Source organism: Mustela nigripes, chromosome 13 (assembly GCF_022355385.1).
Source record: "Mustela nigripes isolate SB6536 chromosome 13, MUSNIG.SB6536, whole genome shotgun sequence".
NCBI classification, from domain to species: domain Eukaryota; kingdom Metazoa; phylum Chordata; class Mammalia; order Carnivora; family Mustelidae; genus Mustela; species Mustela nigripes.
In genome coordinates, this window is record NC_081569.1 from 24,650,635 (window position 1) to 24,794,813 (window position 144,179).

Genomic DNA, 144,179 nt, shown 5'->3' on the forward strand with positions numbered 1-144,179 from the left:
ACCCGGTGACCCACAACCTGGAGGAAACTCACAAAACAACAGCTTCTCTCTGCAGAATGAAAGGTTTGTGCATAACATCAGACACCCCAACTTTTAAGACCAGTACCTGAAATATGAGCCCCTGAAACATGTCTTTGAAGACCACAGGGTTGTGCTGAACTGAGGAAAAGCTCTCAAAGGGCCCACAGGTAGACTAACCTGCCTCAGAGAACAGGGCAGAAGTAGCACTTTGAAAAGCACCCAGACTCCTTATGAAAGAGACTTATTTCCTAAAGCTTTGGTCTGAGAGGTGGAGGCCTGCTGAGATACTCTCTGGGATCTGAGGACAATGTGCAACATCTCCTTGATCTCCCCCTGACTTGCTAAAACTGGTGGGCACCAGTTTTTTTTTTTCTTTTTAATTTCCCTTTTTCCTTTTCTTTTTCTTTTCCTTTCTTTGTCAGTTGCCATCTTTGTACTCCTTGTCTGCCTCACTCCAGCCACTAAGTGCCACCTTTGCACTTTCCCTCTATTGCACTCCAGAGCTGAAGTATCTCCCAGAGGGGAGCTTCTACACATGTCTGGAACCCTGGTTTTTATGTCTGGTGACCCAGTTTTTATGGATGCTACTCAGAGGACACCTCTTGATTGTCTGACTCTGGAGGGCAGGGGTTCCTGCATTCCTGGTCCCAGCACTGTAACAATCAGAGAGGCAGTTCTTGACAGACTCCCACTATCAGGACTCTACACAGAAAGCAGACTGAAATACACACAAGTCTTTCTGAGAAAGAGGCCCATTTGTTTTATAGGAACTTTGACCTCAGGGACAGGCTTCCAGTCTTGCAAACTTCTAGGAGCCTCTGGAAGGGCCCTGACAGAACAGAGACCAATGGACACAATCTTTGCACTGCCCTTCACTGTCATCTTCCAGAAAGGATCTCATTCCTTTGGTGCATGATTTTTGTGGTTATTGCTGAAGTAAACCTCCACATTGTCTATCTCTGATGGTAAGTGGGGCTTATGTTTGTGGGTCCATAAATACGTAATCTACAGAAAAAAAGTTCATAAATGTTTACCAACCCAGGGAATAATAAGCAGCAACAGACCCAACAGCTCAAAGTGAATAGAGGCCTATTCACTTATCATCATAGCTGAACCCTGAAAAGCAGGCTTCTTATTAAGCACACACCTAAGAGTTGCCTATAAACCTTCCCTGAGAACATGGAGGGTGGGCGTTATCTCCACTCTCACCTGCCATGCTCCAGAGCTGAAGTATCTCCCAGAGGGGAGCTTCTACACATGTCTGGAACCACTGTCTCCTAAAGGGGACTTCTTATATGTGCCTGCTACTCTAGTGTTTATACCTGGTGCCCTGGTTTTTACTGCTGCTGCCCAGGGAATATTCCTGATCATATGGCTCTGATGGCTAGGGGGTTTACAATCCTGGGTCCCACAAAACTGTAACAATTAGAGAGACAGTTCTTGCCAGGCTACTACCCCCAGGGCATTGGACAAACAACAGACTAAAATATACCTCCAGCATGTCTGTGAGAGGCCACTTGCTGGTGCTGGAGTTTTGGTCTTAGGAGCAGGCTTCAGGTTTGGCACACCTCTTGGGGTTACACTGGTGCTCTCAGGAAATAAAAGCTGAGGAGGCTACTTTGCATTCTCTCTCTGCCTCACTACAGCTCACTGGTATCTACAGAAAAGGAGCTGGCACATCTGGAGGCCTATTTTTTGGTGGCTGCCACTCAGATGACACATCCAGATTGCCTGGCTCTGGGGTCTAATGGGACTTATGCTTGTGCTGCCACAGAACTGCGAATATTTGCATTCTTTAAATGCTGCTGCCTGAGAGTTGAGCTTCTAGTCAGCCTGAATCTAGGTGTTGACTGAGACCTTCCTTTTTCAGACACCAACTGGTCTTGGTACACCTGAACTACTCAGAAATATTAAAAATGAAATAGGCTGCTTAGACAAGCACAGGTTTTAGAGATAACCAAAAACTAAGGTAGGGTTGAATGAGAAGTTTCATCTCCTCCACAAGGCTAACACTTCAATATTGGGACACATCGTTGTTTCTTCTAATGCATAAAAACCAACACTAATAGTTATGCAAAATGAAGAAATAAAGGAATATGTTACAAATGAAAAACAAGACAAAACCCAGGGCGGGGGGGGAATAGAATGGAAATCGAGTTCAATGTAATGGTCAGAAAGATGCTTACGGAACTCAGGAGAGGAATAAATGAACACAGTAAGACTTTCAACAAAGAGATAGAAAATATAAGAAGGTTCCAAACAGAAGCCACATTACTGAGGAGTACAGTAACTGAAATTAAAAAGTACACTAGGGGGACTCAACAGCAGACTAACCAAAGCAGAGAAAAGAATCAGTGAAACAAAGACAGGATCTCACCCTAATCAGAGTAGCAAGAAAAGGAAAATGGAAAAAAAGGAAAGACAGCTTAAGAGGTTTATGGGATATTAAGTGTACTAACAGTCACATTAAAGGGATCTGAGAAGAAGAGAGAGAGAAGGGGACAAAAATGTATTTGAAGAAATAATGCCTGAAAATTTGCCTGATATGTGGAAAAAAACAGACATCTTGATCTAGAAATCCCAGAGAGTTCCAAATAAGGTGATTCTGAGGATACCCACACCAAGACATATGATAATTATTTTTGTCAAAAGTTAAAGACAAGGAAAGAATCTTAAAAGAAGCAAGAGGGGAGGAAAAATTTTTATGTACAAGGGAACCCAAATCAGACTATCAGCAAATTTTTAAGCAGAAACTTTACAAGCCAGAAGGGATGGCATGATTATGTTCAAAGGGCTGAAGAAAGAAAAAAATTCAACTAAGAATACTCTACCCAGAAGCGTTATCACTCAGAATTAGAGGAGAAATAGTTTTCCGGATTAACCAAAAGCTAAAGAAGTTTATCACCACTAAACCAGCTTTAGAAGAAAAGTTAAAGGACCATCTTTAAGCTGAAAAAGAAAGGACACTAATTATCAACAAGAAAACATATGAAAGTATAAATTGACTTGTAAATGTATATTTCCTTTACTTCATTTACTTTACTATATTTAGTAAAAGTAGTGGATTAACCACTTATAAAGCTAGTATGAAGATTAAAAGACAAAAGTAGTAAAATAAGTAAAATATGACATTGAAAATGTAAAATATGGAGCCTATAGGGTTTTAGAATGCATTCACACTTAAGTTGTTATCAATTCAAAACAGATTGTTATAAATATGAATTGTTATATGTAAGCTTCATGTTAACCAACAAGCAAAAACTTAGATACACAAAAAATAATGAAGAAGGAATCTGAATGTACCACTAAAGAAAGTCATTTAACCACAAAGAAAGAGCTTAAGATAAGAAAGGAACAGAAGAATTATAAAACAGCTTAAAAACAGTTAACAAAGTAGCAATAAAAATATACCTACAAATAATTATCTTAAATATAAATGGAATAAATTCTCCAGTCAAAAGACACAGGGTGATTGAATAGATAAAATACAAAGAAACAAACAAATAAAAACCCGAGATCCATCCTTATGCTGCTTACAAGACACACATTTGAGATTTAAGGACACACAGAGACTAAAATGGAAGGTATAGAAAGAGATGTTACATGTAAATGGAAACAAAGAGAAAGGTGGGATATCTATAGCAATATCAGATAAAATCAACCTTAAAACATTCTGTAATAGACAAAGAAAGGCATTACTTCATGATAAAGGGTTCAATCCACAGAGAATATAAAATATGTAACATATAATACATATAACATGTGTACTCGCATAGATATTGATGCACCCAACAAGGGAACATCTAAACACATGAAGTAATACAAACATACCCAAAGGAAGAAAACTACAAAATCCAATAATAGCAGGGGACTTTAACATCTCACTTACATCAATGGATAGATCAAGCAGACAGAAAGTCGATAAGGAAACATAGGCTTTAAACAACAGGTTAGACCATATGGACTTAACAGATATTTACAGAACATTCCATCCAAAAGCAACAGAACACACATTCTTCTCAAGTGTATAAGGGACATTCTCCAGGACAGATTATGTGTTAGGCAAAAAACCAAGTCTTAACGAATTTAAGACTGAAATCACATCAAGTGTCTTTTCCAACCATGATGGTATGAAATCAGGAACCAATTACAAGAAGGAAACTGAAAAATTCACACATATGAGGAGAGTAAATAATATGCTACTGAACAACTAATGGGTCAAAGAAATAAAATATTACCTCAAGATAAATGAAAATGGAAATATAAGATATCAAAATTAATGGGTTACAGCAAAAGCAATTTTAAGAGGGAAGTTCAGAGCCACAGATAACTATATTAAGAAACAAGAAAAACTCAAATAAACAATCCAATCATATCTAAAGGAAAAACAACAACTACTACTACAAAAAATGCATTCTAAAGTTAGTAGAAGAAAGGAAATAGCAAAGATCAAAGCAGAAATTAAGGAAAAAGAGACTAAAAAGACAATAGAAAAGATCAATAAAACCAGACTTGGCTCTTTAAGAGATAAACCAAATGACAAAACTTTAGCTACAGTCACCAGGAAAAAAGAGATGGCTCAAATAAATGAAACCAGAAATGAAAGTAGAAACTTTACAACTCATACCACAAAAACGCAAAGGATCATAAAAGATTACTATGAACAATTATACATCAAATTGGGAAACTAGAAGAAATTGATAAATGTAAAAAAAAAATATACAATCTTCCAAGACTGAATCATGAAGAAATAAAATACTCAAAAAACCCACCATTACTAGTAAGGATATTGAATATTAATAATAATAATAGTCCAGGACCAATCAGCTTCACTTGATTTCTACCAAAAATTCAAAGAGTTAATACCAATCTTTCTTAAACCTTTTCAAAAAAATACAAGGGAAGCAAACACACCCAAACTTATTTTTGAGGCCAGAATTACCCTGATACCAAAACAATAAAGAACACAAAAAAGGGTCAATATCCCTGATGAATATAGGTGAAAAAAATCATCAAAAAATACTAGCAAATCAAATTTAACAATACATTATAATGATCATACACCATGATCAAATGAGATTTATTCCGTATTTGTAAGGACAGATCAAAATCTACAAATCAATCCATCAATGTGATGTACCACATTAAGAAAATGAGAAATAATTATCCAAAGATGCAGAAATAGCATTTGACAAAATTCAACATTCATTTATGACAAAAACTCTCACCAGAGTGAATATAAAGAGGAATTTCCTCAACATAATAAAGGTCATATATATCAAGTCCAGTACTAACATAATACTCAACAATAAAATGCTGAAACCTTTTCCTCCATGATCAGGAAAAAGACAAGTATACCTAGTCTCACCAATTTTATTCAACATAGTATTGGAAGTCCTAGCCATAACAAATAGTAAAGAAAAATAAATAAAAGGCATCCATCAAAAAAAATAAAAACAAACAAAAAAAAACAAAAAATGAAATCTTGCCATTTGCAATGACATGGAGGGAACTAGAGGGTATTATGCTAAGTGAAGTAAGTCAATCAGAGAAAGACAAGTATCCTATGATCTCACCAATATGAAGAATTTGAGAAACAAGACAGGATCATAGGGGAAGGGAGGGAAAAATGAAACAAGATGAAACCAGAGAGGGAGACAAAGCATACGAGACTCTTAATCTCAGGGGACAAATTGAGGGTTTCTGGAGGGGATGGGGAAAGGAGGGAGAGGGTGGCTGGATGATGGACACTGGGGAGGGTATGTGCTATGGTGAGCGCTGTGAATTGTGTAAGACTGATGAATTACAGACCTGTACCCCTGAAACAAATAATACATTCTATGTTAATAAAAAAGGCATCCAAATTACAAAAGAAGTAAAACTCACTATTTGCAGACAATGTAATACTATATATAGAAAACCTTAAAAACTTTACGAAAAAAAACAAACAAACCCAGAATTAATGAATAAATTCAGCAAAGTTACAGGACAAAAACAACATACAGAAATGAGTTACATTTCTATACACTTATAATGAGCTATCAGAAAGAGAAGTTTGTTTTTTATATCCCATCTACAGTCACCTCAAAAAGAATAAAATACCCAGGAATAAATTTAAACAAGGAGATTAAAAAACCTGTACACTGAAAACTATGACACTCATGAAAGTAATTGAAAGCACAAATAAATGGAAAGATGTCCTATGCTTATGGATTGGAAGAATTAATATTGTTAAAATGTCCATAGTATCCAAAGTAATCTTGAGGATAGATTCAATGCAATCCCTATCAAAAGTCCCATGGAATTTTACACAGAATTGAAGGAAACAATGCTAATATTTGTATGGAACCACAAAGAGTTTAAGTAGCCTAAACAATCTTGAAAAAGAAAAACAAAGCTGGAGATATCACACACCCTGATTTCAAATTACATTACGGAGTTATATATTCAAATCAGACATTGGCATAAAAACAGACACATATATTGGTGGAACAGACGAGACAACCCACAAATAAACCCATGCATTTGTGGTCAACTAATTAATGGCAAAGCATCCAAAAATAAGGGAGAAAGGAGAGTTTCTTCAATAAATGGTCTTGGGGAAACTGGACAGCAATATCCAGAAGAATGAAATTGAAAAAATGTATTCATACACAAAAATTAACTCAAAATGGATTAAACAATTAAATGTAAGACTTGAAACCATAAAATTTCTAAAAGAAACACAGGTAGTAAATTCGTTGATATTAGCCCTTGTTATGAGTTTTAGGATTTGCACAAAAACAAAACCAATAAACATGAAAATAAACAAGTGGGTCCATATCAAACTAAAAGTCTTCTTCAGAGCAGAGAAAACCATCAACAAAATGAAAATGCGACCTCCCAGATGGGAGAAGATATTTGCAAATCATATATCCAATAAGTTAATAATATCCAAAAGATATGAAGAACTCATGCTAATCTATAGCAAAACATCTAATTTAAAAGTAGGCAGATGATCTAATTTAAAACAGATTTTTTTTTCCCCAAAGAAGACATACAAAAGGCCCACAGGAACATGGAAACATGCTCAACATCACTAATCATCAGAAAAATGCAAATCAAAACCACAATGAGATAGCACCTCACACTTATTAGAATGGTTATTATCAAAAAGACAAAAAGGCAGGATAACAAGTTATTTTGAGGATAGAGAGATAAAGGATCCCTGTGCACTGCTGGTAAGAATATAAATTGGTGGAGTCACTGTGGAAAGCAGTATGGAGTTCCTCAAGAAATTAAAAATAGAACTACCATACCCAGCAATTCCACTTCTGAGTATTTATCTAAGAAAACAACAAGACTAACTCCAAAAGAGAACTGCACCCCCATGTTCATTCCAGCATTATTTACAATAGCCAAGATATGGAAATAAACAAAGTGTCCATCAACAATTGAATGGATAAAGAATATATATATATAATAAATAAAAAATATATGTGATATCTTAATGATATGATACAATAATATCCATATATATGGATAAGGAAAAATATATATCACATATATGTAAAAATATAAAAATTATATATATATATATAAAATTATATATATATAAAATTATATATATATATATATATATATATATATATATAATTTGGCCTTAAAGAAGAATGATATCAGGGCATCTGGGTGGCTCAGTGGGTTAAAGCCTCTGCCTTTGGCTCAGGTCATGGTCCAGGGTCTTGGGATCAAGCCCCACATTGCACTGTCTGCTCAGCAGGGATCCTGCTTCCTCCTCTCTCTCTCTCTGCCTGCCTCTCTGCCTACTTGTGATCTGCCAAATAAATAAATAAAATCTTTTTAAAAAAATGTTATCTTGTCATTTGCAATGGGATGGGTGAAAAGGGTAATGTATCTTCTCTTCTTTATGATTTTCTTAAAATTTCTTAAAATTTTCTCCTCTTGCCTACCTTATCATATAATACAGTATATAATACATATAATCACATAAACTATGTGTTAATCGATTGCCAGTGCTATCAGTACAGCTTCCAGTCAACAGTAGGTTACTAATTGTTAATTTCCAAGTAAACTTTTGACTGCATGGAAGGTTAGCACCCCAACACTGTGTTGTTCAAGCGTCAACTGTATTACTTTTTCTATGGACATTAATTAAACTTTCTAATCAAAAGCAGAGATAGAATAGATGAAAACATGATCCAACTATACTCTAGCTACAAGGGACTCATTTTTGATTCAAAGACACAAATAGTTGAAAATGAAAGGATGGAAAAAGACATTCTATGCAAATAGTAACCAAAAGAGAGCTGAGGTGGCTATAGTAACTTTAGAAAAAAATATACTTTAAATTTAAAAAAAAGTTACAAGAGACAAACAAGGTCACTATATATTAATACAAAGTTAAATAAAACAAGAAGATAAAATAAATTTAAACATTTATGAACCTAATAACAGATCCTCAAAGTATAAAAAGAAAAATTGATAAGGCACCTGGGTGTTTCAGTCAGTTAAGCGGCTGCCTTCAGCTCCTGGGATTGAGTGCTGCATCAGGCTACCTGCTCAGTAGAGAATCTGCTTCTCCCTCTCACTCTGCCTGCTTCTCTGCCTACTTATGCTCTCTATCTCTTATCGGATAAATAAATAAAATCTTAAAACAAAGAAAAAGAAAAAGAAATTGATAGTATTGTAAAAGAAAAAAAAAAACAGTTCTTCAATAAGAATTGGAGATTCCAATACCTGCTTTCAATAATAGATGAAACAACTAGATGTTGGAAAGAAAAAATTTTTCTCAAAACTTTAAGATTCCTCTAGCTAGTCTAATAATTAAATTGACTAAATTAAATTGATTAAATTAAATTAAATTAAATGGGACAGATTAATAGGAGGAAAAAGCAAAGCTTAATTACATACACACAGGGAACTAACAGTGAAATTGAGACCCAAACAAATAACCAAGGCCAATAGTTTTTATCCTTTTTAGACAGAGATAATAAACTTGTGAGAAGTTGACGGGAAAAAAATAAACTTAAGTCTAGGAGCTTCAATTAGTAAGGAATTCTAAATAGAATTTGGGTTGAGGTAGTAAATTATTAGAAAAGTACCTAGGGTTGTTTATACAGCCTTCTTAGCTCTATCTATGGTGATAGGGATGTCCCTTTACCTCCTGGCACATGGAGGGTATCTTTCACATGGGAGATTTATTTCCTGCTATCTGGAGACAGAGGCAGGAGAGTCAGAGTATTCTTCTTGTACTGGCTTTTTCTTATGTAACTTTTAATTCAAAATAATCAATTTGCCAAAGTGGGTCATTTTGGGCAGCCTGCCCTTGGCCTCTACATGGACAGCAGATAAGTAAAAAATAGAGGACTTAACATCATAAATCAACTAGATTAAAGAGCAATATACAGAACACTCTACCCAACAACAGATTGTCTCCTGTATACGGGGCATTTTCCAGGATAGACCACGAATCAAGGTAGGCCATAAATCCAGTCTCAGCAGATTTTTTTTAAAAGATAGATATCATAAAAAGTATCTTATCTGACCACAACTGGATGAAATTAGAAATCAATAATAGAAGGAAAAATTAGAAAAGCAAGATATGTGTGGAAATTAAACAACATAGCTTAAAACAACCAATGGTTAAAAAATAAATAACAATGAAATTGAAAAAAATTGAAGAAAAAGTAAAATGGAAACACAATATCTCTAAAAGATATGGGATGCAATGAAAATAATACTGACATGAAAACTGATAGATCTAAACACTTATTTTAAAGGCCAAGAAAGATCTCAAATCCATATGTTAGTTTCACAGCTTGAGAAACTTGAAGAACATACTACATACAAAGCCAGTAGAAGAAAAGAAGAGCAGAGCAGAGATAAGTGACACAGAAAACAGAAAAACAGAAAAAAATCAATACCACCAAAAGGTGACTCTTTGAAAAGATTAACAAATTTGATGAACTTTTAGTTACACAGATTGTTAAAAAGTAGAAAGAGGGAGAACTTAAATTAGTAAAATCAGAAATGAAATGTAGACATTACTACCAATTTAAAGAAATAAAAATGATTATAAGAAGGCAGTACAAACTATTGTATATCAACAAGTGGATAACTAAATGAATTTTCAAATGCTTAGAAACACAAAATATACTGAGACTGAATCACAAGAAATAGAAAATCTGAATAGATCTATAACTAGTATGGAGATCAAATCAGAAATTGAAAACTTCTTAAAAAAAAAAAAAAACAACCTCAGGATCAGATAGTTACTCTGGTAAATTTTAACAACACTTAAAGAATAAACGATCCTTTCCAAAATGTTCCAGAAAGCTGAAGAGGAAGGAATACTTTCTAACTCATTCTGTGAAGCAAGCTTTACCTTAATACCAAAACCAGATAAAATCCCTAAAAGAAATTAAACTATAGACCAGTATCTCTTATGAATATTCATGCAAAAAATCTGAACAATACACTAACAAGCTAAATTCAGGTGCATATTAAAAATAATTATATACAACGACCAAGTGGGATTTATTCCTGGAATGCAAAGATGGTTGACATCAATCAATGCAGTACACTAAATTATCAGAAAGCATAAAACAACAACAACAACAACAAAAACCCCTATTGGTCATCTCAATTGATATAGAAAAAGCAGTTGACAAAATTCAACAACTTTTCATGATAAAAATACTCGACAAATTAGGAATAGACAGAAACTACCGCAACAAAAAATGGCCATATATGAAAAACCCAGTTAACATCTAAAGACTAAAACTCTTTCTCTAAGATTAGAAACAGAACAATGATATTCACTTTTGCCCCTTCTTTTCAATATAGTATTGAAAATTATAGACAGAGAAATTAGACAAGAAAAATAAACAAAAGGCATCTAATTGGAAAGGAAGAAGTAAAATTATCTCTGTTCACAGATGATATCATCTTATATTAGAAACACTAAAGGTCACACACACACACACACACAGATAAATTGACAATAAAATTCAGCAGAGTTGCAGGACATAAAAATCAACAGTCCAAAATCAGTTACATTTTCATACACTAATAATGAAAAATCTGAAAAGGAAATTTTAAAAATTCCACTTACAATCATAGCAAAAATAATAAAATAGTTAGGAATTAACCTAACCAAGGATATGAAAGACTAGAATGAACACTACAAAATATAGCTGAAATTACAGAAGACTTTTATCAATGGAGAAACATTTCCTAGTCAATGATTGGAAGACTTAATATGGTTATGATGTCAATTCTACACAAAGGGATATGCGTATTTTTTAAAGATTTTATTTATCTATTATTTGAGAGAGGGAATGAGAGAGATCATCAGGAGACACAGACTCCCGGTCAAGCAGGGAGCCCAATGTGGGACTTGATCCCAGGTCTCCAGGATCATGACCTGAGCAGAAGGCAGTCGCCACCCAGGCACCGAAGGGATACGCAGATTTAATGTAAACCTTATCAAAATTCCAATGACATTATTTTATAGAAACCAAAAAAACATTTTCTCAAATTCACATGAATCTCAAAGAACACTGAATAGCTGAAAAAGTCTTGAGAAAGAAGAATGAAGCTGGAAGACTCACACTGGTTTGTGAACTTACAACAGAGCCACAATAAACAAAAAAGTGTGGTATAGGCATTAAAAAAATAATAATAAGCCCAGAAATAAATCCCTGCATATATGGTCAAGTGACTTACCAAAGTGTGCCAAGACCATTCAGTGACAGACAAAAGTAGTCTTTTCCACAAAGGGTGCTTGGAAAACTGTCATTCACATGCAAAGGAATGACTTTGAAACTTCACCTAACTATATGCGAATATGAACTCAGCATATGTCAAAGCTAAAACTATCAGACTTGAAGAGAACAACATAGAAGAAAGTTGCATGAGTTTGAATTTGACATTGATTACTTGGATATGACACCAAAATCAGCCAAAAAAAAAAAAATAGACAAATTGATCGTCATCAAAATTTAAAATTTTATGCATCAAAGGGCACTATCAACTCAGTAGAGAAGCAACATAAATAATAGGAGAAAGTATTTTCAAATTATATATATGTTAAGGTGTTAATATCCAGAATATATATTTAAAAAACCCTATCGTTCAAAAATGGAAAAAAAAGAAACAACCCATTTCAAAACTGGTCCAATTTCTTTAAGAAAGTATACAAATGTCCAGTAAGCACATGATGTGATGCTCAACATTACTAATCATTAGAGAAATGCAAATCAAAACAATAGTGGCTATTATAAAAACAAAACAATTGTAGCTGGGTACTATAAAAACAACAAAAACAGAAAATAGGTATTGTTGAGGAAGTGGAGAACTTGGAACTCTTGCTCTTAGGAACGCAGAATACTGAAGTCACTGTGGAAAGCAGTAGGCCGGTTCCTCAGAAAATTAAACATATAAAAAAATTAAACATATAATTACCCTATGATCCAAAAATTCTACTTCTGGTTATACACAGAAAAGAACTGGAAGCAGGGGCTTGAGCAGGTATTTGTATACCAATGCTCATAGAAACATTATTCAGAGTTGTTAATAGGTGAAACTACCCAAATGTCCACAGATACATGAATGCATAAACAAATTTTGGCATATACATAAAATGGAATGTTATTCTACCTTAAAAAGGAATAAAATACTAATCACATGCTATAACATGTATGAATCTTGGAAATATTATGATAAGTAAAACAAGACAGACACAAAGGGAGAATTATTATATGATTCTACTGATATGAGATACCTAGAACAGTCAAATCTTTTAGTGTCAGATTATACGCTTAAACAAGGTTAAGTGTAATTTTATATTAGGCATACCTTACCACAATTAAAAAAGATAATTCATTGTTAATGAAAAAGACAACTGAGTCACAACCTATGTGGAAGTAACGTGTGACAACAGCAAAAACAACAGAAAAAAAAAGAAGTATATTATAAGATTCATATACCATACATGAAATGGCATAATGTTAATTAAAGGTAGACTATGTAATACTTTAAAGGTATCTATTTTAAACTCTAGGACAACTAGTAAAAACAAAATAAAATAGATATAACAAGTAATACAGAGAAAAATGAAATCAGAATAGAAAATTGTAAGTCTTTTTAAAAACCTCAATTGCTTCAATTGCCAAGTAATGTAAGTGAAGGAGTCAGGCTAAGTGTAAAAATAAATAGACTACATTGTTCTAAGAAGCCCATTCCCAAAATAAGTGGAGTGGGGTAGGGCAAAAGGACAGAAATGTATGCCTATGAATTGTTAAATCTGCTTTCAATTCTTTTCTCTTTTAAGAAAACCCAGAGATCTCGAGTATTTTCTCACTCATTTCTTTGCTTACTTATTTATGTGAAACCTGGTTTTTAATTGTTTTCTCTAATTTATTTTAAAACAGTACTGGCTAATTAAAACATGGTCATAGTTTATATGTAGCCTTCAGATGACTACTATGGGAGTTCTAATTTAAATAAGGTGAGTGCTCTATTTGGCAGCACATATACTAAAATTGGAATGATATGAAGAAGATTAGCATTGCCCCTACACAACAATGACACACAAACTCATGAAGTGTTCCATATTTAAGAACGAACGAATGAATGAATGAATGAAATGAAAATAAAAGAAATAAATGATGAATTAAAAATACGGAGTATGCTTTCTGTGGATGGAGCATTTTTTACATAGCACACCCCGTACCTTCTACCCTTGTTCCTTTGTTCTGTCTACCCTTGTTCTTTTGCTTTTTCTGATATTTTCTGTCAAATACTCTTTCAGAGTCCAAATCAAGTGCCATCTTTCCCTGGAATTTTTCTTCCTCTTCTAGTCAAACTTGAGCTTTTGGTTTTCTTAACAATCAAGACTGACTTGTCTCTGTTTGGGCAAAGCACTTAAAAATCTGCTTTGAATACCCAAGAATCAACTTATTGTTCCATTAATGAAATAATTCAAACGTCTATTAAAGTCCCAGCATGGGCTGACACTGTGATGTTCTTACCTGCTTTTAGCCTGGATTTTCCTCCTCCCAACACTTTTTCTCTATACAGTTTGCCAAGGTGAATCTCTTCTAGAATTATGTCCTTCCCCATCCAACAAAACTATTCAGTAGCTCCTTCTTATTTGCAGGAGGAAGTTAACTTCTCCCCATTTCCTGTCTTCTTGTACCTGGTCCCAGTACATCTGCCTCATCTTACCTCTTGCTTTCTTTCCCCTGATTCTTCATAAATACAAAATTAACTAGAGTCCCACAAAATTGCCTTATTCTGTGCAAGTTAGCTCTTAGCTTAGGACATCCTCCACTCAACTTGTCAAGCTCCGCTTCCTCATGGTGATATTGGTTCTCCATTTCAGCCATCTCTACTACATCTGCCCACATGAACAGAGCCTCCCTTCTCAGTCTCTGCTTAGGATGGCATAGAGGGGGTGTTATTGGGGCAAGTGCTCCACCCATTGCCCAGTTTCCCATGTTCAACTATTTTAGGCTCTCACACTGGAAACTCATTCTTAATGAGACTGGTTAACCCTGAGGTTATGTGGAACTGGGGTGCCCTCTACTGCTTTCCAGAACTGTAACTATTTTGCTTTATGTCTTTCAATAAAAGGGAAAATGCTAATGGAACAAATGGGAATTCAGCTGATAGACTGTTATTTCTCAGGGTAAACACTGAATTCTGTATCAAAACAAATAAGCACTATTAAAATGGTAATAAGTATTCCTCTACATATGAGTTTCTATATAATTTTGATATGTCATTATTTCACTATCCCCATAGGTCCATCTAACCTAAGGCTCGGTTATATGTTCATAAAAATTAAGAAAAGAGACTGGGTTATCATGTCATCATACGGAAGAGGTAAGTATCTAAGCCACAAGCTTAAATAAATTTAAAAGATTAGATTTTTTAAGATAATTTCCACTATGTTCCATATGTTCAATATGCACTGAAATTAAACTAATAGAAAGCTTACCCAAAACATAGATATTTTTAAAATTGATTCATTAAAAGAACATAAATTCACTTATAGTGGATATTTCATTACTTATCAATGATATCTTGATAAGGTGTTATTGTGAAGATTTAATGTCCATAACTCTCACTAATCCCAAAGTAATCTCTGAGTTCTCCACATTTTCTTTTCTTGCAAAAATTTCTGACTGACTTTGTTTCATAATCTGGAAAGCTTTAAATTCACTAGTTATTTGAACTCTTTCATTTGTCTTATGCTGTTTAATCCTGAAAGAAAATGAGCTGTCACGGGTATACCTAAATCTAGAATTCTAAGACCTAAAAGGTGAAAATTATATTAAGTTGATTCTGATTGTTTTTAATGATTTTTACTGTCAACAAGACTATCTCAGTGATAGGCCTTTTGAAAAATTAGAAAATGAAGAAATGTATGTGTTCAAGTTAATCAGTTTAGAATCAGAAAAACCTTTCAAATGAACATCTCATCTAATTTGTACCACTAAAATCAGAATTATTTAATATTGTGGTAAATGTATATCCAGAGTAACACCTCCCGTATATTTGTAACATTTCATACATTTTTTTATGTCTTGTTCAGAAATATATTTAAAATTACTCATTTTTGGAGAAACTCAGAATTTTTGAAATATGCAAAAGTATCAGCAGATAACTTAGATTTGGAACACCTGGTATTGGGCACAACTGAAGAATAAAGTAATTTCACACACTGAAAGATTAAAGATCCTTTCTGCAGCAGAGTTAGAGACTCGTCTTTTCTCACAATCATTCTGTTAAAAGTGACTATTAACAATGCAGTGTCACAAAAGCTGTGGAACAGTAGTATAAAGCTCATCATTTTCTTGGTGGTTTAACTTTAAATCTTGATCATTTTCTCCCAGATGTTTTCATAGTCAAGAGGCATCTACCTCCTGAGGTACTGGGCTTGCTTTTTGCATCCATCTTATTTGTGCTGCATGGACCCTATTTCCTTCCAGTTGTCTTTAGTGCCACCTCGCAGGGTCTGTACCACTGAGACAGAGACAGACATAACTCAACAACCCCAGTACTGAAACCCAGGTATGCATGGGTACCAGCGGCAGTGCAGTACACCAATGTCCCGGGTCCCCGGAGCTTTCCCGTTGCTTAACCCCAGAGCTGCTCTCAGGTCTTCAGACCCACAACCCTTGCTATAGACACGGTTTGTTGTTGTTGTTTGTTCAAAAAATAACACTTCGGGGGGTGGGGAATGTATATTGCGATTGGGTAAATTTTAATTCTAATCCAGTTTTGCTCTTTCTTTCCCGTCGCAATGAATTACAGGTAAAAAAAGGAGCCTCACTAAGGAGTTCTTCCTCAAGAGAGGAGGAGATCAGGGCATGGAGGCCTGTGGTAGGACTGAAGAGGAACACAAGGTTAGGGAGGTACTCAAGCTTGGACCTAACAAGAAAAACTTGGCCCAACGACCTCTGGCTACCGCTTTGCTGACAGTCCCCTCCACCTTTGCTGTAAAAAGGGGAAACCAGTGGTTATTACAGGAGGCACCAAATATGCTCCTGAAGGCCATCAAGAAACTTCAGATATATGGCCTATTCCAAACCAGGCCAAGCCGCGGGCCCTCAGCCCTCCCCCTCTGCTGAGCCGGCCCGAGGGCGCATTTGGTGAGAGTCTGGCGGCCTCTACCGGAGTGCCTCTGCAGAGGAACGTTCGTCAAACCCAGAGACGACATGTGGCGCTCAGGAGAGGTGAGAGCGAGTGCGCGAGTGCACTGGGGGCGCGGGGGGGATCTGCAGCGGGGCAGCGCGCGGCCTCGGGCGCGGCGCAGAGCGGAGCCGCAGGGCGGCGGCGGGAGCGCGGGGCGGCGGATCCGCTCGGCCGGGGAGAACTGGGCAAGTTCGCGCTGGCAGCATGGGGCGGTGACGCCGCACCGGCCTTCCGCGCCTGCCAGCCGGGCGAGAGCAGGCGGAGGAGGAGGAGGACGATGCACCCTCGCCGACGGCTCGCCTTCCTGGCAGCTGGGTAAGAAGATGCGGGCGAGGGTGAGAGAAAGGGCGGCCCCGGCCGGGCGCGCACCCCTCCCCTCGGCGCTCTGGAGCCGCGAACTGCATGGCCCGGGAGGGGAGGTGGAGAGCAGGCGGGGCGCCGCAGGCGGCCGGGAGCGCAAACTTTCCCTCGGCGACTGCGGGGGCAAAGCCAGCGCGGGAGGGCAGGGGCGGCCTGAGCGGTACAGCCTGGCCGGACGGGGCATCGGGGCTCACCGCGGGCCCGCTGGTAGGACTTGGGGTGTGGGGACACACGCCGCCGCCGTCCCTGGAGCCGGAGGGGCGAAATCGCCCACCTGGAGGACCCCGCCAGCCCCGGGGCTCTGAGGCGCGGGGTGTCCCGGCGCTGCTTGCGGGGTGGGCGCGGACTCCGCGGGGGTGTCGCGGGTGGGTTGGGCGGGCTGCTAGAGGCCGGGGGTCTCGGAGCCGCCGCTGCACAGCGCGCTCCTCGCCGAGGAGGCTCCGACCTGAGGCTAGAGCAGTGGAGGTGTGTGAGGGCCAAAACGAGCGAGGGAGGGTCGGGGAGCGGGCGGCGCTGGGCGCGCTGCTGCGGACAGGGCGGGAGGCCGACGCTGCCCGGCCGCCGGCGCCAGGTTGGCTAGGCTGCGGCTCCGCAATGCCGCCCCCGCGCCCACCTGCGCCCGCAAACCCCCACGGTGGTCTGGGGGCGGTGGGAGCGGAGCCTCTCTTTGGGGGTCCTGGCTCAGGGCTGAGGGCGGCAGGAGGCGCCGCCCCAGCTTCCCGCATGCAGCGCCGAGTGCTCGCCGCCCGGAGTACGGCCCGGGTCAGGCGACAAGCCCCAGGACGCGCCCAGGCGACCACCGCATGGCACCCTGCCCTTCTTGACAGGAGGGCTTCAGCTTCTGAGGTGGAAGTACCTGTTGTATGTTTCCCAATTCCCGAGTTCGCCAGGGGTCTCCTTGGGAAAATGTTCCTTCTGAACACGCGGTGTTCCTCTATAGTGTGCACCTATTTGCGTTATGCGCATATCGAGAAATATGTGCCTTCGCTAAGGTTAGTTGCAGAGCCCAGGGACTGTGCCTGCCTGGACTTAAAATGCATTAATTAGGGCCCAGCACAGAGATGAGAGTCTTCCCCAAATGTAATGATTAAGTTATTTAGTTATGGGGACAGAACGCTGAGAAAGTGGCAACCTTCTCTTATAAGCAGATCTTATATTATCGTGATCCTGTAGATTTGTTTCTTAAATGTGCCTTTTTTCCCCTCTTTCCACATACTTTCTCTCAGCACCTTGCAGAACAAGGAGTAGCTTGCTGGCTTTGAACGCGTGGCAAATATTTCAGAAAGGTAAAATGATTCCACTTGTGGATTTGACAGATGCAAAAAAACCAAAAAACAAAAAAGCCCACAATCAGATAACTTCAAACATTTATTTTAATAAGACTAATGGGTCATTTGATAATATGTTGAGAAATAAAGCAAAGTATTTGAAATGTGTAAGATATAAATTAGAATGAGTCTGCACTCTAAAAGCGGAAATTAAGCCCTGTTGTAACTCCTTTTCGTGCCCCAACTTACTGCCTAGTAGACACAGATAACACAGTGGAGCTGTGTTTGTGAAGGACGGCCAGGTCTCTTTATAAATTGTGCTGCTGGCAGTATGAGTTCATTTCAGGAGTTGTCACACACATACACACACACACACACACACACACACACACAAACATTCATATTGTATGCTTTCTCCCTTTGTGTACCTTTCAGCTTCAAGATCAAGTTGGAGAAAGGAACAGTTATTCTTCGAAATTCATCTGCTTCAACTATTATTCTTATTGGGAATGGACAATGGAATGTTTTCTAGCTTTATCATGATAAAAAACCTCCTTCTCTTTTGTATTTCCATGAACTTAGCCAGTCACTTTGGGTGAGTTACCGTCTATGCTTTTATTTTATGGGTTTGGTGCACAAGTGCCTTTAAGAAACTTTGGTGACTAGTACATCAGCAAACCCTCCCTTTCGTCTTTGCAGTCCCATGCCCTTCGATTTGTTGTAAATAGAGTCCTCGCCCTACCCCATGCTCTTGTTTTGAGCAGGGCTGTGCCACCGAGTATGTTTTCAGAAATGGAAGCAGAGGTGGTTTCAGAGGAGTCAGCTGTGTTTTCTCCTACTCAGGTTAAAACAAGATTTCTAAGTTCTCATGCATGAAGGACACTTACTGATTGTCAGTGTTTTGGTTGCCTTCCTTGGGTTCCATTATGCAAAGCAATTGCCTTGACAGCCAAATCCACACTGTGTGGCATTGACAAGGACGTAACAGTGGTCCTGGCCTGAGGCAAAGGCTTTGAACAGTGGCCACCTGAATGCGGGTGTAGAAACTACTACGTGTACTAGAAACTACACATGTCTGAAGATCTGCAAGACACACCTGGCCATCAGGCATTATTGATTTCTCGAAGCTCTTTCACATGGACCTTTAGTATTAGCATACTGATTATAATCTTTTTGTTTTGTTTCCATCAAACTCGGCATAACCAACATCCCAGGCCAGTGTTCTTATGGGTGCTGATCCTCCTCTCCTCCGACCTCCCCAAAATTGGTCTGGCTAATCAAAAGGAGTATAACTTGAAGTTGAGGGAGCATAATTAAGAAATTAAATTTCATGACAAAAGTTGTCAAGCACTTGTTCCTTAAAAATTGGTTCCAAAAGTTCCACAGTGTAGTCCACACTCACATAAATCATGGAGGGATCTTGAGCATGCAGCCAGCTTTCTTACCACCCAGAGACCCCTTCTCTCTGGCCAGTAGGGAGGACCCTCCCAGGTACATAACATTCTCTGTCCTGTGGTCATTTTCTGCTCTTCTGACCTTTCCAGGTCTCTGCAGAAGAGAGAAACTGTGACCATTCGCAGTTGCCATGGCTGGTAAATGCCCACACTGGGACTGTAATCCAGGGCAGCCAGGGGCATGCTCGTCCCTCAGCATTGTCTGGACGGCAGCCCGAGCATGCTGATATGCACAGGCAGAGTATTCCCTTGGGACAGAGTATTCATTGTTATTCTTGCCTTGCTGGTCGTCTTGACTTGACATCTCCCCTATCCTGTCTTCAGTTTCCTTATCTGTTCAATGAAACTTTTCCTTTCCAAAGTTTCTCCCAGCTGTCAAATCCTATCAACTGTGGTGTTCCGGGTGTTCTCCTGAATGAAAATGTTGTAAGTGAACTCATACATAGAATTCACATTTCCAAGTTAAGACATGAGGTAGTTAGTATGTTTACTGACATACCACATGTATTTAGCAATATTTCAGAGGTGAAGAGTGTGCTAGGATTGGAAACATTTTCTTTTTAAGATTTTGGTCCAATCTATTATCGTGAATTTGCATTCTGTAGGCATGAAGTTTCTACACTCCCTGGTGGCTGTCAGTCTGAAGTATGAAGTCATGTGCATATATGGAGACTAGATATTAGACGCAGCTATGCTTTCTTATTTAATTTGGTGGCTTTCAGGGGTCAACTTCAAAATAGAGAGATAATTGCTAGTTTCCAGAAGCTAATACTGTACAAGTGGCATAGGACACTTCAACCTCCCCATAGAATTAGCCGTGAGAGAAGTTTTGAATTTTAGTTTTATGCTCAACAGTCCATCCTGAAACAATGCCTACCAACTGCAGAAAGTCTGTGAGACACAGAATATCACATAAAAAAAGAAAATGTCCTTAATTCCACCATACAGAAACAATCATCTTTTATATTTTGGTGTCTTCTTTCATTTGCCTCTATGCATATTTTTATACAGTTGGGATGATATTGCACCTTCAGTTTTGTGCTGTGCTTTTTTCATGCTTTTTTTGTTATTACAGTTTCTTTAAAATATATGATTTAAAAATGGATGAATATTATTACACTGCATGAATGCTTCATCATCTGCTACTTCTCTAATTTGGGGTGTTTACATTCTTTCTGATTATGCTGTATAAATTTTCCTATAGTGAACACATTTGGCTTTAACTGTTTTAAATATTTTCTATTAGAAGATATTTTTATAAGTTGATTTTTATATCAGGTTCCCTCAGTGCTTTTAACTTGTGACCCTGTGTGTCCAGTTGTATTCAGTGAAGTGGGGTCACCAGGAAAGTGAAAGGGTGGGTTTCAAAAACCCTGGCCAGCCACAAAAGCCATTTTAACATCTGGGAGCATAAGTTTCTATTGATTTTCCTTCTTATACAGGAGCCTTCTTATACAAGGCTCCTCTCACTTGCTTGTACTTTTAATGTACTTAGGAATTAACTTTGTTAAATTGCAAAGAAAGTTTCATAGCACTCATTTGGCTTAAAATCTTGACAAAATAACAGCTATGCAATATGGAACACCTATTGTTATGTTATCTGCTTTAGGTAAATCCTAGGAGGAACCTTATGAGCTAAACATTTATTAGCGCAGTCTTACAGTCTGGGAAGGTAAGAGAGAGGGAGCGCTAACCCAGACAGGAAGCCAAGATTTCCTACTCAGCACTCTTCCGTGATTCAGCCCTGGTGGTCCTTGGCTACACGGAGCTTGCTGGGCTGGTCTGAGTCAGACCAATCTATAGAGGGGGGGAATGCAATTCTGGAAGGCATTCTCTGCATTGGGGTAGAGAGAGTTCTCTGTTCTGAGATTAGGGGGAGAAAAAGAGTGATGGAAGCTCTGTCTTTTCCCCCTAAAGAACGCATTTGTTTGATTAGGTTTCAGAGAAAGATGAAAGGGGCAGCATGAAGGCCCTAAATTTGAACATTTCGGGACAAGAGAAATACTGACTTCTGCAGATGTATAAAAGAAACAAGATAACTGGTGGAGAGCAAAGAGGGTAACAGAAGACCAGTCAGGGAACAAAAGGAAAAAAGGCAAATGTGAGCTTTTGTGCATATACTTAGCGTTTGTGACAAGTATGTGGATTTGGGCAATCAGAAAATTTACAAATGTGATAAGTAAAAGATATTTGGTGATTATGTAAGATAATTAATGTGAAACTGCTTTGAAAATATATGAGTATTCTTTCTTTTGCTTCTCCTGATTTGATCAGAGTCACCAGCAGCTCATTTTCAATAGCCTTTATAATTCTTTTATTAGTTTTAAGTTATATAACAGAGAATGAGTCAAACATATAATGGGACAGAGGCCTTATTTGACTGTCAGTCTTATGCTATGTCACATTCAGAGACATGGTATTATTTGAAGCATTGTAATTATTTTAACAAGACCAGTAATCAGAAGAACACAGTATCGAAAAACTAGCACAGAAACGATATTTGACTCAATGTAATGTCCAAATACATAATATTAAATTTAAACTGGAATTAATTTATTATCATTTGAAAAATCACAGTTTATCAGACTTGACAGACCAGTGATAATTATAAGATAAATTTGAGGATTATCAACTTAATAATAAGGTAAAATTTATTTTCATTCATTTATTTGTATTAAATATATTTTAGGGGTTTATCTATTGGAAAACAAAAACTGCATTAGCATTTTATTACATGGGAACTACAATTTAAATATACTTTAGAAACCAACTTTTATCATTTGCAATTAAAAGGAGATTATTGTAGGAGTAACTTATGAACATGAAAAAAGTTATTCTTTATTTGTCTACCTAAGTATGCTAACCTGGACCTTTGGTTTCATGAAGAGAGCTTTCTCATACACGTTCTCAAGGACGGTTCTTTTCTTTTAACTGGAGCAGAAAGTACATTCTCTCTGAATCATTCAAGTACTCACAATGTCTTTTTAAATGGCATGTTTTCTCTTATGAATCCCCAGATGGCAAGTTCTTTCTGCACTGAGGCTGCAGGTTCATGAGGCACAGGACAAACGGTCATTGTAACAATTATCAAAACACATGGAAGCATCACCTAAGCAGTTGGGACACTTGCAGGAGGTTGGATATCTAAGCGGAGGCCCCAGGGATAGCCAGAGATCAGAAGGGTAGTTCTTGTGCATAGCAAAATTTTTAGGTGACTAGGACTTTGCTACAGAGTAATAAATACCCAATATATATATATATATATATATATATATATATATATATTTTAAGGTACCAAAAGAAAATACTTTCCAATCACGTGCTTTAGAGAGGAAACTTTTAGCATGTTCATCATGCCAACAGGCAGTGAGCTAAGTAAAGCTTAGAAGGACAGTCGGCCAGCACCGACCCAGCCGACCCGGTCTGGCGATCAGCTCCAAGATGAGTCACTGGCTGGGTTCAAGGGGAGAAGGAGATTGTGGGCTTTTGGATTTTTACAAAGGTGCAATTGCATAACATGCATATTTTAACTGGTGTGAAATTTTAGAGGAAAATATTAGAATCAAAGGTAAAAAGAAATCTTAGAACTCTGTTGGTAGCAACAGTAATTAACAGTGTTTATATGGGTATATCTCCTTCATTTCTGGAAGGCCATTTCAAAAAATGTGCTATTTAATTTCCTACTACAAAAAATTTTTTTTAAAAACTCCTTTTGTAGATGAAAAGAGTTCAGGCTGACGAGCATAGGGAAATGTGTCTGAATTTCATGGGAAAGTGGCAGAATCAGGATCCATATCAGAGATCAGGACCTGGACCAGTCCTCTCCATTGTGGGACCTTCTCCAAAATGTCCTGATATGTTGATTGCAGTCTAAAGGGAAAGAACGGGGGTGGAAATCTATACATTGGAAACAAAAGAATATTCTAATCTAGAACTCAAATAACACTGTTCTAAAGATAGTGTGTCTACCACTGCTCAAGTAAAATCAAACACAAAATATCTCCTATGAAATAAAATATTATAGAGAAGTGATCATATGAGGGAAAGAAAGATATGCCAGGAAACAGGCTTCAGTGGTTCGTTGAATACTCTGTTTTATTTGTATTTATTTAACAATTCATTTCAAGATCAAAAAGCAAACCTAAAAATATATTAAATCCAGAACCAGATCATTTTCAATTTTAACAAACAAAAAAAATTGGGCCAATACTCTTCAATCGAATTGGCTCCTGTTTTAGGACCCCTGTCAAGTATATAATAGTGTTAGGTATCACTTTGACAGAGAGCAGTCAGGTACTTCTGATCTCTGTTGCTGCACACTTGCTGTGTGGCTGCGGAGGAATTTCTAAACCTGCCTGCAACTCAGTTTCCTAATCTCAAAGTGGAGTTATTAATGGATCCCACGTCACAGGGCTGATATGGAGAATACGTTGCCGAATGTATGCTAAATGCTGAAACAAGGCCAGGTTGGGGGGGGGTGCTGAGTATAGGCTAGCTATCTTTTTAGATGTTGGGACCAGGAGGCACCCAAGGTTTACTAAGACCTACAGGGTAAGCATGGTGCTGGGCCTAGGGCCAGAGCATGGCAAAGTCAGTAACCTTAATCATGTCTGCAGAGTTTCCCTTGCCATGTAAAGTAGCACATCTACAGTCACAGTCTGGGATTAGGGTGTGAGCATCACAGAGAACAATGCCTTACTGCTGCATCAATGTGCCAGGCACTGTTCTAGGTGCTAAGATCCTGCAGTGGGCAGAGATTGCCTGCCTTCAGGGTACATTCTCCTGTGCAGTGAACAAATACATTCAGTTGGGACACAATTGCCATGAAGAAACAGAGTAAGAGACAGTGAATGTGCTAGAGACAGATGACTTAGGAAACATCTAAAGGCAGTGAGGGCATGGGCAGGGCTGTGTAGAGAAGGTTGAAAGGTGAGCAGAGCAGTGAATGCACTGGCATGCTTGGCATGGAAGGGGCAATGAAAGCAGTATAAGGAAGGGGGGTAGGTAGGAGGCTTAATCAGAAAGGCAGTGGGGAGAGGAGAGGGTCAGATCATGAAAACCCTTATAGGACATGCTAGGTAGTACCAAGAAGAGTAGTTGGCTGTTATAGGTCATAGAGGGTCTTCGAGGGGTTTTAAGTAGGAGTGAAGTATGACCCAATTGAGATGTGACAATAATGTGACTTAAAGTTTAAAGATTGCTCTAGCTGCTGAGTGGAGGATAGAATAAAATCTGGGGTGGGGGTGGTTAGTAGAGGAAGGAGCAGAGATGGCATTTGAGAGAATACAGCAGCACAGGGAAGGAATGATTTGTTGATGGGTTGATGAAAGAAAGGAGTCAAGGATGATACCCCTTACCCCCAGGTATTTGACCTAAGAACACGACACGTTCAATTGCCTACTATTGAGCTAGAGAAGACAGCAGGAGAAAAAGTTCTAGCAAAAATCATGAGTGCAGCTATAGATGTGTTAAGCCCTGTTAGATATCCAAGGGTCCAGACAGGCTATTGGACATAAAAGTCCAGAGGTCAGAAAAAGCCTGGGCCTGGAAACATGAATTGCAAGTCTTTCATCTATGGCGGATATTTAAAGCCACTAGACTGGATGAGATCATTTAGGATTGACTGTAAACCAAGTAAAGTTACCTAGACTGTGCCCTGTCTAAATTTAGGAAGGTAAGGGGGTAAGGGCAAGCAAGAGGAGGATGCCAGTGAAGATAGGAAGAACAAAGAGAGCAGCATCCCAAGACCTGGTGGAGAAAATGTTGTGAGAAGGGAGACATGGTCGGATGAGGACTGAGATTTGATTGTTGGATTTGACAGTGTTCAGTAGCCTCCAGATGAGAGGCTTCATTGGAATGCACAGACTGGAGTGGGTCCAAGAGAAGGGAGGAGAGGCAGCAGAGGTTTCTAGTGTAGACAACTCTTCTTTTTTTTTTTTTAATTTATTTGACAGACAGAGATCACAAGTAGGCAGAGAGGCAGGCAGAGAGATAGGGGGAAGCAGGCTCCCTGCTGAGCAGAGATCCCGATTCGGAGCTCAATTCCAGGACCCTGGGATCATGACCTGAGCCAAAGGCAGAGGTTTTAACCCACTGAGCCACTGATGTGCCCCTCCAGCGTAGACAACTCTTAAGTGAGTTTTGAGAAGAGGGGCAAAGAATGAAACAATAACTGGAAGGAATATGAGGTGAATGAGAGATGTTTTAAAGACCTGTTACATTGCAGCAGATGTCATTACTGATGGGAATGATTGGGAAGGGAGAGAAAACTATGTGAGATCAACACAGGATGGTTTATGTGCAGCATAATCACATATTTAGGGCATCCAGTGTGATTGGGGAGAGTCTAGGGAAATGTGGGTAGGATTAGATGAAGGGAGTGTGGCCTGCAAGAAGGGAGACCTGTGTTTTACCTTGTAGGCTATAGGATTCTGACCAGGGCTATAGTGATAGGGATAAGAGTTGAGGCTACATGAAAGGTGCAAGCAGGGGTAAGCTAGAGAACTGTGTAGGGAGCTGATAGGAGTGGAGAGTGAAACCAATGGCAGTGGGGACAAGCTAAGAGTTCTGGCATAATTTCATGGCCATGACTTTGTGCACATGAGACACATTTCAAGTCCATGGTTCCACCACAAGAGGGGATGCCTCTTATTGGGAAACTTGGAATTGCCTTTCATTGTCTAGCTAGTGTCTACCATGTTTGTTATTTTCTTTTACGTAGTTTTTGAAATGGTTAAAGTAGGGTGCAATGGAAATTTCAGGAAAACATCACAAAATGGTGCCACTTAGAGGTATTTATTTAATAAGGTGAAAGTGACAAGCAAATAATCTGAAGATCTATTTCTCAGAAGTAATTAAATAATGGAGAAAAAAATGTAGAAATGCAATTTAAGAAGACAGAGAAGCTGCCACTTAAAAGCAATCTAGTTCAGTTCCCAAAGTAAGTTCATTGCCATTATTGATCCCATTTAATGTAAATCAAAAATGGCTATCAACATAAGCGGAGATAACATCATAAAGAAATATGTCACACCTTGCCTTCAGTAGCAACATTTGTGGAACAGTTCTCAACAGGTTTTTCTAAACCCCAGAAATGATGACATAACTGTTGACCTTGTACTCTTTTAAGTGCCAAAATAAGACACCCTCAGGCATCACCTGATGAAATACCTTTAAAGCTGGAATCTGCAGCATATTCTTATTATTATCGTTATTATCATTAGAAATTATAATACTGGTAGATATATAGATAAAGTTATGTTAGAGTAAAATCTTTCATAGTTCCTCAAAAAGAAACTTACTCTGAGACTGAACTAATGATACAATTCCCCTTTCAGAGTAATGTGTGGATTCTACTGCAGGGTTAACTCTGTGTGATAACTGGCTAATTTGGGGGATAGTCTGCTTGGGATTCCCTTTCCTGTTGTACTCAGACTCTTCCTTATATCCGCCCTCAGAAACCTTGTTGCCTCTGTCACCACTGACATGGCCTGAGTAACTGGCCTCTATGCCTCTGGCCTTGCCTTTGCCAAGTCCATCATCCACAAAGCGCCAAAGGGCCAGAGGGAAATAAAGTGCACCTGTTTAAATGCTTTAAAGCTCCCACTACCTTCAGGACTAACTCTAGGAGTGCAGCATGGCATGTGAAGTCCTTTATGGTTTAATGTATGCTGTCTCTCCACCAAAGATCTTTCTTAACCTCTACAAGCATCATTGTTTTCTTTCCCAAGTCCACTGCTCACAACCCCTTCAACATCCCCTTCTTTGACTTGAGAGCAGGTCAGTTCTCCTTTCTGGTAGCCCTGGACAGAGCTCTGTCTCTTTCCTTTAGGTTCCTAGAATGTCTTGTGCATCCTATAGATCCCTACACTTACCATGTTCTGTTGAAATACTCTGTGAATGTGACTGATTCTTTTAGAACACAGCTGTGTCCTGCAGGTTGGGAATACTATCTTTGTCATCTTCATATACCCAGTACTCACCACAGTACAAGATAATTAAGTGGTTGACCTTCCAAAATACATTGTTGAGCTGAGCTGGTGGAATAAACACTGAGCCTAATCATATAGCCTCTTGAAGACATAACGGGGGAGAGAAGCTCTATGAAGTCATGTAGAATCACTCTGGCTGTTGGCTTAAAGAGCAGCCTTTCCATTTCTAATCTAGATAGGCCTAGAGCCACCAGGGCTGCACACGAGCATCACTTGGGGACCTTAAAAAAAAAAAAAAAATACTGGTTCTTGTTTCTCCTGGATTGATTAAAGCTACATCTCTAGGCCTAGAAATCAGAAAGAAGTTAGTGCAGGAGTCCAGAATCAAATGCCCTGAAGAAGTAGTAAGACAACAAGGAAGGGTGAGAAATTTACACAACTGCCAGGAGTTTACTCTTTCTGAGGATGCTCATATTTCCTTTTCTTAAACACTCTGTTAAATCCATTTGTGGACCAGATTTCTTGAGGTTCTCATTCTGACTTCATCAGAAGTCCCTGAATGGCCCAGAACTTCAAGTTGGATGGAGTTCCATTGCATAGCTTTTAGAGAAGCCCATCCACACCCCTGATATACTTTTTCTTTTCTCTTTTTCTGATTCATAGTGATATTTTTATTTTTTAATTAAAAATTGAGATATAACTGATCATATAATGTGTTGATTTGATACATGTATATATTGCAAAAGGATTACCACTGTAGCCTTAGCTAACACCTCCATCATTTCTCATAATTATCATTTCTTCAGAGGCTCCTGGGTGGCTCAGTTAGTTAAGTGCCTGCCTTCAGCTCAGGTCATGATCTTAGGGCCCTAGGATCAAGCCCCTTCTGGGCAGGGAGCCTGCTTCTCCCTCTCCCTCTGCCTGCTGCTCCCCCAGCTTGTGTTCTCTCTGTCTAATGAAAAAATTTTTTTAAAAATCCTTTCTTTTTTGTGGCTAGAACATTTAAGAGAATCTTTTGGCAGTTTTGAAGTTTATAATATAGTAAGTGACTGTAATCACTATACTGTGCATTAGATCTCCAGAACTTGCATCTTCTAGTTACAAGTTCGTATTCTTTGACTGGCATCCCCAGAATTCCCCACCCGTAACCCCTGCTAACTGCCATCCTACTATTTCTGCAAGTTTTTTTTTAGATTGCACAAAGAAGTGATCTGCTTTCTCTGCTACTGTGCATGTTCTCCCCTCCATGCTAAGTTAAAGAGCCAGTGAAGCGCCCCTCCCCAACCCAGACAGTTAGACATGGCCTAGAATTAAATAATCAAACTTGTTGATAAGAGTTATGACCACCATAAGAAGTGGACAGTGAGGACAGATTTAGTTTGAGCAGTTTACTCAATTGGGCAAGTACAAAATGTCACTGTTTCTTTCTCTTCCAGACCCAGGGGACAGTAGTAAGGCCTGTTACCACTGGTATTAGGTCTGTGAGGCTGAAGTTTTCATCATTCTCAAGAGTGAAACTATGGTGGATGTAAGAGGAAGGGAATTTGATATTTTCAAACACTAAGTCACAGAGTAAAAAAAAAAAAGTCTGTGGGCTGCATATGAACAGGACTGAATTTTAACTTGTTAGAGTTTCAACTGTATGCTTAATGGTGATGTGAAAATTAGATCAAAAGAACTTTATACTCTCTCATTCAAGAGGGAATAGCTTGAAAGCAGCAAAGAATTGATCTGTTTAGATGCAATCAATACAAATGACCGAGTTTCAAGAACTGGGTGGGGCAAGCATACATCGATTCTGCCCTCAACATCCAACTGCTGATGGTTGGTCTTACTCTCATTTCAGAGAATTTATGGCCAAGGAATCACCATTAGTAGAGCTGGGGCACTGTAAGAGACACTTCAGGGAAATCCCAGGGATCTCCTGTTCTTCTCCCAAGTGCCCAGGGTGCTAACTTCCTGGGACCCACAGCTGGCTTTCAGTAACATAAGTTCTATCCAAAGCCAAGCTATATGTGTAGGTCGAGGTCTTGGTAATTCCAAACATCTTGCTTTTTTGCAACATTTGAAAGCAACCATAGAAACCTGTGGTGGAATCCATGTTCTCGAGCTGTATTACCTTCTTCTAGACTTAGGGTTTTCTTTCCCTCCCAAATAATTTCCTCAGTTTGCCCATGTCTGCTTGAGGCAGTTTCTCATTTCCATCTGCTCCAGATCATCCACACAAGTGTTTGGAACCTGGATAAATGCACTGAATTGGAAAATCCAGGACTGTTCTAGGTTTTTCTTTGAAGGTTTAGCCTACTCTTCTTGGGGTTTTGCTCTAAGTCTGATATGCTGGGTCATTCAGAATACTGTGCTCCCTGAGTCCCTGATCTGAGGTGATGCTGAGTAAACCCTGAGGTGGGTTTTCAGTCCGGTCTTTGTAATTCATGTACCCTGGGTCATGTGCCTTGGCTGGAGCTGAATGTGCCAGCAACAAGCAGTGCCGATGAGTGAGGAAGCCCAGAGACATTTCAAAAACTTGATTGTTTCTGTCACCATATGCTCTAATTCTGGCATTCTGCTCATGGCACAAATGCTCCCAATTAGGGATGCAGTGAAATTTGGGCCCACCAGTCTTTCGAATTGCATCATTTTGAACATCTTTTCCACACTCCACTGCTCATTACAGGTGATTCATTAACAATATGAAAACTCATTTTTTCTGTGTTTAAACCAAACATCTGAACTCTCCTAAGAGTGGATTAGGCACTGCTAGTCTAAGTTTTAAAAATGTCTATAATCCTAATAGAAACTGTGCCTCAGAATCAGGCAGAGATGGTTTTGAGCATCATGTTCTGTTGATGGGTGACCAGCCCAGAACCAGCACACTCTACGGAAAGTCCAGAATTAAGGCTTGTCTGTGAAAAACAATAGCCTAAATTAATAGAGGAGATGTTTTTCAGGTGCCCTCCCTCCAAGGCAAGTTGCCCTATCGTTTTCTGGTTTCTGTATTTTGAGAAGAATTTGTAAAAAATATTTAATGCACGTTTGAATTCTTGCTTCTCTGTTAAAAAGCTTTTCACAGATGCCAACCAGTTCAGTAAAAGATGAGACCAATGACAACATCACAATATTTACCAGGATCTTGGATGGGCTTTTGGATGGCTATGACAATAGACTGCGGCCTGGCCTTGGAGGTGAGTAGGTTCTCCTCTGCTGCAGCCCACTAAACTTGGCCGATGCAGACCATTCGTTCAAGAGCTTCCTTGCCAGGAGTTTGCACTGATGGTTGTTGCAAAGGCTCCCAGTATTCTTTGTTGTCATTCCCCAGGTACAAAAAGCTGGAGGATGTGGTTTCTCTGCAAACTCCCTTTTCTTCAGATAATCTACCCATTCTGCTTCACTTAGGGAGGAAACAGTTCCTCTGTGTTACTAAAGCCAGAATTACCTTATGCTAAGAAATAATGCATAATCAACTTCCTACTCTCATATTGATGCAAATCCTTTTTGCAAATCCTTTCCACAATCCATTGTTTAATGCAATTGCTCTTTATATCTTCATATATTATGTTTAATTTTTTCACTAGGACCATAATAATTGTATTTACTTTAACCCCATGGAAGTTGATAAAAATAAGTGGTGAGCAAAAGATGTTTTCAGGGCACAATTAGAACAGCTTAATTTTGTGCTGAGTCTCATGTGCTGTCTCCAGGCGTATGCAGTGCCCTTGGCTGTAGCTGATTTAGATGTGGTGCATTTGAACTTGCTCCATTAGGTAAGTTAGAGACCCTCTAGCAACTACATTCTTAGAGGAAAAAGTTCTTTTCCATTATTGCATTTTTAACAGGGAGATTCACTTAAAGCATGAATTGCCATTCACTACATTTTGGGCAGGAAAAGTCCACAAAGCCTCCTTGACACCGTCTTACTCCACCGTCTGACTTACGCCCCTGGGCCTCTTATGTCCAGAAGCCCCTGTCTCTTTGACCACATCCACAAGGATCAAAGTATGCAGCGATCCAGTGAGTTGCTGCTATACAGTATTTTCTCCTCCACCCAGTATGTGGCACACTTCTGTGGTACAGGATCCTGAGAACACCACAGAGAGCCAAAGGGGCTGACTACTGGGGCTGGCATCTCAGTGGGCATCAAAAGTACACACATCATGCTAACACCTGCACATACATAACTACACACCATGCACATCTATGATTACCATGCAGGGAGATGTCCAGAGAAAAAGGTGCCCCTCGTCACCCCGCCAGCCCCCTAGCTGTGACTCAGCAATGCTACCAATGGCATGGCAGTATTTATAGTGAACTGTAGTATACTGTTAACAGTCCCCATTCATGACCACAGGGCCTGGGTGATGCCCAGGGAGCACACACTTTTCACCCTCAATATTATTAGCTACTTTTATTGCTCTATAAATTTCAATAATTGTAACTGATACAATAGTCTGTCATGATAGAAATTTCTAAACAATTCAAAATGCAACATAAGGTGAGATGGGTCTTCTCAAGCAGTCCTGTCCCAAGCTACACTGTGGACATGTTCTCGTACAGCCTTTTCCAAAACCACCCACTGCTGTAGTCTGGAGCTGACATTCTTTCAGATCTTAATCCCCTCATCAGAACTGCCTAACCCTTTTAAAAGGTGTGGGATAGCGGGTTACACAATGTGAGATTGGGAGTACTGTTCCAGGCTTAAGGAGGAGGAAAACTAAAGGCCACCCCAGGTCCCATAGCCAGGGCCCCTTTCTTCTCTGTTCCTGACTGATCTTCACCGGACAAGAAGTACAATGAGAGCCAACACTCTTTCCTTACACGATGGGCATTTTATTTTCCTACTGTAGTTTGGAGCAGTTTGGCTTCCTTTGGTGTTTTTTCCAAATTCAACAAACGCATTATTAAAGCCCTGTGATTGCCAAGAGTGAGATTGGTTCCTAGGTTAAGGACATAACGACGCTGTGATGGGCGGATCCGTGGGAGCTCCGTGCCCAGGCAAGAACCTGTGTCTGTGTTTCAGAACGAATCACTCAAGTGAGGACGGACATCTACGTCACCAGCTTCGGCCCGGTATCCGACACAGAAATGGTAGGTCCCAGTGCATGGCCCCGCCCAGAGCATTCTAAATAAGCACTGAAACAACTCCCCAAAGGGCCTTCTCTACTGACAGGTCACCCGGTTGCCTTCCTTTGCGTTAGGAATATACCATAGATGTGTTTTTCCGACAAAGCTGGAAGGATGAAAGGCTTCGGTTCAAAGGGCCCATGCAGCGCCTCCCTCTCAACAATCTTCTTGCCAGCAAAATCTGGACCCCAGACACATTCTTCCACAACGGGAAAAAGTCCATCGCCCACAACATGACTACACCCAACAAGCTGCTGAGGCTGGAGGACGACGGCACGCTGCTCTACACCATGCGGTGAGTACCTGCAGCTGCCGGGAGACGGCACAGCGCAGCGCGCACATAGGGCCCAGGGCAGCCGCGCACGCAGTGCGCACAAAGCGGGCACAAAGCAGCAGAGGTGGGGCTGCCAACAGTGCCTGGCCAGGGGTGCAGCGCGGGGTCCTTGCCGCCGCCTGTCCTACCCTTGGGGGATCCTACAGCTTAATGGGTACAAATATTGTTTTGTGTGTGTGAGCACCTGCACGTTTGCGATAGTTTTTGCCTTTTCACCTGTCCGTACTGATGTCCATGCAGATTATTTCCCTGAGTTGCAGTAGGCCCGTGTGTTTGCTATCTGTACTTGTTGGCTCCAGATAGAAAGCGTCTTTGGAACAGTGACGTAGATGATGTAAGTTAGGGAAAATTCTCTTCAAGGAGAATTGTTTTTATTGAAGCTGTGCACCCTATAAATTTTTAAAAAGCCCGTTTCTCACATGTTTTGAAAACATTCCAATACCGAGGTTAAATTCTAGTATTTCTAATTTAAAATGATCAGTAGTCATTTTTAAATTCTAAATATTCATTGCCTTCGAGTAAATCAATACATCGACTGGCGAGAAAGGCTCCTTTATAGCTTTTCGGTTCCATGGTGGGCCTAAGTATTTAAAAAAAAAAAAAAAAAAATTTTAATTAAAAAATTAAAAAAGCACTAAATCTAAGTTAAATTTTTAAAAAGAAACAACATGTATTTATATAAACATTATTGGAATTTCTCTCTCCATCAAACTTATAGTTCTTTACAATAAACGATGTTTGAAAGAAATAATCATAGTGGAAATAACACTGATGCTGCATCTTCTGAGGTTCATGCCCTAACATATGTTCCGAGGAATGTTTTGACATATTGTGCCCCAAACCTATTTGACAATAGATCTCGACTTTTCTTGTAACAGCCCCATAAGGATTCTGATAAATGATCCTATAATACACACCTCAGCATTTTGCACTATTTTTCACTCTTCTTTTCCCTACATTGATCTTGAACATGTTTTGACCATGAATGGAAACATAAATTGTGAACATCAGTGCCATGGGGCAGCCTGTTCTCCATGGAGAGAAGTATGTGGAAAAGCTACGAAATATCTCAAGTGTAGAAAATTAGTCCTTGGACATCATTCTTTTTAAAGAGAGTCAGTCTATGCAGTGAATCCAAGGGCACTTTGTTCAGCCTTGTGAACAGAGACCAGGTGTGGAGAGTCCCAGGTCTTAGAAGATGCTGGGTGGGATGAATGATTGGATGCCATTAATGTGGGGACCCCATGTGAGCCTGCTCCTGATCCTCACAGATTATTGACCTTGATTCACATCTAGTTTCTAACACTGAGCAAGTGTAATTAGGCCCAAGACAGTGGGATGCTTTAACCTTGGTGCATGATTGCTTGGCCAGGGCTAGGTAGGCCCCTTGTTTAGAAGGGGAAGGGATAGCAGAGGGTCCTCTTACTGAGTGTCTATATACCTGGCAACTTCCCAAACAGCCTGGCCACTATGTGATATCGTTTGCATTAACCAACAAAGAGAATGAGGCTCTGAGAGATTTGGTAATCAGCCCAAGATCATACAGCTAGTGAGAAAAGCATTGGGAATTTGAATTCAGGTATAACCAATTTTCTTGTTTAATCCACCACACTTGAAAATTGAAGGACACAGCATTACTAGACATATCCTAGCTTTGTTTCTTATTCTTGTCAAATATTATGCCCAAAAGGAAGATGATGAGAACCAGAGCAGCTTGTCAGCAGTAACTTGTCCTTGTTTATGCAGAGGATGTATGCTAATGATTTGCGAAGTTGATAATGAGTTTTCTCTTTCAGTCATATACATTTGGAAAGTGCACGTAGTTTCACTTGAAAGGGTTATGAACTTTATGTGATAGAACTATAGCTATAATTTGATACCATTTTACCTACTGACGTAGCAAAGACAGTGTGATAGGACGAATCACACAGCCGTTGGTGTCCCAGCTGCCCCACCCTGTCAGTGTTAGAGCCTTTCTGTTTAGCATTTGGGTCACTCCTGTCAAGCCTTACAAAAACAATGGTATACCTTGATGCGGTAATTCCCACGTAACATCCATATTAAGGGAATAAGTAAGAATATAGACTAAGCTTTAGGTACAGAGATTTCTATTAATATGTTACTTGTGATACCAATCATTTAAAGGAATCTAAAAAATTCACATTTTCCAACTAAAACTAAGTTTTTACTTTTTTTTTTTTTTTTAAGAGAGAGCATGAATATGCGGGGGAAGGTGGGAGGAAGAGGAGAGAGAGACTCTTAAGTAGGCTCCACACCCGGCAACAGAGCTTGATCTCGTGACCCTGAGATCATGACCTGAGCCAAAACTAAGAGTGAGAGGCTTAACTGACTGACTGAGCCAACTAGGCTCCCCGATTTTTATATTTTTATCCAGACCTTGGACCTAATGAAAAAGATGAAATATGAAAGTGTAGAACAAACTAGGGTTCATGTGATGCTCTGAGACAAATGTCTAATAAAATACTGTTATCAGCTTCTAAAAGTAACTCCGTAAAGATCATGGTACATGGATGGCATTTATTGGTGTAAAATCCCTGCCATGCCCCAGAGATCATATGAAGTAACATTCAAAGATACACACAGTTCTTAAGATGGAATTCTTTAAATAGGTGATTCCAAAAAAGGCAAGGGAACATTTGTTCCTAGGTCTGCCAGAAAGTCTTAGGTGCGGTGCTTGCCTGGAAGTCATTACCAATTTTGATTCTGAAGAACTTTCAACCACCAATGGGGCATCTGCTTATAGGATGTAAAGGTAAAAATCATCAGCTGCTCAGGATAATTCCATGGAGAACAACAAACATTTCTGGTTGGGCCCTCAAGAAGAGGATACATATAGAGTACTGAACAATTTGTTGAGGACAGTCTTTAAACAAACAGAGGGATACATTTTACAGAACTGTCCCCAGAGTTGTGCTTTAAACATTAGACAGGTGGCCAGGAAACCTCAAAGGGAACCCTAACATGGCAATTTCCTGGGCCTTCCCTTGCAGGACTGGAGAAAGGGGGTACAGAGCCCAGAGCTCGACATCAGTCCATCCAGGGACCAAAGGACTTGTCCTTCTGGTCAGCCTTGCTATTTTTTTTCCCTTTTATTCCTGGGTAGAACTTGTGGTTGTCATCACATAGCGGGAGGTCCCAATTCCACACCCAGGCAAACCCATGCAGTATAGGATGACCATATCTCTCAGGGAACATGCCAAATCTGATGATCCATTTTCCTTTATGAACGTGTGAACTGGGAGACAATGCCTTCCTCTCATCTCCACATTCCCCCCATCTTCTAATGGTGAAAACTCTTGTGAGACCCACAGTGATGACCACTTTAGGGCATAGTTCCCTGGTCTTTGTGCCTCTGGCAGAAAAACAAGTCTCTCTTATTTTCTTGTGATGGAAGCCACAATAGGCAAGAAAGAATTTATTAGAAGGCAGGCTCTACTAGGACCACATGATCCTGCCTGTCTCATAAAACCTGAATACCGTTCTATCCAAGATCACCCTGCAAAAGGCCTGTCATAGAGACATCTGGGCAAATATTTTGCACTTCCTTTGGACCACTGCAAGGGTCATAGAATGCATTGTACATAGTAAAAGTACTGGACAGAGTCATGCACTGCATGCCACTCCACATTGTCACTTTCACACACTACATATTTGCCTGTAGTATTTTTATATGAAAAAGGCATTTTTTTCAACTTTTATAAACACCTTTATTATGTGTGTTTTTAAATACTACTCTGAATGCATTTAAAAATGGCAAACACAAAAATAAAATAAAATAAATAAAAATGGCAAACACATCTCTTCACTTAAAAAAAAAAAAAAAACACTGTTCTTTTCCTACCAAGCAAATACAGAACTTTTAAATTTAGTTATTACAATTGTTTTTAAATACTTCTTCACATGAATTATGGAAGATCTATCATTTGTTCCCTGAAATAACACTCTTCTAAAAGTTTCCTGCACATACAGATCTCATAAGCATTTTTATTGCATGTGCTTTTGGCACTTATCTTAATAGAAATGTGTATCTTTATCATTGCTTACACCCCATTTAGATTTTCATCAGTGGAAAGCCTTGCTTTGAATTGAACTATGATGTAGTGAAAAGAGCATGGACTTTAGGGTTAGACCGATTTAAGTTCAAGTCCTGACTCTGTCACTTAGTAGTCATGAGTCCTTGGTCATTTTATCTTTTAGAACCATTTTTGTTGTGTTTCTTTTCTTACTAAGCAGTATAGCTGTAGGGTCTGAGAATTTGTTTGAAAACTGGTAGTAGATACTTTGATTCCTGGAATGGCCACTGGGAGGCAGCATAGTCACATTTTTGCATAGTAATTGGCAGCATCTGTTAAAGTTAGAAGACCAATAATTTGAAGGAAGTTATATGTATATTATACGTGTTTGACTTGTGGATAACATATCTAAAGGAAATTATACATTTATAAGTAGAATTTTTTAACAGTGCACTGATATGTATATGTACCCTTATATATCTGTATTTACACACACATATACACACACCAATGTGTAGATAAAAATGTCTTTCATGATGCCAACAGATATGCTGGCTAAATATTGCAATATTTAAGATAATCTTTATTTTAATGACAAGGACCAAAACGTGAATTAGGAATTTGTAAAACATGGAAAATCACCAAGTATGGAATACAGCTATAACACTCAGACCAAAGGGAATCAGTGTTTAAAGTTTGGTGTGTATCATGTACATGTGTTTTGTGTGTATATCAGTGTATGTCTGCACACGTACTCTCCTATAGCTTTTGAGTGGTCTCACTCTCTGAAAAGTTTTTTGTAAATAGTTTTTATAATTTAAAATATATTAAAAACTCTGCCTCACCCCCCCATCATTAAACATCATTCTGAAATGTCATGGTCCATCACGTTCCATCATGTGGATATCCTGTCATTATATAGTGTCTTAACAAAAATTCACGTCCTTTCCATTTTTCCTGTCATAAGCAACATTGCCATGCAAACTCATAATTATATATTTGGGATAAATTCCAATAACTGACCAAAAGGTGAGACTTCTGATACCCACTTCCAAATTGCTCTTTAGAAAAACTAGCAATTTCCTTTTCACCAGGAGTGGGAGTGGAAATCCTGTCTATTACTTCTGTCTTCACACTTTAAATGCAAAGACGAAGATGGAGTGTTCCCCTTTTTTGCTACACAAGATGTTATTGGTAGCCACTGTCTAAAAGTTGACTCATCCTGAGATTTCTAGTAACATGGGCTTTCTTCTTTCCCTTTGGGAAATGACTCCCACAGGATAGCATGTGCACTGTCTTGACTAAGAAGGATCTAAATTTGGGGACACGCAACCTGACCTAGACCACACCGCCACTCTGATCTCCATTACACACACATCCACACCCTCCCTCAGTTTCCTCAGCCATCGAAAACCAAGACTTCCCCAGGACTTCTCCCCGACATCTCCTGTTCTCCATCAGTCTATTGCACCCTGACTCACCTGTGGGTCCTCTGTGTTTTGGGGCACCATGAGTAATCTCGTTCCCTGCACCTGACACCTGGGCTGGCCCTCAAGAGGAATGCCCTACATATTTATGCAGGGACAGTGGTAATGGAATGCATGGCACTGCCTTCTCTTAGCCTAGGCCCTCCCACTTCACAGACCTTAGTTTGAGGGATTGAGACAGGACACCTGCAGAATTTCTTTTTAACGAACATGCTCAGTGCATAGATTTCCACCAGTTTATAAAGACTAGAGTCGATGTTTGGCTAACAATTTGTATTTGTGGGATACAAATGAGGATATTTTAATGCATACTTAACTGCATATTTGGTTTGAAAACATGACTGGAATAATCCTGGGTCAGTTCAGTCTGGTCAGTCTGGACTTTTGGACTATTAGGCACACATTTCATTAAGGACACTTCATCTTTTGCAAATGGGCCATCTACAGCACATTTTTGTCTTCTGAGGTCCTGACCCCACAGAGGCTGTAAGATATTCTCTACTAGTAAGAGAGAAGCCAGGCTCCTGGTCAGCTCTTCACTTTCCTGTCCAGGCAGGGACCTTCTTGGAAATGAACCACCTACAAGCTTGGGGCCATGTCTTCAAAAGGTTTCCAGGAATCTCTGGTGACTGCTCTTTGGAGATGATGGTTGCAAGTTCTGGGTGGAAACCTCCAGGAAGCTGCTGGCTAGGGTCTTTGCTCCAGGTCCCCCCAGCCCCAGACCCCCAGCCTCACAAAGTTAATGTCTGAAAAGAAAGAACCATTTAAGCTGATCTGCTAATTACTTTTCAGAAACGTGTGGCCTTTATTGTATGCTGGGTGCTCCAGAAACGTAATTTCTTAAAACCTTAAGAATTTATTACCATCATTATGCCCATATGAGGGCATATCATTATGCCCAGATGAGGAATTAGACTATCACTAGAGCCCAAATGCCAAATCCATCCTCCTATATCTATTTTGATATAATATCTTATCTAAGAAGTATACAATAGGAAGCTATGCACGCCTTTTTGCCAACACAGGTGAAAATAATGTCCACCAGGTGGTGCTATGCCAACTTAGGATAGAGAGCATTTCTGACCCTGCTTTACCAGATTCAAGTAAAGCACTGGTTTTACTAAAACACTTTCAGGGCAGGGAAGGGGGCACCTGCTGCATTTCTGGAGTGAGTTGCATGGAAATGAAGTTGGCATATCTGCAACAGATCTGAGGATGCTCAGAGCCAAGAAATCCATCCTTAGCCCCACACTTTCCCCAGTGTATTATCAGCTTGAAACTACCACCAAGCCATTGTGTCACCAGAGTGCTGACTTACATGTTCAAGGGGGTGCTGAAAAGGTCCTTCCCTCCCTTCATCTGGAAAAAGTGAATAACCAGCTCTTCTCTTATCAGCTAGGATTATGGTCAACGAATGCTGAAATTGGTCATCTCATCTCATGCTCACTCTCTCCATGCTTTGAGTTTGAGATGATCTATAAATATTAGACAAGTGTCTTGGGTAATATTAAATTTAGAGGAGTCATTGTCTTGGTAATGTGGCCAATGCAGTGAGGCTTTCTGTATTTGCCCTGAAAATAATGAATTTGTCTGATGTGTATGGAAAGAAAGGAAAAGTGATGCTTATGGAAAAGAAGGAAAAAAGTGGTAGAGTCCTCCACACTTAAAATATTTCCTAGGTAAGTCTGGAATCATGAGTTTTTGTTTTTGTCTTTCCTATAATCTATGTTGTTCAATACAGTAGCCTATAGACACATATGGCATGTTAAAGTTAAATCAAATTTGAGGGGCACCTGGGTGGCTCAGTTGCTTAAGCAACTGCCTTCACCTTAGGCCATGATCCCAGGGTCCTGGAATCGTGCCCATATGAGGCTTCTTACTCTGCAGGGAGCCTGCATCTCCCTCTTCCTGTGCCTGCTACTCTGCCTGCTTGTGCTCTCTCTCTTTCTCCCTGTCAAATAAAAAACAAACAAACAAACAAACCATAAACTCTCTCTTAAAAAAACAAATTGAAATTCTGTTCCTTAGTTGTATTAGCCTATGTCAAGAGGCCAGTGGCTAGTTGTGGAGTGGCTTCAGTATTGGACAGAACAGATAGAGGACATTTAGGTTATGACAGAAAATTCCATTGCAGTCAGCCTGGTTTAAGAGAAGCAAAAACAGTTTTTAGTGGTCATCTTTATCCACTGGCCCTTATTGGCTTATGATGTGCAAAGCACCATAAGCCAATAGGAATGAATAAAAAACAGTGGTCCAAGGATGCTGGGAATCCTCAGACTTCAAAAATATTTTAAAATAGTTTAAAGATAGTTGAAGTATTACCTTTTTTTTCTTTTTGATGAGAACACTGAAGATGTACTCTCTTAGCAACTTTCAAGTATATAATACAGTATTATTAGATTAATAATTATACTATACATTAGATTTCCAGAACATAATCATCTTATAAGTTTATACTTTTGACCAAATCTTCCCCTTCCCCACACCTGTCAGCCCCTGGCAACCATCAACCTACTCTCTATGAGTTCAGATCTTTTAGATTATGCATTTGAGTGGTATCATATAGTGTGTCTTCTCTGACTTGTAACATGTAACATAATGCCCTCAAAGTTCATTTATGATTACTGCAAGTGGCATGATTTCCATTTTTCTTATAGTTGAATAATACTCCATTCTATAAATATACCACATTGTCTTTATCCATTCATCCACAGCAGAGCACCTGGATAGCTGCCAAGTTTCTTGACTATTGTGAATAATGCTGCACTGAATATGGGAATGCTGATGTCTCCTTGAGATCTTAGTTTTATTTCCTTTGGCTATATACTGAGAAGTGCGGTTATGGGATCATATGGTAGTTCTATTTTTTTTTTTTTTTTTTTTGAGAAACCTCTATACTGTTTCCATAGTGGCTGTACCAATTTGCATTCCCACTAAGAGTTCACAAGAGTTCACTTTTCTCTACATCCTTGTCAACAGTTTTTATCTCTTATCTTTCTGATACTAGCCATCCTGACAGGTTTAGTTACTATAGTACACTTCTTAATTTTTGCTTTTGTTGCTGGTGCTGTTTGTTGCCAAAATATCGTTGCCAAGACCAGTGCCAAGGAGCTTTTCCCATGTGTTTTCTTCTAGGAGTTTTATGGTTTCAGGTCTTATGTTTAAGCCTTTAATCCATTTCAAGTTATTTTTTGTGAGCGATATAAGATGGGTTCCAATTTCATTTGTTTACCTGTAGTTGCCCATTTTTCCCAACACAATTGAAGAGACTATTCTTTTCCCAATGAGCTTGTTTAACTCCTTTGTCAAACATTAGTTGATTGTATATATGAGGATTTCTTTCTGGGCTCTTGATTCTGTTCCATTGGTCTGTGTGTTTATATTTAAGTGAGTATAGCCTTTGATTACAGGAGCTTCACAATATAGTTGAAATCTGGAAGCGTGATCCTCTAGCTCTGTTCTTCTTTCTAAGGACAGCTTTGGCTGTTTAGAGTCTTTGGTGGTTCCATAGGAATTTTAGGATTGTTTTTTCTACTTCTGTGAACAAGTCCATTAGAATTCTGGTAGGGATTACACTGAACATATAGATGGCTTTCAGTAATATGGACATTTTCACATGGTTGATTCTTCTGATCCATGAACACAGGATTTGTGTTTGTTTGTATTTTCTTCATTCAATTTCTTTCACCAAAGTCATGTAGTTTTCATCTTTAACATACTTAGTTAAATTCATTTTTAAGTCTTCTATTGTTATTTCATTTTCAAATGCCTCATTGTTAGTGTAGTGAAACACAACTAATTTCTGCGTGTTGGTGTGGTATTCTGCAATTTTGTTAATTATGACAGTTTCTTGGTCGAGTCTTTAAGATTCTGTCTATATAAGATCCTATAATCTGCAAACAAAGAGGAGTTATACTTATTTATTTCCAATTTGGATACCTTTTATTTATTTTCTTCACTGATTGCTCTGGCCAGCACTCCAGTACTATGTTAGAATAGGAGAGGTGAGACTGATCTTAGAGGAAAAACTTAAAAACTTCCACCATTGAGTATAATGTTAGCTGTGGTCTTGTCATATGACTTCTTTATGTTATGTTTCTTTTTTTTTTTTTAAGATTTTATTTATTTATTTGACAAACAGAGATCACAAGTAGGCAAGGGAGGCAGGCGGCAGAGAGAGAGGAGGAAGCAGGCTCCCTGCTGAGCAGGGAGCCCGATGCGGGGTTCAATCCCAGGACCCTGGGATCATGACCTGAGCCAAAGGCAGAGGCTAAACCCACTGAGCCACCCAGGCACCCCTGTTGTGTTTCTTTTATACCAAATTTGTTTTTACCATGAAATGGTGGTGTAGTTTGTCAGATAGTTTTTTGCATCTATTGAGATGATCATATGATTTTTATCTTTATTATCCTATTAATTTGGTGTTTCATATTTATTGATTTGTGTATATTGAAAAATCCTTGAATCCCAGAAGTAAATCCTGCTTGATCATGGTGTGTGGACCTTCTTTTTCTAGTTTTTATTTAAATTCTAGTTAGTTAACATATGGTGTTATAGTAGTTTCAGGTGTAGAATATAGTGATTCAGCACTTCCATACATCACCCAGTGCTCATCACAAGGGCTGTCCTTAATCCCCATCACCTATTTAACCCATTTCCCCACCACACTCCCCTCTGGTAACCATCAGTTTGTTCTCTACAGTTAAGAATCTGTTTCTTAGTTTGCCTCTCTCTTTTTTTACTCCTATACTCCTTTGTTTTATTTGCTAAATTCCACAGTAGTGAAATCATGTAGTATTGTCGTTCTCTGACTGACTTAGTTTTCTTCACATAATACTCTCTAGCTCCATCCATGTCAGTACAAAAGACAGGATTTGATTATTTTTAATGGCTGAGTAATATCCGTGTGTGTGTGTGTGTGTGTCCATAATTTGGCTATTGTAGATAATGCTTCTGTAAACATCAGGGTGCATGTATCCCTTTGAATTAGTGGTTTTGTGTTTGGGGGGTAAATATCCAGTAGTGCAATTGCTGGATGGTAAGAGAGTTTTATTTTTAACTTTTTGAGGAAACTCCATAGTGTTTTCCAGAGTGGGTGAACCAGTTTGCATTCCTACCGACAGTGCAGGAGGGTTCCCCTTTCTCCACATCCTCACCAACACCTGTTGTCTCTTATGTTGCAGAGTTTAGCCATTCTGTCAAGTGTGAGGTGGTATCTTGTTGTGGTTTCGATTTGTATTTTCCTGATGATCAGTGATGTTGGGCATCTTTCATGTATCTGTTTACCATCTGATTGTCTTCCTTGGAGAAATGTCTTTTCCTTCCTTCGGTTCATTTTTATTCGGATTATTCATTTTCGGGTGTTAAATTTTGTAAGTTCTTTACATATTTTGGATGCTAACTCATATGTCATTTGCAAGTATCTTATCTTATCATATAGATTATCTTTTAGTTTTATTGATTGTTTCTTTTGCTTTGCAGGAGGTTTTCATTTTGATGTAGTCCAAGTAGTTTATTTTTGCTTTTGTTTCCCTTGCCTTTGGAGACATATCTAGAAAGAAGTTGCCCTGGCTCATGTCAGAGAAGTTAGTGCCTGTGTTCCATTCGAGGATTTTTATGGTTCTGAAACTATAAACCATGTAGACCTGGGTCTCACATTTAGGTCTTTGATCCATTTTGAATTTATTTGTGTATATGGTGTAAGAAAGTGGTCCACTTCGTTCTTTTGCATGTTGCTGTCAAGTTTTCTCAACACAATTTGTTGAACAGACACTCGTTTTCACATTGAATATTTTTTCCTACTTTTTTAAAGGTTAATTGACCATATAATCATAGGCTTATTTCTGGGTTTTCTATTTTATTCTAATGACCTATGTGTCTATTTTTGTGCTAGTACCATCTTGTTTTGATTGCTACAGGTTTGTAATATAACTTGAAGTCTGGAATTGTGATGCCTCCAGCTTTGATTTTCCTTTTCAAGATTGCTTTGGCTATTTGGGATCTTTTGTGGTTCCATACCATGGTTCTTTTAATATAGTGTTGAGTTGAACTTATTAATGTTTTGTTGTAAATTTTTGCATCTGTATTCATCAGGGACATTTATCTGCTCTTTTCCTTTTTTTTTCCCCCCTACTAAAACATTTTATTTATTTATTTATTTATTTTTAAATTTTTTTATTTTTTATAAACATATATTTTTATCCCCAGGGGTACAGGTCTGTGAATCGCCACGTTTACACACTTCACAGCACTCACCAAAGCACATACCCTCCCCAATGTCCATAACCCCACCCCCTTCTCCCAAACCCCCTCCCCCCAGCAACCCTCAGTTTGTTTTGTGAGATTAAGAGTCACTTATGGTTTGTCTCCCTCCCAATCCCATCTTGTTTTATTGATTCTTCTCCTTTTTTATGGTGCCATTGTCCGGCCTTGCTATCAGGGTAATGCTGGCCTTGTAAGGTGAACTTTGGAGTGTTCTCTCCTCTTCATTTTTTGGAAGAGTTTGAGAAGGATTGGTGCTTCTTCTTCTTTTAATGTTGTCAGATTTCACCACGGAAACCATCAGGTCCCGGACTTTTCTTTTTTGGAGGTTTTGATTCCCGATTCATTCTCCTCACTCATTATTCATCTGTTTAGATTTTCTTTCTCTCTGATCCAGTCTTGTAGTTTGTATGTTTCTAGGAATCTATTTATCTTTTCTAGTTTGTCCATGTTGCCGGCAAATAATGATTTATGTCTGTTGGATCCATTTGGTCTAACGTATAGTTCAAGTTCATGGTTTCTTTATTGATTTTCTGTCTGGATGATGTATCCATTGTTGAAAATGAGGTATTGGGTCCTCTACTTTTTTTATTATATATTTCTCCTTTCAGATCTGTTAGTATTCGATATAGGTTTCACATTTAGTATTACAGTTAGGTTTTCCAGTGTTGAGTGCATATATATCTATGATTGTTATTTTCTTGATGAATTGATCTCTTTATCATTATATAATGACCTTCTTTTTCTCTTGTTACATTTTTTCAGCTTAAAATCTATTTTCTTTTTTTATATATAAGCATAGCTGTTCCTATTCTCTTTTTGTTTCCATTTGCATGGAATATCTTTTTTCATCTATTCACTTGGAGCCCATGTACGTGCTTAAGTCTACACCGCACCTATTGTAGGTCACATGTAATTGTGTCTACTTTTGTTATCTATCCAGCCACTCTATATCTTTTGAATGGAAAATTTAATCCATTTACATTAAGTAGTTATTGACAGGGAAGAACTTACTAGCATCATTTTATTAATTGTTTTCTTATTGTTTTGTATTTCCCTTGTTCCTTTCTTCCTCTCTTGTTCTCTTCCTTATGAATTGATATTTACATGAGGATTCCATAAAACATCTTATATATATCACAACATACTTTATGCTGATAACATTTATCCTCAATCACTACACAATCTCTACCCTCTTATTCCTCCCTTTTTATGTTTTTAATGTCAAAACTGATCACTTTTTATATTGTGTGTCTATTAATGAATTATTATAGTTACAGTTGTTTTTCTTTATTTCTTTTCAGCATAACAGAATTCATTGTTTTTGCACCACACCCAGTGCTCCATGCAATCCATGCCCTCCTTAATACCCACCACCTGGCTCCCCCAACCTCCCAGCCCCTCGCCCCTTCAAAACCCTCAGATTGTTTTTCAGAGTCTATAGTCTCTCATGGTTCACCTCCCCTTCCAATTTCCCTCAACTCCCATCTCCTCTCCATCTCCCTTTGTCCTCCAAGTTACAGTTATTTTTAAAAATTTTTCCCTTTAAGCTTTAGCACACCACCATATTAACAGTATTGCAGAGTATTCTGAATTTGGCTATATACTTACCTTTATTAGGGTGTTATATTTTTTTTCGTATTACTGATCTGTGTCCCTTAATTTCAGCTTGAGGAACTCTTCAGCATTTCTTGTAAGACGGACTGCTGATGAGGAAGTCCCTCAGCTTTTGTTTGCTAGGGAAAATCTTTGTGATACCTTCATTTCTGAAGGAAAGCTTTACCCGGTAAAGTATTCTTCATTATTTTGTTTTGTTTTGTTTTGCTTTGTTTTGCTTTAGTACTTTAGGCATATCATCTCATTCCTTTCTCCCCTGCAAGATCTTTGCCGAAAAATCCACTGGTAGCCTCATGGGGGTTCCCTTGTATGAGAGATTTTTTTTTTCTTGCTGTTTTTGAAATTCCGTTTGTCTTTGACATTAGACAGTTTTATTATAATTTGTCTTGGATAGTTTTATTATAATTTGTTTGGAATTAAAATTTTCGGATGACCTACTGGCTTGTTGAATTTGGGGATCCAAATTTCTCCCCAACTTTAGGACATTTTCAGGTATTACTGCCTTAAGTAAACTCAGTATTATGGCCATAAGCTAACTTTCCACTCCCTTCTCCCTCTCGTTATAGTATAATAACTTCCCTTAAATTCCCTTAATAATGTCCTATAAATTCCATAGGTTTTCTTCATTCCTTTTCATTCTTTTTAATTTTAACTTCTCTGGATAATTTCAATTTATTTATCTTCTAGCTCACTGATTGTCTCTTTTGCTTGGTCAGTCTGCTACTCTAGTTCTCCATTGAATTCTTCACTGTAGTCATTGTCTTCTTCAGCTCCAGTGGTTTTGTTTTTGGTTCTTTTTTCCCCCTATATCTTTGCTGATCTCCTCATTTTTATCTTGTATAATTTCCCTGACGTTATTTGTCTGTATTCTCCTGTAGTTTTCAGAATATGTTTAGAACAATTATTTTGAATTCTTTGTTGGACAAATCCTGGATCTCCATTTCTTTCGGCCCGGTTACAAGAAGTTTATTGTGTTCCTTTGGTGGAATCATGTTTCACTGATTCTTTATGAATTCTGTGGCAAGCACTGCCACAAGTGGCTGTAATCGCTGCTGGGTTCTTAGCAACATCTCCATGGTCCGTGACTAGGGATCAGGGTATGTGGCTGTGGTGGCTAGAACCAGTGGACATATTTTTGGAGGTGCCAGCTGCAGGTACCTGTGTAGGGAGGGGCTGGTCACATGTAGTGGTGGGAGCCAGGACAAGCAACAAGGCCTAGGGCCAGCTGTGGACTCACTGGCAGCATGGGGGCCCTGGCTGTCTGTGTATAATTCTGGGGCTGCTGGATTACACCACAGACACATAGTAGTGGAGACTAGTGATGGGGATCAGACTAGTGATGCTTGTGCATAGCCCAAAGGGCTAGCTGCAGTTCCTGGGCTCCAGTGGGAGACACAGTGGGGAGGGACTTAGGTAGCTGGCATCAGTGACTGTGAATACCAGCGGGGCAAAAGCTGGCAGAATCTGCAGGGGTTCCATGGTTCCAGGGACTAGCCATTGGTTTCTTTGGTAATAAAATCTGCTGGGTTTGTTCGCAGAGCAGATTACTGTGAACTGCTCTTGCTCCTACTGGGTGGCTGCTACTGGCAGTCCCTGTGTTTGTTCTCTGTTCTTCACCACCGCTGTCTCATTGACAGTCTTAGTTGGGTCGAAGTGAAGCGGGAACTTAAGGTGGTGACTTGAAAGGCCTGGGAAATGTCCTCCTGGCTCTAAGTAATGATAGTTTGAGGGGTGGAATGATGGAACCAAGCAAATTTGTCTTCCTTTCCTTTCTTCTGTGTGGTTATCTGCAGACTTTTGTTCCATTGTGTCACTAGAGTTTCTTAAGTGGATTTCAGTTCTCTAATAGAGCTATTTTTGTTCGTGGATAGCTGATTATTGATCTTTATGGGGTTATAGATGCTGGGCTCTCCTAAGTTGTCATTTTGGTGATGTTACTTCCCTACAGTCTTTCAATTGGGGTGATTTTTTTTTTTTGAAAAGCATTTTAAAAGTATGAATAAACAAATAGACTATAAATATTTTAATAGACTTCTAATAAGGAAATAGTAAACAGTGCTAATCTAATTTTTATTATTGAAATTATTTTTGTTTAAAATTGAACCTACCTTTTTTCCATAATGCTGTAGGCAATTTTAATAATGTCAATAAATATACACTATTAAATGTAAGCCTAGGAAATGTTGTTTTCTGTTAGCATTGAGATACAGAAGAAAAAGAACAGGGGAGAATAATAAGAGGGGACTTGCAGGCTGGAAATAAGGCCAGAATGGCTTCTTTAAGTCACTTTGCATTTGTAGCTAGAAGGATGCAGCAGCATTGGGTGGGTAAGAAAAAGGGTGTGCATAGACATGCAGAGCTCAGTATTTTAAGGAAATGGCAGGAGGTTAATGTGGGGAGTGAGGTCCACTTTAATGTATTTGGGGACCTCTCTTGTGTTTTAAGCTTAGGAGTCTGCTGCCTTGTGAAAAAAATATGGCTTAAAGAACTCGGGCTTCCAAGTGGCATCAAGGAGTCTTGCTTGCTTTATCTAGGTAGGAGATGAAGACAACTCTGCCAGAGGCAGAAGCCATGGGGGGAAAATGGACAGAGTCATTTGGGAGGGAGAACTGACAGGATTTGCTGATAGAACTGAAATGGGGTAGTCTCTGAGAAGTGTGCAGAGTCATTCCCAGATCTGTCTTGGCAGAAGTTGTGCTATTCCTCAAGGTAATGATTTGAAGGAAGGAAGGAATGGAAACACTTGGAAGGGCACCAGGGTTTCTTGAGAAGGTCAGAGAAAGGTTAAATTTTGTTTTAGATAGCTTGAAGTTGTGTAGTCTCTGAGACTGGTTAGTGATGATATGTAGTGCAGACAAAATGCAATCAAATTAGATGTTTATGTTTGGCTCTCAGCATTTTACTAAAGACTTTTCCTGAGTGTGGGGCAGCAGAGAGCAAGCTCTGGGCACCAAGCAGTCAGTGCACTGGTGCTCAGACTTGGCGGGATGGCAGACAGCATGAACCTTTCCTTCAGGGCTCTGAGTGGTATCCACTGCACTGGTGTTTACCTGCATTGGGTGCCCTGTCAGGCCCAAGCATACAAGCTATGCTTTGCTTACCTAAATAACCGAAATTTTCAAATGCTTCTGAAGGACGTATGCCTTCCCTCTCCCTGCTCTACATTCTTGGTGCAGCTGAGGTAGTGAAAACATCCTTACGGAAGATGTCAGTGCTAAACTTGGAACAATGTGTGAGCACATGTGTGTTGAGGGGCGGGAGTAAGAGGATAGGCTTTAATCTTCTGATTGAAAGTATATTATTAAACAGGGAGAGGAGAGTCAAGACAGATCTGTTTGGACAGATCTCCCTGAGTGTTAATTTAAATAACTAAGCAGTGACGCTAGGAGCTGACCCATAGTCTGACTGCTTCCTTGCCTTCACTCAATCCTTCACTTAACCATCATTTTCTCTCTACTTGCTATATCCCTTCACCAGGGCAAAAAAACCTGCATTGAACACCAGCTGTAGAATATGGATGGCACCGAGATGGAGGCTGTCAGATTTGGGAATACAGCAGTGAGTGAGGGGAGGCCTGGCTTTGTAAGTGGGAGAGGAAGGAGGAAGGGGTTCACAGAAGTCATATCTGAGCTAAGTCTTGAGGAGGTGTGGCAGTTGGGGAGGAGGTGTGGAGTTGCAGGGGTGTCCCAGATATAGGGACAAACATGTACAAAGTATCAGTTGAAAGTATCAGTTGAAAAGTGTATCCTGCAGCAGGAATAATACCTAAGTGATGGACAGACACTGATTCAGAGGATCCCTATATTCAGAGCAGTTCCTTTTGCTGTGGGCTGTGGGAAGTTTTAGGGCAAGGATCGGAAGAACATAGGCCACATAGGCCACACATCTACATTTCTACTCAGATGTCTGTGGAGTGGGAGGACTCACTGTTTTCATTTAACGGGAGGGGACATTATGAGGTCAGAGTCCACATCAAAGCTACCAGGTGAGAAAGTCCTGCCCTACACAGCAGGGAGCAGGGGCTGGACCCCTGGCCTGGGGACTGCCATGAACAGCAGCTACACCATTCACTTGGGAAGAAAAAATCAAAATAAAAAACCTTCTGGAAGGGATCCATGTCTCCATGTAATAACTAGGATTCTGTCTGAATACTTGGACTACTTAAAGAGAGACTAGCCATGTGCCTCGAGCATAAACCTTGTTCATCAGACCCGCTGGCAGGGATGTGGCTCTGTACTTCACCAGATGCTATCATCTCTTGGTCTCAGTTCCCATCAGGCAGATTAGAATGGTCACGGTAGCATCTTCTTGAGCTGGGGGAATCACCAATGAGATGGTACAGGCAAGGCTCCTAGCACAGCACCTCCCTGGACTCCAGCCTCACACAGGAGGTCTTCTGTCCACACCCCCATCCTATGCGTGACAGTATGTGTTTTCTCATAGCTTTGGACTGTTGCACTTTCTTTGTCTTCTATTTACAATAAGTGGTCCAAGGTAGCCAAGGATCTTCTCCCAGTCACATCCAGATTCCCTCAGTTTTCCTTCTTCTCCATCTCTTGGCCTCCAGAACACTGAGGCACTAAAGCATTTGTTGTCCTTCACGGCATGAGCCTTTGTTTTCCTGTAATCTCCACTCTCCAACAACGTTCCTTTCCTCACTCACTAGGAAGGATGATAAACCGTGTTATTCATGGCCACTCAAGGTGTGTTTCCTGCTCTCTCGAATGGAGGTTGAACATCTGTTTTGCCCTGTTTTGCATGATTGAACTAAGACTTGGCCACGTGGACCTAGAGAAAATAGGGTTCTTGTAGTGTTTTGTCTTCTGTATCACTCTTGGGTTTCTTTGAAAATTCATCTGCTTCTGTGGGTCCAACTACTCTCTGTCTACCTATATGCTTTAAGACACAGTCAAGCCCTGATTAATGGCCTAGAGGACACCTCCTCATGCACATTCCCCCAGTGTTTGAAACTCATTCCAGTGTTCTCAAATAGTGACTGCTTCCCTAGTTCTTTGTTAACCAGCTGGTTTTGAATATCACTGCCTGCTTTTTTATTATTTCTCTACTGTACTGTGCTGGCCCTTCTGGGGGCCACCTTCTACTCAGCTAGCATGGTGCAGAGCAGTCATCGCCACTTGTAGGACTAACTGTGTACTGGGGACATAACTAACCCACGGAGGGGCTTTTTACTGCTTTTTAAAAATTACACTGCTAAAAATAATGCACCATTTCTATGTTGATGACCCTTTACTGAGTGCCTTGAACTCAGCAATTTGAAGAATAGTGAGAGAAACCTGAAACCTTACCTGATTCACAGAAACTCAGAAACTCCAGATAGTCTAGAATATTTGTCTGGTTTTGTGGGAGTGATAGACTGTCAAAATGAGTTACTGTGCATTCCACATATAAGTGAAATTATATGGTATTTGTCTTTTTCTAATTTGTCTTATTTCACCTCTGGGTCTATCTATGTTGGCACAAATGGCAAGATTTCATTGTTATTTTGTGACTGAGTAATTAATATTCCATACGCACACACACCAATATTCTTTATGCACTAAAAAACAAAACAAGACAAACAAAACAGAAACAAATCTAAACACAGAGAACGAACTGGTGGTTGCCAGAGGAGAGGTGGTTGGGAGGATGAATGAAATAGATAAAGAGGATTAAGGAGCACAAACTTCCAGTTGTAGAATACGTGAATCAAGGAGATGAAAAGTACAGCATAGGGAATAAAGTCAACAATATGATAACTTTTTATGCTAACAAATGGTAACCATCACATTCATACATTTCATAATGTATAGAATTGTTTAATTATGATATACACTTGAAACTAATAAAATACTGTATGTCAACTACACTTCAGTAAAATAAAGAGGTCACCAAAGTAGAAAATAAAGCATTTTGAAATGTGAAGTGTAAAGAAGAGGTTGAGAGCAATGACCCTGAGTGGCAATTCTAGATGGATAGTCAGTGTTAAGTCTCTGAGTATGGAAAAGGAAATCCCCTCTGCTCAGTGAATAAAGGTCAACAGAAAACTCAGTGTAAGTCCTGTATTTTGGAGGATGCAGGCTGCTCTGATGTGGCTGCCCTTATATCAATCTTCTTAGCCTCACTTGGTACATCAAGTGTCTGTGCCCCCACCTGCTGCAACACCATGCTTTCTATTAGCTCTCCTAAAGAAGGATGTGGTGTCATTATTTGAAAGATTCTGGGTCTTAAAACATGTCAAATAACATTCTAAAACCAGATGAAATGTCCCATTCATCATCTTTAACATTCAGAAATCTGGAAGAAGGGATTCAGGAATTGAAAATAGCACCAGCTCACTACTAAGCATGCCCTATACCCTAAGACCTCTTTGTAAGCTCAGTGGACTATTGTTTTTCTGTTCTTTATATAATTTATCTTATCTTTAATATTTCTTTCCTTCAATTAGTTTTAGGTTTAATTTGCTTTTCTTTTTCTAGCTTCTTAATTATGAAATGAGATTGTTTTCTCTTTTTTAATGTAGACATTTTATAACTCTGAATTTCAACCTAGGGACTGTTTTTGTTGCATCCCAAAAGTTTTAGTATGCTGTGTTTTTCATTTCTGTTCATTTCAATGTTATTTTCTGATTTCTCTTGTGATTTAGATTTACTTGTTACTTAGTAATATGTTTATGAAGTTTTCACTTTTCCTTCTGTTACTGATTTTTTATTTTATTCCACTGTGGTCAGAGGAGATACTCTGTATGATTTCAGTATTTTTAAATTTATTGAAACTTGTTTTGTGGCTGAACACATGGTCTATCCTAGATAACATTTCATGTGACCTTAAAAAAATGTATATTCTCCTGTTGTTGGATGGAGTGTTCTGTATATGGCTGCTTGGTCTGGTTTGCTTATAGTGTCTTCTCTTTAAGTCCTCTATTTTGTGACTAATATTATGTCCAGTTTTTCTAACCATTATTGAAAGTGAAGTATTGAAGTGAGTTCATGTATGTATATAATTTCTCTATGTTATGATACATTGAACATTTTATCATTATATAGTGTCCTTTTAACAAATTTTGTCTTACATTCTCTTCAGTCTAAATAGAATGTCTTCTTCTATCTTTTCACTTTCAACTTCTTGGGTTTTGGGAACTAACATGAATCTGCTATTGACAGTATAATTCATATTTCTTTATTGATTCTCTCAGTCTCTGCCTGTTAATTGAAGTTTTTATTCCATTTATATTTAATGTAATTACTGACAAGAAAAGACTTGGCCTTTTTTTTTCCTATTTGCTTTCTATTTGTTTTATTTTGTTTTTGCTTCTTAATTTTTCTATTAGTATCTTCTTTTGTGTTCAGTTGATTTTTTTTTCCTAGTGTACCATTTCAATTCCATATCATTTCTCTGACTGTATATATTTTAGTTACTTTCTCATTGGTTACTCTGGGTATTTAAATTAACATCTAAATTCATGAAAATCAAATTTTAATTAATACCAACTTAGTTTTAGTGGTATCCCAAAACCTTGCTTGCATAGCTCTGTTCCCTTATTGTTAATTGTAAAAAATTACATCTTTTTACATAGTATAGCCACTAATGTAAATTAATAATTCTCATCTTATGCATTTGTCTTTTAAATAATATAGAATAAGAGAGGAGTTATAAACCAAAATATAATACTGGTATTTATATTTATGTATGTTGTTAAAATCTGGAAGAGTTCCACAAAAATTAAAACTCTCAGTCTTTGCAGAAGTTCTAGATGTGTTGGGGTGCTCCTTCAGTCCTTAGCCAGGCAGTTTACAATTTCCATAGCTTTCATTCCTTGCATTTGAAGGGCCCTTAGCTCAGCTGGAAGTGAGAACTCAGTCTTCTTAGGTCTTTTCTGAGCATGCATCCAGCCCTGGGCATGCACATATTTTTCTAGATTATCTGGAAGATGTAGAGTTTTTAACCCTTACTTCCCCAAGTATCCCTTTCCCTAGCCTCTCCTTCCTAGACTTTGCAGTCTGTCTGTTGCTTGCCCCAATTGTATACATTGCCCCATGGCTTGTGGTGAATATATTTGTTTTTAAATGTTTTGAACAAATGGTCCTTTAGAGGACCCCATAGCCTTGGAAAACTATGAGTCAGTTAAAATGAAAGCATACCCTGAGTCAGTCCTTCAGGGACCTTGAAGGACCTTCAGGGATCCTTGAAGGGACCTTCAGCAAACTGCAGCAGGATGTGGGCTGCCATTTTCAAAGTCACTGCAGAGCTAGAGGATGGGGGCTGATAGCATTAAGCTCAAATGCCACAGAGCTTGCTCACTGAAATTCAGGTATTCATTTTCTTCACTAAGCATTCTCCTGGCTATCGTAGGTTCTTCATTAGATTCCAGTTTTCTAAAGAAAAGAAAAAAGATAATGCTGACAGTTTTTGTCAGCTTATTCCTTGTTTTGTGGATGTTCCCTAATTCACCACTTTTGCTGATGTCACCTTTACTTCTCCCCAGGTATTTTTAAGGCATCTATTACGTGTCAAGCTTTGCATTATATATTTGTATTCAGGACTTAAAACAGCAGTGTAAAATAAGCTTTATAATCCCCTTTAGTGTATAGTTTGGGTCCAGGAATGTTGAGTAACTCAGCAAGTACACAGAGCCTGATATGAGAGTTCAAGTGGGGTCTCTTTAATTCTACTACCTCTTTTCTCTGCTTTCTCATATGTTACAGTATTGGTTGCCTTATGGTTTATGATTAAAGACATACTTGAATTTCATTTTGAGAAAGGAACTTCTTTCTATATTTGTGCTATTCCTTTTTTTGCAGTGGGTTTTTTGTTTTGTTTTGTTTTAAATTGTTCAGGCTTATTTATTTTCTACATTTGATCTAATAATAATTATTGCTGGGCATGTGAATACATATAAAAATTTAAAGAAAATATTTCCACTACCAGGTTAATCATTACAGTGCCTTCCTGAGAAACAGGAGTATTAAGAATAGATACAGCCATGTAAATCAAAATAGATGAATAAAGTTTGTGTTCCCTTTTGATAAAAATATGCTAAATTTGAAAAATTATCACACATACACTAGTTTTCTCAACATAAGTGAGAATTGCTGACATCTTCTTCCCAATAGCGGAAGAGGAATGCTAAGTTCAAAGAGAATTTTTAGCACAGCATAATTCCAATAGTTGGTCTCATGTACATTCTTCTTACAATAAGAGTTCAAAATGAATAAATTAGCCCTCAACTAACTAATGAAATCTGTAACTCAAGCTTGAAGTAAGTTGTAGAATATATGTCTGTTGCTAAAAAGAAGATATTTATTATGTTAAAACACAGTTTTTAAGGTGTGAAACTCTACAATTGTATAAATCAGAACATTCATCATTTTAGTATATTCTTATTTCAATTTTCAGATAGTTTCCTAATTTCTGCTTTTTACAACGTTTTCTTTCACTAAATTTAAATTCTGTTATATTTTAAGCAGGTCACCGCACACTCTATTCTTTTAGCTCTTCATTGGATACTCCCCATTCCCATACCTCACTAACCCCTGATGAACTTTGTATCTCATCTCTTCGTGATCTCAGGCAGAACCTCTGCCTGTGATTTGGGTAGGACCAGGGTTAGTGCTATGGTGAAGATCCCTTAGAAAGTTGGCTAACCAGGACAAGCACAATGGTCAGGATCTGGAAGCAGCTAGGCTTGCAGTTTTGATCTGGACCAAACACAATTGCAGATCTACAATCATCACAAAAGGGACCAGTACACACATTACAGTTAATAAAAAGTCAAGGGAATGGATGAGCCTGGCAATGACCTTTGGATTCCAGCATACACAGTTCCCAACTTGACAATGTTTAGATTCAAAAAGTTCAGTTTTTACATATTTGACTGAGTTTTAAAATACATTTTTCCTCAAAACATTATTATAAGTTGTAATTAGATTCCCAAGAACTGGTAATTCCTAACTAACCAATAGTATGCATGGTATATCGTGTTAGTGATTGTTCATAACAAGTAAATGCAAGCAAATGAATGTTGCATTCTTTTATTTCATGAAAAAGTTTGCAGTTTTTTTCTTGAATGCAGGCATACAAGGGAGAAAGCTCCAGTCGGGCAGGATTTTAGCAAGAAGAAGGTATCAAAGGGAAATTTCTGAAGGAGAAATTTATGTAATTTATGTAATTTATATTATGTAATTTATATTTATATTATGTAATTTATATTAAATATAATATATTTACATATTTTATTAATAATAATGCCAATTCTCTGTAACTGAATACATGAATAAACTTTTCTGCATTTGTCAATCTAGAGGTGAGTCAAATATAAGAAGAGGAGGCCTATACTCCTCAGATCTAGGCTTGCTTTCAGCCACCCCCTCACAGTAGAAGAGATCCTCCTTGAATGCAGTGCGACTCTCCAGGTCCATCAACAGTGTGGATGTGACTTGCTATAGAGCAAGGAGAACTTTCCAGCAGCATTCCTCCTAGAGGGTTGAAGGATCCCTTCACAACCCCATGCAGGTGGGAATAAGCCAGAGGCAGCACAATGAGGCTACAATACAGAAAGGATGCTACCTGCAGGAATGCCAGGTGAACAGCATCAGCGTCACTCTATCCCAAAACCCTGCAGCCTTTCAGATGGGAACAGCTGTGGTAAATAGAAAGTTATCTACATTAAGCGTTCATCTGTTCTTTACAAGGAATCATAGGGCTAGAAACGTATCATTACCAAATGAAGCCTTATTTCTTTCACAACACCAATCATTAGATGCTGTGTTAATACTTAATTTTGAGTCCCCAAATAAATTTCATATATTGCCTGAGAGTCACTGTAGCATCTTTCAGAGAGGTTATGTTTCCACTGAGTGACTAGCTGAGGCATGATGAACAGCTCACAAACTGACCAAGGCAGGACACTTTGCACAAGATGCTATTTCATTAGCAAGGTCTGAATTTTCACAGTAGCTAACACTTTGTGAGCTATTTATAAATTGGCTAATATTTCTTTAATATTTCTTTCAAATTTCTTTCTTAACTTTAGAAAATGATTTCAAAATATACATGGGGCTCCTATTCATCACACTAAAAACTGGCCATTTGACTTGTAATACTATTTTTTAAGGGAAATTACTGTATTAGTTTTCCATTGCTGCTGTAACAAATTACCATGAACTTAGTGACTTAAGACAACATACATTTATTGTTCACTCCTCAGGAGACTAGAAAACATTTGGCAAGATTGTGTCTCTTTTAAATTCTCTAGAGAAAACTATTTCCTTGCCTTTTCCAGCTTCTACAGGATGTGTGTGTTGCTTGGCTCATAGTCCGGCATCACTCCTTCCATCATCACATCTCTTTCTCTGACTCTGACACTCCTTGGCTTTCTTCTTATAAGTAGCCTTATGATTACATTGGGATCAAACCCAGATAACCCAGGTTAATCTTCCCATCTCAAGAGCCTTAATACCATCCTATCTGAAAAATTCCTTTTTGCTGTGATAGGTAGGAAGGATTAGGACATGGCCATCTTTGGAGGTTATTATTTTGCCTATCACAATCTGTCTTCTGGTCCTCCCCCAAAACTCATGTCTTTCCCCCATGCAAAAATATTAAACCCTTCCGAGTATCTCCAAATGTCACAACTCATTACAGCATTGAATTAAAGACCATATTCTCAACTAAATCTCAGCAGCTCAAAAGTTCCAAATATCATTATTGGAGATATCTAAATAAGCTACGCAAGTTGATTGGGTATGATCTACCCTGAGGCACAGTTCCTTCCCATTGTAAATTTGTGGAACTCAAGAAACACGTTTCTGCTTCCCAAATCAAATGGTTGGACAGGCATATGATAACAGTTACAGATATTCTCATTTGAAAAGGGAGAAAATGTCTGAAAAAAAAATGAAGCACTCTTCCCTCTCCGCCTTTTCAGTTCAAATTGGCAGTGTTTCTGCTGGTATAAAATTCTCAAAAGTTTTGCAGGTCTTCTATGCATGTCTAGAGAGTTCACACTACTGGACAAAAGGCTCCTACTTAAATCTTTCATGGATGATCTAATCTTTATCCCTGGCTTTTACGTACATAGTTGAGTGGTACCATGAGTCACATACCTAATCTCATAGAGTCTACTGTGTAACTGAACACTCTGGCCTATTGATACTTTTGAGACATTAGTTTGTCCAACCATACCCTTATCTTTATTTTAAGAGCATTCTTCCCTGACAGTTTATCTCTTCTAATTATACCATCTTTTGCAACCTGGATAGACAGAATTTCCTAAATCAAGTCCTGGTCCCTTCAGTTGGCAGTTCTTCCCTCATCTTATCTTTTTCTTCTCACATTTTATTATAAGCAAAAGGAAGAAAAGAGGCCACAACTATAACACTTTGCTTGGAACTCTCATCTAAGTATCCAATTTCATTATTTTATCAGTTGCATATAACACCCAAAATTCTTTCTGGATTCTCTAGAGGAGAATCTGTTCCCTGCTCTTCCAACTTCGAGAAGCTACCCGCATTCCTGAGTTTATGGCCACATTGCTCTGATCTCTGCTTCTGTCCTCACATCTCCTTTTCTTACCTGGATACTCCTGCCTCTATTTCATAAGATCCCTTGTGATTATACTGGGCCCCTGTGGATAACCCAGGATAAGCTTCTGTGTCCCAAGGGACTTAATGTAATCACATTGGTAAAGCTCCTTTAGATACCAAAGTATCTATAGGTTTGGGAGTGTGGAGAGTTAGGACATGGGCATCTTTGTAGGACCATTTTTTCTACCTGTCACCACCATACCTTTTGCGACACTGATGTAGTATTTCCATGTGAGTGAAGAAGGCTCAAATCTAAACAGATTATTGGGTAGACATCTGGAGACTAACCCCCTTTTCATACTTACCAACTATTTTTTTTTTCTTTCAGAAAATAAAAGTGGCAGTTATTTTCTTTCTTCTTCAAATGGGATCAGAGAGGTTAAAAGACAGTTTTACAAAGTTTACACAGTTAGTTAGTGGCAAATTCTAGCTACCCTAGAATTTGGCTCTTTTAGCCATCTTAAAGTGATCCACTGTGAGCTGCCCCTGGTCAAGCAGAGAGCTCCCTAGTGAGTCCAGGACCCTAACCCCTTGATTAGTGTGATACAAATCCAAGTTGAAGCAAGTAGTTTATCTCACAAAATTCCCTTTCCTAAACCTAAAGAAAAAACTGTTGAAAATTGGGACATGTGTTTCAACAAGTTAAGGCTTGAATGTCTTAACAGAAATGGGAAGTATAATAGAAATTTGACCTCTGGGGGGAAATGCTGGATTCTTGGATCTACCAGTAATTCAGTGAAGTTTTTCCATAAGGCACATTTCTTAACCTTTTAGATTTTATTTCCTTCATCTGAAAAGTGAAAGTTTCTAGTAGGTGGCCTGGCTGGCTCCTTTGAGCTATGCCAATCTATTATCCCTTAGAGTGCTTTGATCTCAATTCTGTATGAAGGAGGTTGGTTGTGTATCAAGGCATTCTACATTTCAGGAAAACCATCAATGGAAGGCTTCCTCTTATCTAGAGATATTTTTTGAGTATTACAAAAGCATAGGCCATTTTTGAAATGTTCAAAGAGATAAAAAATTTGAATGTTGCTCCCCTACTGAGGCTGAAACATTTGCTATTGGGGGTTTAGCTGAATAATACATTCATCCTTTAGAAGAAAGATGCTATCATAGATATATATTTTCCCAGTGTTTGGAATTCCACTTCTAAGGAGGTATGTTAAAATGGGGGAACAATCCGTGAGGCTTTAATGATAGCACTTTTTGAAAGGGTAATTGTAGAATTACTATCTTTATTATGTTTTTACTAGAATTATTTTTTCTTTAAACATACTCTTTTTCTCAGGTCCAGCTAAATCCCGTCCACTGGTCTCTTCCCACCATCACTAAACTCTCTGCTCCTGCAGCTATATTCTGAAAGCAGACTTCTTAGTGTATAATCCCTATCATCTTTATATGTTAGTGCAGTAACTTTCAGGAAGTAACCAGCTCTCAGGGCCGAATAGCCAGAATAAAGCAGGACAAGAGATGAACTGAATAAGTAAGAGATGAGACCACCATGACAGAAAGGAACACTTCTCATCACTCTTGTAAATACATCGTGCTGGCCAAGAAAGAAGGAGGGCATGAGGAAAAGGGGGAAAAGCCAGGAATGGGCAGTATGCCCAAGGTGGGAGGTCAAGTCTCCATGAGGGGATCTTCTCTGACAAGTAGGGGCAAACATTAGAAATGCCAGGTGGCAGTGCCTCCCGTGGTCATGGGAATGGAAGCAACGTACCAACGTGAGCACAAGAGGGAAGAGGAATTAACCATGATTCACGACACTGTCAAGGACTCAGCCAACACATCTGGCTTCAAGTCAGCCTCCAGACCCAGTGGGAAGTAGAGAGTTTCCTGGGGGACAGAAGCTCAGTTATATGAGCTGGCAGACATGGCTGTGTCTAGAGAGAAGCTTTCTCCGTGGAGGGACCATCTCCACATCACACGGATGATGGGAGTGGGTCCCATAAAATTGTCAGCATTTTGGGAGGGCAACTTAAAGACTGCCGTGCTGGGTCTGCTGGCTCAAGTGTGCAGTACCTGTGGCTGGCCTAAGACAGGATCACCTGAAGCATCCCTGCTTACAGCCTACCTCACACTGGTCCCACTGCCTGAGCCCAGGGCCGTCTTTGCACCTGCATCTGTAAACTGAACAGAGACTGTAGACCAGCCCAGAATCTCCAAATCAAACCTGTTCTCCTTTAAGCTCCTGCAGCCCTGCTGTCTTGTGTGCTGCTTCTCACATTTATTGCTTTTACCTGGCATTACAGCTTTATACATACTTACTAAAAAATTTGCTTCTGAAGAAAAATTTTATGTTTTCTGAGCTCATTGTGACTTTACTGTCCAAAACATTTTTGACTCTTAAGTTCTCTGTCCCACTATTTGCTTTACTTTAAAAATTTCTTAAACTTGCTAACAAACAGATAAAGTCAACATTATTTTCTTTTGTGTTGGCCGAATGCTCTCTTCACAGGCTGTGATTTTTTTTCTTAAAGATTTTATTTATTTATTTATTTATTTATTTGACACACACAGGGGGTGCACAAGCAGGGTGAGTGGCGGGCAGAGGGAGAGGGAGAAGTAAGCTCCCTATTCTGCAGGGAGCCTGATGCCGGACTCAATCTCAGAACCCTAGAATCTTGACCTGAACCCAAGACAGATGCTTAACTGACTGAGCTACCCAGACGCCCCCGGGCTGTGATTTTTAAGTCAAAATTTTCTTAATTCTGATAAGTTAATACGTTATCCACTTCATGGTCTCTGATAATAGTCCTTTTACATAATTTATGTTTGAAGAAGTCCATTGCAGATTATTTATGAAATAAAACAATCTAAAAGTCTAACAATAATCACTTAAATATATATTCATTATTATGTTATATTATCTATGTATCTGTATATAGTGTATACAGATACATATACCCACACATCTGCATCCTAGAATTAAATAATTCATCTTTCGAAGTTATGATTATATAGAGATTTTCACATAGGAAGTACTCTGTTCCCAATGTTAGGTATATGAAAGATTGAATTTTGTATGCCAAGAACAAAAAGAAAATAAACCATAAAACCAAAAAGAAAATATACGTACATGTCAGAAAACTCTGGACAAAACTTACCAGGTAAAATTATAAGTGAAATGATATCTATACATGGTTTTCTCCTTTACAATTCTCCTGTACTTTCCCATATCCTTCTTTGAACATATACAGTGTATCATTTTAAATGCCATCTCCCTGCCTGAATGTGGTATGTGGTGCTGGGTTCTAGTCCATATGCACTCCCACCTTTTAAGCATTACTCCATCCCTGGGGGAATGGTGCCTCAAACCAGAGGCAGCATATGATTTCTTCTCTTTGACGGACACAGACATTTCTTGCACTGGCTCCATTCTGGGAATACATACATTAACTACTCTGTCTGCAGTTATAAAGTGTGAGTTCTGTACGCAATTTAATAACCAAAAGTTAATCTGTTTTAACAAGTGGAAGTAGTAAAGGCAAAAATGAGTGTTTTTACATTTTTATTCTCACCCTGGGCACATAGGCAAGATCCAGATTCAATATAAGAAGGAAGGACCAGTAGTGCTAATACCATGTCAAATTAACATTTGTATAAAAATGTAATTATAACATCTGTTTAAAGGTGAATGTTTTCTGTTATGATTTCGTTCTGTATAATTTCATTTTAAATAGTAGAATAAGAAACTTAAACAGATTAACTCATTAATGAAATTTAGATTCACTATCTAATTAGTAAAGTCTGTAGAGGAGGACAGTGTGGCAACATTGGAAGTGTGCATTGGGCACTCTGCAGGCACTCCCACTTTGCAGGACAGTGTGGCAACATTGGAAGTGTGCAGAACCTGTTACCAGTTAGTATGTGGTGGACATGCCATTACAGAGACACAGCAATCGGGGGCCTGGTTTCAGATCATGACTCCACAACTTAATAGTTCTACATACTTGTCCTGATTCTTTAATATCTGTTCCATACTTTCCTGCCTTAGAAACTGGGATATTAACAGCAGCAAATCTCCTAAAGCTATTTTGATTAGTTGTGTTAATGCAGCTAAGCATTTAACACAGTGCCTGGCATAGATCTGGTGGATATTATGTCCATTACTGTTTGAGACATTGGTGACAGTGGTCATAGATGGCGGTATTATTATCTGGGAGACCAGGCTTGGATTAAAAACAATTAGTTGTTCCAGAAAGTTGCTCTCATAACAATTTCACCTACTCTTTAGTGTCATGTCATCAGTCCAGTACACAATAATTATAGCCAGCTTCTGGTTAAAATGTGGACTGAACATTTATTACACAATTATGTTTTTTGAGGTTATCAAGTATTTTAGAAAATACATATATTTTCAGCCTTGTCAAAGGAATTTTTCTTAGATTATTCTGAATATGGGATGGGAAACAAAGAATAAATCATTTTTAAAGGCATCTGAAAATTGCTTTACAAGTGGTAATGTATGTACAGACACACACACCAACCCACAGAACCGATTAGATTTGACTTAAACCTTATTTCTAAATGCATCTTCAATGCAAGCCTGTACAATTTGGTGAAATAGTTTAGGCAATTTCATGAAATATGGTAATTAAAATAATGAGTTACATACTTAATATGGCTTATTGGAACATGGTGACTGCCCAGTAAATAGCCAGAATTGGCGAGTTATTTAAAGATCTTCATCTCTTACTTTTCAGCCTGACCATCTCCGCAGAGTGCCCAATGCAACTTGAGGATTTCCCGATGGATGCCCATGCTTGCCCTCTGAAATTTGGCAGCTGTAAGTTGTTTTCACAAGTAAGAACCATGGATATACTTTTGGGGTTATTTCCACATTCATTCAGAATTTAGGTTCTGTATGCAAATAAAGCACAATATGTGGCAGTCTGCTTGAGAAGACTGGAATGTTGCGGATTACTCATACCTTTGTCCTTGTCTGCAGCCTCATCCTCACTTCTGAAATGTTGGAAGGCAGCGTTAGAACCAAACTGTTCCCTTCTTTCTTTGTGCTATCCATTTGTGCTTAAGTTATGTGAAGTTTTCATTTTTGAAATCAGAAGAATGTGCTCTTTGAGACTGAGCATCAGGTTTTTTATAACTGATGAACCAATATTGTTACATTATCATTAATTAAGGTCCATAACTTACGTTAGTGTTCATTCTTGTGTTGTATACTATATAGGTTTTGGTAAGTGTATAGTGACATGTTTACATCATTATATTATCATACTAAGTGGTTTCACTGCCCTTAGAATGTTGTGCTCCACTGATTCACCCTCCCTTCCATCAGTCCCTAAAAACTACTGATCTTTTGTATCCATAATTTTTCCTCTTCCAGAATGTCATATAATTGGAATCGTATAGTATGCAACCTTGTCAAATTGCTGCTTTTACTTTGTAATATGTATTTATGGTTTCTCCATGCCTTTCATGGTGGAAAAACTTATTTCCTTTTAGTGCTGATTACTGGTCCATTGTTTGGTAATACCATAATTTATCCATTCACTTGCTGAAGGACATCTTGTCATATCCTTGTGACATATGATACTGAATAGCTTTTCTTTTTTTTAATTAAGTTCAATTAGCCAACATATAGTACATCATTAGTTTTTGATATAATGTTCAACAATTCATTAGTTGCACATAATACCCAGACCACATGCCCTCCTTGGTCCCCATCACCAGCTACAATCCCCCCTCCCAACTTTTTTCCCAGAGTCCAGAGTCTCTCATGGTTTGTCTCCCTCTCTTGAGTTCTTCCCATCCAGATTTCCCTCCCTTATCCTGTGGTTCTTTGCACTATTCCTTATATTCCACATATGAGTGGAAATGTATGATAATTGGGTTTCTCCAACTGACTTATTTAGCATAATCCCCTCCAGTCCCATCCATGTTGGTGTAAATGGTAGGTACTCATCTTTTCTGATGGCTGAGTAATATTCCATTGCATGTATGAACCACATCTTCTTTATGCATTCATCTGGTTGAAGGACATCTTGGCTTCTTCCACAGTTAAACTACTGAATAACTCTTCATATATTTATTTGCTCTCTGTTCATGGTATTTTGGTGAGGTGTTTGTTCAGGGCGTTTGCCCATTTTTAATCTGCTTGTTCATGTTCTTATTGTTTAATTTCAAGAGTTCTTTGTATATTTTCTGTACCCATTCTTTATAAGATATGTATCTTGCAAATATTTTCTCCAAGTCTACAACTTATCTTCTCATTTTCTTGACAATGTCTTTCATATAGCAGGCATTTACAACTTTAATGAAGTCTAGCTTATGAATTACTTCTTTAATGGATGATGTCTCTGAGGTATATAAAAATAAGGTTATCTATATTTTCTTCTGTATCATCATCTAGGAGTTTTATAGTTTTACATTTTACACATAGATCTATTTTGAGTTATTTTTTTGTGAAGATACAAGGTCCCTTTGTAGATCCTCTTTTTTTCTTTTTTTTCAATTTGCATGTGGGTGTGTAGTTGTTTCAGCACCATTTGTTGAAAAGACTATCTTTAATCTATTGTATTGCCTTTGGTCCTTTGTCAAAGATCAGATGACTTGGTTTGTGTGGGCCTATTTTTGACCTTTCTAATCTGTTCCATCGTTGTGTTTGCCTATTCTTTTGCCAATACTACCCTGTCCTGAATACTATAACTTTTTTTTAATACTATAACATTTTTTAAAGAATATTTTTATTTATTTATTTGAGATACAGTGAGAGTGAAAAGGGGGCGGAGAGCATGACTGGGGGGAGGGGCAGTGGGAGAGAAAGAAGCAGGCTCTCCTCTGGGCAGGAAGCCCAACTCAGGGCTTGATCCCAGGACCCCAGGATCATGACCTGAGCCAAAGGCAGACACTTAACTGACTGAGCCACCCAGGCACCCCAAGTACATGAAGAAAACTTAAAGCTATGTTGCTAAGGAAAAGAAACCTATCTGAAAAGGCTACATACTCTGTAATTCCAACTATATAACATTCTGGAAAAGGTAAAGCTATGGGGACAGTAAAAAAGATCAGTGACTGCCAAGGGTTAGGTAGGGAAAGAGGGACAACAGAGGATTTTTTTAGGGCAGTAAAAATTATTCTGTGAATACTCTAACATTTTATACTCAGTCTTGAAGTTGGGTAGTGTCACTTCTCTGGCTTTGCTCTTCTCCAATATTATGCTGGCTATTCTTTTGCCCCTCCACATAAACTTTAGAGTCAGTTTGTTAATATCCACAAAATAACTTGCTGGGATTTTTATTGTTATTGCATTCAATCTATAGATCAAGTAAGGAAGAAGTGACATCTTGACATTATTTAAGCCTCCTGTTCATGAACAAGAAATAACTCCATTTGTTTAGCTTTTTATTTCTTTCATTAAAGTTTTGTACTTTTCTTTATATAAACCAGATTACCTTGGCCCCAAACCAAAGATATTGCAAAAATGACAAAACTTTGGATCAGTATCCCTCATGTATAGAGACCTTTTTAAAAGTCCTTAACAAAGTACTAGTACATTGGATTCAATAAAATGAATAATACACTATGACCAAAATCAAGTAGTTTATTCTAGAAATGCAAGACTGAGTTATAATCCACTATTTTTTTTTCACTATTTTAACATTCTAAACAAGAAAACCAACATAATAGGGGCGACTGGGTGAGTCAGTCGATTAAGTATCCGACCTTTGGTTTCAGCTCACATCATGCTGTCAGGATTGTGAGATCAAGCCTCATGTCAGGCTCTGCACTGGGTATGGAGCCTGCTTGGGATTCTCTCTCTCATCCCCCTCTACCCCTCTACCCTGCTCACACACTCTCTTTGTAAAAAAAAATAAAATCTTTTTAAAAAAGGAAAAAAAGAAAACTAACATAGTTATATCAATTGATGCAGGGAAAACATTCTCAGAAAACTAATAGTAGAAAAGACACTCCCAAATTTGATAAAGTACTTCTACAAACAAACAACAACAATGAAAAACTTTAATTATAATATTACACTTAATGTAAAAAAAAAAAAAGACTGCATAGTTTCCTAAGACTGAGAATAAGATATTGATGTCTGCTTTTACCACTTTTACTCAACATAAGGAAATTCTAGCCTTTGTAGTAGGACACGTAAGGGAAATAAAAGTGTACAGATTAGAAAAAGAAGAAAAACAGGTTGTTTTCTTGTTAATCTTTGTATCTTTTATTTGCTTGTCTTGTTTTATTGCATTAGTTAGGACTTCCAATTTTTTGCCTGGTTGTTTCACACCAGTTCTTGAGAAAGAGGTATTAAAATCTCCAAATATAATTGTGCATTTGTGTATCTCCACTTTCAGTTCAATCAGTTTTTGCTTTACATATTTTTCAGCAGATATTTGGTGAATATACATTTGGGATTGCTAGGGCTTCTTGGTGGATTTGCATAATATTCTTCTCTGTCCCTGGTATTTTTCTTTGTTTGAAATCAGCCTGATATCTATGTAGCCATTCTTGCTTTCTTTTTGAATAATGTTTGAATGATATTTTATTTTTTTCTTAATTTACTCTCAACACTTATATATCATTATGTGAAAATAAGTTTCTTGTAAATGGCATATAGCTAGGTCAGATTTTTTTTTTTTTAGGTCAGATTTTTTAATTAACTTTGTCAATCTATGCCTTTTAATTGGTGTATTTTCATCATTTACATATAATGTATCTATTGATATGTTAGTGCTTGGGTCTGCCATTTGTTTATTTTTTGTTTTGTTCTCTATTTTTTTCATTTCTTTATAATCTTTTTTCTGCCTCCCTATTGGTTAACTGGATAATTATTATGATTAATTATTGTATTATTATTAAATTTTATTTACTTACAGTATTTTTTCTATACAGTTTTTCCTCAACTCATAAAGGGATTACATCTTGATAAACTCATTGTAAGTTGAAAATATTGTAGGTTGGAAACACATTTATTATACCTAATCTATAGAACATTATACCTTAATCTAGCTAAATGTGCTCAGAATACTTATGTTAGCTGACAGTTGGACTATATCATCTAACATAAAGCCTCTTTTTTTATAAAGTGTTGAATATCTCATGCAATTTATTGAATATTACACAAAAATGGAAAACAGAATGGTTGTATGGGCATAGTATGGTTGTAAATGTGTCAGTCGTTTACCCTTGTGATCATGAGGTCGATTGGGAGCTGTGGCTCAGTGCCACAGCCCAGAACCACATATTGCTAGCCTGGGAAAAGGTCACAATTCAAAATTTGAAGTGTGATTGATACAAAAGATGTATTGTTTTATAGCATCATGATGAAAAGTCGTAAGTCAAACTATCTTAAGTTGGAAACTGTTTATGTATATTTTTTGTATAGCTTTTTAGTTGTTGCTATAATTGTTTACATACAGTTGACTCTTGGACAATATGACAGAGGTACCAACTTCCCACACAGTTGAAAATTCATGTATAACTTTTGACTCCCCAAAACTTAATTACTAATAGTCTACTGTTGACTGTAAGCTTTACCAATAACCTACTCAATTTACACGTATTTTGTATGCTATAGGTATTACATACTGTATTCTTATAATAAAGTAAGCCAGGGGAAAGAAAATGTTATTAAGAAAATCCTAAAGAAGAGAAAATATATTACAGTATTTTACTATACTTATAAAAAAAAAACCATTTATTAGCGGACCTGCATGTTCATACCCATGTTGTTTAAGGAGTCAACTGTTTACATAGCTTATCATTTAACTAGATCAAATGAAAAATAAAAACCTTACCTCCCTTTTATGTGCTTATCTTCCCAGAATTATAATACAGTTGCCTAAAGATGTTCTTTTTGTACATCTAGAACCATATCAGAGAGTGCTGTAGTTTTTATTTGAACTATCAAACTTCGTTTTACAAACTCAAGAAGGAAAATTCTATTATATTTACTCATATTTTTACTTACTGTGTTCTTTCTTAAGTGTTCCAAGATTTCTTTTTTAAAACTAAGCTGTTTTATAATAAAATACTAATAAAAATTTAGTAAATAAAATAAAAATACTAACATGATAAAATATTTTAAAATAAAACTTATTTTATAACTCCTTAGCAAACTTCTGTTAGCTATTTTTTAGGATAGACTAGATTGGCTTTGCTCCATTAATTGTCAAAGATCAGTTGACTTGGTTTCTGTGGTTCTATTTTTGAGCTTTCTAATCTGTTCCATTGGTGGTTTTGCCTGTTTTGCCAATACTACTCTGTCCTGAGTACTATAACTCAAGCAATAAATTCTCTTTGTTTTCCTTCATCTGAAAATTTTTTATTTTACCCTTCATACCTGATGATTATTTTCATCAGATATATTGTGTTCTGATAGTTCTTTGACACTTGAAAAATGTGTTGCTTTATTCTTGCTTTCTTGCTTACTGATACCACTCAAATCATTTTTCCCTTATTGGTAAGATATTATTTTTCTTTGGTTGCTTTCAAGATTTTTTCTTTGCCTTTAGTTTTCAGAGGTTCAACTATGATTTGTATAGGTGTAGCTTTCTTTGAGTTTATCCTGCTTGGGCCTTCCTAAGCATCTTGAATCTAGATTTTTGCCAAATTTACAAGTTTGAGCAATTATTTTTGAATACTTTTTCTGCCCCAGCCTCTTTCTCTTCTCTTTTCCTAAATCCAATGTCATGAATATTAGATCTTTTATTATTGTTGTTGTTATACCCCCCCATAGGTTTTGAAGCTCTTTTCATTTTCTTGGGTTCTCTCCATTTTTCATATTTCTGCTCTTTATTTTCTGTTATTTTATCTTTGAGTTTACTAATTCTTTCTCTTTCCCCCTCCATCCTGCTTATGAATTCATGTATTGATCTTTGTATTGTGTTTTTTTGTATCTTTCAGTTCTGTCAAATTTAATATTTCTGTTAACTTGACTGGGTCATGACATGCCCAGGAATTCGGTCGAGCATTATTCTGGGTGATGTCTGTTAGGATGAGTTTGGATAGATTAATAGATTGAGTGAAGCAGATTGCCTTTCCCAATGTGGGTGGGACTCATTCAATTAGTTGAAGTCCTGAATAGAACAAAAAGGTTGACCTTCCTATTACAAAGGAAAACTTCTCTTACCTGACCACCTTGATCAGGACCATTGGTCTTTTCCTGTCTTTGGATTCAAAGTGAAACATCAGCCCTTGCGGTCTCTGGCCAGCCAGTTCTGAGACTGGTAGTACACCATCAACTTTCCTGGGACTTCAGCTTGCTGACTACAGGACTTCTCAGCATCCATTTTCACAAGAACCAATTCCTCATAATAAGCTTTTTTAAAAAAAAGAATGTCTACCTATGTTCTATTGGTTCTATTTCTCTGGAGACTAATACATATATTGGTTCTGAGAAGTGGGTGCTGCTGTAACAAATACTTAAAAATGTGGATGTTTCCTAAAAAAAAAGTAAAATAAAATGTGTAAGTGTCATTAGAACTGGATAATGGGTAGAGAGGCTGGAGAGTATTGTGGTGCAAGATAGAAAAAGCCAACATTGCTTAAAGGGACTTGGTGATTCTGATAAAAGATGAGAAGGGAAAAGGAGAGCTGGAGAGAAAGCCTTCATCTTCTTAGAGAATCTGTAAATAATCACGAACAGAATGCTGGTAGACATGGCTCTTCTGGTGAAGTCTTAGTAGAAATGAGCCACAGGTTAGAGGAAACTGGAGAAAAGGCAATCCTTGTTATAAATTGACTAAGTTGTGTCCAGAGCAGTTGGCTGAATTGTGTTCTAGTGTTTCATGGAAGGTAGAACTTGTGAGCAATAAAATTGGATATTTAGTCGAGATTTATAAGCAAAGAGTTGAGTTCCTCATCATTGCTCATAGTAAAATATGAAAAGCAAGGGATGGATTTGAGAAGGAATTATTAAGCCAAAAAGAATTAAAATTTAAAGATTTAGAAAATCTTTAACCTTCCCTATTCTGAAAAACAAGGAAGCTTATTATGGAGAAAACACCAATGGCGTGAGTAGACAATTGCTTCATAAAATTGACGCCCATGATGTTGATTGGCTGCCTCAGCAGAAACCAGAAACAGTGACTCCAAAGGCAATTCAGAGATGATAAGGACTGCTGGTACCATCACAAGCCTCAGTTTCAAAGGGCAGAACTGCCAACCAGCAGAACTGTGTGGACAGAGTTCTTGCAAAGAACCTTGACAGCAGCACCTCAAGAGCAGTGGGGTGAAGCTGCCACCCCACTAGGCCTGGATGGCAGACCATTGAACCAAAGAGGAAGATTCTCAGGCCTTAGGAATGTTCCTAGCTAGATTTTGGATTTGCATGGGACTTATCACCCTTTTCCTTCTGATTTCATTTTTGGAATCGGAATGTCTATCCTCTGCCTGCCCCACCGTTGTGTTTTAGAAGCACATAATTTGTTTGGTTTCACAAGTTTACAGCTGAAGAATTTTGCCTCAGGATAAATTGAATCTCACCCATATCTGATTCAGATGATACTTAGATGAGACGTTGGGCTTTAGATATTGGGGCTGATGCTGTTATTAGTTAAGATTTTGATGCTATTTAGGTGGAATGGATATATTCTGCATGCAAGAAAGACATGAATTTGAGGGGGGCAGTGTCAAAGTGCTATGTTCTGAATTGTGTCTCCCCCACACATTACAATGTTGAAACCCTAATCCACAATGTGACTGTGTTTGGAGACAGAGCACAATTAAATGACAGCCACGTAACACAGAGATTAAAATTAAGGAAGTCATAAGGGTGGAACCCTAATCCAATAGGATCGGTGCCCTTAGAAGAAGAGGAAGAGAGAGAAATCTTTCTTTTTCTGCAAACACATGCAATGAGGAAAAGCCAAGTCAACACATAGCAGAAAGCCATTTGCAAGCCAGGAAGAGAACTCTCACCAGAAACAAATTTGCTGGCACTTTGGTCTTGGACTTCCCAAACTCCAGATCTGTGAGAAATAAATCTTGCTAATTTAACCACCCAGACTATGCTGTTTTGTCATGGTAGCCCAAGCAGACCAACATAACTTATAAAACTTCTGTTTGGTCTTTCCTTATCTCTTCTATTTCTTTACAGAGACCTTATAGTTTCTCATTTGTTTCAAGCATATTTTGAATTGGTCATTGCAGCATTTTATTATGGCTGCTTCAAAAATTATTTGTCAGGTAATCCTAGTATCTCTCATATTTGTTTTGGTATGTATTGATTTTTTTTAAATTCAGTTTGATCTTCCTAGTTGTTGGTATGATAAATAATTTTCTGTTGGAACCTGGACATTTTGTGTGTTGTGTTATGAGACTCATTCAAGTCTCCTGTTTTAGTTGGCTCTTTTTTTTTTTTTTTAAACCCTGCTCTAGCAGGGAAGGTTGCAGCATAGCCTCATTACTGCCAGGAGTGGGTAGAAGTCCAGGTTCTCCACTCAACACCCATGACACAGGGTGTATGGGGCTCTTTATTCTTGCTGGGCAGGTGCAGGATTTCCAGCTGCATACCGGACCTCCTCAGATACCAGATGAGGTAGAGTGCTTCACTAGCATTGTGCAGTAGCAGAATTCTCAATTTTTACTAATTCTCTACTGAAACAGCTCCAGCAAGGAGCAGGAGGGACCTGCTACTGCTGGATTAATGTGGACCTCCGGGCTCCCCACATGGTTGCCAGCACACTATAAGGAATGGGTGTCATTACTGCCTCATCGGAGTGATGGTGCTAGTTCCCTTTTCTCTGATGCCACTACATTGGTGAGTTGGGAATCTGGTGAGACTAGAAGTCTGGGACCTTCACTTTCTTCTTGGTCAGCAGAACTGCAATTCTTCTGTGGTGTTTGACTGGACTTCTCTAGTTACTGTCTATGTCTAAAAGTTTTCTGTCTTGATATGCTGACCCTTTCCTGGTCTTTGGGCTAGAGAGAGTACAGGCTTATGGTGGCAGTGTTACTGTACTTTGTTTATGCCTTATGTGTTTCTGGGTTGCTAAGCTTCTTGGGCTCCCGTCTGAGATGTATGAGGTAAGAATAAAACCATAGAACTCACTATTGGGTCATCTCTTGGGTACCAAGACCCCAAGACTTGTCTGCTTATTCTTTCTACAGATTCTTCCTATATTTTATGTCATGTCCAGGTTTTCTAGCTGTATTTAATGGGGAGAATAGGGAAAAATACATCTCCATTTTCCTGGAAGCAGAAGTCCCCTTACATGTGTTTTTATTTTTATTGATACTTCCTAGAGTTTGTTAAACCTTGAATATATAAATTGGTCTTTCATCAAATTTGAGGAATTTGATGGACAGAGACCACTCTTCCTTCAAATATTTTTCTGTTTCATCCTCTTTTTTTCCATCTGGAGTTTTAATTATATTAATTTTTTTAAGAATTGTTATCTTTCTGTATTCTTTATATTGAATAATTTACATCAGACTGTCTTCAAGTTCACGGACTTTTTAAAGAAAGATTTTTATTTATTTATTTTTTATGAGACAGAGAGCACAAGAGAGAGAATAAGAGCGGGAAGATGCAGAGGGGGAAGCAGACTCCCTGCTGAGCAGGGAGCCTGATGCAGGTCTCAATCCCAGGACTCTGAGATCAGATCACGACCTGAGCTGAAAGCAGATGTGTAACCAACTGAGCAATCCAGGCTGCCCTAAGTTCACTGACTTTTATGTCATCTTCAATATGCTGCTTAATTCATACAGTAAATTTTTTATTTAATATCTTTGTCAGTTTTAGAATTTGTATATGGTTCTTTTAAATAATTTCAATGTCTCTGCTCAACTTACTCTTGGTTTTTCATTACAGAACATTACGTTTTTTCCCTTTCCACTCTTAAGCATAACCATTTAAGCTGCTTTAAAATCCTTGTGTGCTAAATCCAGGATTAAATCCTTTTGGGGTCATTCCACATTGATCATTTTTTTCTCTTAAGTGTGGGTCTGTTTTTTTCCTGTTTCTTTTACATTTAATATTTTGAATTAATTCCTGTATATTTCAGTGTTATATTGAAGAGACTGGATTCTATTAAACTTAGAGTATCACTTTCTTTTTAGCTAATTAACTTGACCAAAGGAAAACTCCAAACTCTGTCTTTGGTGCAGTAGGCAACAGCTGACATTGTCAGGTGGTTCCTCTACCTTAGTTGGGCTGACAGGATTATGCTCTAGGAATGCATAATTCAGGGGTAAGTGTTGATAGTGTAGAGTTCACATACATCCATTACATCAAGTTTGGGGCTCCTCTGTAGCTCTTTTTCTTTCTAGGATTTTACACTGCATTTTTCAGATGCATTATTTTGATAGCTCTAGACTCTTTTAGGTTCTTGAAACCCGTAAGACCAACCCATAAGCTTTAGTCACCTCACAGCTCTGACTCAAAGCTTTTTAACTAAAAAGGCATTCCCTTCTTCCAAGTGGCAACTCCCTCCAGTTTCTTCCTGTTTGTTCACTCTCTAGGGCCTTCAAGGAGTTACTTCTCTTTTACATGGTGTCCAGAGCTAATAGCTATTACCTGATTAACAAACACTGGCAGGAGAATTTCGTTGGACTCCAGGGGTTTCCTTTTGTATTGCTTCTCTCATCTCAAAGAAATGTTTGGAATTAGGACAGGGGACTGTGTGTGATGAGCCAAAAGTTTAGGTTGGATGGAAATAATATATATATTTTTTCCAACTATGAACCTTCAATGCCATGGAAAAATTAAACATATATTTATTGAGGGGAAGCAGTATAAGGGAAGGAAGCTTTCAGGAAGATTTATTTAAGTCATTTGTTGTCTTGGGGTAGCTGTGCACACCAGTGCTTGACAAGACTTCAAAAGATCCCTACGGCATCTTATTTGGGAATCCCTGATTCATGTCCCTGAAAGAAAATGAATTGTGTATGTCCCCAAGAGGAAAATGAGTTGTATGACTTAAAATTATACCCTCTTTGCATATAAAAATTATGCTCTTGATCTGATCAAAGGCAAAACACTGAAAGTGAAATTGTCAGTTTTTTCATCATTAATCAAATAAATTCAAGATAGTGTGATGTTTAAATATAATGACAATGATATGCAGGACAGGCAGCACAAAAGCAATTTTTGTGAAAGAAAATATATGACCCTCTAAATCCTTCTTCACTAAATTTTCTCATATTCAACAGCCAACCAGCTGCAGTTAAGTCATTTATTACATTCAAAGATAAAATACACATCTGATAGGATCTCATCACTTCTACAATCAGTCGCACCAAATGAGATCAATTGGTGTATGTATATGTGTATGTGTGTGTGTGTATACACATATAATTTGAACTCAGTAGAAAACCTAAAATCAATATAAACACTTCTTGAATTCAGTAGAGATTTTGAACTTTCATGCTAAATTTCTTTTTTATCTGCCTGGTATTTTGAAGATTGGTTTTAGATGCTGCTTGTATCTTTATATCTGATGTTAATATCATTACTACAATATACAAAGCAATTAGAAGGATTTTTTAAAAGATTTTATTTATCTGAGAGAGAGATAGCGAGAGAGAGCATGAGGTAGTGGCAGGGAGAAGGAGAAGAAGCCTCCTCACCCACCAGAGAACATGATGTGGGGCTTGATCCCAGGACCCCAGGACCATGACCTGAGCCAAAGGGAGATGCTTAACCAACTGAGCCACCCAGTTACCCCAGAAGGATTTTGATTTTCTTAATACATCATGTTTATATACAGTTGTCCAAGGGCTAGAAAACTGCAGAAATTTCACCTTTCTTCAGCTTATATGGTTTCAGCACAGGGCAAAATAATTTTAAGAGAAGAAATGTTATTTAAGTTTTTTTTCTTACTTATCTTTCATCTTTTTTGATTTACTAAAAATAGCTGCTTGGCCAAGTAGTTCACTTATACCATGGGCATCTAAGCATGATGCAGAGGCTAAATGTGATAGTATAATGAGTTTCAAATTACCCAATCTAACAGTTCTCTGCTATTAGGAGACAAAGGAATGCAAATAGGTGTCATTATTCTAATGAGCCACATGCTCTGGCTTCTCTAATGCAGAACTGAATTAACAGACATTTCTGTTATTGCTATCTCTACTCTCAAGAATTGAAACAAATGTTGAAATTAGCCCTACTTTACAGAGGGATGTTTTCTAGTCCATAAGGAAATCCCGAGAAGATAATGGCATGGCTTATATTTGGAAGTGAATGCTTAAATCAAGACTTTTATAAAAGAAAACAAAACTTAATTTTTTTTGTTCATTTTATTTGCGGAATGATGCATTAAATAGTAGATTAAGTCATGAGACAACATCTGGATTCATGAAAATATATGCTAAATTAGATACAGATGCCTCTTTGGTAAACATCCAGTGGAGAGAATTTCACATAATCAGGGTAAATCTCCCTGTAGTGAGCTATTAGTTCATTCAAACATGTGGAATTATGACACTATTAGCTGCATTCATCATTCCCAGCATGTAACGACTCAGCATGAGTGTGGGTGATGTAGAGCACAGATTTCAGAGTATCTAATGAGGGTACGATAGTCTGTGAGGTCTTGAAGCACACTGAAGTTCTGTCTGTGTTGTGTCTGAGTTTAGATGCACTAGTAAGCCTTGGTTACAGATACACTGGCTGTGTTCTTCCTTCTGTTGGGTGCAGTTAAGAATTACAGAAGCATGAGTAGTGCTCTGCTCCCAGTGAACTGAAGGACAATTGTATAATAAGATTAAATACCATTGTACAGCTGAAAGCCAGCTGGAATTCAGACAGGGAAACTCATCATGGGGATGACACTTTAACCTGGAAGGATTTGAGTAGAAGGCATAACCAAGATAAGGGCAAAGCACAAAGGACTAGGGGTTGATTAGTGGAGGGGATGAACACCTCCTCTGGGGAAATGACGGGATGGCCTTAATGACTCAAATGTGAAAGTATGAAAATAGTAGTCAGACTGGGAGACATTTGTGGAGCAAGGGGAGAATGTGCTGGACTCACTATTAGGGAGGTGACACCCAGAGCTAGGAATTAGCCTGAAGCAATAGAAATGCAGAGAGTTGAGAGCAGGGTGGTGGCCAGATGTGACAAGTGGATATGAAGGCACGAAGGATCAAGGATGACATTACGATTTTAGGACATTGTAACACAGGAAATCTATTTTCTGTGAGGACATTGAAAGTAATTAGAAGAGACTACCAGTTTTAAGGTTTAGAAAAGCTGGTTGGTTTATGAGATAGTGGGAAACTACATGAAGGGATTTTTTCCTGTTACCTCTAGCCTTCTGCTCTGCTTCTCACTCCTTTCCAAAAGAAGAGGGTCTTTTCTGCTGGGTGGCTGATAGTCCTTAGTCCCTCTTTCCTGATTTGTTCCCATTTAAATCCAAGAACATGGAGAGTGCAGTTTTTTGACTCTCTTTCTGTCAGACCAGTCAAGCCATTGACTGTAATTTTACGGACTGGACTGTGGAGTGGTTATGGGCCATTTGGCTGGCAAATCTCAACCTTCCTCTGGAATTCCTTTGGTAATAGGGCAGAAGTATTATCTGTCCATCTCCACCTGTAGATAGCTGTCCTTATGTCTCAGTTGATTCTAGGCAAGGAAAAAAGCCTGGCAAAGCCCCTCTTTTAACTTTTACCTGGTGACTCGAAAGCAGGGATACTGGGTATCTAGTAGGTTGTTAGAGATAATGTATGTGCATACATTCATATCTTACAAAGTTTGTAATCTAGATTGCAATCGGTAGGTCAGGTGTTGACTTGGACCTCAGCTCAGAATACTGAGGTTTAGGGAGGTTGAGGATCCTGCAGAAGGTCCCCCGGTGATGGGTAATGAGATTTTCTGAGGCAGTTATTCTGTTCATTCCCATCTTCCATTTCAGAGAAGAGAGGAAGGCTGAGGACATGGCTGTCAGAGAAGTTAAATTCTGTATGTCTAGATTGCCAAATTCTGCTTTTTGGGTACAGCCTAATCAATATTTCTTCTATCATCATAGGCAATGAATGCACAGAGTAAAACAATTTCCTACCTGGTTATTGTCAGTTCCTGGGTTCCCAGGTGCCCCATGTAGCCTGGCAGATAAGGCTAAGCACATTAGGTTTGCTTCACACATTGGGTTTCCTTTTGATTGACAGAAAGTGAATTCAGGTAGAAAGATCTTTTCATAGAGCTGAATCTGACACACACCAAGAATCCTTCCCACTATATGGGTACATTCCTAATATTTATTAAGCACCTACTTTGTCAGGCATATGTTAAATATTTGACATGGATGAATATACTTTGTCCTCACAGTACCCCTAGGAGATAAGAGTTATTTCCCCCAATCTACAGATGGGAAAATAGAGGCTTAAAGTTCATGCTGGTTGTTGAAGTTCAGAGTTGTGTCACCATATTTCTCTCACAGTTTGGCAAACACTCATTGCTTTTGAAAGACCTTGTAAATAAGGATTAATCATGACATCACTACCTCCTCATCAGTATTTGTAAAGCTAGACCTTAGGAAAACAGAAAGTGTCAACCCAGGAGAAGGAGCCACTCAGGCAACTATGATGAATTCCCCAGTCAGTTAAGAGTGAAAATATTTCAGACCTTCCTGCCTTGCTCTGCTGATATATGGTCAACAGGAAGTGAGCACTGTGTTTCTGGAGCTCTAAATCATGACAGATGATAACAGAACAAACCTGATTGCCTCATTTGCTGTTGTGTCTGGCTAAGAGATTGAATGCCACACAGCTGACACAAAGAGAAGAAGTGAGTGCTACTAAATACCCAAGATGAAATGCACAGGACTGATCATTTATTCCACCCTTAGTTCAAGGAAGAGAGCAGAACTCACCAGTGCTGCACTGTCATGCCAGAGATCATACTGCCTCTTGTTGTTGTTACTGTTAATGCAATTAACGTTATCAATACCACATTTGATACTTACTAACAATTTGAAAAGTAAGATGATGTGAATTATTAGTATGTATTGTGACACTCATATATCACTTTGTGATTTTAAGTAACTTTTAAATTTTAAGTAAATTTTAAATAAAATTTAATTTTAAATGATTTTTATTTTTATTTTAAGTAAATTTTAAATTTTAAGTAATTTTTTAAAGTTTTAAGTAAATTTTAAGTAACTTTTATCTGGTTACAATTATTATTGTGTTCTTATAAGATAACTATTATAGACCCCTCACCCTCCCCACATACACACCAACAATGGAGAAAGAGGCTTGTGTGTCCAGCAAGTCTGCAGGTATCAAAACCAGCCTTGTCCCCAGCCACTGATCCCTGCAGCACAGACCTCCCTGGTCAACATGCTTAGCCTCAGGGCCCAAGGAGAGCCATCTGTAACTGTGTGCCATCTCCAATCTCCCCACAGAAATTGATGTCCAGCACTGCAGTTAGGAGAGCAGATGGGGTGGGGTCTGTGCCTTCCATAGGCCTGCTCCAGTCTCCACACCTACCTCCATGGCTCCACCACCCCAGGACTCACATCTGCATCCTCACTTCCTCACTCAGCCTCCCTCCAGGCCACCAGAGGGGACTTGTTCCCCCTAGACCTCTGTCACTTTCCAGAATGCTCCATGTGTCCTGATGTCCTTTCTCTTCTGACTCTCATATGTTCTATACTTCCTTTCCCTTCTCTCTTGAGCAGATCAGGCACCAAGTAGACAACTCCACGAGGGAAACATTGTTTGCTGTCTTCTGCGCTCTTTGTAGATACCATCTGTGTTCCTAGATGTTCTTAACTCTCAGAACTGACCCTGATGACTCTGACCTGTTACCCTGGGGTTTGAACTTGCTTATGAGCTTCTGGATTCACATTTTCCAACCTACTCATACCCCCAAGGGTTGGGGGTAGGGGGTGGGGAGACCCTTCTCTTGACCAGAGCTAAGATTCACAACTCCCTTGTGGATTGGGAGATAGAATGAAGAGGTATTAATGGGACATCTGCAGCCCTCCTCTCTGGAAATATAGCCATGGGGGGGGGGGGAGACAGCTTCCCAGTATGAGACAGATGAGCTGGGGATAAGATATAGGGCAGGTGTAAGGACAATAGAAATGGAAGCTGCCTGAGTCACTCTGGGGACAGTAAGAAGCCAAGGGATCCTATCTCATCACCGTCTACTGTCTGCTCCACACTCACAGCCTTGGCAAGAATCCAGCAGGGTGCTCTGTTCAAGTCCATGTCTGAGTGCCATAGCTCTTAATATTCAGGGTCCTATAGCATTTACATAGTAGGAAGGAGATAAAATCTCACTGTTAATTTATATGGAACTCAGGGCATCTTCACAGTCTTGGCATATGCCCAGTGTCTATGACTAGACATTTGGAAACCAGCTTGCTAAGGGACAGGGCATCATCAGCCCCTATATACATTCTCAGTGCCCAGAGCCACCCATCTCCTCAGCAGAGAAGAGAAATTACAGCAGAAGCACTTGTGTCAGGGGAACTCCAAAGCTGCCATGTGAAAAATACACTTCTATATTACTTAAAACTTAAAAATAGAAGGTCATGTTAAAAACAAAACAAAAGAACACCACTCAACATATACCTGCAATGTGAGTTAAGTCTAGATCCATTTTTCATCAGTTGCTTTAACAGACTATTTACTTCCATTTCATATCATTTATATACAGATAAATCTCAGAATTATATCAATAATTCTCATGGTTCTGCCCCAACCTTGCTTAGCAACTTTCTGACAAGTTGGCCTATCATTAGACCTTTGCTCAGGGATAGGGAGCGCTGGTTATTGGAAAAGACTAAGTATCACATATCTAAGGGGAGAAAATCTAGCAAAAGATAGAGAATAGTATACTTTTTTGAAAAATATTTCCTTTTAGGTACTCTTTTAGGTACTTCCCATCTTATCAATAGTGATGCTGTCAGCTAGGAATGTTGAGCACTTGCCTGGCCATATTATTCGTAGTGATGTTTCTCTGAGCAGAGCCAGTGCCCTGGTGGGATCAACCCTGTGTTTCTCGTGATGATTGCAAGATGCACCTCAGCAACAACCATTAGGGAACTTTGAAAAAAACATGTATTATTCACCTGCATGCCCGGGACCACAGGTAGAGAAAGGGAAAGAGAGAGCACAGACCTAGGGTCTTTTTATTGGGGACTAGGTTGGGGTGATAAGGGTTTGGCAGCTTCACTCTTTATTACTGCCAAATTTAAAACATAAGAGCAAGAATTAGGGCACAGGAAAGGAAAAGTGGGTGACTCCAGTGGCCAGCTATCTAGGTCACCCGAGGCTTTCTAAAAGGGGAACCTCATGGGTGGGGCGGCCTTGCTCTTTATTTAGTTGTGTAGCTGGCAGTGTGATCAAGAAGGATGTCTTTGAAGGGACTGCCTCCAAAATCAAAAGCTTAACATCAGGTGCTTGTAGGGGCTCCTGGGTGGCTCAGTCATTAAGCATCTGCTCAGGGTCCTGGGACTGAGCCCAGCATTGGGCTCCCCGCTCAGCAGGAAGCCTGTTTCTCCCTCTTCCACTCCCCCTGCTTGTGTTCTTTCTCTCGCTGTCTCTCTCTTATCAAATAAATAGATAAAATCTTTTTAAAAATCAGGTGCTTATATTACAATCAAAAAAGCTTATTGTCAGTCACTTTCACTACGGAGACCTAAATATGTGGAGAGATACTTCATGTCCATGATGAAAAAGATATGATTCCAGAAGATGTCATGTCTTCCCCGGTATAATCTATAATAATACATATCCTGTTTAGTTCCAATATAAATCTCATCCGAGTATTTTTAGGAAAGTTGATTCCGACATGCTTCTGGGTGAGCATAGGACCAACAATAGCTGGGGCCTCCTGAAGAAGAAAAGATGGGACCTGACCCTTCCAGCTCTTGGCATCTTCCGAACAGGACAGGAAAAGGGAGCAGAGCAGAAGATCCAGCAGAGAGAAGACTCCTGGATGACAGAAACCTCACTTGGTGGAGCAAAATCTGCAGATGAGCAGGTTGGAGGGATGGCTTGAATGAAGTCAGTGGCAACACAGAAAACCACATGGAGAAAATGCCATTGGATACCTTAAATACAATCAACTCCTGGTGATTAAGGTCCTAAGGGTGAAGGACAATGCATTAAAACTTTGATTATGCACATGTAATATATAGTGTGACCTCAGAACAGGGAGAGCCTCTGAAATAAGATGCAGAGAGATGAAAAGATGGATAAATTAAACTAAAATTAATGTTTTTCCAAAAAAGAAAATAAAAGCCAATGATACAGTGAAATAGCCACAAATGTGAAGATCTGTGTAACATAGAACAAAATGTATCAGAATATATAAAGGAAACATGAATCAAATGAATAATAACATGAACATGTAAAGCAGAATATGAAAAATAATTTCACAAAGAAAACATAGCAAAGCCGGGGTGGGGGGGAATAAAACGTGTGTGTGTGGCAGGGGGAAGCTTCATTTAATGACTTCTGGCCGGGAAGTAAAACTACAAAGCAAACAATGCAGTGATTATCATAAAACTCATTTACCACCTTGTAGGGAGGGGGGGAGCTTACAGTGAGTCATGCACAGAGGGTCTTGAAGCTTCTGGGGCTTTCCTCTGTATTAAGCTCAGTGTATCACCATACATGCTGATTTCATTATTTTTGAACTGTTATAGGTACTGTACTGCACATAAATGAAGAATAAAGGTAGTGATCTACATTAGCAAAGAAACATCTGCACTTTTTAGTAGAACTCTTGGTCATTCCAGAGACCATTCTCCTGGCTTCTATCTGTTAAGATCTCTGATCTAAGTGGATAGTTTTGCTGGTTCAGCCTAACAGCTGCAGGGGTCCTTCACGGTGCAGTGAGCTAGCCCCTCCTGGTGGAAAATTGCAGGGCATGCTGTCCTACTTAGGGAGGCCTCCCCTGCCGGTCGCAGCAGCAGACCTCTCTGCAGCTCTTTCCTCATCTCCTGAGACATCTACGGATTCTTCACCTGGGAGGGTGCATTGTTCCCTTCACCCTAGAGTGAGAGTCGTTCTCTGTTTAAGTAGCTGGGAGCAAAGCATACAGCTTTGTTCAAAAGGTGTCAGAGTGGTTGGGTGTGGCATCTGTTCATACTCATGGACTTGATGATGGGACAAGTGTGTTGGTTTACTTCCAGAGACCTCAAGAGACAGCTGGAACAAATAAGCCCGTCAGTTCCTGGAAGCCAGCTGCTCTTGCTGAGGTGGCCAGATTCTACTAGGTCCTGGGGCCACTCCTGAGCCATCAACTGAAGCCGGTGATACAGGCCGCCCGGACAGGACATTCCCCGTGCCCTCCCACGGCAGTGCCTGCTGTTCCAGTGGCTTTGCTGTTCTCCCCTCAGCTTCTCAGACTCCAGACCCTGCAGCACCCTAGGAAGGCATGCCCCACCCTTTCTTTTTCTCCACCAGCACCCCTCAGGTGATCTCACCAGCCTGTGCTTCAGCTGACATCCGTATCCTGGTGATGGGAGAAGTCACTTCCATCCGGGACAATTCCCATGATCTAACTTGTACAACTGTCCACTCAGCATCCCTAAGGAAAGCCCTCAAAGGCCTCAACTCTGACATGTAGGCACCTGCATTCCTCCTCTTTCACTGGATGCCATGTCCTTCCAGAATCTCTGCCATCCTCCCACATGCAAATGACCTGTCCAGACGCCCAGACTGGCCACCTTCTCCCTCTCCCAGCTCACATGATTTGTTAGCACCTGGACAACCCTTTCCTTTAACATGGATCCCAAATTTCTCCTCTTTGTACCCTTTCCCACCACTATCATCTTCCACCTAGATTATTTTAATATTGTCATAGGCAGTCTCCCATTTGTCTGGTTCCCACCTCTGTTCTATTCTCCCATCTCAGCCAGATGGATCCTTTTATTTTTTTTTTAATCTCTAGATAAATTAACAAGTTTATTCACTAAATGTTCATCAAGTTTTATGGAAAGTATAAAAATTTTATGAAAGTTATAAATTGTTCATTATTTTCTATTAAGGAATGTAAGAAAAAATTCTAGAAATAAATATACATTCAGGTGCCATCGAACTGACTCTAGTTAAGCATAATGAAGAGTATAAATTTTATGACAAAGTTAACCAAAATCATCATGAATTCCACATCCCTCAATATTTGATATTTTCAAGGACAAAAGTAAAATAAAATATGAGATGTCTTTATTTCTTAATTTCTCTTTCTGCTGCTTCACTGTTGGATATAGAGATGCCACAGATTTCTGTACATTGATTTTGTATCCCGTGACTTTACTGAATTCAGATTATCAGCCCTAGCAGTTTTTTGGTGGAGTCTTTCAGATATTCTATATAGAGTATCATGTCTTGTATATAGAGTATACAAGTTTTACTCCTTCCTTGCTGCTTTGGAGGTCTTGTATTTCTTTTTGTTGTCTGATTGCTGTAGCTAGGACATTCAACACTACATTAAATAACAGTGGTTCATTACAGTTCTTCTTTCACCTTATGCTTAAAATTAAATAAAAATTATATTGTTAGAACCTACAGTTTAAAGTTATAGAATCTTAGTAACATTTGGCTCAACTAATTAGTTAAGCCAGATGGATCCTTTTAAAGCATGTTAGAATATGTCTGTGTCTTCTGACTAGCTCAGAGCAAAAGTCAAAGGCCGAAAAATGGTCTTGAGGCACTGTTTCTTAAAAAGATTTTATTTATTTATTTTCCAGAGAGAGAGAGAGAACATAAGCAGGGGAGAGTGGCAGGCAGAGGAAGAAGCAGGCTCCCTGCTGAGCAGGGAGCCCAATGCCGGACCCAGTCCCAGGACCCTGGATCATGACCTGAGCCAAAGGCAGACCAATTGAGCCACGCAGGTGGCCCAGAGCACTGTTTTATCTGGTCTTTTCCTCCGCCCCCTGCCTGGCTTTTCTCCAGGTATTGCAGCAGGACCTTTGCAGCATCCATTCCTCGGATGCTCTTCCTCCTGACAGCCACGTGGCCAGCTCCTGCACACTTCTTGGGTCTCCTAAATTAGGCCTTCGCAGACAACGCCATTTAAAATTATGCCTCCTCCCTTTTCATAGCTTGTAGTTTTCTATAGCATTAACAAACCTGTTACATGTTTTATGTGTATTTGTCTCCCTCTTCCCTTCTCTGTTCCTCATCTACCTGTCCTAGTTTCCTATTGCTCTATGACAAGTTATCACACACTTAGCAGTTTAAAGCCATACATATGTAACTAATCTTATCATGATAATTGTTTCACAATTCATACATATATCAAATCTTTACATTGTATACCTCGAGCTTACATACTGCTCCATGTCATTCATATCTCAATAAAGCTTGGGAAAAGAAAAAAAAAAGAAAATAATATCTTTATTTTCTTAAGAGTTCTATAAGCCAGAATGTAGTGTGTTTGCTGGGTCCCACTGGCCAGACTTATAGTGTTGGCAGGACTGCGTTTCTTTCTGGGGGTGAATCTACGTCTAGCTTCATTCAGGTTGTTGGCAGGGTGCAGTTCTGTATGGCTATAGGTTTGAAGTCCCTGTTTCCTGCCAGCTGTGGTGTGTTTTCTGCCGTGGGTGGTCATTCTCACCCTTTAGAAGCTGGTCACATTCCATGTCCCCTTCCTCCATCTTCAAAGCCAACATTGATGGTCAAGTACTTTCTTCATGCTTCAGATTTCTCTGAGCTGGGTCTCTGACTGGCTCCAGCTGGAGAAAGTTCTCTGTTTTTGAGGGCTCAAGTGATTATACTAGGTGTACTGGAATAATCCAGGATAATCTTCTGATTTAAAGGCCTCTAGCCTTAACTCCATCTGTACAGTGCCATATACCATATAAGGTAACATTCATAGACATGATACCAGGGGGAGGAAGTCTTACCTACCATGTCATGCTCCCACCAGAATAGCATTGAACAACGGGACGATAAGTACCAGTTGCAAAGTGGAGTCTTTATCATAACTAATGCTCTCAGGTGCTGCTCATGTGCTCAATGCATTATGCATTATGGAGCTTGTATCGTGACAGCAGGAACCCCAAGAAGTAGCTGCTGTTACTGCCCCCATTTTACAGATGGAAAAGATGAGGCACAGAGCTTAGGTGACTTTCCCAAGACCACAGAGCTGGGAAAGCCCCCAGCACTGTGGTCTCAGCCCATGCAATACTGTACCCTACAGACAAAATACATGCTAGGAAGCACCAGGCACTGATTGCTGACCACCCAGATCTTTAGGAACGAAAAGGATCTAAACAGTGGTGACATCTGCCCTGGTCTGACCACCAGGACCTTTAACTTTGACCTTCCACTCATCTCTCTTGCTACGTTTATAAACATCTTTGGTTGTGCAGGCTGAAAATATTTCCTTTCATTTATACCACCTTCTGCTCACCCCCATACAGATGCATATCCTAATTCTGAAGTTGTCTATGTCTGGACTAATGGCACCACTAAGTCAGTGGTGGTGGCAGAAGATGGCTCCAGGCTGAACCAGTACCACTTGATGGGGCAGACGGTGGGCACCGAGAACATCAGCACCAGCACAGGTGAGACCAAATGCATGTAGAATGACAAACCCTGGGAGAACTTGGTGCTCCTGTGGTATGTTGGTGGGGAGGATTCCCCTCAGGCTCACTTCAGTTCTACTTAGCAATCTGGGGCATGGCTGTTGCTGTGCAGTGCTGGCCACAAGGACCCCTCCAATTCAGGTCCCAGTTCCTGCAGTGGCCTACAAAGGCACCAGCTGCAGTGACTGGCAGTACTGAAAGCCATGGGAGGTGTAATCTCAGGTGTGTTTGCCTTCATGTGTGTACACCCCTGTGATTGCATGTTCTGCCTGGAGGATGCACGAACCTGCTTATATAACAGAGCTCCTGCTTCAAGCACTGAGACACAGAGGCAGTAGTAGTCTCTGCAGGAAAGGTAGACAGCTTCCTGCAGGTACTCCTGTTTACCTGCTCCCCTCCTGTTCTGAACATTTCTAAGATTTCCCAGGGGTTGAATTTTGCACAACAGCATCATAGAAACAGCTGAGGCCTCACCAAGAAGGAAGGGGCTCTCACTCTCACATGCATAGGGCTGGGCTGAGTACCACAGGCCCAGTACAACCTGACTTCACCTAACACAAAATGGGTGAGGTGTCCAAAAGGACAGAGGGCGTTCTACTTTCTGCACTTGAAAGGTGTGTCCCCGGTTGACTCCTGGCCACAGGGGGCCCTGTTTTAGCAATCAGGAGGCTTGGCTGTTAGCAGAAGAGGAGATTCCACGGCCTCAGAGAGTCTCTAATGCAGAGAAGAAAAGTATAGGCTGGATGGAGTGGGCCCTGTAGCAGGGATGAGTTGCAAGCCCCAGAAGGTACCCTGGTCAGCATCACTCTTTCTCAGCATTGCCAAACCTCAGAGCTGGCAGGAAGTGCATGCTGCTTCTACATACAGACTCCCAGATCCTACCCACTGGCCTTATTGCTGGACATCCCAGGGAGAGAGAAGAGAGCCTGGCAGGACTGAGAGGGTGGTAGCCTAATTTTGTGGGAATAAGTGAAAAGGTGGTGTAGCAGATGTGTAGGGTAAAGAATTGCCATGTTAATAGAGGATGCTACAGTCCAGAATTGTTTCATATAGTTCTTTAAAAATGTATAAATGGGGTTTATGCCTCTATTTCTGTTCTAAAAAGATGGTCTTTTTAAAAAAACATTATTTGATATTGCTACTTTCAACTCAAAAATAAAACAAATTGGTGGGGTGAACGGATAAGCAAAATGGGTGAAGGCAAGTGGAAAATACGGACTTGCTAGTAAAGAATGAGTAAGTCACAGGAATAAAAGGCACAGCATAAGGAGTATAATCAATGATACTGTTTAGGGATGTATTGGGACAGATGGTAGCTACATTTGTGGCAAATACAGAATAATGCATAAACTTGTTGAATCACTATGTTGCACATCCAAAACTAGTGTCACATTGTGTGTCAACTATACTCAAATTAAAACAAAACAAAACAGAATGAGAACAACAACAATAAAAGCATTATAAGCAAGAGAGTAATCTCAAACCCTACTGCAAAGAAATAGAATGGCATTTCCCCTCTTTTCAGATGTCAAGGAGAGGCAAAGTTGGATCATTATAAAGATCCAGTCCTTGCTCTTAAACATATCTCGTCCTCCGTCTCTTTGTTGCTGCTTCTTTCTGCTGTAATGGAGCCCACTCAGCCATTCTCCTCTGCTCTGACCTGTCTTGGAACTATGGGGACAGTGTGGCCTGCCTCTGTTGGCATGTCGCAGGCACTCCTAAGGATTTTGATCTCCTTCTCTGCAAGGGGGCAGATTTTGCTGCATGTGATTTTAATGGTTCCCTCTGCCTATGACATCTGGCACGCCGTGAGAAAAGGCATGTAGGGACACATCCACAGCTGGCCATGCTGAGCTCTGGGCTCCGATTCCAAAAGCAAGCATCAGAGCTTGTTATCTGGCTCAGTTGTCCCAGTGCTCCACATGGGTCTCCAGCAGACCACCCCCCAGATAGCCAGCTCCCACTGCGTCTGCTTTAGGGGAGGCCTCAAGCCCTTCTCCCCACTTTGCAGTTCCACCCAGCCACGCCATCTACTCCTTGTAATTCAGCAAAAGAACTCTTGTCCTCAGATCAGCTTAATTCTGCTTCTGCTTCTCAAAGCAGCCTTCTCATCTCCCCATAAGCAGTCCCAGAGATGAACGGTGCAGAACAGGAAATACTCAATAATATTGTAATAATGTTATATGGTGACCAATGATGGCTACACTTATCATAGTGAACGTTGAGTAATGTACAGAATTGTCAAATCAATATGTTGTACACCTGAAACTTATATAACATTGTACGTGAACTATACTTGAATAAAACAAACAAACAAACAAAAACATCCTAGCCCTGGAGATTCTCCAGCTGACAGCCATTCACACACCACCCGACCACAGCCCGTCTCAGCTCCTTACCAGTTCACCATCAAGGCAGCATCATTCTCAGCAATGAACGGAAGGTCCCCGCTGGCCTCCCACACTGCCAGGCAGATCCAGAGAAGTCCCTGGGGCATTGTCAAGGAAATGCCCCAATCTCCCTGGTAGGCGGCAGGAAGGGGGGCTGCCAAGACCCGTGGCCTCCTCCAGCTGCAGTTGCTCACCCTCCACCCAGGTCTGGCAGGGAGCACGGAGCAGGGGGGTGGTCACCCTTAGCTTCTTCCAGCCTTCCCTGGGTGGGAAATAGGAAGAAAATTTCTCCACCTGCAACAGGGCTCTGTGATGTCCTGAGTTAGATCTGGAGAGGCTAAATCCTGAAATCCTGATGGCAGTAGCGGTGAGTGGCACAGATTGTGACCAGGGATTAGGAAAACACACAAATCTGATTTTCCCCAGGAAAAACATCCACCAGTAAAGGCTCTTCAGAAGATGAGGCTCAGAAGACTGACTTATAATTAAGAAATCCCTGTATCCTCCATTCTTTCATTTACTCCAACAATATAAATGAATAGTTTTCTAAGGGGGAGATGGAGAGAAGGACCACCTCTGGTCCAGGAGCAGGAAGGACAGGCAAGACTCTAGGACAGGTGACTGTCCTGCATTAATTTGCTTATTTGCAGGGGAATACACAGTCATGACGGCTCATTTCCATCTGAAGAGGAAGATCGGTTACTTTGTCATCCAGACCTACCTTCCCTGCATAATGACCGTGATCTTGTCACAGGTGTCCTTTTGGCTGAACAGAGAATCAGTCCCTGCCAGGACAGTGTTTGGTGAGTGTCTCTAAGCCTGCACTGGTGTCTTGGGACTGCTTCTGACTATCCCCAAACAACAAAATCCTCTAAACTCCTAGTGATTACTGTCTGTTCTGTGACCTGGAAAACAAATAGACCTATTAGTTAAGAATCCAGTGTTAGGGAGGACAGGTATTGCATGGAGCACTGGGTGTTTTATGCAGACAATGAATCATGGAAAACTACATCAAAAACTAGTGATGTACTGTGTGGTGACTAACATAAAACAATTTAAAAAAAAAAGAGAGAATTCAATGTTAAGGATTAGGAGTTAGGATGGCTCTCTAACAAGAGTTTAGGAAATGATGCAAGATCTATTTGATCATTGTTTCCATTTTGAAAAGCCTTTGCTGGTAGCCTTTTTTTTTTTTTTAAGGTTTGAAACTGCTGGCACTCTGTCTTATGTGATATTTTGCTACAGTATTTTCATACTTCTCCCAAAGTACTACTTTGTTATCAGGCAGTTTTCTTTGAAGCATGCGTGCCACTTTAAAATGAACTCCCAAGGGCATTCAATCCATCATATCTTATATGGTAATAATAAATCACATATCTATATATCATATACACCATCATATTTATGGGGTATATGATTTGAATATGTGGACATTTGCATATTACATAATGCATATATATATTATACATAGATATTCACATAGACTTATTTGCAGATACACATATATATGATAAGAATCTAGAACAACATCATTTGACATCCCTAAGACTTGTGTTAGGTATAGCAAAATCTAGTTCAGGAGGTACCTTGGCAGAGCAGGCATAGTTAAGCATTTAACTCTTACCTTGAAGCTCTGCTTCCTCACATCTGAGTTGCGATACTAAAAGTAGTTTTGCAGGTCACTTGTGATAATGGATGCTGACATATTTCTAAACCTTAAGGTACACTTCATGCCTCAGCTCTTAACTACTGCGAAGAAGGAAGCCATGACCTGCATTTTATGCTACCACTACCTAGTCTGTAGGAAGTCTAAGAGCCCAGGGAGTTTCTAAGTGATGGCCCAGGAGTATTCCTGTCAGACTATTTCTCTACCTACGTGGCCAGCTACACTTGCTTCAGAAATGTTTCAAAAGGGTATGGAGGTTCATGACCAGGCAGTGCTTCCCCAGTAGTTTAGGGGAATATTAGTAGGTGGGTAGGAAAAAAAAATAGTTTGGAGAATGCTGGATATTAGTTTCTGTTTCTTCTGGGAGATTCCCAAAGCACTTTGGGATGTTCAAGGACCCAAGAAGTTCAAGAAGCCTATTTCAAGGTCATGCACAGAACCCTCTCCCCCAGCACAATGATTAAGTGGGTTTCTAAGAAAAATCAAAGTTGCCTACTGATTTTTCACTATGCATTAATTCCACTCATGGTACCATGCTCGGGGAGTACATATAAATACCTTTGAAGGATGACATTGGATGCAAACTCAGCTGCTCTGACCACCAGTGACATGACATACTTGGTGCTCTGATTTCCTAGGGCTCCATAACAAAGTGCCATGCCCTGAGGGGTTTAAACAATGGAAATTACTTGTTTCAATTCTAGAGGCTACAAGCCCCAAATCAAGAGGTCAACAAAGCTGGTTCCTTCTGAGGGCTGTGAAGAAAGGGTCTGTTCCAGGGTTAGGGTTAGGACAGGCAATTCCAGTGTTCGCACCCTATGTGCATGTCTGTGGTACCAGTCATATTGGATCAGGGGCTGCCCTAACAATCTCATTTTAACTTGTGTTTGCAAGTAAGATTACATTCTGAAATTCTGGAGATTAGGATTTTAACGTATGAATTTGGGGGAACATAATTCAACCCATAACAAGTGCATTGTGCCCACACGCCCACACAAAACTGTGGTAAGGAGGAAGGCATCGCACATGTGGCAGCTGTGTGGGCTGTAAAGGGTCCTGCAGACCCGGATCTGAATACAGGTTCTCATTTGCCAGCTAGTGAAATGGGGTACATTGCTAAGTATTTTTAAATCTTTAAGCCCGTTGCCTGTGAATTGGGATAATAAGATTGTGGCTTAGATCAGTCTGGCACTGAGTGGATACTAGATAGATGGCTCATAATCAGCCAGTCCTCAATGTCCCCCTCCAGCAGTCTGGCCTTGCTGCATGGTCATTGCAGAGTTTCCACAGAAGCTAAGGCAGACAGGCACAGGCACCTCACACAAGGGCTTTGAGGGGACTTTGTTCCCTCTTGGGTAGAGTGAAGTGCTGAGATCCAGATCCAGATTCAGACATGGTTCTTCTCTTGAACTTGGCTCCTCGAAGTTTCCTGGAAGTAAGCCCTCAAAGTTGGGTTAATCCATGTAGAAGCAAGTCTGTCTCTAGTTTGCCTTGAGCCCAGTACCCACAGGGTACATAGCACATTTTATTGAAACTCTTCACTAGATGCCATGTGAATGTCATTGCCTGTTATCTATTGGGTATTGCCCCTTTGCCACAGAGGGGTATGACCTATTTAACACATCATTGTTGGACATGAGCTATCTGCTGGGCTTGGTTCAGGATAATAGGAACACAACATATGTATATATATCAGACCCAAGCCCCACCTTCCTCAGTTTATATTCTAGAGGAAGGAGCCAATCAATAAGATAAATCAAATAAGCAATATTATAAATGCTATGAGTTTGTTAAATGTTAGGAAATCAGGAGAGAGGGGCAAGTTCCATCTGGGGTTAAAAGTAACCAGTTCCTTTCCTATGTTCATCTGTCACAGTCAAGGGTGTTACCCTGGGGTCTGGGTGCCGATATTGATTCTTGTTTCCATTCTCCTTGCCTGACCTCCCGTCACTAACAACCACAGGGGTGACCACAGTGCTGACCATGACGACCCTCAGCATCAGTGCTCGGAACTCTCTGCCCAAAGTGGCTTACGCAACAGCCATGGACTGGTTCATAGCTGTGTGCTACGCTTTTGTGTTCTCTGCGCTGATCGAGTTTGCTACCGTCAACTATTTCACAAAGAGAGGCTGGGCCTGGGATGGCAAAAAGGCCTCAGAAGCCGCCAAGGTCAAGGTAAATTTTCACCCTTCATTTTCCTTTTTTCCAGAGAAAATGTGCCTGATTTAAAATAGCAAATATAAGACAAGTGCTTCTCCTCCCTGTCTCCCATCCCTCCAGTGAAAAAATGACCTCCTGCTTTATGTTCAAGGTCCCTATCAAGTCTTACTGCAACAGGTCCTGTTTCAACTTTGTTTTGAATCATCGGCTTCGATCAAGCAAGAGGTCTCATGCCATGTGAATGGCTTGGACTTGCATAGATTTTATTGCATATATATTATTTTTGCTAAAGTATCTCCTGTCTGTTCAGTCATTACTTGTCCAGTTTTGAATTATACATCTTCTCTTCACTCTTTTGTCACTTCAAAGCAGTAGATCATCTGCAGGGTAGCTTTAAGGAATGAGGGGAGCGTGCCCCCTACTAGAAGCCTCAAAAGACACTCTGTTCCACTGAGGAGATGATTTGGTTCACTTAAACAATGCACAATAATTGTGGAAAGCATTACTCTGTTCAAAGCAATTCAATATTGGGTATTTAGAAGGTGATCGGTGCCTAAATCTAAGGAATTGTTGAAGAAAACAGGTCACACAGAATTCCAAGCTGCTGAACCATGTCCTTGGTGAGATGAGAATAACATATATGGAACAGAAAATAAAACGGCACATGATAAACTGTGAATTATACCATGCATTAAACAAATAGGCAAAGCTTTTCCCCTGAGACAAGAGCAGGCCAAAGTTAACAGGGTAGACCTGAAGTAAAAATCTGTCCTTGAAAATCAAAGATCTGTCCATGAGAACTCAGCATGAAGGGAGTCCTGCAAGGTATTCTAGAAGACAGGAGTTGTATGGCCTGACCTCCCAACCAGGGCCACAAACCAGGAAGGGCAACCCAAGACACTTTTTACTGAGAACACAGCTGTGTCTCACTGATGGCCTCCTACTTGCTTTTTGCATTTAACACAGCTATTTCCTTCCTCCCCCTCACGACTCCCCTCCCATGCCAGAGTTTCAGTCTGGAAAAACCCATTTCCAAGTCCAGCTTTCCTGTCTGGCCATGTTGGATCCATGCTGTGGATCCTCTCAGGGGAGAAGGGACAGCAGGGAGGGCCTTGACAAGCAGCAACCCCAGGAGTGGGTGTTTTGGGGGTTGGAGACCAAGTGAGGGAGTAAGAGTGAGATGACCATAATGGATGATTGACCTGGGAAAACATTTGTAGAGGCAGACTAGGGATTCTTGACCAAAGCATCTGGACTTGATGATGAAAATAAAAGGAGCCATGGAGGAGGTTTGCAGGGGGAGGAACATGAATGGAATTGGGAGGGAGGGCTTCCCAACACCCAGCACTATGTTGCCGGAAGTTAAATGATTGCTAAGGGCTGGGTCTTGGTGGCTATGTGACAGTGGACTGGAGACAGCGAAGTCTGAGTAGGAAATCAGGTGAGAGTCTATTACAGGAATTGAGGCCTCAGGCTCATATCTTAGAGTTTAAGAGAAAGGGTTGGGTGGAGAGCCCCAAAGTGTCATGTAGGCTCACCATCCTTGTCAGCCACCACTTTCACACTTGGCTCCACTGTTGTTACTCCTTGCCATAGACCCATATCTGAAGGGAGAGGGAGAGATGATGTTAACATAGATTGCCTAGTCCTAGATTAGCACTGATCTTTTAGAATAAGCAGTACACTTCAGTGTCTTGTGCAATTTCAAGACTACATGTTGTCCTCCAGAAGGCTGTGGTGCTGGGGATCCTACCATTTAGGACTGAAAGGGGTTGTGCAGCTGAAGCATCAGGACATCTGAAGGCATTCAGGCAGGGAAGTCACACATGAATTAGTGGTTAGTACACATTAATTAGTAAACATAGTATTAGCCTATCGAATAAACTGACTTTTACTTAGAAGTAGAGAGCTTGAAAAATAGTCTAGGTTCACCATTGTCACATGTTGGGATCTCCAGAGGCAAACATCAGCTAAGGGTTTGGGGTGAAACACAATTTTTAAGGGTGAACATCAGTGAAAGAACAGACCTTATTTGGAGCAACATTCAGTAGAGGAAGAAGTTGAAGTCTACCCTGAAGGAGTTGGGAGTTGAAGGATGTCTCCCACCCACTCTGCCCGCAGTTGGGCAGCAAGTCATCCTGGAAAGCAGACTGGGGAACATCTCTGGGAATGCTACAGCCATTGTGACTGCTGAATCCTGGGCTGCTGCTCATCTCCCCAAGTAAAACATGCATTACCAGGACAGATTAGTGTCTTCTAAAATATCTGTTCTTTTCTTGGCCCCACCAAGAAATGGGAGCCATTCAAGGTAGTAAATTCATAGTTGTTTCTTCTTGCACACATGATCATTGGTATATGGAAGAGCTGTAGTATTTCTGAAGAGTGGCCCAGAGGGTCCCTACTCTGGCCCAGGACTGTTGTAGCCTACCTCACCATGTTACCATGTGGTCACCATGCTTTTTGTATCTGTTTACACATTTATTCTACCTGCCTTTTCACTTGCTTCCATTTTCTCCTTGTTCCATGTGTTTCCTTTCTACTTGTTATCTTTTCCATAGTTTTAATGGTTGATAGATTTTTTTTAATTTACTCTCCTATGTTTTCACAATTAAATTTTACCTAATTGTGCTATATTAATGGAACAGAAATTTTGCAATGTTTTATTATGTACATTTGCAAACTGACAGCAATGTTTAAAGAATCTTACAATGAAAATCTATTACAAACATTTTACTATGCTTGTGTCACTACCGTCTATTTGTCCATCATCTATCTATCCATGCATTCACTCATCTTTGATCCATCTTGCATTCTTATCCACTTCGAAGTAAATTTTAAAGGACAATACATTTCCCAGTAAATATATTTATATACATGTAAATTTATGTATGTCATTAACTAGAGTTCAGAATTTATTTACAGTTTGATTCTTTCAAAGAAAAATTTGCATAGTGTAAAATACACAGATATTAAGGATACATTTGCTGCATTTTGATGAACATGTTCACCTGTGTAATGCAAATCCCTTTCAAGATAGAGAACTTCACTAGTACTCCAGAAAGTTCACCATGCCACTTCCCAATCAACAGACGCCTTTCCAGTTTCTACCTCAACAAAGACAACTACCGTTCTGATTATTTTTTACCATGAATTATTTTGCCTGTTGTAGAAGTTTTTATTTCCCATTTTATTTTCTTTTCAGTGTTCCAGCATTCATTGTTAATGCACCACACCTAGTGCTCCATGCAATACTTGCCTTCCATAATACCACCACCAAGCTCACACAACACCCCACCTTCTCCCCTCCCCTCAGTTTGTTTCTCAGAGTCCACAGTCTCTCATGGTTTGTCTCCCCTTCTGATTTCTCCATCTCACTTCTCCTCTCCATCTCCCAGTGTCCTCTGTGTTATTCCTTATGCTCCGCAAGTAAGTGAAACCATATGATAATTGACTCTCTCATATATAGTATATATGGACTATATCTTCTTTATCCATTCATCCATTGAAGGGCATCTTGGTTCTTTCCACAGTTTGGCAACTATGGCCATTGCTGCTATGAACATTGGGGTACAGGTGGCCCTTCTTTTCACTACATCAGTATCTTTGGGATAAATACCCTGTAGTGCAATTTCAGGGTCATAAGGTAGCTCTATTTTCAATTTCTTAAGGAACCTCCACACTGTTTTCCAAAGAGGCTGCACCAACTTGCATTCCCGCCAACAGCGTAAGAGGGTTCCTCTTTCTCCACATCCTCTCCAACACACATTATTTACTCTCCTGTTAATTTTGGCCATTCTAACTAGTGTAAGGCCATTCTAACTGGCCATTCGAACTGGTGTTATCTCAATGTGGTTTTGATTTGAATCTTCCTGATCCCCAATGATGATGAACATTTTTTCATGTGCCTATTAGCCATTTGTATGTCTTCTTTGGAGAAGTATCTGTTCATGTCTTCTGTCTATTTTTTGACGTGATTATCTGTTTTGTTTGTGTTGGGTTTCAGGAGTTCTTTATAGATCTTAGATATCAGCCCATTGTCTGTAGTGTCATTTGCTAATATCTTCTCCCTTTCTGTGGGTTGCCTCTTTGTTTTTTTGACTGTTTCCTTTGCTGTGCAGAAGCTTTTGATCTCGATAAAGTCCCAAAAGTTCATTTTTGCTTTTGTTTCCTTTGCCTATGGAAACATATGTTGAAAAAAAGAAGTTGCTGTGGCCAATGTTGAAGAGGCTACTGCCTATTTTATCCTCTAGGATCTTGATAGATTCCTGCCTCACATTGAGGTCTTTTATCCATTTCGAGCTTATCTTTGTGTATGGTATAAGAGAATGGTCAAGGTTCATTCTACACATAGCTGACCAGTTTTCCCAGCACCATTTATTGAAAAGAGTGTCTTTTATTCCAATGTATATTTTTTCCTGCTTTGTCGAAGATTATTTGACCATAGAGTTGTGGGTCCATATCTGGGCTCTCTACTCTGTTCCACTGGTCTATGTGTCTGTTTTTGTGCCAGTACCATGCTGTCTTGGTGATCACAGCTTTGTAGAAAAGCTTGAAATCAAGCAATGTGATGCTCTCTCAGTTTTGTTTTTTCAACATTTCCTTGCCAATTTGGGGTCTTTTCTGGTTCCATACAAACTTTAGGATTGTTTGTTCCAGCTCTTTGAATAATGCTGGTGGAATTTTGATCAGGATGGCATTGGAGGTATAGATTGCTCTAGGCAGTATAGACATTTTAACAATGTTTATTCTTCTGATCCTTGAGCATGGAATGGTTTTCCAACTTTTTGTGTCTTCTTCAGTATCTTTAATGAGTCTTCTGTAGTTCCTTGAGTACAGATCCTTTACCTTTTTGGTTAGATTTATTCCCAAGTATCTTATGGTTGTTGGTGCCATAGTAAATGGAATCAGTTCTCTAAGTTCTCTTTCTATATTTTCATTGATAGTGTATAAGAAAGCAACTGATTTCTATTATAGAATTCTTTAGTCAAAACTGGCCACATGGGGTTGTAGGCTTAGAAGTCTGTGGAGAACTGCCTTTCTCAGAGCTAAGTTGATATTTCTCTCTCTCTCTCTTTTGAGAGATTAACTCTTCAGTTGCCTGCAAATGTCATGCCCTTACAATCTTATTATATTTTCCAGAAAAAGGAGCGGGAACTCATATTAAACAAGTCAACAAATGCTTATACCACTGGGAAAATGACTCACCCCCCCAACATCCCAAAGGAACAGACCCCAGCAGGGACCTCAAATGCATCTTCAGCCTCAGTAAAGCCTTCTGAAGAGAAGACTTCTGAAAACAAAAAGACTTACAACAGCATCAGCAAGATTGACAAAATGTCCCGAATTGTATTCCCGGTTTTGTTTGGCACTTTCAACTTAGTTTACTGGGCAACATATTTGAATAGGGAACCGGTGATTAAAGGGGCTGCCTCTCCAAAATAACCCACCACACTCCCAAACTCCAAGAGAGCCATACTTCCAGCAGAATGGTACCAAGGAGAGGTTGAGCTCAGAGGGAATTTCCATATTCGGGCACTATCTTTCAGGAAATTTTTGCATGTTTAATAATATGTACAAATAATATTGCCTTGATGTTTCTATATATAATGTCAGATGTTTCAAAGATGTCACATTGATAAATAAAGCAAACAACTTTCTAGGAAAACAGGAGATAATGGCTCTGACACTCAGATACTCAGTATCTTACACTGATAGTTTACAAACAAGATAAGTATATTTTTAACTGTTCCAAGTGTTACCTAACAATGTTTTTTATACTTCAAATGTCATTTCATACAAATTTTCCCAGCAAATAAATATTTTAGGAAATGCTCCATGATTATTACTTGACCAACTCTCTTGCAAGAAACAATGATCACAAAGAGCACATTTTTCATTAAAAAGGAAACTGTGGGCATTTATGTACAAAACTAATTGCCTTTGATAATTCTTACTGTTCTGAAATTAGAAAGTACTGCATGATCTTACATTAAGAAATAGATTAGGCAAATATTTATGCAGAGAAATTTAATAACAGAAATATATGGTATGTTAGACTAACAGATAAATTATTTCCCCAAGGAAAAATTTAACTGCTTTAAAAATCTTTTTTTTTTTTTTTTTTTGAAAAGAAACATTTCTCTCACCCCACCCACCTCCCTATCCAACTGAATACTGATCAGAGAAAGAAAAGGAAGTGTTAAAACAAAAAGTGATGTGATGACAGTCTTGGCATTTGGCCCATGCATTCACTGGCTGAAACATTGACCACCTCTCTTGGCAGCCAGCGTGTAGTGCTTCAGTGGTGAGAAATTGTAATTGAGTTATTTTCCATTTTATTTCCTTGTACTTATTTCATGATTGACTTACTGCTCTGTAGCTTTTGTATATGAACCTTAAATGTTCATTAAAAAATAAAAAATGAACCAATCTTGTGGATAAATGTCATTTTTTGAAAAAAGAAATCCTTATTTTGGTGGGCTCGTTTCCTAAAGATGCCATAGAGAAAACCAATCATGAAACTGCTTGAAAACAAAAACAAAAACAAAAAAACCTCTTGGTTGTTCATGTCTGTTTCAATTTAATTCTCTGGAGTAGGGTAGTAAAAAGAAAGCAATTTCAAAAAGGGTTAATGAGTAAAACCTGAAGTTCATTGCCATGACCTATGTCACATGCATCCTATCTGTGGGTGTTGCACAGTGGGTTCTTTCCATGGGCAAAGTAACTGCTCAGTCCTTGCTCCTACCATTTGATCTTCATGAACAGTGATGCAAAGTACTGCATTTGGACAATCTACTTTCTGTTGAAGGAAGTATCTGGGAATGACAGGTATAAAATAAACACTTCCTGCCTCCTCTGTGACTCAGTTGGAATTATAAAAGGGGAATTATGATGGTTAGCAAACAGTATCAAAATTAGGCCTGTCTAAATGGACTACATAATGGTAAGCAATTCTTTAATACCAATTTACTTCACTGTATTTGGTAGACACAGCCATAGCCATGGCTGTGGACACACACATAGGCAGATATTCAGCAATGTCTTTCATCCTGAATAACCATGTACATGCCCCCAACATCCATTCATTGAGGACTCCACGTATTTATCCTGGAAAGACTTTTCATGGGATTTAGTTACCACATTTGAGTAGTAGGAGAGATCATTTTGTTCTTTAAAAAGAAGCATGCCCATTTTTCACTATCTCTGCCTGGTTTCAGGATATCACACATAGAAAGGTAAAGGTCAACAAAAAGGTGCTCTTAAATCTTCAAGCAAGAAGCATTTCTTGGTTATACATGGTACTATATTTGTAGAATTAATATGTGTGTTTTTCCTATGTCACAACACAAAATCTGCCATAACAAAAGGCAAACCCAGCTCAGTATGAAGCTTCTGTTTTATCAATTGTTTAGTTATAGTCTGCCTATACAGTCCTCACAGTTCAGCATTGTACTGTAGTTTGGAGAAAAATATACTCTAATTTAGTTTTAGATGGCTATACATATAGACACCTTAAAGGTCTAATGGAAAATTATGTCTTCCACATCAAGTTGCAATAATTTTCTTGACAAGTTCTAGCCTCTGTTACAGAGAATCCTAGGAGCTCTTAATTCCAGTTTGAAGGTATGCCTATTGCATTTACATTCTGCTTAGTCTGAAAAAGGATTAATATTTAGTGAAAAAGATCACATTAGTTTTCTGCTCTCTGATTTTGTATGGTAGATATTTCAGTTTGTTATTTTTAATGAGGACATAATAAAGAATCACCTTGGGAAGAATAACAAGGCAAGAAATAAAATTTTTTTGGAAATAATTATAAATTACAGTGTCCTACTTTTAGAATGAGGGTATGTATTTCAATGTATTTTTTTGACATTACCATAAATAGAATATTCTAATAAGTGAAAAATTAGTATTACTTTTGTATTTCTCAAGAATCTATGGATCTATCTAGGGCAGACTTTGGCTAAAGATGGCCTAAATTCTTGTATAAATAATTGGGTTCAAAATGCTTCTAGAGTAACCATAAAAGTTTAAGTAGTATAGCACACACTATCCTACCTCACTGAAGGTTAATAAAGAGGTTGTAAATCTTTTTTTTTTTTTTCATTTTATTTTATTTCTTTTCAGTGTTCCAGCATTCATTGTTTATGCACCATACCCAGTGCTCCATGCAATACATGCCCTCCATGATACCCACCACCAGGCTTACCCAACCCCCGACCCACTCCCCTCCAAAACCCTCAGTTTGTTTCTCAGTGTTCACAGTCTCTCGTGGTTTTTCTCTCCTTCCAATTTCCCCCAACTCACTTCTCTCCATCTCCCCATGTCCTCCGTGTTATTCCTTATGCTCCACAAATAAGAAAAAGCTTATGGCAATTGACTCTCTCTGCTTATTTCACTCAGCATAATCTCCTCCAGTCCCATCCAATTTTATATAAAAGTTGGGTATTCATCCTTTCCGATGGAGGCATAATTCTCTATTGTATATATGGACCATATCTTCCTTATCCATTTGTCTGTTGAAGGGCATCTTGGCTCTTTCCACAGTTTGGCAACTGTGGCCATTGCTGCTATGAACATTGGAGTACAGGTGGCCCTTCTTTTCACTACATCAGTATCTTTGGGATAAATACCCAGTAGTGCAATTGCAGGGTCATAGGGAAGATCTATTTTCAATTTCTTAAGGAGTCTCCAAACTGTTTTCCAAAGTGGCTGCACCAAACTTACATTCCCACCAACAGTGTAAGAGGGTTCCCCTTTCTCCACATCCTCTCCAACACATGTTTATTCTATTTGTATGTGAATGCCTTAGAAATAGTGTTTAATGTCTCCTATGGAACAAGCTATTGGAAGTAGGCATAGTAAATGAGAAATCTGTTTTACAAATAAACATTGAAACCCAAAGAGGTTAATCAATTAACTCAAATCATGTCTTATGTTAGAAGAAAATGCAGGCCTAGATTTTAGTTCTCCTAGTTCCTAACTCCATGTTCACAAAACCATGTGATTGCTTCCAGGGGGGAAGTTGATTTAGATAAAAAATGTAACCTAAAAGGAAATATCTTGCTTTGTGATCTGGTTGAATGATTATCTATTAAGAACACCTTAGAGGAGGGGCGCCTGGGTGGCTCAGTGGGTTAAAGCCTCTGCCTTAGGCTCAGGTCATGATCCCAGGGTCCTGAGATCAGGCCCCACATCAGGCTCCACATCTGGCTCTCTGCTCAGCAAGGGAGCCTGCTTCCCATCTCTCTGCCTGCCTCTCTGCCTACTTGTGATCTCTGTCAAATGAATAAATAAAATCTTTAAAAAAAAAAAAAAAAACCTTAGAGGATATTTTTGATTTATATTTATTTTTGTTTTGTTTTTGTTTTTGTCACTGAAAGAGTGACCTTGTTTTTTTTTTTTTTTTTTTGCATGTCAGTACTATTACACAGTCGTATGTAATAAAATTATAAAAAGATACAGGAGGAAAAATAATTGATGTGTAATAGTGCATACATGGGAAGTAGAAGGTGAGGAATGGAATGGGATAGAATTTACAGGTCTTACCTGCATCTATAACATTAATTTTTTAAAAGTTGAGGGGTACCTGGTTGGCTTAGTTGGTTAAGTGTCAGACTCTTGATTTCAGCTAGGGTCTGATCTCAGGGTCATGGGATTGAGCCCTCAGGCTCTATGCTTAGCAGGGCGTTTTCTCAGGATTCTGTCTCTCTTTCTATCTCTTTCTCTCTCCCTCTGCCCTCCCCCCTGCTCATGTTCATGCTCTCTCTCTCTCTCTTTTTTAAATTTAAATTCATTAATTAACATCTAATGTATTATTGGTTTCAGAGGTACAGGTCTGTGATTCATCAGTCTTATATAATATCTAGTGTTCATTACAACACATACTCTCCCCAATGTCCATCACTCAGTTACCCCATTCCTCTACTCTACCCCGCTAGCAATCCTCATTGTACTTCGCATGATTAAGAGTCTCTTATTGTTTGTGTCCCCCTCTGATTTCATCTTATTTTTTCCTCTCTTCCCCTATGATTCTCTACTTTGTCTTTCTCTGATTGACTTATTTCACTTAGCATATTACCCTCTAGTTCCATCCACTTCATTGCAAATGGCAAGATTTCACTTTGATGGTATCCATTGTATATATATATATATATATCACATCCTTATCCATTCATCTTTCTATGGACATCTGGGCTCTTTCTACAGTTTGATTATTATGGACATTGCTACTATAAACATTGGGGGTGCAGGTGCCCCTTTGGATCACTAGAATTGTATCTTTGAAGTAAATACCCAGTAGCTGAAATCATGACCTTCTATACCTTTTTTATGTAAAAATTCTGTGCTTCCATGATCTTAGAAACTCTTTTTGATGGAATGGACCTGTCAGTGCAGCACTCTCTATCTCACCTCCCCCCATCTAAAAGACAGAGAAACAGCAAGTGAAGGAATTGGTAGAGAGAAGTGATGAGGAAGGAGGAAACAGGGAGCAAATGGGTGGAGGGAGGAAGGAAGGGGAAGGAGAAGCCCTGATTGACTGGAGCAAAGTATCTTGATGTGATTGCTCCTTCCATAGTACTGATCCAAATGATTATGGTTACTGCATTGGGCAGGGTCTACCTCAAGGAGAAAGCATAACCACGATGACATCGTCTTCAATCAACATTAGTTTCCATTGTAAGAACTGGCTTCAAATCAAAAAGAACCATTTTTAGAAAATTGGAAATGCCTTAGTTCTCTGAGTGAAAACAGTGTTTTAAATACTTAAAAATTAGTCTTGGGGGCCCCTGGGTGGCTCAGAAGGTTAAAGCCTCTGCCTTCGGCTCAGGTCATGATCCCAGGGTTCTGGGATCAAGCCCCACATGGGGCTCTCTTTTTGGCGGGGAGCCTGCTTCCTCCTCTCTCTCTCTGCCTGCCTCTCTGCCTACTTGTGATCTCTCTCTGTCGAAAAATAAAAATTTTTAAAAATTAGTCTTAATGTCTTTTTTATAATACTAGTCCATCTGGGATAATCAATGAACAAACATGTTGAGAATTTGAATATGGATAACTCTGATCATTGCAATTACTTGCCAGGTTTGCAGTGATATAAGGTAATGCTTTTGAAGTGTGCAAAAGGTTCATTTCATCAAAGGTTCACGGGATTATGTTTGTCACTGTTGTTTTCAATAGAATTTCTCAATCCCAAACTCAGATGCCCTGTATCTTCTCTTGAAATGATATGGAAACCTGTGATTCAAAAATATTTACTGCTTAGAATCTCCCTAATACAAAAGTCTGAAGAAATGAATTTCTTAGCTTTTCTGAGTTCAAATCGAAAGACAAACAAAACCAAAGATGAGATACTCTATTTTATAATGTATAATCTTAGCAAATTTTGAAATGAGCTGTAATTGACACAATACTAATTCAAGTCCAATTTACTCTACATCCTTCATGTTGCTACCGCTGCCTCTCTAGCAGCCAACACTCTTCCAGAGCACTGGCAGATGCTCAGTGAATGTGAACTGCTAGAGGGAATGAATACTGGAAAGTGGATGGACTGGATGTCATGAAACCTCTTTGGGTAAGGATGGTTGTATCCCACTCAAGGAAAATATTTTCTTAAGAATGTATAAAATAAAATTTTCAGGGTTTTTATGAACTTATCCATATTTTCACGTAACAACACTACTAGGAGAACAACCTCACATAGCAATCACTGGCTTGGTCTGGCTAACCCTTTAGGTAGAGTGCCTATAAAATGTATTATCTAGGGGTGAGCAGGTGGTAGAGTGAGCACCTCAGTAAATTATCTCCTGTCAAAAAATGACAACACTGGCAAGATTATCAAAAACAATCATTCCAGAACTCTGGAAATTTAACCAAAGGCATACAACAAATTAAAAGTACTTATTGAAGAAAAATTACTGAACCTAATTTGAAACAGAGAAGTCTATGGATTTTAAGTTAGAGTTAATTCCCATCTTTCTATCAACTCTTTAGAATGATAATGTGAAGACCAGAGCCTTGCTGCCACCAGAGGGAGCTAATGTGATTTGGAACATCACCAAAAAAAAAAACAACAAAAAAAAACCTGCCCCTAGGGCTTTGTCACTATTTGACCTGACTTGTAGCTTCATGAGAAAACTTTATTCCCAGGGTGTAGCTGATAACAGTAGAAACCAGTAGTAGTCAGGGAAGGTCTATATCATGGATTCATAAAGCTGTGATATTAGCTGGGCAAGAAGGAGCCCAGAAAAAAAATTAAAAGGAAGATCTATCTACATAATTACACGTCCATGGTGTGCTAGGAACACCTCTGACATATTCCCGGGAGATCTGGAATGCGGTTTGCATGTTCAGTAAAGGAATTGCTGAGAGATCTATGCTGATGTATCAATGACACCTAAGAGGCCATGACTAAAAATTAACCAAGAATTAAAACAAACAAATGGAGACTTCACACTACATGGGATACAAACACTACTGACTTGGTCCTAGGAAGTCACTAAACAAAAGAGAAATCGAATTCCCAATAACAAAAACAGCAACAAAAAGTACAATAACAACAAACAGTGGTGAGATGGGATGGATTATCAGATTCCAAATGGACTAAAATATACATCTAGTATGTTTAGTTTTCAACAACTATTAGGAGGTGTGCAAAGAAACAGGGATGTACAGCCTGTATACAGGAAACAAAACGATCTAAAGAAATTGACCCTGAGGGTGCCTGGATGTTTGACTTAATAGGTGGACTTTAAATGAGCTTTTATAAATATGTTCAAAGAAAAGGAAATTATAAAGAAAAGTGGAACAACAATATTTCGCCAAATAGGTAATACCAATACAGGGAGAAATCGTTTTTATAAAGAATCAAATAGATTCTGTAGTTCAAAAAATAATAACTGAAATGAAAAATTCACTGGAGGGTCTCAGTATCCGATTCTAACAGGCAGAAGAAAGAATTAGCAAACTTGAAGACAGTTAATAGATATTAATGTCTGAGGAACAGAAAGAAAAAGAATGAAGAAAATGAACAGAGCTTAAAGTACCTATGGGACACCATCAAATGGACCAACATGTGCATAATGGGAATTCCAGAAGAGGAAAAAGATAAAGATATTTGAAGAAATAATGATCAAAATTTTCTAAAATTGATTAAAAAACATTAATCTACACATCAAAGAGGTCCAAGCAACTCTAAGTATAGTAAACATAAAGAGATCTATACCTGAACACATTCTAATCAAGCTGTTGAAGGCCAAAAACATAGGAAGAATCTCAAAAGCAACAAGAGAAGAGACTTCTCATGTACAAATGATCCTCCATAAGCTTAACAGCTAACTCCTCAGAAACCGTGGAAGCCATAAGGCAGAGTTAAGAAGGCTAAGAAAATATCTTTCTTAGATATTTAGATATGCACTTAGATATGCACTAGAAAATATCTAATACAAAGGAAGGGAAAAATAAGAAACACCGGGACAAAGGATGTAGCAAAACAGAAGATACAAATCTAATCATATCAGTAATTACATTAGAAGAAATGTATTTAGTACTCTAATCAAAAGTCAGAGATCATCAATTGGATTTTTTTTAAAGACCCAACTATATGCTGTCAACAAGAAATAGGTTTTAGATTCAAAAACACAAGCAGCTTGAAAGCAAAGGATGAAAATGTATAGCATGCATACATACAGTAATCAAAAAAACACTGGAATGATTATACCAGTATCAAAAAAAGTAACTTTAATACAAAATATATTACCAGTCAAGGTGAGACATTTATAATGATGAAACAGTCAATTCGTCAGGCATATGTAAAAGTTGAAAACAGACATGTACTTAACAACAGAGCCCCAAAATACATGAAGTAAAAAATGACAGAATTGAAAGGAGAAATAGCTCAACAATAATAGTTGGAAATGTCAATACTCCACTCTCAACAGTTGCTAGAACAACTAGCAAGTTGCCAGAACATCAGCAAGGATGCAGAAGACAAAAACAGCACTATCCTTAATTTCACAAAACACACTGAGGGTTGCAGCGGGGTGGGGTGAGGGGGGTAGGGAGAGGGTGGTGGGGTTAATGACATTGGGGAAGGTATGTGCTATGGGAGTGCTGTGAAGTAAGTAAACCTGGCGATTCACAGACCTGTACCCCTGGGGCTAATAATACGTGATATGTTAATAAAAAATAAAAAATTGTAATAAAAAAACCCAGCACTATCAACCAACTTGACTTGACTGATATCTACAGAACGCTTCACCCAACAACATCAGAAGATACACATATTCTTTTCAAGTGCACAGGCACCATTCTCTGCGATAGCATATTTTCCATGCCACAAAACATAAAATCATAAAAGTTTGTTTTCAAAACACAGTGGAATTAAATTAAATATTTATTGTTCAAACCAGGATACTTTTAAGAGGGGCTCAATACTGATAATTACACCATAATTGACATAAATGAAAACTAACGAGCAAATCAAGGCATGTTCTCATTCTTCCTTTAGCAGGGAATCAACTATACTGTCCCCCATAGTTCTCTCTCTCTCTCCTTCAGTCATCTCCAATGTGAAACTTATCTTATTGTAAACTTTTGAGTTTGTAACACATCTTCTAGACCAGTTTGAGTTGGGGTACTTCAGGGTTCATGCACTTTATTTTTAAATGAATTAATCTTAAGTTCAGCATGCCTATTTAAAACAATTTTTAAAGACAAGTTTAGTTTGATTTTTTTAGTTTTAAATTAAATCCACATGACAAAGGGGGGCTATGGGAAATTCTAAAAAAACCCATTTGGCTTTGTCCTTTTGTTGCATTTGGCTTCAGACTCAGTCTTGGCCTTTGGGATGTTTAGCATTTTATTTATTTATTTATTCATTTATTCATTTATTTATTTATTTTAAAGATTTTATTTATTTATTTGACAGATAGAGATCACCAGTAGGCAGAAAGGCAGGCAGAGAGAGAGGAGGAAGCAGGCTTCCCACTGAGCAGAGAGCTGGATTCAGGGCTCCATCTGAGGACCCTGAGATCATGACCTGAGCTGAAAGCAGAAGCTTTAACCCACTGAGCCACCCAGGCGCCCCTGTTTAGCATTTTAGAATGGTTAATTTCTACTTATTGTATCTACCTGGAAATTCCATGCCTTACTAGAAATGTATACCATTCTTAACCTCAAACATCCTAAAACCTTGAAATGGTAAAAAAAGAGATGGGAAAAGGGATATTTTCCACTTATTTCACCTATTATTTCACTTACAGGGGTGAGCTAACGGAGTCTGATTATATGGAGGAGATTTTGTTAGTAGTCATATTCTGACCTACATGTCTGCGCATAAAAGGGGCAGACAAAGTGTAAATGTTTGGTCAAAACCACTATTCTTCTCAATTCCTGACCATTGTATGTGACAGAAAGCAGTTTGAATATTTTTGTGATCCTTTTATTTTTATTTTTTTTAAGATTTTATTTATTCATTTGACAAAGAGAGAAAGAGATCACAAGTAGGCTGGCTGGAGGAGAGGGAAGCAGGCCCCCTGCAGAGCAGAGAGGCCGATGAGGGACTCAATTCCAGGACCCTGAGATCATGACCTGAGCCAAAGACAAAGGCTTAACCCACTGAGCCACCAGGTCACACGATTTTTATTTTTTTTAAAGATTTTATTTATTTATTTGACAGAGAGAGAGAGAGAACACACAAGCAGGCAGAATGGCAGGCAGAGGGAGAGAGAAGCAGCCTCCCTGCCAAGCAAGGAGCTTGATGTGGGACTCAATTCCAGGACCTGGGATCATGATCCGAGCCAAAGGCAGCCGCTTAATGGACTGAGCCACCCAGGGGTTCCTTTTGTGGTCCTTTTAATTTGCTACTAGAACTAACAGTATACCTCCAAATGATTTTTATGATTTTGTATTTGTCAATGGTAACACAGAGAAGCAAATCAGCTGGATATATATAGATACAAATAATATAGCTATATAATTGCTTACACAATGTAGGGGCTGACTAAGCAAATTTAAAGTCTATAGGGCAGACCACCAGGATGGGTGACTGGAGACTTTAATTACATCAGCAAATTCCCTTCATAACAGCACCTAGGTTAATGCTTGATTGAATAATTGGTAACAGTAGCCTAACCAAATTCACATATCAAAATGCCAGCACAGTCAACCCCTTGTCAGATTAGTACCCTTAAACTGTATCTAATGTCTCCTTAAACTGTATTCATTCAGTCTCCTGATAAAGATAGTAACAAACTTCTATCTCTGCATAACATGATACAACTAACCTATCCACAACCAAAAACACACCAACATTTTCCCAAGATGAGTACACAAAGTCTTTGGGTGCTATTCATTCATCCTGATATTTCGTATCTTAAATAATGAGATAGAAAATTACTATCAACACATTTTCAATTAGATGAAGCAATAATAAAGAGGAAAAAAAACAAAAAAAATATTTGTATATCCATACAAAAGTATTCACACCAAAATAAAGAATAAAGAAATATTTATAATAAAGAAAATAAAGAAATATTTATAATTATTAGTCCTCATTTCTGAAATCACCCTCGTGGTTGGAGCTGGCATTTACAAATACCTCCTTCCACAAATCATTTCATGTTTGCTTTACTCTCAGCAAGCATTTCACCTTAAGGGGTGAACCAGGTCCATTCCTGAAAGGTGTCTGTTATTAGCAGTCCTGCTTCTTCTGGGTTGTTGAAGTCTTCCATTGGCTTTAATCACAGGACATGAGAGTACTAAATGATTACCCAAGAGGTCTCCTGTATTCCAGACACACTCTTTCCTACCTCTATTAAGTGACAGTAGTCGAGTTTCTCCTTGGTAATCAGGGTCAATCAATCCACCCAGTGGTGACTCTATTTTAGCCTTTTGATTCAGAAGCATGAGGACCCCAAAATGGCTGGTTGCCAGACTCATCTTTTAGTTTTCAGTGGAATCAATGTTATGTCCCTAGGTGGAAGCATTCCTGCCTTTGGATCTGAGCTCTCTAGACCAGTAGAGTCCAAGATCAAGGGAATGGGAACCAAAATTTTGCTAGGTATTGCCAATTAACCAGTTTCATAGCTGAGTCTTCAATGGGTATTTGTCTTAGTTGGTTCTGGCTGCTATAACAAATTACCAGAGACTGGGTAGCTGAAACAACAAACACTTCTTTCCCATAGTTCAGATGATGAGAAATTCAAGATCAAGGTGCCAGCAGTGTCTGCTGAGAGCCCACTTCACTGGTTTTCAAAAGGTTGTCTTCTTGTTGTGTCTTCTTTATAGAGGAAAGCAGAGAGAAAGAATTCAAGCCTTGTTGATCCCTTCTAAGGATACTAATTCCATCATGAAGTCTCCACTCTCGTGAACTAATAACTTCCCAAAGGCTCTCCTAATATCATCACAGTGGAGTTAATATTTCAATATATGAATTTTAGGTGAATACAAACATTTAGTCGATACTACTATTTCACCATTCTATTAAGAAAGTTGCTGTAGGGGACGCCTGGGTGGCTCAGTTGGTTAAGCAGCTGCCTTCGGCTCGGGTCATGATCCCAGCGTCCTGGGATCGAGTCCCACATCGGGCTCCTTGCTCCGCAGGGAGCCTGCTTCTCCCTCTGACTCTGCCTTCCACTCTGTCTGCCTGTACTCGCTCTCTCTCTCTCTTACAAATAAATAAATAAAATCTTTAAAAAAAAAAAAAAAAAGAAAGAAAGTTGCTGTAGGATAATGAGGAACATAGTAAGACCAATGAATTCCACGAATGTGGGCCCATTGTCATACTTTATTTGTTGTGAATGAATTTCTTGATCAGAAGCAATGCTGTCTGGAATACCATGGTGGTGGATAAGGAATTCTGTTAAGTCCATGGAAAGTGCTTTTGGCAGAGGTGTTATAGGCAGGGAGGGCAACTTTATATCCAGAGTAAGTACCTTTTCCAAAAACAGCAAAACACTCCCTTTTTACAGTGGAATAAGTCCAAAGTAATCAGCCTCTACCACCAGGTAACACCATGGGAACTGATCACCCTGAGAACTGGTGCCACACTGAAGACACAGTGTAGCACTCTGATGCTGTAAGACTGGGCTCTCAGCAGTGGCTGCAGCCATGTTGGCCTATATGAGTGAAAGTCCATGTTGCTAAGTCTAGGCAAAACCTCCATCCTTGTCACCATGGCCTCTGTTCATTAGCCTATTGGTCAATGACATAAGTGGCTGAAAAAAGAGGTTGTCTGGTATCCCAAACATGGGTCATACTGACTCCTTAATTATTAAAAATCATCTCTGCTGAGGTCATCTCTTGGTGAGCACTCTCATGGGACATATCTGTCTTTCTTCTGTGCACATATGAAAAGTTCTTTCCCTATGCATCTTCCCCAGATGGCCTTTTTGCCAATATTCCAACTGTATTTCCTCCAAGTCTTTGGTTGTCCAGACACACTACTGCCACAATCCATGAAATAGAACAGATTCAAATGCCTGAACATCTTTCCTTCCACGTAAAATGGCCATGGGCATTTGAGTGTCTTCCCTTTTTTGAATGGGAAATGTGATCAAGATTTCTGTGGAATAATTGTTGCATAAGGCTAAAGAATTGGTATACCAGGGTGGAAGTGAGAATAAGTGGGTATTGTTATAAAAAGACAACATGAGAGATCCCAGTGATAAGGGAGGTATTCTATATTTTGATTGTATTAATGCCAATACTTTGGCTATAATACTGTGTCATCAGGCCATAATTGTTACCTGTGGAAGAAATTTATTAAAGGATACCTGAGGTTTCTTTGTAGTGTTTTTTATAAGTTCATATGAATCTGCAATTACATAGATAAAAAATGTTTAATTAGTTAAAATTTCCATCCTTTTCCAAATTAATAAAAATGCAGAGAAAAAAAAGGCAAAATGAATGTTAAATTGATACCTCTTTTCTCCACTGCATATGAGAAACCAGAAGATAATGAGAGTTAAGGGAAAATAACTTCAAATTAAATTCTATACCCAAGACAAATATATTTTTAAAAAGAAAATACAGTGGAGACATATTTAGGTTAATAAAATCAGAGATTTAATGCCAAATGATCCTCACTGAAGGAAATTCTAGGAGATGAAAAAGATACTAGAAGGAAGTTCTGATAGGAAGAAAGAAATGTGAGCAAAATTGTTGTGAATGTGTCGATAAATCTAAACTTGCACTAAAGACACAAAACAATTTAAACATTGCCTAATGTGTGGGAAGAAAATAAAAGAGGAAAATAAAGTCCTGGACAATTATAGCATGTGATGTAGCAGGAAGAGGACTTCTGATTGGAGTTAGGATATTCAATGTACTCATTATTTTTGATGAAGGAAAAAAATTATTACTTTTAATCCTGGTAAAATTAAGAAAGCTTTGTTAAAAATAACTGATAGTAAGTACTTCATATGTTTAATTTTAGATCTAAAATGCAAAGGAAGGGAATGAGGGTAGGAGAATAGTATACAAATGTTAAATACTGTGACAAAGCAAAAGAATAAAACTGAAAAACGAGAGCAGGAAGAATAGAGAAACAGGAGGATAGAACGACTTTCTAATTGTTGTAGAGGGAAGAGGCAAAAGAGAAGGACATTCAAAACAGCCAAAGTGGAGAGTAAATTGTATTCCAAAATGAAATCCAAAAAGAACAAAGAAGACATACCACATAGAGACAGTTTAGACCTGATACCAAAGTGAGTCTTACTATAAAGGTGAAGATCTTATCTGTTCTGTCAAAAGTAAAATATTTTTAAGCAAGTTCATAGTGTAGAACCCAACTTTATGTTCTATATAAGAAATACCCAAAAATCCCAGTGATCCAAAAAGTCCAAATACAAAGATCACAGCAAAGATATACAAAATAAATGAAAATTAGAAGGAAGCAGGTTTGAAATCCTGGCATCAGGTAAGATAGCATTCAGGAATAAAGTAATTGAACGTGACAAGCCACAACTACAAACAAAGATATAACAGAATATCTAGAAATACACTAAATTATACAATGATCACCCATACAAGGCAGAAACTATGCGAGATGAAAGAAGACAAAGATATAAACACATAAATATTAGAAACTGTAACACACCAATATTAAGACAAGATAAAACAAGAGAACAAAAAGTAAGTAAAGATAAAAAAATAAACAGTAGAATGAAGTGGGTCTTATGGATATATATTGAGTATTGCACACTCATAATTAAGAATATACTTCTCAAATAGACATAGAACAGTGGCAAAATTAATCACTTATTAGGATATTCACTAATATTAAAAAACACCAGTACATTTTAAAGTAGAAATTTCATGAACTGTACTTTGATCATAAATAATAAAACTAAAAATTAAGGACAAAATAAAAAAAATCTTTTCCAACTAGAAAGTTAAAAATTCTTCCATTAAATAGTATAAGAATAAAAAGGAGACATAAAAATTACCAAAATTACAAAAAAAAAAGTAATTTTAAACTGCTCATAACATTCTATGAGATAGGGGCACCGGGGTGGCTCAGTGGGTTAAAGCTTCTGCCTTCGACTCAGGTCATGATCTCAGGGTCCTGGAATCAAGCCCCGCATGGGGCTCTCTGCTCAGTGGGGAGCCTGCTTCCTTCTCTCTCTCTCTGCCTACTTCTCTGCCTACTTGTGATCTCCATCTGTAAAATGAATAAATAAAATCTTAAAAAAAAAGTCTATGAGATACATTTAAGGCATGCCAAAAGAAAATTCACATTCTTAAACACTTATATCAATAAAATGAAAAAATGCATAAAAAAGGAATTAAATTCTCACTCAAGAAGTTAGAAGTAAAACAATGAATAGACCAAAAGAAAGCATAAGGTAAGTATAATAAAAATAAAAGCAAAAATTAATGATGTAGAGCATATAAAAGCAGTAGACCTAACTAATGAACAAAAACTCTGGTGATAAAATGAAATGCACAATCAATTTAGAGATAAAAGGGAATCACACACAAAATAAGAAATGATACCACATATACAGAAAAAAACAAAAAGAAGTCAAAACAGAAAGAGTACTTAGCAAACCTTTATTCAAAAACATGGAAAATGGATGTTATGGATGATTTCTTAGATGAAATACAGTTTACTGAAATTAACCTCATAAAAAAATAGACAGCATTAGCTTAAGGAGACCATTTTCCATAGAAGAAAAGAAAATAACTTTATCAAGAAATGTCTACACAGGCCAGGGAGGAAGATGGCAAAGGAGTTGGACTCCCAAGTTTCATCTGGTCAGTGGAATTCAGCTAGAGAGCTATCAAATCATTCTGAACACCTGTGACTCACCAGAAACACCTGGAATACCTGGAGATCTAAGAAAATGAATGCTGCAATTCTACAAATAGAAAAAAAGACCACTTTTTGCAAGGTAGGAGGTGCGGAGAACTAAATCTGAGGCAATATATCAGAAGATTAAGTACACGAGGAGGGTGCCGCCATAAGCCTGCTACCAGAAAGCGATATAGCCTCAGAGTGCAAAAGCAGAACTTTTAGAAGTCTGTTCCTGTGAGGGACATTCCTGCTCAAAAGGCACTCAGATGGCAAAATGGGGCATAATCCTAGGTGAGACAGTGTGGTCTACAGATCCCTGGGTCACAGAAAGAACAAGCATGTCTGAGTGTGGCAGAGTTCCCAGGCACTGGCATGGGAAAGCCAGCTGCAATCAGCAAGCTCCAGAGTAACTTCTCAGCTAGGTGTTGCCATAAACAGCAAACCCTGGCATGGTCAGGCAACTACTCTCTGAATAGGGGCCTAGCAAGCAGCAGAACCAGGGTGATGCCTCCCCTTCCCCTGGGAGGAGTGGCGCAGGTGCACACCACAGTAGTCCAGAAGGTTTGGGGACCCAAATGCTTGGTCATAGGTTGAGTAGGCACAGAGTTTGGACAGAGTGATTCATTGCTTTTCCTTGAGGGTCCACTGAAGAGGAGGGTGTGTGACCTTTCAACTCTGGAGCTAGAGATCAGGAGGCCACCATTTTCATTTTCATCCTCTAAAGTGGTGTGGAAAGCCATCAAGAAACAAAAGCCACATAGAGCAATCCAGAGGCCTGACACTAAGCCTGTTCCTCTGGCAAGGGTGGTGCAATTCCACCTGGGCAAGGGCACCAGAGAATGAGCACAACAGATCCTTCCCCCAGAAGATCAGCAAGAACATTCAGTTAATACCAAGTTTACCAATTACAAAGAACTACAAATCTCCAAACTGAAAGTGGGGGGTGGAAAACAATTTATCACTTAATTAACATCAAAAGAAAGCTGGGATAGTAATCCTTATATAAGACAAATTAAACTGTAAACCAAAGATTGTAGTAAGAGATGAGGAAGGATACTATATCATAATTAAAGGGTCTATCCAAGAAAAAGATCTAACAATTTTAAATATTTATGCCCCCTAATATGGCAGTAGCCAATTATTTAAACCAATTAATAACAAAATTAAAGAAACACACTGACAATAATATAATAATAGTAGGGGACCATAACACCCTGCTCACAGCAAGGGACAGATCATTTAAGCAGAATATCAGCAAGGAAACAATGACTTTGAATGACACACTGGACCAGATGGACTTCACAGAAATATTAAGAACATTCTATACTAAATCAACAGAATACACACGCTTCTCAAATGCATGTGGAACATTCTCCAGAATAAATCACATACTGGGTCACAAATCAGGTCTCAACTGGTACCAAAAGATTAGGATTATTTCCTGCATATTTTCAGACCACAATGCTTTGAAACTGGAACTCAATCACGAGAGGAAAACTGGAAGGAACTCAAACACATGGAGGTTAAACAACATCCTACTTAAGAATGAATGGATCAACGAGGTAAATAGAATTTAAGAAGAATTTAAAAGTTAATGGAAACAAGAGAAAATGAAAAAACAACTGTTCTGAACCTTTGGGTTACAGCAAAAGCAGTCATAAGAGGGAAGTGTATATACCAACGCAAGCCTTTCTCAAGAAACAAGAAAGGTCTCAAATACAAAACCTAACCTTATACCTAAAGGAGCTGGAGAAAGAAAAATAATGTCTAAACCCAGCAGGAGAAGAGAAATAATAAAAAAAATTAGAGGAGAAAACAATGAAAGTGAAAACAAAAGCATAGTAGAAGAGATAAATGAACCAGGAGATGGTTCTTTGAAGGAATTAATAAGATTGATAAACCCTGCCCAGACTTAAAAAGAAAAAAAAAAAGAATGGACCCAAATAAGTAAAATGAATGAAAGAGGACAGATCAGAACCAACACTGAGGAAAACATATTATGAGCAAGTACATGCCAAAAAATTAGGCAGTCTGGAAGAAATGGAGGCATTCCTAGAAACATATAAACTACCAAACTGGAACAAAAAGAAAAGGAAAACCTGAACAGACCCGTAACCAACAAAGAAATTGAAGCAGTAATCAAAACTTTTCCATAAAACAACAGCCAAGGCCAGATGGCTTCTCAGGGGACTTCTACCAAACATTTAAAGATAATTAATATCTATTCTTCTGAAGCTGTTTCAAAAAATAGAAATGGAAGGAAAACTTCCAGACTGCTTCTATGAGGCCAGAGTAACCTTGATCCCCAAACCAGACAAAGAGCCCACCAAAAAGAAGAATTAGGGACCAATATTCCTGGTAAACATAGATTTGAAAATTCTTTTTTTTTTTAAGATTTTATTTATTTGATACAGAGAGAGAGAGAGAGAGAGAGAGAGAGAATGGAGCAGAGGAGCAGTAAGCAGAGGGAGAGAGAGAAGAAGTCTCCCTGCTGAGCAGGGAACCAGATGTTGGACTCAGTCCTAGGATCGTGGGATCATGACCTGAGCCAAAGGCAGATGTTTAATGAATGAACCACCCAGGTGCCCAGAATTCTCACCAAGATACTAACTAATAAGATCCAATAGTATATTAAGAGGATTATTTACCATGATGAAGTGGGATTTATTTCTGAGTTTAAAGGGAGATTCAACATCCACAAATCAATCAGTGTGATACACTACATTAATAAAAGAAAGGACAAGAACTACATGATCCTCTTGGTAGATGCAGAAAAAGCATTTAGGAAAGTAAAATATATTTCTTGATTAAACCTCTCCATAGTGTAAGGATAGAGGAAACATACCTCAATATCATAAAAGCCATATAGGAAAAGTCCACATCAAATATCATTCTCAGTGGTGAAAAACAGAGCTTTTCCCCTGAGGTCAAGAACAGGACAGGGATATCCACTATCACCACTGTTGTTCAACATAGTACTAGAAGTCCTAGTCCAACAATCAGACAACAAAAGGAAATAAAAGGCATCCGAATCACCAAAGAAAAAGACAAACTCTCACTCTTTGCAGTTAACATGTTACTCTATGTGCAAAACCCCAAAGACTCTACCAGAAAATTACTAGAACACATACAGGAATTCAGCAAAGTGGCAGATTATAAAATCAGTGCACAGATTATCAAATCAGTGCACATAACAATGTGACTGGAGGAAAAGAAATTAAGGAATCAGTCCCATTAACAATTACACCAAAAACCACAAGATACCCAGGAATAAATCTAACCAAAGGGGCAAAAGATCTGTGCTCTGAAAACTATAAAACACTCATGAAAGAAATTGAGGAAGACACAGATAAATGGAAAAACATTTCATGGTCAGGGATTGGAAGAAGCAGTGTTGCTAAAATTCCTATGCTACCTAGCAATCTATACATTCAATGCAATCACTATCAAAATACCAGCAACATTTTTCATGGAGCTGGAACAAATGATCTTAAAATTGTACGGAACCAGGAAAGACCCTGGATAGCAAAGGTAATGTTGAAAAAGAAAACCAAAGCTGGTGGAATCAGAATTCTGAACTACAAACTACATCACAAAGCGGTAATCATCAACACAGTATGGTACTGACACAAAAACAGACACACATATATCAGTGGAACAGAATAGAGAACCTAGAAATGGACCCTCAACTCTATGGTTGATTAATCTTTGACAAATTAAGACAGAATACCCAATGGAAAAAGATAGTTTCTTCAACAAACGGTGTTGGGAAAATTGGACAGCCACATGCTTAAGAATGAAACTGGACCATTTTCTTACACTATACACAAAAATGATCTCAAAATCAATGGAAGACCTAAATGTGAGGCAGGAAGCCATCAAAATCCTGGAGGAGATCACAAGCAGCAACCTCTGTGACCTTGCTTACAACAACTTCATGCTAGATATGTCTCCAAAGGCAAGGGAAACAGGCAAAAATGAACTATTAGGACTTCACTAAGATAAAAAGCCTTTGCATAGCAAAGGAAACAATTGACAAAACCAAAGACCACTGACAGAATGTGAGAAGATATTTGCAAATATCAGATAATGGGCTAGTATCCAAAATGCATAAAGAACTTCTCAAACTCAACTGTCAAAGAACAAATAATCCGTTCAAGAAACGGGCAGAAGACATGAACTGATATCTCTACAAAGAAGACATCCAAATGGCTATCAAAGAAGACATCCAAATGAAAAAAGAAGTGCTCCACATCACTTGGCATCAGGGAAATGAAAATGAAAACCACAAAGAGATAACTACCTTACACTGGTCAGAATGGCTAAAATTAACATCAGGAAACAACAGATATTGGAGAGGATGTGGAAAAAGGAGAACCTTCTTACACTGTTGTTGGAAATGCAAGCTGGTACAGCCACTCTGGCAAACAGTATGGAGGTTCATCAAAAAGTTGAAAATAGAGATACCTTGCAATTTCACTACTAGGGATTTACCCCAAAGGTACAAATGTAGTTATCTAAGCACTGCAGCGTTTATAGCAGCAATGTCCACAATAGTCAAACGATGGAAAGAACCCAGATGTCCATTGACAGACAAATGGATAAAGAAGATGTGGCATATGTATATATACAATGGAACACTACTCAGCCACCAAAAACTGAAATCTTGCCATTTGAAATGACATGGGTATTACGTTAAGTGAAATAAGTCAATCAGAGAAAGGAAATTATCATATGATCTCACTTATATGTGGAATTTAAGAAACAAAACAGAAAATCATAGGGGAATGGAGGGAAAAATAAAACAAGATGAAATCAGAGAAGGAGACAGACCAAAGAAGACTCTTTTTTTTTTTTTTTAAAGATTTTATTTATTTATTTGACAGAGAGAAATCACAAGTAGGCAGAGAGCCAGGCAGAGAGAGAGAGAGAGGAGGAAGCAGGCTCCCTGCCGAGCAGAGAGCCCGATGCGGGACTCGATCCCAGGACCCTGAGATCATGACCTGAGCCGAAGGCAGCGGCTTAACCCACTGAGCCACCCAGGCGCCCCCAAAGAAGACTCTTAATCATAGGAAACAAACAGCGTTGCTGGAGTGAAAGGTGTGGGGGGATAGGGTAACTGGGTGATGGACATTAAGCAGGGCATATGATGTAGTAAGCACTGGGTATTATATGACTGATTAATCACTAAAATCTGCATCTGAAACTAAGAATACACTGTATGTTAATTAATTAAATTTAATTTAAAAATAAATAAATAAATGAATAAATATGCTTTATTATTGTCTAGGACAACCCAATATATCATAAAGTTGTCAATTATCCTTAAGTTAATTTATCTGGTAAAGATGAAGAAAGTTTTTTTTTTTTTTTTTTCTGCAGCTGTACCAGTGGAGAGTAAAATTAATTTGGAAAAATACATAAAAGTATATGAAAATACTGTACAAGAAGACTAAGAGCTATTGCTAACCCAAATAGATGTTAAAACAGTACAAAGTCTCTGTAATTAAAATGGTGGTATTAGCACATTATTAGTGAAACAGCCATTGGAATTGAATAAATATTCAAAGTCAGATCTAGGTACACATAGAAATTTAGTATATAATAATGGTGATATTTTAAATCAGTGGGGGCAATCTTGAACTTTTGAATAAGTAATGTGGGGAGATCTGGATAGCCATTTGGAAAATATTAAAATTACATTTATACCTCACACATTATACAAGCATATACTCCAAATAGACCAAAGATATAAACACAAGAAATGGAAGCTTATAGGTATCAGAATAAATAATGGGTGAATTCTTTTATAACTTAAATGTAGGGAAAAGTTTTCCAACTATATCCAAATCAAGATGCAAAAAAATAGTGACAAATTTGACCACAAAAATATTTTTAAAATTTGCATGATGAGAAAAATTTAACCAAGTCAAATAAAAAATGACAAGTAGGAAGGAATTATTTATAACACGTACTATAAAAAAATAACCATAATATATAAAAATATAAATTCTTGAAATGTAAGGACAAGATATGAAGGAATCTTACAGAAAAAGGTTCAAAAAGCATAGGAAAGCAATTTGCTAAAATGTAAAATGTTTACATTTTATATTTAAAAATAAACAAATATATATATAAATATATGAAAAATGAAGGAAATGGACACACCCCCAACAGAATGGAAATAAACATGCACAAGAATATAAAATCTAGCATTATATTTAATTGCAAAAGATTGAAAATTACTAAAATTCCCCAACAAAGTAGAATGATATAAAAATGGTAGTATTTACTCACAGAGTAACTTCATAGAATGGATAAGAATGGCCGTAACTGGTATAGAGTGGTTTCCAAGATACATTTTTGAAGAACTTAAAGAAGAGAATATGCAAAAAAATTTTACCTAGCATGCAATATAAAAAAAAAGAAAAGGAATAAGAAAATTGTTATTCACCTATTTATTTTTTGTAAAAAAAAAAAAAAGGAAAGAAAGAAAAAACATAAAGCAGAAATTCATGGAATAAGTTATATACAAGAAGGGTATGTATGGTGAGAGGCAAATGGAAAGGATAGGGTGGGATGACATTCTTTTGTGTATTCCTTACTCCTCTTTGTATAGTTTTGGCTTTTAGAATCATATTAATACTTTACATATTAGAAAATAAATTTAAATTTACGATGAAGGGGAAAAATCCCTAAAGTTGAGTACAAATGGATACAAATGAAGTCTGCTCCAGTTCAAATTAATAGCATACTCTCATTGGGAAAAACAAACAAACAAACAAAAACAAACAAACAAACGAAACTTAAACCAAATAACTTTTGAACACAGTATTTTGATTACATTCTTGAATTCTTTTTTTTTTTTTTAATATTTTACTTATTTATTTGAGAGAGAGACAGTGAGAGAGAGCATGAGCGAGGAGAAGGTCAGAGAGAGAAGCGGACTCTCCATGGAGCTGGGAGCCTGATGCGGGACTCGATCCCAGGAATCCAGGATCATGACCTGAGCCGAAGGCAGTCGTCCAACCAACTGAGCCACCCAGGCGTCCCATACATTCTTGAATTCTTAACTTAAAGAAGACAGGGGCACTTGGGTGGCTAAGTAGGTTGAGCATCTGCCTTCAGTCCAGGTCATGAGCTCTGGGATCGAGACCCGCGTTGGGCTTCCAGCACAGTGGAGAGGCTGCTTCTCCCTCTGCCTGATGCTCCCCTTGCTAGTGCGCTCTCTCTCTCTCTCTCTCTCTCTCACTCTATTTCAAATCAATAAATAAAATCTTATAAAAGGGTGGGACAAAAGATCTGAAAAGAAATCCTAAACTCAATCTTGAAATCTGCTTTTTATTGTAGTTATGATTACAATAATTCTGAAACTACCTTGCCTATATTGTAGGGTTGAGTAAATTAATAAATATGTTAATTTTGTTGAAAATTGGGAGTCTCGATGTGAAAGAAGAAAGTTACAAGTAGAAGGGCAAAGGTAAGGAAGAATGCTATGGGAATACCATTAGTACTCATTAATAATAAAATATAATAAAACATAATATATGATATATTACATATGTAATATATAAAATATATCATATCATGTTATATATCATATATAATTAATTTTTTTTTTTTTTTTTGGTTTTGAACCTTTAATGAGAAAAAGAAATATATCGAGCTCAAGAACACTGTGTTTCGTGTGTCACTGGGTCAAAGTTGGGGGATACAAGACAGACCTAACAAACATATTATACATAAACAAAACCATTTGGTTACAGACTGAAAAACTAATGCCTGGCGCGGTTAAGTCTCGGTTTCCTCATCACTCAGCAGCATGTTCTATAATATTATAGAAGATAGTATGATATGTAATATTCTATAGTATTATAGTATAGTGTACATATAGTGTAATATAGTGTAGTTGAATATATATATATATATATAATTCATTTTAGCTCACCCCTCTAGAAAGCCTCAAACTAATGACACTTCAGAAGAATTAGATCTTGTTTTCTAAATATCATACCTGATTAAAAGGAACCAGGAAGAAATTGTGGCTTTGAGAGCTGGAAAAGGAAATTATGAGTGGGCCTTGAGACTCTCCTTGCACCACAAAGTAAGAATGTGCTCAAAAGTATACTGGGAATATACTAAAAGGATGTCAGCTTGGAGAGACCCCTACTGTCTAAAGCTTGGAAAATATGAGAAAGCAAATAATTACAGATATGGATTAAAAAGCCCCGAATAAAACAAAAAACCATGAACCCATGATGAAAATGATAAGAGAGAAAGTGTTTCCTTATAGTATACTAATAGAACTCATAAATGTAGAAGGAACAACAAAATTACCTTTTACAACTAGCAAGTGGGACGCCTGGGTAGCTCAGTCAGTTGAACTCTAGACTCTTGTTTAGGCTCAGGTCATGATCTCATGGGTTCTAGGATCCAGCCCTGCCTCTCTCTGTCCCTCACCCCACTTGCACTTCTCTCTTGCTCTCTCTCTCTCAAATAAATTAATAAATCCTTACAACTAGCAGGGAAGAACCACCAATGTAAGCTATAACTAAAATAGTTAATGTTTTCAAAGAATTTGTCCTAAAGAATAGTTAACAATAATTCAAGAAGAAGGAAAAAAGTTACTTCAGTGGAGAAATAGATACCAATTTAACCAAGTGATCAGCAATATCCATAATAGGATAAACCAACATATGTGCCCCCTATGTGAGAAAATCAACATTATTACAGTGGATTTGTGCCAAGAATTCATAACTCAATCTGAGCAAGAGGAAACAGCAGGTAGACGTTAACTGAGATGCATTCTACAAAATCACTTTCACTATTGAAACCATCAATGTTATGAAAGATCAAGAAAGGCCAAGAAATATTCTAGATTAAAAACAGACTAAAGGAACACAATAAATTGTAAATTGTGTGACCCTGAGTGGGATCTTGGAGTACATGAGAGGAAATGCTTTGAAATATGTAATTGGAACAATTACTAAAATTTGACTATGGACCGTAGATTATATTATATGAAATTTGTGTATTATTTTTATCAGTTACTTTTTAAGCTTGTGAAAATTTACAATTTTGGGGGAAGCTTACTTCCCCCAAGTGCATGGAAGTGCAACCAGCCTAGAACAGCTAAAGAAATAAATTCAGAGTACTAAAAAAAAAAACTATTAAGAATAATTTTGAAGCTTTAGTAATTTTCAAAAGTGTGATATTGGTCCAAATATGGACAAAGAGATCAACAGAATAAAACTCAGCAAAAAAGATGCATTCATATATGGTCAACTGATTTATGCAAATTTAGTGGTTAAAAAGATGGTATTTTAAATAAATCATGCTAGGTCAGTTAGTTGTCAGCATAAAAAGAAATAAACAGTGACTCATAAATAAAGTCATATACTAAAACTAGTTAGAAACAAAATCTAGACCTAAAATAGGAGTTTTCTTCTAAAGCTTTCTGAAGAAAACCTGGTATTCTATATTTCCAATGGTTGAGTATGCTATCATTTATTACATAGGACACAAAGCAATAATGTTCATGAAACACTATTCAGAGAATGTAAAGACAAACTATCAACTGAGAGAAGATATTCATGACAACACATGACAACAACACAGATGGCAACACATGTTAAAGGGCTCATATCAAAAATACATAATGAGCTTTTATAAATAAAAAGAAGAGGACCAGGCTAATTTTAAAATGGACCAAAGACTTGAATGACACTTCATAAAAGATATTCTAATGGCTAGTAAGAATTTGAAAGGCGCTCAGTGAAATTAGAATTAGAATAAAATACAGAATGGCTATAATTTTTTTAAAAAGCTATAAAACCATATATCACTAAAGCTATGTATGGAACTCACTGGTAGCTAATGGGTGGCGAATTGATACAACTACTCTGAAAATCTCTTTAGTAATCATTATTATAATTAAACATATACCCTCCCTGTGATCTAAGAATTCCATTTTTAGTCAGAAAACTAAGAGAAATGAGCACATATTTCTACACAAAAAATGTACCAATATGTTTATATCGGATAAATAATGTGTAGTATATTGAATACCACAATGAAATACCATGTGCAGCAAAAAAGCGTAAGGAATGAATACATCTTGCCGACACTGTATTGGGTGAGGTAAATCACATGTTAAATAGAACATACTACATGATTCTGTGTGAGCTTCAAGAGCAGGCAAAAAACAGTCTATTGCGACAGAAGCCAGAAGAGTGTTTACGTGGGGTCAGGACTGCCTGGGAAAACGACCCAGTAACTAGGAGGGAGCACCTGGAATATGTTCTAAATCTTTATCTGGATGATATATACGTGCTATTCTTATACATATGGCATATGGATGTATAAAAATTCATTGAGCCATACTTTTAAGATGAGTGCATTTTGTTGTGCACGGTGACTCGCTCTGCTCCTTCACGCCTGCAGGAGGTGAAGCGAGGCCAGGAAAGAAAGCCTGAGGTCTTTTTCAGAGACGCCGCAAGAGGATCCCTAACCAAGCAGCCAGTCTGGCTGCCTGCGTAGGTTCCTTCCCGTCTCCTGCAGAGATGCAGGTTAACCCACACGCTGTGCAGGCCAGCACGGGTCTTTCCCCGAAATCCTGAAGTCTAGACCGGATGCAAAAATCGAAACAAACAGCATGCATTGCTGGAAGATGTTCGATAGTCACAGAAGTACGCGTGTTTGGGTTGAGTGGGTCGATCCCCAACCCTTACCTCTTGTGTTAACGTTTAATTTTCCTTTGTCTTCCTGTGAACTTGGGGAACTGAATGAATGCAAGTCCCGCGTACCCACCCAAGGGGAACTGTCAGTGTCTCTGGTGCTGAAGATGGAGAGAGCTGAGGTAAACCTAGAGTAAACACCGCGCATGCTCTGTAAAGATTACCAACCCCCCCCCCCCCTCCCCCATTCCTTTTCCTTCCCTTCCCCTCCCCGCCCCTCCGGTCAAACTGGGCAACAAGGAAAATAAAAATCAAAGCCTGGAAGTTTGTCCTCTGCAGATTCTATATTTTGGATCTTGCATTTTGCTTTTACACTTATGCCCAGAAAGCTTGTTTTGGATTTTCCTTCCTCTCAACTCAGTTTGCTTATAAAAAAAGAGAGGAAAAGAGAGGAGAGGAGAGGAGAGAAGAGGGAACATTTTGCTTCAGACCCCAACATGAGAAAGGGAGCTTTTGAAGGTAAAAAGTTCATGTCTACCAAGCTGACCCATTAAGTCCAGTAAGTGGAGCAAAGCATTCCAAATACCAGAAGAGTTTCGAAAATACTTAAGTGTTGCTCTATTTTTATTACAAATAACCAGTAAACATTTTACTCATGCTCAAATAATAAAGAATGCAGGTACAAGTCTAAAACTTTGCTCAAAGGAGGAAACAACAATTGTTCACTGAGTTCCTACTCATCTGAGAGGCAGTATGACATAGTGATTAAGACTGAGACATTGGAACTGTCTGGGTTTTTAACTTCCAGTTCTCAACTTGTGAGATAGGGAAGTGACCTAACTTCTCTATATTTTTCCCTCCATCTTTGAAATAGGAAGATCACTAGGAATTAAAAATTAGTTAATCAAAGAAAAGCCTTCACTTCAGCCCTGTGCTCCCTTATGTTATCAATATCTGAAGGTTGTTTTTACCTACATTCCTATTGCTGTGTTAAAAATTGAGGGTCAGGGGGCGCCTGGGTGGCTCAGTGGGTTAAGCCTCTGCCTTCAGCTCGGGTCATGATCTCAGGGTTCTGGGATCGAGTCCCACATTGGGCTCTCTGCTCGCCAGGGAGCCTGCTTCCTCTTCTCTCTCTCTCTTTAGTAATCTCTCTGACTATTTGTGATCTCTGATCTCTCTCTCTATTTGCCTCTCTGACTATTTGTGATCTCTCTCTGTCAAATAAATAAAATCTTTAAAAAAATAAAATAAAAAAATTGAGGGTCAGAATTTTCTTTACTTGCAGTTTTCTCACACATTTAAAAACTATGTGAACATTTGACATATTTCTATTAGCAAGTAACAAATGATAAGTCATTACCTAATTGATTTTTAAAGTGTTCAGTTGTGCGATAGAGAAAATTAGAGATTAGGGCAGAGTATGATAAAAACTCATCTTCCCATGAAGCTGGAAGAATTTCTGGAAGTGGCAGAATGCTGGAATGTTGGGGGTCCTCTTAGAAAAGAAGACTTGAATGGGGTCTGTGCATTTAAGTAAGAAAGATGTGGAACGCAGAGGAGGGTACCAGAAGGAACCCTGAGAAGCAATGAGCTAGAGTGAGCTCAAGGCCACACAGAGATAGGAAGATAGTAATGACAAGGAAGCAACCAATACTGTCATCCTTGACTTCACTCCACCCCACTTCATGACCATGGTCATGTTGATGAACTAGAAATAAGAGAGAAAACACCAGACAACTTCCAACTTACTATTCTATATATTTTATGAACAAAAATATTTGACAATATTAAGAAACAGTTATCATACTCTTTCATAATTATACGAATAACATTTCAAATATAAAATACTTTATAAGAACTATTTTTTGCAGTATAAAAGCAAACTTCTTAGCGGATTTATTCTAAACTATGCTAATATTGTAATACTCGGTGACAGACTAGCTTTAGGGGTGACTATTATAAATGAAAACACAAATGCAATTTTCAGTCCTTGGGGAATGAAAATACATTGAACGAAGTGTTCTTCCTGGTTCGACCAAACAATGTCTTCTAATTTTTGACTGAGGGTCTTTCTCTCTCCTACCTTTAACTTTTTCACCTATTTATTGGTATGTGTTACAATGGTACATATTAGGAGTGCTTTTACCTAAATATCCCTAGCGAGCCGCTTTTTCACCCAGAATCTTAGTAGTGCATAGGAGTTCAGTAGACCTAGCCGGGCATGTGCATGGAAGGGGCGCTTTCAGCAAACCATCTCACTCCTTTGCCATGGCTACCTAGCTGAAGATGCGCGGGGAAGGTCGGGCAACAGGAGGTCAGGGAGCACGGGAGAACCATCATGTCTGCTGAGAGGACAGAAGGGACGCACTTTGCCCAACTCGGGAGCTAGCTCTCAAGGAGGAGGTGCCAGTCCCTGGGATCCTTCTAAATGCTCCCTCCGGGATCCCCAAGCCTCTCCTCCCCGCTGAGCCCCGCCCCCTTCCCGGCCTCAAACTCTTGAGTCCATTCAAACCTTGCTTTCTTCGCTGCGCGCGTTGTCAGGCGTGTAATTGGGGAAACTCCTCCCCGCCGGGACCGCCTCGCCGGCGCTGCCAGAGGAACGGCCGCCTCGCTGCCCCCACCTCCGAGCGCGCGGCGGCCTCACACCGCGCGCAGAGCCCACCGCCGGGGTACTGGCGCTCAGCTCGCCGCGGAGGGGGCAGTGCCTCGGCCGGCCGCGGGGCTGCAGGGCCAGGGACGGCCCGCGCCCACCAGCTCCAGCCACCAGGCTCCACGGACCCGGCGCCCGAGCGCGAGCGGGGGGCGGCGCGCCGCGGTGGCCGGGTGTCCCGCGTGCGCCCCGCGGAGTCGCGCGCAGACCCGCCGGCCGTCGGGGGCGCGGCGGGCAGCGGGAGCCCACACCTGTCCGACCGCGGCTGCCGGGAATCTGTGTGGCGCCGCAGTCCGCCGCACGGGAGGCAGGGAGAGAGAGGAGAGCGGGAGGAGGCGAGGCCCGTGCTTCGGCGGACGCCGCGCCCGGCTGGAGGCCCTGGACGCCGCTCCCCAAGCTCCACCGCACCATGGCCCCGAAGCTGCTGCTCTTCCTCTGCCTGTTCTCGGGCTTGCACGCGCGGTAAGTGGCGCCGGGGCCCCACAGCCCCGGGCTCTGAGCCCGGCTGGAGGGCGGCGGGGGGCGCTGTCTGCCAGCAAGGAATCCCCGCGCGCCCCGCCGTCGGCTGGGTTGCGGCATAGCCCGCTTGGGCCAGACCAGAAGAAGAGGGGAAGTCGGCCAGCACCTCACCTGTCCCATTGCCCCCTGTACATGGCCGTCTGCCTTTTCAGCCTGGGTGGCTGCAACCTTCCCTGCAACTGCGAATGTGGGGACTCTGAGATTAATGGGCTTCTCCTAAAGCTTTTAGGATCTGGTTGTTTTAAGGGGTTTTGAAAACCACTATCATAAAGAACCGAAGGTGTCTACCTCTTATTTATCCCCTTTCTACAAGTGTTCCAGGGGCGCGCGCGCACACACACACACACACACACACACACTGGCTGATATTCTATATAATTTACATCATTGTGAAATTTCCCAGGAGCCAGAAGTCAAGATTTCCTAGCTGCCTAGTTTGGATCACACTGACAAAGAGCATCCAGGCTGGGGGCAGGTGGGAGAGGATTGGAACAAGGGAAAGAACCCTACTTCTCAGAAAGGATCCCCCCCGCCCCCCTCCAGGGCCTGCAAACACACACTGTACACATGCACCCCTTCTAGATGAGCCACTTTTTCACACAGGAACATACACACTTACCCCATAAGGCAAACACGTTGAAATTGATAGGCTTCTGCCTGGTAACTGTAAGATATCATTTTACCCCAAATACCCTTAATCTGCCTCCTAAAACAGCAACGCACTGATGGGAGCTTAGAGATGCTCCTGGAAGGAATGAAGATGGCTCATTAGGATGGAAGGGCAGTGGAACCAGAAGAGTTAAACCCTATTGCTGTAAATAAAACTGGATATTCTGGGTTTGGTTTCTTTAATTCTGTCTCCCAGACTAGTTCTTTGGCCCATAGACTTTGGAAATCAGAACAGCTCCATTACCACCAACACACCCATCCCAAGAATCTCGGGATGCCCCTTTCCTCAAAACATTCTTTGTTCATTTCCTGAGTCTGGAAGCCAGGGAGCTAGAGAGCCTTTCTATGGGCAGTTAGCCCTGCAGGTGTCAGCAAGCAATGTCAGGTCTTGGGTTTTCATTCATATTTTTGAAGAAGGAAGGCACATTAACAAATCTTAGAAGACATAAAGGGACCTCCCATTTTCACTCCCCACTTTTGACAGGGGTGTTTGACCCTGAGAAAGAAACCCCCAGTCCTCTCCTCCAAACCACTTATCCCTATTAAGATGTGAGAGTGTGAAAGGCAGACAGTGTGCCAGAGACCGTGTCCGCTGGTGAAACACAGGCAGCTCTCTCAACCAGGCATAGTACTCCTTGGGTCTTTCAACTCAAGTTTCTTCCTGTCTAAGAAGAGAGCTAGGGAAGCTTATGGAAGGGCACTTTCTGAAGTCAACTCTGCCTGGATGTATCTCTGTTTTGAGGCAGAAAGACCAGCAGATGTCACCAGGCCTAATGTAGACTTCTGAAATATATAATCTTGATCTGAAGTTGCATCTGCATGACCTTTCTGTTGCTGCCAGCTGCATGAAGTAACCTGCATTTCAGAGTTAGATAATTACGTATAGTTTAGACTTATAGCTACTTAACATGCTACAAGGAAAGCTGCTTATTGTCCTCATTAGTATGTGTGCTTAGTAGGAAGATATCTTAGTATCTAACATGAAGTAGTCAGGTTTCTAAGGATTCCCAAATACATGAACAATTTCTTAAGATTCTTTATCCTTCCTTTTCACCAAAGCAGTATGTTCTGTATCTCGGTTCATTCCCTGGCCTTTATAATAGAGGTTACATATCTGTTGCAAAAAAAAAAAAAAAAAAAATTCCAAATGTTAAACTAATTGCTTTGCTGTATGCCTCTCCTTTGTGAGTGTCTTTGTTCTTTGAATGGGTTTTACAGACACGTAAAGTAATCTGATGTCCAGTGTCATCTTTCAAAACTATTATTAATGCTGAGAGGGTTCTCATTTGTCCTCTGGAATGCCTTTCTGGTGTTCAGAGTCCCTGGAAAAGGCTCTGACAGTTGTGCTCTGTGGTGATGGTTTGGTAACTGCATGGAGAGAAAAGCACCCTATTCCTGACACCCGTGGATAAGCTCATTATGCGTTACAATGCACTATATCATGCCTGGACCCTGGTGATTCCTTGCAGACACTTAACTGCTTTCTGAGGTTTAGGAGTTCCTTTTAATGTTTAAAAATACTTCAGATTTTGTCTCTGTACTTCTAGTTGAAGAGAAGGTGTAAGACCTGAAAATAACATCTGAAGATTGAACAGTTCTTTGACGATGACAATACATTGCTGATTTGTTTTTAAGAAAAGCTAATTGCAGTGATGGTATTTAAGATCCAACATTCCTGATAACAGAACACTCATAAAGATCATATATAGCCCACCTAGAATTTAGAAAAGCTGATCATTCTAGTTTTATTCATATTCTAGTGGGTCCTCTTGATGAAGTTCTTGAACCTAGGTGGGGTTCCGTGGGGTGAGGTTCGGAGCCGACGGCTAAAGAAAGAATTCTTAAGACGTCTCTGGTGCCAAAAGGTGGTTTATTAGAGCACGGGGACAGGACCCTTGGGCAGGCAGAGATGCGGCTGCCCCGGGTTGTGAGGGTAGGCATGTTATATGCCCTGCTGTTGGGGGAAGGTGAGGGGAAGGGAGGTGTCAGTGGAGTTTTCATATGCTAAAGAGGGCCTACTAGGTGCCAGGATGTCCCAGGCCTGCCGGAGGCCTTGCCCTTGCTGCTGGATCAATGTTGTCTTTAGACCAGCCATTAACATTAAGATAGTTGGGAGACTTTTTGGTGGGGTGTCACAATCCTGCTATCAATCGTCTTTGTTAGTGAGATTTAGGACATTTGTAAGCCAAGGGAGACTCCTGTCTAGCAGGATTGTGAGCTCTGCAAGTTAACTATTTGCTTATTGTTCATGGCAGTCAGGGCTGCCTGAGGGATGCTGCACTTATGGAGGGGAGCGGGTGAAGAGGGGGTGCAAGGCGCCAGCTCCTGCTTTGTCCTCAGCCAGCCTCCTGCTCCCTCATCACTCTGAGACAAGATTTGTTTTTCATGAAAGGGAGGATTTTCCTGTGGGGCTGGTGGTCTGACACTTAGCACTGTGAGATTTCTACTTCATTCCCTAAAGTCCTGCAGCAAACTGACAGACGAGGATTGGGAGAAACTCAGTGTCAGTCTCTAAGAGGACAAGAGGATCTCTGCCCACACTTTGCCATTGTGTACCCCAACCCAGCCACTGCGCTGCAGGTGCTGGTTTACCTGCTGAATGGGTGAGAGAGGACCCTGCTGCTTTTCCTTCCTCTTTCCCACTCTCTCCTGCCTTGGCCTCTAAGGAAGAAGCTTATGCAATTTCAGGAAAACCCTCTGGTCACCACTAGAGGGAGAATTAGGCTCATTATAATACCTGCGTTTGAAGTAGCTCCAAGTCTTTTCTCAAAAACGAAGGCTGTGTGTATACAGAGGACTGATGAAGAGATAATGTGCTCAATCTATGTACATATGACCACTGGGGCAGTAGAAAATAACAGGACATGGAGAGCACAGTCTGGCCTGTGCTGGTGAGCTGTTTTTGGGGATGGGGGAGGGGACACAGGGAGAGGGATAAGAGAGAAATGTAGGGGAGGGGAAGAGAAGAGAGAAGAGAGAGAAAGAGGCAGAGAGACAGAAGAGAGAGAGAGGAAAGCACTATGGTGGAGTTGGAACGTGTCTTGGAGAATGTTGTATATGATTCTGCCAAAGTGATCTGTCCCTCTGTCCGTAGTCCCTCCAAATGGTTTTGCCTCAGAATGAATTGCAGTGATTGCTTCCAGCTAACCATGTCCTGTAGAACCTGCTTCAACCTACTCCTTTTTTTTTTTCCCCAAGATGATAAAATTAATATCCCTGACAATATTTCTGATAAAATATTCTACAGTGACATTTTATATTCTGTAGTGTTATTTCTAAAAGTTCAATTTTACAAATAATGAAATGCAGCATATCACTTCTTGACTGTGTCCCAAATTTTTTAAGTTCCTATTGATGGTGAATGTTCAGTGCAAATAAAAACTCATAGCATTTTCTAGTTTCTGCAGATAATTTATTTTAACCTTCTAGCCAATAAAATATTCAAGAAATGGAAGTATAGTCTAAGATAAGCCTAGGAAAACCTTAAATGAATTCAATCTGCCAGACATATGCCATATACTCATTTTCAAAATCTCATATATATGTATATATTCAAAAAAGGAACATACTATGTGACACTGCCCTAGTCTAGGTTAAGGCTAGTTAACACTCATAAATGGAGGGGAGGGAGGTGGGGGAATGGGTGAGCCTGGTGGTGGTAATTGAGGGCACATATTGCATGGAGCACTGGCTGTGGTGCATAAACAATAAATCTTGGAACATGAAAAATAATTAAAATAAAAAAGAGAAATAAAAACTACTGTAATGTATTACATACATGACATATGTATATACTTACATATTATGTAAAGTCATGTATACTATTATACTATATATATAATTACATGATTATGATATTATTTATATGATTGTGAGCATTTAAAGAAAGTAGAGGAAATGATTTTTTGAAAGTTTTTTCTCTTCCTTTCTTTCATGTTCATTATGGAGAACTTAAGCAAATCCAGAAATTAACTTAAAGAAACTTGTGTCCCAGAGCACAACTGCCCTGGGATGATTTAACATTTTGGCTCCTGTGTGGGAAGCTAAACAGAAATGAGCTCATACCAAGTCAGGACAAATAAACCTCAATACAATTTTCTATTCTAGATTTTGTTCTCTTTGGTGAAGAAAAAAGTCATTAAGGCATTTATATTGACAAAGTATAAGGAAACAAGCAAAGTTGTTGTTTTGCAAGTTTTTCTTGCCTTTGTAAATGAAAGTCCACCTGGAAATGCTGCTTTAAGACAGAAGGAGGCTTTCCTTTTTTCAAGCCCAAATGGTTGTGTTGTTGATTTGGCCTCACTCACTGAGAAAACTAGCTTGTCATTTTGAGTCCTCTCCATTCAAGTACTCCTGTCAGTGTGTATCACCCAGGAGAGGCGGCTGTCCTGCTACACGAGACAAGCTCAGATATGCTCAAGCATTCATTTCAGCCCATTTATTAAGAGGCCAAATGATTAAGACATATTAGAAAGTTTTTTTTAATTTTTAATATCTGTATTAATCTACTCTGTAGGAAATGAATCAGTTTTTGTTGTAAGAGGTAAAATTACCAGAGGGTATTCTCTAAACATCATCTTTGTTCCTTGCCACCACACAGGAGTGCTGGCCAAGCAGACCACCTCATCATATCCCCATGTATCTAGAATGAAGTTTCCAGTCTCCTTAAGAAGCACAAAAGTTAGACTCAGCTATTTTCAGTGAGTGCGATTCTGCAAAAGCAATTCTCATCTTCAACTAAAATGAGATCTTGGCAGTAGGGGATAGAAACAACATCATAAAGTCACCATTTGACAAACATCTGGAAGGTTGAACCTTCAGAGGTTCTCAGGGTGGGACCAAACATGGCTGATTGCTTGCTGTTTGATCTTCTGGCATTGATTTGCTTATCATTTTGCCTATAGCTTACCAAAGACGAGGAATCATTTTGTGACATTTAATGAAAACATTATGACATGTTAAGAGCAGTGGCATTCTTCCTATTGGATTCTTTCTAAATGGTGTTTTGTTTTCATTTTAGAGGTAATCCATTGATTGGGCTGTGAGTATTGGGGACTGTCTACTTATGTCAGTGGTGCTTGAGTGAGCCAAGCTTAAGACATTTCCTGGCGCCTGCTGCAACTTATACTTCACTCTTTGTGCCATAATTACAGGTCCAGAAAAGTGGAGGAGGATGAATATGAAGATTCATCATCAAATCAAAAGTGGGTCTTGGCTCCAAAATCCCAAGACACTGATGTGACTCTTATTCTCAACAAATTGCTAAGAGAATATGATAAAAAGCTGAGACCGGATATTGGAAGTGAGTGTTGATGTTTGTTATTCTAATAGAAAATATACTGTGATGATATATTTTTTTAAGTTTTTTGTTTTGAATAATTACAGATTCACAGGAAGTTGCAAAGATGGTGCAGAGTCACAGAATTTATGAGTGTAGTATGACAGCAAAGCCAGGAAATTGGCATGGGTGCAAGGTGTGTGCATGATTTCATGTCATTTTATTGTGTGTGGATTTGGTGGAAGGATCACGGCAATCAAACTACAGAACTGTTTCATCATCATAAAGATTGCCTTCAGCTGCCTCTTCATAGTCTCACCCACCTCCTTCCTCCAAAATTCCTAACCCTTGTCAGCCACTATTTGTTATTTCTGTGTTTTGGTCATTTTTAGAATGCCACATACATGCAGTCGTTCAGTATGTGACCTTTTGAGATAGAATTTTCTTCCCTCAGCAACGTGATTTGGAGATCCATTCAAGTTGTTGTGTGTGTTACAACACACATAGTAGTAGGTGTACTAGTTAGTTCTTTCTTATAGCTAAGCAATCTTCCATGCCAAGAAGAAACACCTATTGAGAAACATTTTTGTTGCTTCCAGTTTTTGTTTATTACAAATAAAATGACTACGTGCATTTGTATTCAGCTTCATGCATGGAAATATGATTTCATTCCCTAGGATGAATGCCCTGGAGTAGTATGATTACTAGGTTGTATGATGAATGTTTAGCTTTTTAAAGAAACTGTCAGACTTTTTTTTCCAAAATGTCTGTACCATCTTCTAGTCAAATCCGTAATGTTTGAGAGATCTAGGTTCTCTGTCTTCACCAGTAATGAGTATTGTCACTATTTTTTTTTTAAATTTCACCTACTCTAATAGTTATAAATCTAATAGGTTGATGCTTCATTGTTGGTTTGATTTGCATTTTCCTGATGATGGTTAATGATATTGAACTTCTTTTATGTGCTTATTTGCTAGCAATATATCCTCTTTATAGAAATATCTCCTTATATTAGTTGCCTTTAAAAACTGGATTATTTTGTTTTATTTTTTTTTCTGTTAAATTACTGAGTCCTTCATATAATCTAGGTAAGATTCATTTGCCATATGTAGTTTGCAAATGTTTTTCTCTCAGTATATAACTTGTCTTTTTATTCTTTTCACAAGATCTTTCACCAAGGGAAAGTTTTTAATATTGATGAAATTCAATTTATTGATTTTTAAATATTTTTTGGGACATGCTTTTGAAGTAATGACTAAGAACTCTTCATGAAGCCCTAGTTCCTGAAGATCTTCTCCTTTGTTTTCTTCTGAAAGTTTTATAATTTTATGTTTTACATTTAATTCATTATCTGTCTTTATATAAAATTAGTGTGTGAGGTTTAGAGCTGAGTTTCCCCTGCCATTCCCCCTCCCTACCCTGGGTATGGGTATCCAGTTCCTCTATCACCATTTATTGAAAAGTCTATCTTTCTTTTGTTGAATTCCATGTATAACATTTGCCAAAAATCAACCAGCATAGACTATTTCTGGATTCTCTATTTTGTTCTATTTATCTATGTGTCTATCACTGTGTCAATACACTTTCTTGATTGCTATAGTTACATAATGACACTTGAAATTGGGTAGATTGATTCAACCTCTTTATTCCTCTTTTTAGAAATTATTTTAACTCTTATAAGCCATTTATTTTCCATATAAATTTTAAAATTATCTTGTCTATATCTAGAAAATCTTTTCTGGTAATTCTCTCTATCTAAGTATCTCTACTCCCAAACTCTATCAATTTGGGAAAAATGCCATCTGTATTATGTTGAGTATTCAAATCCACAAATGTGATGTCTTTCCATTTTAGATCTTCTTTAATTTCTTGCATCCAGTATTTTATAGTTTTTAGTGTACAAGTTCTGAATATATTTTGTTAGATTTACACCTAAGTATTTCATGGTTTTGGAGTAATTATAAAAGGTACTGTATTTTAAAATTTCCTTTTCCCTATGTTCACTGATAGATATATAGAAATACAGTTAATTTTTGTGTACTGATTTTGTGTTCTCTGACTTGCTGAAACTCACTCACTAGCTTAAGCAGGTTTTATGTGTTTGTTTTTTGATACATTCCTTGGGATTTTTCTGTATATGCCATCATGTCATATGGGAAGTTTTATTTCTTGCTTCCCAATTTGTATGTCTTTTATTTTATGTTTTTGCTTTATTTCACTGACTGGAACTTCCCGTCATCACTGAACAGTACTGGTATGAATGGACAATTTGCTTTACTCCAGATCTTAGAGGAAGGACATTCAGCCTTTCACTATTAAGTGTAATGTTAGCTGTATTTTTGTATATATTTTTTTATCAAATTGAGGGAATTCCCTTTATTTCTGGTTTTCTGAAAGTCATTTTTTTTCTTTTAATCATGAACAGATGTTGAATTTTGCCAAATACATTTAAGGCATCAATAGATAAGATCATGTGACCTTTTTTTTTTTTTTGGCCAGTTAATATGGTGAATTAGGTTGAGTGATTTTCAAATATTGAACCAGTCTTCCAACCCTAGAATAAGCCTCACAGCCTTATATGTTTGATAATACTCTTTTTAAAAACCTTTTTTTTTTTTTTTAATATATTGCTGAATTTTACTTGCCAGTATTTTGTTAAGGATGTTTGCTTCTCTATTCATGAGGAACATTGGTCTGCAGGTTTCTCTTTCCTTTTTTTTTTTTTTTTTTGACAATCTGGTTTTGGTATCAGGTAATACTAATTTCACAAGATAAATTAGGAAGTGCCCTCTTATCTTCTGTTTTCTGGAAAAGATTGTGCAAAATTTTGTGTAAACTTCAATATTTCATAGAATTCTCCTGCAATATTCTCTGGATCAGGAGATTTCTGGAGTTTTGTCATTAGAAATTGATTTCTTTAATAGGTATAAGTCTCTTCAACTTATCAACTTTATATTAGGTAAATTGTGATCATTTGTGCTTTTTAATAAATCGGTCCATTTCTCTTAGGTTGTTAATTTATATGTGTAAAATTGTTCATGATATTCCTTTATGATCCTCTTAATATCTTTATGGCCTATAATATATCTCCTGCTTCATTTTTGATATTAGTAATTTGTGTCATCTGTCTTTTTTCTTTGTCATCTTGCTAGAGGTTTGATTTACCTTTTCACAGAACTACCTTTTTGTTTCATTGTTTTTCTCTATTATTTTTATGTTTTCAGCTTCACTAAACTTCATTTTTATTTTTATTATTTGCTTTTTTCTGTTTGCTTTGGGTTTATTTTGAAATTTTTCTTTTTTGAGATAGCACTTATTTTTTGACGTGAGACTATTTTCTAATGTAAGCAGTGGTGCTTCAAATTACCCTCTCTACACTGCTTTAGCTAGTCTCTCACAGATTTGGGTATTTTGAACTTTCATTTTTATTAAGTTCAATGCATTTATTTCCCTTGAGAATTTTTTTCCTTGACTCAGATTATTTAGAAGTGTGTTTTTCTTTTCCAGATGTTTGGAAATTTTCTTGATATCTGCTACTGATTTCTAGTTTGATCCTTTTGTAATCAGAGAATATAGTCTATATGAGTTAAATTCATTTGAATTTGTCAGTCTTTGATTTATGACCCAGACTAGGTTTATTTTGGTGAATGTTCCATGGAAACTTGAGAAGAATGTATGTTCTATTTGTTTTTGAACGGATTGGATCCTGTTGTTTGATGGTATTGTTGCATTCTTCTATATCTTTGCTGATTTTGTGTTTGGTTTTTCTATCAGTTGTTTTGATAAGTGAACAAGAGATAGACTAAAAAGTAGATTCTGATCTAAGACTAAGACAAGAGTGGTGTATTTGACCAGGAGAGAACTGCATACAATTTTTTGTATAGGCCTATGCCATATTCATGATGATGATCAAAGACCATGGGGGTTGTGGCAGACATATTGTTCGTAGGATGAACCCAAGCTTTAGTTTCTTTCTTCTCCGTGGGCCTCAGTTTCATTTAGAGCCCAGCAGCTTGCCAGCTCACATACTACCCCAGCTACTTTATTCCTATGTTTTTCCAACTTTGAGGCTCAGGTGTCCAATTTATCAGTAGCAGGACATAGTACTACCTTGGTTCCAGTAGGCATAGAACATCAGAACCCTTGTGGTGTAGTGAGCGGAGGGCTTAGAGATGCATATCTTCTGCATTACTGGAGCAGTCAAGTCATCATTACATATTTCTGTTTTCTTTTCCATACAGTAAAGGAAGGGGACCAAATTACTTGTAAACTTTCTTCCACTTTTAAGATAGTTATTCTGTAAGCAATACATCTAAATTACCATTTCACAAGGTTCATAAATTCAATTGTCACCACCTTTCCTCCTTCATAATTATATGAAGGGTCTATCTAGTGTGAAGAGTGTGCAACAGTTCTGTATTTATATAGAAAGAGAAGATTGAGAAAATGTTGCCAATTTCTTCATTAATTGTCAGACACTGTGCTTGACCTTACAAGAACAATAACTAAGACTTGTTCCCTGCCTTTCTGGGTAAGTTTAGTCCTTTACTTATCTTGTGCTATACTACAGCACTACACTTTCCATCTATGGTATTATTCAGTACCATGATTGTCTTTTGTGATGGAAAATTGGACATGGGTAGAAAGTGGGTGAGCTCAGCTTCCCACCCAGGTCTCTGAGGATAGCTGAATCATTTAGCCACTGTGCTAGTTGTAGAAAATGCCAGGTGATTCTATTCAGAAACAGGAAACCCCTCTTACACACGCGCACACACACACAACAAAACCTCAGAAGGGGATGTACTAAGCCTTCGTCATGTACCACAGGCAAGCAGAATTCACAGTACTAGGGGTTTTATTTTTCTACTGTGTACATAAGAATTGTGAATTTTCTAAGTGAAACAGCGTAATACACACTAAGAAAGAATACTTTTTAAAATGGCAACTCTTTTAAAACCTCATGTCATCAGAAGGTCTTTGTAATCTTTGAAAGAGATTTAAAAAACAACTAAATATAAATCCATAAAGCAGGATGCTCCTCTTTTGTTTCATGACTTTAAAGTTCCACCAAGCACTTCGTCATGATCCCTGGGGCTGCAGAGTGACCTGATGGAAGTCTGCAGGATCACTGGTGCATTTTAGGATTCCTCTTCCTGTCTCATTTAAATGCTAAATAATGTCTGAGTGGCAGAATCCAGCAACTCACTGATCCTCAGTCAGAATTACTGCCCCAAAACAGCTCTCCTGGTCAAAGATACTGAATTATACACCATTTTCTTTCATGGTTTAGAAGGACTCTGCTTTAAAGGACAATTTCTTATAAAAATCTGAATTTCTTTTCTTTTTTTTTTTAATGACTTTTTTCACTTGCAACCTATTTGTTACAACCATTATGCCTTTTCCTCAAGGCACAATCATCCTGTATTACATAGCATAGTGCCATACAAGGATTTACCACTAGTTTACTGCAATTACCAGTTTATTTGCTCATTTCTCCTACCCTCTCCCTCCCTCTCTCAGTCAGACTCTGTTTGCCCTGGGCCATGGATGTGTGGGGAGGAAAGCAGATGCTTGGGTTTTTCTGAAGGGGAGGGTAGAAGGAAGGGTCCCTGAAGACAAGCATGTAGGAGTCCATATTGGGATATTCAGATTCCTAGTTTTCAGTAAGGCAAGCCTGTTGAAGGTACTCCTTAGTTTAAATTCCTTGAAAACTCCATTTTAATTCTAGGATAAAATTCAAGCCCGTAGAATGACATGAAGCAGGAAGCCGCTACCCGGCCCTTGCTTACTTCTCTGCTTTCACTTCCTCACACTCCACATCTCACATGTCATACCCTTTGGGGACACAAAAACCTCCTGCTTTCCTTATCTGGATGCTTGCCTTTACTGTTCTCTCATTCCAGCATGTGGTTCTCTTAATGCACGTCTCCCTGTTTTGCACTGAGCTCTTTCCTACCTTTCTTCAAGCCTTGAAGTTACCTCCTATTGGAAGCCTTCTTCCATCATCTGCCCCCACTCTCACCTCCCTGCCAGTGTGGATCAAGTGTCTTCTCTGCGTGTCTTCTAGCATCACTTTCTCATCTGTACAATAGGTACATTTCGAAGAACTGTCTTGAAGATGGCATAATGTGGTGCAGTCATGAAATAGCTTCTGCAACATTTTTGTGTACTTTCCACAGTTCTGCAGCTGGGAATTGATCTTCTTTCCCCCCACCCCAGGACACAGTTCCCAGTTCCTAACTATAGATACATCAGGGTACATTGGCATATCCCAACATACGTAGTCCAACTGCATCCACAAAGATCCAACATCAGGAAATAGATAAAATGGCTCATCACTGTTATTGTCCACAATAAATAGATGGAATCGAACAGACTCATTTATGTTGCACAGAAGTAACATATCCACACATAATTTTCTACGTAATTTTCATAATACAAATTGTGATCATTGTGTTTTAAAAATACTCATTATTTTCCAGCTATTATCACTCTTCAACTAACTTTTAAATTATGGATGTATCTGTTTTAGTTCCCCGTCTTTAACTATCCATCATTCTAAGTAATACTTCAGCTATGTCCTTTACTAGTTCAGGGTTATTCAGGGTATCATTTATCTCAGGAACAGATCTTGTCATGTGAACTCGAAAAGGCCAGAGGAGGATAAACCTTCTAATAAGAGAATTGTGAAAAGGAAAGGAAATGAATCTGAGTGAATTTCTCTCCCTTCAGGGTTTGAAGAAATTTGAACCAGTCTCCTGAAAATAGAGTATTTCAGAATACAAATTCCCTGACTGTAATCTGGATAGTCTATACCAAGTACAGTCAGTACTGGGAAAAATAAAAGGTTATGTGTTGGGTTTTAAAGGTGAATGAACACTGAATACAGGCACAATGCATAAAAATGACTCATGGACCCTTTTAATTAAGGCAGAACATCTGAATAATCGTTTCTTGGCTATGTCCATGACAAGAGGGATTAATTTTTCTATTCCTCTTCTTCAGGCATTTGCCTATCTGGACTTCTTTCCCAGGCTTTTCTAAAGCTTATTTTCCCAGTTTAGTTAAAATTTCTTCTAAATGTGGAGTGACGAGCATCCAATATGAGAAGAAGCTGTTTGCATGAGTGAGAAGGTGAGCTTTGCATTGCTGTAACTTACTGGCAAAAGACGGAGGAATCCCAGCCTCCTCCTCAGTGGGGAATACCCCACTGGATGAGAGGCCACTTAGGCTTCTTTTCTTCACACTTTCCAGAGCTGGACATGGCCACTGGACACTGATTCAAGAGTACTGAAGTGACAGGACCATTTTCTTGCTACTGGGAGCTCCTGCCCATTCCAGGGTCACATTCCTGGATATGGAAGCGGGGGAAGGACAATGACTAAGTAGTGGGAATATGACCCCAGATAGGTCAGGAGTTAGTTTTGTGGCAGATAATGTATGTTAAACAACTAAAAGACATACCAAGTGGGCTTTGAAGTATAATTTTTAAACCACACCTTATCATGTTGTTCTTTAATATCTTTCAGTGCAGAATTATGAGGATGATTGAGTAACCTAAGAACTATAAAAAGAATGCCTAAAGACTATTGGTCGCAGATGTGATATCTCTGAGAGGGGCCCTGATTATCAGCCAGTAGAAAAGCAGAGAAAACCCTTCTGTGTTTCTGGGCTGGTTCCTGGTGTATGTAAATGTGACAGCCTCTGCCAGGACAAGCCATAGGACTTTGAGAGTTTAGGCTGGATCACAGAATTTGAGAGAATTTTGAAATGTGTGAAGGACTGTACAAATAATCAAATGTATCAAGATATGATGTATAATGGATATATACAGTTGTCCCTCATCCTGATGGTTTTTATGTTTCTAAGAAGAAAATAAGAGACATAAGGTTTTAATCTGAAGGAATGAAATACAAGTGTTGAAGGTGGGTGCTTGTATGCCAGAGGAAAAGATTGTTGATTTGTTGATTTTGTTGATTTTGGGGTCACTAAAGCATAGCAACTTGATCGACCACAATCTAAGTGCCTCAGCTGGGTACTGATTTTCAGATGATATTTCTAACTATCTATTCCTGTCTTAATGCACATCAAATGACTGTCTCAACTGTACATTTGGGTTAGGTCGGTTAGTCTTCATCTAAAACCACAGCCTACTATCCAGACGGGTAAGTCATCGTTTCCCAACAATTTCTGTATATCCAGAAAATAATTCAAATATATTCACTCCATTCTCAGAACAGATGTAGGAGGAGAGGAAACAGACATTCTTAATTGCTGTGCTCAAAGTAAAAGCTATTACTGTAGACTTAGTTAACTGATTTTCTCACAAAGTTAATTCAAATGCATAGGGAGGTGGAGAACAAATTTTGTGGAGAAATACCTGTCATCTCTGTGGAAGAGTAATTAGGCATCCAGAGGATGCTGGGTTAAGACCCATTACCTCAGCTCAACACATGTTGGTAAGTGACCCTTCCCCACGTAATCCCTACCATTTTGGACATTTTTCACACATATAGCTTAACATTTAGGATTTCACCATGGCACTCTACCTAAGGCAGAATTCTGCATAAGGCAAGGCTATATGAGAGCATATGCCTATAGTTTGGTTCATTAAAAAAATATATATTTTTTACTAGGCTATATTTTTTCTTGTAGAAGACATATAATGAGATCTCAATGCACAAGTATTTTTTTTAATCTGTAATTGGTAAATAACTCTGATCACATGTCCCTAGGAATAATCTAATGACTGGATGTGATTTGAATATGCAATTTAGTTTATAGAATAACAAGTGATCTGTTTCTTATGTTTATTCATTACCACTGCAGGAATTGAGCAAAATAGCTTCATATGGCTTAGAGAAGGTTTGAGTGAGAAAATAGCTGGACTCAAATAATGGGTTCCTCCACCAGTTGCCAGTAGATTCACTTAGAGATACAACCTCACTGGCCTGTAGGCTTCCATCTCTAAATGGGATAATTAAAACTATATCTGAGTCCTGTTGTAAGAATTGTAGATTATAACACCTGACCCCTAGAGAGAGGACAGAATGTGTCATCTGCCTTCCACCCACTGTATTCCTAGACCTACACCTGTTTTGGCTACTGTTTCAGCCTGGTTTATGAGTCGTGAAGTAGAACTCTCAGGCAGCTACACTATCAAAAAAGCTTTGTCTTAGATCGAGATTTCTGTTCAGCTGTTGGCATTTCATCAGTATGTAATTAACATCTTGATCCAAAATATCTTACAGATCCTTTTATAAAGTATTACTGTGCCCATACTGATTAGGTTGTTATCCTACTAATTCACATTTGAGGGACAAATGCAGATGGGATAATCATAGTTTCATAGAATATCATGGCTTGAAGAGATTCTAAAGGAAATCTGTCCAACGGTTTATGAATTATATCAGAATTACCTTGGGAGCTCTTTAAAATACAGAGATGAGGCCTGACCCCAAGGCATACTATAGAATATTATTTTTCTGTTTTCTAGTTCACTGATTTTCACTTAGATCTGTACTATTACCATTCTTAGACTTGCTTTAAATTTAATTTGCTTTATTTTTAGTTCCTTAAAGTGGAAGATGAACTTGCAGATTTGAGACCTTCTTAACTAATTTTAGTGTATAATGCTATAAATTCCTATAGTGACATTATACAGATTTCAGTATTTTGATTCCATTTACATTCAATTAAAAAAAAACTAATTTCCTTTTTTTTTAAGATTTTATTTATTTATTTGACAGTAGATGGAGAGGCAGGCAGAGAGAGAGAGAGAGAGGGAAGCAGGCTCCTTGCTGAGCAGAGAGCCCGATGCGGGACTCGATCCCAGGACCCTGAGATCATAACCTGAGCTGAAGGCAGTGGCTTAACCCACTGAGCCACCCAGGCACCTCACTAATTTCCTTTTTGATTTCTTCTTTCACCCATGCATGGTGTTCATTTAGATATGTGGCATTCATTTTCCAAATATTTGAGATTTTTCCAGTTATCTTTCTGTTTTTGATTTCTAATTAAAATCCACTGTGGTTAATGAATACACTGTATAACTTGGATCTTTTTAAATTTACTGAGACTTGTTTCATGGGCCAGAATGATCTATATTTGTGTGCACTTGGAAAGAATGTGTATTCTGCTATTTGAGGTGGAGTGTTGTGTAATTAGATTAGGTGAAGTTAATTCATATTTATTTTTTAAGATTTTATTTATTTATTTGAGAGAGAGAGA

The 144,179-nt window shown here is 38.9% G+C and overlaps 2 protein-coding genes and 1 non-coding gene across 3 annotated transcripts in view; all 3 read left to right on the plus strand.

The window, feature by feature from the left end:
* The first annotated feature begins 13,538 nt into the window (after nucleotides 1-13,538).
* Nucleotides 13,539-13,645, plus strand: LOC132000413 (U6 spliceosomal RNA). Its single transcript, XR_009399288.1, has one exon. It is a non-coding gene; the product is annotated as a U6 spliceosomal RNA (small nuclear RNA).
* Nucleotides 13,646-18,318: 4,673 nt separating this feature from the next.
* GABRA5 (gamma-aminobutyric acid type A receptor subunit alpha5) lies at nucleotides 18,319-99,259 on the plus strand. Its single transcript, XM_059418490.1, has 10 exons — nucleotides 18,319-18,374; nucleotides 18,792-18,951; nucleotides 30,802-30,923; nucleotides 32,756-32,823; nucleotides 32,934-33,154; nucleotides 63,880-63,962; nucleotides 86,479-86,622; nucleotides 89,684-89,836; nucleotides 92,663-92,874; nucleotides 97,999-99,259. Exons 2-10 carry the CDS (start codon nucleotides 18,866-18,868, stop codon nucleotides 98,299-98,301), a joined length of 1,392 nt encoding a protein of 463 aa, XP_059274473.1. The 5' UTR covers nucleotides 18,319-18,374; nucleotides 18,792-18,865; the 3' UTR covers nucleotides 98,302-99,259.
* A 28,432-nt stretch (nucleotides 99,260-127,691) lies between these two features.
* GABRG3 (gamma-aminobutyric acid type A receptor subunit gamma3) overlaps nucleotides 127,692-144,179 on the plus strand; it is a 643,721-nt gene continuing 627,233 nt past the window's right edge. The window contains exons 1-2 of the mRNA XM_059371735.1: nucleotides 127,692-127,945; nucleotides 133,825-133,973. Coding sequence (XP_059227718.1) covers nucleotides 127,893-127,945; nucleotides 133,825-133,973 — 202 coding nt within the window. The 5' untranslated portion in view covers nucleotides 127,692-127,892. The remainder of the gene's footprint in view (nucleotides 127,946-133,824; nucleotides 133,974-144,179) is intronic.

Bases quoted from the DNA above. Each gene is read 5' to 3' on its own strand.
- GABRA5 (XM_059418490.1), top strand. From the start codon at position 18,866: ATGGACAATGGAATGTTTTCTAGCTTTATCATGATAAAAAACCTCCTT. The intron at 30,924-32,755 runs GTGAGTAGGTTC...TCTGTGTTTCAG, and splicing joins ACTGCGGCCTGGCCTTGGAG to AACGAATCACTCAAGTGAGG. The intron at 89,837-92,662 runs GTGAGTGTCTCT...TAACAACCACAG, and splicing joins CCCTGCCAGGACAGTGTTTG to GGGTGACCACAGTGCTGACC.